This window comes from Erinaceus europaeus, chromosome 7 (assembly GCF_950295315.1).
Source record: "Erinaceus europaeus chromosome 7, mEriEur2.1, whole genome shotgun sequence".
In the NCBI taxonomy this organism is placed as follows: domain Eukaryota; kingdom Metazoa; phylum Chordata; class Mammalia; order Eulipotyphla; family Erinaceidae; genus Erinaceus; species Erinaceus europaeus.
Window position 1 is genome coordinate 130,105,708 of NC_080168.1, and position 144,179 is coordinate 130,249,886.

At 44.9% G+C, this 144,179-nt stretch overlaps 1 long non-coding RNA gene across 2 annotated transcripts; it reads right to left on the minus strand.

Annotated features, from left to right (window-relative positions):
- Positions 1-46,302: 46,302 nt before the first annotated feature.
- Positions 46,303-76,613, minus strand: LOC132539331 (uncharacterized). 2 transcript variants are annotated; one of them, XR_009550580.1, is made up of 3 exons: positions 76,487-76,613; positions 69,438-69,520; positions 46,303-46,707 (listed from the first exon to the last, which is right to left on the minus strand). It is a non-coding gene; the product is annotated as an uncharacterized LOC132539331 (long non-coding RNA). The 2 variants fall into 2 exon arrangements; XR_009550581.1 differs by lacking the exon at positions 46,303-46,707 and adding an exon at positions 46,822-47,093.
- Between the last annotated feature and the right edge of the window lie 67,566 nt (positions 76,614-144,179).

The window sequence follows — 144,179 nt, forward strand, 5'->3', positions numbered from 1 at the left end:
CAAAGAAAGTCAGGTAACCTTTTCTTCTCTGTGCTTCCATCTTGTTATTTTAAGTGTGGACTTGACATAGGCATTGGCGGTCCCATCATAGCCATCACCTTTTCTTGGTGTTCCAAACCATCAGAATTTGCAGGTCTTTGCAGGCCCATTCCAGCATACTTTGTTCTTGTCTGAGAATTACAAGTGTATCTGCTGACTACTGCCGGGTGTGTATTCAGCTTTCTCAGGCTCTTAAGGTGCTTGCTATGGATGTGAAAATCCATTTGGAAGTTTCTCTTGTTCCTTTGAAGTATACTTCATACAAACAACAGCAACAGGATACTTCTAGATGGTCTGAATGCCTTCTATTATAGCACTAGTGCTATTATATTATTATTATTTTGCCTCCAGGGTTATTGCTGGGGCTTGGTGCCTGCACTAGGAATCCACTGCTCCTGGAGGCCATTTTTCACATTTTCTTGCCCTTGTTGTTACCCTTGTTGTTGTCTTTATTATTATTGTAATTGCTATTGTTGCTGTTGGATTGAACAGAGAGAAACAGAGAGAGGAGGGGAAGACAGAGAGGGAGAGAGAAAAATAGACACCTTCAGACCTGCTTCACCACCTGTGAAGTGACCTCCCCTGCAGGTGGGGAGCCGGGGGCTCAAACCGGGATCCTTATGCCGGTCCTTGCGTGTTGTGCCATGTGCGCTTAACCCGCTGCGCTACCACCTGACTCCCTTAGTACTCGAATTATTTTAAAGACTGCTAGCACTGTTCTAATTTTTTTCAGTAGCTACACTAGACTAAGTACTGAACAAGCATTACTATTTTTTTAGTCTTCACAAATTTCTCTTCTGAAGAAGGTATTTTATCTCAGCCTTACAGATCAGGAAGCTGTGACAGGGAGGAGTCGAGGGACTTGCCTAAGGTCACGCTACTGTCAGAGCCAAGTTCAAACCCAAGGCTCATGTTGAGTCACCATTGGGCTGCCCTGCCTCCATCTTTGCTTTGATCTCTGGAGTTCCTTGTCTCCCTCCTTTCTACTGATCTGCTGCCCGTCTTCTTGTTTTTGCCCCCTGCCCCTCCAACACAGATACATAGCAGTACTGTTCTTCCTCTTGGCTGTCCATGAAGTTAGACTCCAAGCCCCCTGGCAGAAACTTCATGTTCTGAATGAACTGTAAATGCTTCCTTTGCCATCCCTCGCACTTTTCTCATCAAGCTCCGGTTTGCTGGGCGTCTCTGACACAGTGCTCAGAGTCCATGCCTCTTTCATCCGGCTCAGAGCCCTTCTTATCACCTTCTGAAATTTCTGTTTTAAAACACGAGTGTCTCAGAGAGTCAGCTTCGTTAGGAACTTCTTTTCTTTAAGTCTCGATGGGACTTACTTGCAATTCTCTGTTTGAATTACTTTTGTTTTTTTCTTGAAAAATCTCCAGTACTTTTAAAAGAATGTTAAAGATTCATTTAGTTAGTTATTCATGAAGAAGGGAGAAAGAATTACAGCATTATTCTGGAACATGTGATACTGTGGATTAAACTGGGGACTGTCTTCTTTCAGGTCAGGTGTTCTGCTCCACTCCAAGGCACTAAAACTTTGTTTTGGGGGGCTGGGCAGTGGTCTCTGGTTAAGCCCACATAGTACTGTGCACAATGACCTATCCAAGGGCCTGGATTTGAGCACTTATTCACCACCTGCAGTAGGTGCTTCATGAGTGTGAAGCAAGTGTTCAGGTGTCTATTTTTCTCTCTCCTCTCAATTTCTCTCTGTCCTATGGAATAGAAAAACATGAGTTTTTTTTTTGTCTCCAGGGTTATCACTGGGGCTCTTTGCCTATATGGCTCCACTATTCCCCATGACCATTTTCTCCTTTTCTTCCTTTTTGATGGAGTGTGAGAGGTAGAGAGAGGATAGACACCTGTTGCTCTGCTCTGCTGTTCACGAAACTTCCTTCACTCCCCAGAAATGAGGACCAAGGATTTTAATCCAAGTCCTTATACACGGTAGACATGTCTGCTACTGTGTGAGCAGACACCCAGCCTTGGGTTAGCATTTTAAATCTACACTGGAGGAAGATGGGTCGATATTGGGGCAGCTTGGAATGTTCCTACTCATGAGCACGGAATGTGAGCTCAGATCTACAGGGATGCAGAGGTCACATAGGCTCCTAAGCTGAATAGGGGCCCCAGATCACATCAAATCGATGGGATTTACAGTCAACAATATTTACACCCCTTTCCCATATTTGGGAGCAACTCTCTTTCCTGATGCAGCTTTCTGTTCCTTTTCCAGCCATGACATCATCTCCCCAGACAATAACTTGGATCCACCTGCATATCAGATGTTAGGCTCAGAGAAAAAAAAAAAGTATAGCCACAGGCCTTTTGGAATAAAACTAAACTATGCCTACTAGCTATCTATAAGATGGAGACCCCCCAAATCTTTATCTGCACTATTCCAGCCTTTAGCTTCATGATTGTTCAACAAGTTATTTGGCTCTATATGTTAACTCTCATTTCAGCTACCAGGTTCCAACCAGACTTCCCTGGACAGACAACCCCACCAATGTGTCCTGGAGCTCCGTTTCCCCAGAGCCCTTCCCCACTAGGGAAAGAGAGAGGCAGGCTGGGAGTATGGATCCACCTGTCAACGCCCATGTTCAGTGGGGAAGCAATTACAGAAACCACACCTTCCAGCTTCTATATCCTACAATGACCTTGGGTCCATACTCTCAGAGGGTTAAAGAACAGGAAAGCTATCAAGGTAGAGGATGGGATACAGAGTCCAGGACACACTGGGCAGGGTGTGTAGGCTAGAGCAGTAAGAGACTTTGAAAAGCAGTAGGCATGGTAACAGCAGAGAGCAGAGAACATTGTAAGCCCATCCAAACCCCCACAATCCACTGAGCATCTTATATTTCAGGAGAGAAACAATCTAGCAAAAACAGAGGCTTCCAAAGATAACAAAGTTTTCCAAAGATACACAGCTTGTAATTGGCTAAGCCTGGAGTTGAGCTCTGTATGTCTCTAAAGTTTAATTTCTTAATGGTGCCATTTTCCTGGGAAGTTTCTAACTAAAGAGAGAGGAGGAAGGATGGCCTCGTGGAAAGGAAATGTTCCCAACTTATCTGGAGCAACAGCGAGAGGAGCTTTGATGAGGGACCTTTCTCTGTAATTGGAGGCAGAGCGTGAGGGCAGTGGCAGCTCTGTGCCTACACACTGGTGCTGCAAGCCAGCTGAGTCAGTGTGCTCAGCAAAACAACACCACATCCCCATGTCTCAGTGAATCTCAGTGCCATTAATATGACCAGAATAAAAAGGAGAGAGGATTTAAAAAAAGAATGGAGTGGCAAATTATAGCAAGCAGTGGCAATAGATGCCCCTTGCGACTAATCAGATGCATTCAGTGTGAAAATTGGCAGAGTGCATTTTGACATCTGGGCCTTTGTCATGCCCACAGATAGCTGTATTGTTAACCCCATTGTCATTGCAAAGGAAGAAAAATGACACACATAACATAACAGGGAAACACAAAACCATGTAAAGCATATGGACTTTCTCAGGAAAAAATAAATAAATTTAGAGACTAGCCAAAGAAATGCACATATGTTCCCAGCATTCAATTATTAATTGCCTTGATTGCAAAACAGAGGACTTTAAATATCATTTGGCTGTGTTGTCTGCTGTGGGACCTACTACCCAATAGGTAACTGACAACGCCACTCATCTTATGGTCTGTGCCATGTTTCTTGAGGATCATTGAGTCGCCTTCTAAGGATTTCTACATAGTAGGCTGCTAGCAGGGTTTGACTATCAACAATCAAAAGGTTCTGTTCACCAGTGTTTGAGCTGCAAATCTGGGAATCTGGCTAACTTCCAGCTGGGTAATTACACACAGAGAACCTTGATGAATCCCCCTTGGAGCCCTAGTTATTAAGTAAACGTATAGGGTGATTTGTAAGTGTGCCCTTGGATGGGACAACAGTGCAGTGCAGTACAAATCAAATAAGCAAGAAGGTCCCTGCAGGAAGGAGAGGATGCAGACCAGACTGTCCCGCCTTTTATGGAAAGCTTCTTCTTCTAGCGTTTGCCCTTCTTCCATAGTCAACAGCGTCAGGTTGAGCCTGATGTAAAGTTTCGAGACCTCCTTTGAATCTGGAGAGGTGGCAGTTGTTGACTATGTGGGTCATAGTCTGTCTGGAGCCGCAGGGGCAGTTCGGGTTGTCTCTCCATGCTTAAAAGCCCCCCTTTTAAGAGAAAATGATTCATCTTACAAACAATATGTAATGTTAACACATCCTTGCAAGTCTTAGCTTTTCAGAATATAGTCAACTACCAGATAGTAGCAATATTGGATAATGTTTGAGGGCAGCAAGTTATTCATTTTTAAATCTTCTCTTTGCGGTAACACAATATTTTTTGAACCATTTATCGTGGAGATACTGTTTCTGAGGAGACAACTGGAGACAAAGCCTTCTTGATTACTTTTCATGTTTTAAAACAAATTTTTGTTATTAAAATTATTATATTGGGAGTCGGGCTGTAGCGGGTTAAGCGCAGGTGGCGTAAAGCACAAGGACTGGCATAAGGATCCCGGTTCGAACCCCGCCTCCCCACCTGCAGGGGAGTCTCTTCACAGTCTGCAGGTGAAGGTCTGCAGGTGTCTGTCTTTCTCTCCCCCTCTCTTCCCCTCCTCTCTCCATTTCTCTCTGTCCTATCCAACAACGATGACAACAACAATAATAACTACAACAATAAAACAAGGGCAACAAAAGGGATTAAATAAATAAAATAAAATATTTTTTAAAATTATCATATTATCTTAAAGATGTGCATAACTTTTTTCAGTTAAAATATTTGATAATTTGCCAGGTTCCAAACCCAGGTACACATGATCACTTGGAAAGATTACAGATAAGAAACATTTCTTCAGTGCTCTTTATAGTGGCTTCTTGAAAAATATACTACAGCCATCTTCAAGAAAGAGTTCCCTTAAAAGAAGAGTAAGGGGATTTCATCCTTTCTTTGTTGGATTCTCAAAGGGAAGCTAAGGAAAAATTCAACTCTTTTACAAGAGGCACTGATTTTTTTTCTTCTGCACTTACAGAAATGATAAAATCTATCTAATTTAAGTTGACTTAGTTTATGACTAAAGTTTATTTCTTGTAGTGTGGAGATACTCCGGTGTCTTGGGCTGAACCATGCCCATCTTGATTCATCAGACGACCTATGACTCAGAAGAGTTGTATTCATTAGATTTGGCCGGTTTATTGGCAATGGAAAAGAAAAGTTTATTCATCTTGTTGGGTTAGATGATCTCTAAGGCCCTTTCCATCTCTAAAATCTTATTCTTCTTTTCCATCCCAATGATAGACAAAGTACAGAAATTCATCACCTCTCTCTGATGGAATGGAAGCTGGTAGAATTCACAAGTATTTTACCTCCAATGTTTTGGTACTATTTTTTCTTCATTTCACTGGTTAATAATTAACTGAAACATTTCATTATTTTTCTCTGTGATTAAAAGTAGAAATGTATCGGTTAGTAGTGGTTATGTCAGTGTGAAGACATTGCTAAGTACTGTGCCCCAGTGTTCTCTTGTGCTTTACTTCTAGTTGATGATGAATAAGTTCTGAGATGCTTAAGATTCTCTAGGATGAAATTATATGATGCCTATGACATATCAGATCTTTGTGATTCTGTTTTTGACACTGTGGTAGTCTCTCATATTAGTAACATCTACTTCACTCCTTTTTTCTTTCTTCTTTTCCTAGAATGTCTGTTTCAGCTGCTAGAACATGGATTATTTGATGGCCAAACCATTTATCCTTACATTTCTAGGACATCGGGCACAGTGTTTAATGTAGATTTAGTTGGTATTTAAATGAAAATGAAGAACTCTTCAATATTAAAAGAGTTCCACTGCTCTTATTTTATTTTGTTTTTTGCTTCCAGGGTTATCACTGGGGCTTGGTGCCTGCACTACAAATCTACTGCTCCTGGAGGCCATTTTCCCCATTTTGTTGTCCTTGTTGTAGTTGTTATTGTTGTCATAGCTGTTGTTGTTGGATAGGACAGAGAGAAATGCAGAGAGGAGGGGAAAACAGAGAGGGGGAGAGAAAGACAGACACCTGCAGACCTGCTTCACAGCTTGTGAAGCGACTCCCCTGCTGGTGGGGAGCCGGGGGCTTGAACTGGGATCCATATGCACTTAACCCGCTGTGTTACCATCCTGCTCACTCAACTGCTTCTATAACTACTTATTTTTTAGGGAAATGTTGATTTTCAAGACTATTGTCAGAGGAGTATAGTTATAAGACATACCAGCACAGCACACCTAAACTGACTTTTCATATTTCTTCAACATAGGACACTGGGCTCCCATTCTTCTTTTAGACTCTTCCTCCACTGCTTTAGAGTCTTTGAATAATCATTTTTATTTTTATTCATTTATTTTTATAGAGACAGAGAGAACTGAGAAGAGAGGGAGTGGAGGATGGAAGAGGGAGGGGAGGAGGGAGAGAGGGAGGGAGGGAGGGAGACAGAGAGAGACAGAGAGAGACAGAGAGAGAGACAGAGAGAGAGGGAGGGAGGGAGACAGAGAGACACAGAGAGAGAGACAGAGAGAGAGGGAGGGAGGGAGAGAGAGGGAGGGAGAGGGAGAGAGAGAGGGAGAGAAAGAGAGGGAGAGAGATAGGGAGTGAGGGAGGGAGTGAGGGAGGGGGAGAGAGAGAGGGAGGGAGAAAGAGAGAGAGAGTGAGGAGTGAGGGAGGGAGAGAGAGAATGAGGGAGGGGGAGAGAGAGAGAGGGAGTGAGGGAGTGGAAGAGAGGGAGTGAGGGAGGGAGGGAGGGAGAGAGAGAGAGAGAGAGAGGGAGAGAGAGAGAGAGAGATCTGCAGCACTGTTTCACTGCTCTTGAGGCTTCTTCCCCCTGCAGGTGGGGACTGAGACCCAGGTCCTTGCACATTGCCTGGCAATGTGTGTGTGTACTACAGGGTGTGCCACCTCCCATCCCCAAGTCATAATTTTTAAAAACATAGTACCAAAGGCAAATATATATATTTCAGTATGTGTTGAAGCTTAGGAAATCAGGACAATTTCAGATGCCTAGAAGATGTTAGGCAGAAGGCTGGAGCACTGACTTCACACGCTGGTCTTTTCTTACTTCTGCCCTGCAGCAGTAGTAAATCAATTCAACAGAAACTCCAGTTCACTTCAGTTTAGTGCCTCAGTGCCCCCCTCCCCCGTGGCATTACATCATTTCTTTCAATTTGTGTGAACAGAGGAAGGTAGCAATTATTCTAAAGCTACCACCCATGAGGTAGGCTGAGCTGACCTAGTAGTGCCTCAGTATGTAGAATAAAAGGCATTGGGAGTCAGGTGGTAGGTAGTACAGCGGGTTAAGTTAAGTGCACTTGGCGCGAAGTGCGAAATGTGAAGTGCAGGGTCCGGCTTAAGGATCCCAGTTTGAGCTCCGGGCTCCCCACCTGCAGGGGAGTCGCTTCACAGGCAGTGAAGCAGGTCTGCGGGTGTCTGTCTTTCTCTCCCCCTCTCTGTCTTCCCCTCCTCTCTCTATTTATGTCTGTCCTATCTAACAACGACAACATCAGTAACAACAACAATAAAAGCAACAATGGTAACAAAAGGAAAAATAAATAAATATAAAAAATATTAAAAGAAAAGAATGAACGGCATCATACACACCCTTGATTTCATGCTGTAAGTCTCTATACAGGGAGCACACCTGCAGTCAGACAGGCACAGAGTGAGAACTCTGCAAAAGCAAGAAACTTTTTAAAAATTTATTTTATTAGTGATTTAATGATGATTGACAAGATGATGGGATAAGAGGGGTACAATTCCACACAATTCCCAGCACCAGAGTTCCCTGTCCCATCCCTTCCATTGCCAGCTTCCCTATTCTTTATCCCTCTGGGAGTCTGGACCCAGGATCTTTATGGGGAGCAGAAGGTGGGAGTTCTGGCTTCTGTCATTGCTTCTCTGCTGGACATGGGTGTTGGCAGGTGGATCCACACCCCCAGCCTGTGTCTGTCTGTCCCTAGTGGGGCAGGGCTCTGGGGAGGGGAGGTTCCAAGACACATGGGTGAGGGGCGTCTGCCCAGGGAAGTCAGGATGGTGTCATGGCAGCATCTGCAACTTGGTGGCTGAAGAACATTAATGTATAAAATGGGAAAAATGGTTTAATAATCAGTAACCTAAAGGTAGGAATAGAGCAGATGAGATTTGGGGTCTGCATGTTGGAAGAAACTAGGAAGTCTATTTTATGTATATTCAGATGGGCCCATGACTGTAGTAATTTTGCTTGATCCTGACAGCTAGCATGCAGGAGGGCTGCGAGTATTGTCTGGAATGTTCCAGAAAGCAAGAAACTTAACTTATCTTCACTTAAGTATATCTTTGAAATGGAAAGTTTTCTAACAATTATTAATGGTCAGTCCTTCCTAAAAACTCTTAGGGGGTTGAGTATTAGTATGAATGCATCAATGAATGAATTAAAGGAAATCAGTTTTGCATACTAATTCCAGTACAGGTTCATTGCATGCAGGAAATCATTTCCTGAAAATGCTTTTTCCAGCATTTTCACTGCATGATTAGTGATTCCTCTGTATTATGTAGGGAATGAAGCTGTTTCCTTCTTATTTACATATTTGCTAATGATGTTGAGCAGGCAGAAAACAATAAATTAATGAATTTTGCAGATAACATTCAATTAAGAAGTGTTGAAAACACCAGTGAGAGTATTGCTGAAGAAAATTGGGAAGGAAATAATCAATAAAAAATGTGAATCAGAAATCATGACTACCTTGTAGACCTGGCTATGGACTGTCACTTGCCTACTTATTTAGTCATTCATAGAGTTTTGATTAAGGGCTTTCTAAAAATGTCCCCGGTTTAGTGTTTTGCCCTGGAGTTGTAGTCAACAGCCAAGACTCCATCTTGTGGGCTTTATTTTGCCAATAGGGAGAAAAGGAATGAATAGTCAAGAAACTCTAAGTAGAGGAAGCTATATTGGAGCTGAAACATGAAAAATAAGTGGAAGTGTAAGGGGGAAAAAGCAGTCAGGGAAAGGAATCTCATGGGCAGAGTCTCAGAAAAAAAGAAAAGAGAAGAGAAGAAAAAAACAAAGAGGCATGGCAGTGCCATGGACAGAATACTTTTTATGTCTGTCTGATGCTTACTTACCTGTTGGTCTGCTTCTAATTCTGCTTAGAAGACCTTCTGTTTTGATCATCACGTTAGATTCGCCTGTATTGCTGAATGCTGTGGTCTATTTACATAATCATTGTTTGAATTGTTTTATCCCCACTGGTTCGAGCTCTTTTTCCACTCTGCCCCCTCTCCTAGTCACACCCTGTATTCCACCACTAGTTTGCACTCTCTTTTCGCTCCACCCTCTCTTTGTCACATCCTGTTTTACACCCTACCACTTCCTTCCTGGAGACAATAAATGCAGATGAATAAAGCCAGCATGGCATTGCACTGCACTACTTCCCAACTCAGCCATGAGTCCCTGGTCGTCTGTCTCCTGCCCATGAATCTAGACTGGCAACTGGCGCCTTGAACAGGGACTGGCAGATCTGAAGCTGTGTGCCAGTAGGTAGTGTCAGAATTGAGTTGAGTCACAGGATACTTAGCTGTTTTGCAAGACTTGGTGGCAAGGGGAATTAACTACCCATTGGAAATTGGCTAAGAACTTCTTACTATCTAGTTGTCTGTACCAGAAAATTAGCCCATGTGTATCTGAGAAGAATGTATCATGAGTTGTTGGGTAGAATGGTCTGTGTACATCTGTAAGATTCAGTTCATTTATTAAGCTGTACAGGTCCCCCCTGTTCTTATCTTCTTTCTGGTTGTTTTAGCCACTATTCTAAGTAAGATATCGAAGTCTTCAGTTACTGTGTGGTACTGCTTTTTTCCTCCTTCGGTTCTTTTTTTTCTTTCTTTCTTTTACTGTGGTATATGGGTGGGTGATTATAATTAACTTTGGGGGGGGGAGACTGAGAGAGAGAGGAAGAGAGACTGAGAGAGAGAGGAAGAGAGACTGAGAGAGAGGAACAGAGACTGAGAGAGAGACTGAGAGAGACTGAGAGAGAGAGGAAGAGAGACTGAGAGAGACAGAGAGAGAGAGGAATAGAGACAGAGAGAGACTGAGAGAGAGGAAGAGAGACTGAGAGAGACTGAGAGAGAGGAACAGAGACTGAGAGAGAGACTGAGAGAGAGAGGAAGAGAGACTGAGAGAGACAGAGAGAGAGAGGAATAGAGACAGAGAGAGACTGAGAGAGAGGAAGAGAGACTGAGAGAGAGGAACAGAGACTGAGAGAGAGACTGAGAGAGAGACTGAGAGAGAGAGAGGAAGAGAGACTGAGAGAGAGAGACTGAGAGAGAGAGAGGAAGAGAGACTGAGAGAGAGAGACTGAGAGAGAGAGAGGAAGAGAGACTGAGAGAGAGAGGAAGAAAGACTGAGAGAGACTGAGAGAGAGAGACTGAGAGAGAGATGTACCTGCACCATCCCACCATTTATGATGCACTGTTTTGCTTTTCTAGTTCTTGTTCTTCTCTCTGTTCTGTTAGTTTTTTTAAACCACGTATTTTGATGATCTGTTGAGGTACATGTATTTAATTACTGTCTCGAACCTTTTATTAATATATAGCATCCTTTATTTGTAACTTTTTTGTTTTAAAAAATCTAGTTTGTGTGTTATTTGAAATTGCCACCCTGCTCACTGTTGGGTTATTATTTGCATAAAATATCTTTGCCCATGCTTACCCTTTCAATTTTTTTCTGTCTTTGGATCTCAAGTGGTCATCTTCTAGAAAGCATGTATTTGGATCAAGTATTTGACCCATTTTGTTAGTCTCTACCTCTTGATTGTAGGGTAGGTACTCACTGAGTTTCTGATTAGAGCAAGCACTGTGGTTGGCCCTAACAATCAAACCATAAATAAGATAGTGCCTTAGGGAGTCAATGAAATCAGAGAGAAGACACAGGTAAGGCTCGAGAGACAAGTCAGCTAGTTGGGCAGTGGGCTCGCATGCACGGGGCTCCTAGTTCCATCCCAGGTCCGCTGGAGGGTGCTCTGTAATTATAAATAATTACATAATTAATTTATTTTACGTAAATCCTATGAAAGACAGTATACAGGAGAGTATAATGCAGAATGACAAACTGGTTCTGAGATATAAGTCATTCTTTCACTCCTAATTAATTAAGTATAGAAACAACAAAGATCACAATGTAAATGTGCATCTTCCATATACATTGGTTAATACATCGCTATTTCCCTCTATGACTAACGCGCTTTAAGACGCTGTTTAGAAATCCGCTACAGCAGACATTGCCAAGAATGACAGCTTTTCTTATAAACACATTTAACAAAATAGAGACCTATTTATTACTGGCCTTCATCATAAGGACAGACACACTGTAGTTTCCTGAGGGCTGGATTATAGCTATTAGAGATAGAAAAGCAGAATTGGCCACAGAAAGTCAATCCTTCCTACTTACAAAATGCCCAAATCTCCAGGAACCTATCTGACCTCCTGGCTGTGATCCACCACTTTCGGGTGATTGCATCAGGTCTCCAGTGGTGCTGGCCAGAGATAAGTGGTCCAAAATGTGGATGCCGGGGGGGGGGGGGGCAGCGGGGGGGGCGTTCTGTCCTAAAGTTGTGTGATTGTCTGGAATGCTTCTGACAATCTGGTCAGCCACCACTTGTCTGATTACTTCCTTCTTCACAATTTTTATTTTGAGTTCTCACAGCTAAAAGTTAAGATTTTAAAGTCTCAGAACTCTTGATTATGGGAAGAAATTTAAGGGCACTCACCATCCACAGACCCATTATACACTATACAAAAGCCATTAATAGGGGGCCAGGTGGCAGCACAGCAGGTTAAGCGCACATGGCGCAAAGCGCAAGGACTGGCGTAAGGATCCCGGCTCGAGCCCCCAGCTCCCCACCTGCAGGGGAGTTGCTTCACAGGTCTGCAGGTGTCTATCTTTCTCTCCCCCTCTCTGTCTTCCCCTCCTCTCTCTGTTTCTCTCTGTCCTATCTAACAACAATGACAATAATAATATTAACAACAACAACGATAGACAACAAGGGCAACAAAAGGGAAAAAATGGCCTCCAGGAGCAGTGGAATTGTAGTGCAGGCATCGAGCCCCAGCAATAACCCTGGAGGCCAAAAAAAAAAAAAAAAAAAAAGCCATTAATAAATTGGTCAGAATTCAACTTGCTTTTGCAGGACAGAACTTTTGCTGGTGGTGATGTAGTTGGAAGAACATCACTAATCGCTTACCACTGCGTAACCTAGGGATTTATACAGATTATTTTAAACACATGTAATAGGAGACCAATTAGCATTAGTGGAGAATTATATTTCTTAATTTGTTTTTGGGCTCTTCTTAATTAAACACAGCTGCCTAAAATAGCTGATAATGATCTGAAACATCATGAAAACAGAAGGTAACAAATGGCTCATGAGTTCACATGACCTAAACCATTCACTTAGCATATTTTGAGAAAACTGGAAAAAAAACAAACCCTTTTGCAAGAAGAGAGTACAGAAAGTCCTAGGCAGGGGTGAGTGACTTTAACTTTCTCTCTCACCATACAGATTGAATCTGTCTAGGCTAGCCTGGAATTTAAAAGGGGTTTCTATCTGCATTGCATGTGGTAGAAAACTGGCCTGTCACGATGCAGAGATATTGCCAGGCCCTGCGATTTTGTCACAAAAGCCCAGCTCCTGCAAAGGAGGCCAGGTCTGCAGGCTTCTGTTTCTGTCAGCTTTTTGCATTGTTGACTGAGTCACTGTAGTGCTGGTGTCAGTATTTTATCAATAGTCAGATAGATCTCATGACTGGCATTTTGCCTTTTTAAAACCATCCTCGTTGCTGTTACTGAGAATTGGAGCCTTGAAGCCTGTTGGGAATGGTTGGGTCGCCTTTTGGTTATTATTTATGAATTCATCAGGGAGAAATATTGTCGCCTCACTGAAACCAGAAAAATGAATCTTGGAATAAATTGCTAAAGGTCAGTGTCTTTGCATAGAACTTGATACTGCATCTGGATGCCTTGTGTTATCATATTGTGAATAGTCAGTGGAGTGTCAGGACAGGTGGAGATAACATTGTTCTAGTAGGTTCTTGCTTTTGGTTCTGAATTTCAGTTGGACTTATATGATGATTTTTTCCCCCCTGTTCTTGGTATTTTTCTCGTCTGAAGGTGAGGCAAACTACTCTGCATCAAAAACAATTAGATTGATCTCCTTTTTTTCTTGAGAAGAATAGTGTGGATAGGAGAACTATTTCCTTATCAGAGTCTCGTTTCTTAACAAGAGAAAATGTCTTCCCCCAATTATACAAAGTTCTAGGAAATAAATGTATCTATTCTGGCTCAGGAAATCAAAGTGAGGCAAAAGACTGTCATAATCAAAAGAAATAACCTCACATGGGATTTTGGTACAGTGACAAGATATTTAAATATTTAGCAACTCTTTTTTTATCTTCACCTGTTTGTAAGTTATAAACAGGGAGTTGGGATGAAATGAAAAAGGCTGCCTGTTGGCTTTGAAATGTAAGTAGTCATAATGCTTACAGCTTTTGAGTAACTTCTCTTTCTGAAGGTTCAGCCTCAGCGCTTTTGGGGTTAAATGAACTTTCTGAAAAGCATTCGCCATGCCTTGCTGCTGCTTCACTAGTCCTTGTAGATCTCTGAAACGGTTTTAACATTTATCGGCCTTGCATAAGTATTTTGGAGGTAATTTCCAAATCCTTTGGCTATTGCCACTTAAAAAGTAAGCTGAAAACTTGGGTTCCTGCTAGTTTGAGCATCTGAAGAAGCCATCCTCAGTCAGGCGATTCTGGCAGCATCTGGAGACGTGTGGGCTACCACAGGGGTGGTGGTGGTGGTGCTGTGTCCTGTGCTGGGTAGAGATGGTGCTCCAGTTCTTTCCTTTTCTTTTTCTGCCTCCAGGGTTATTGCTGGGGCTCAGTGCCTGCACTACGAATTCACTGCTCCTGGAGGCTATTTTTTTCCCCTTTGTTGCCCTTGTTGTTTATCATTGTTGTTGTTGTTATTGCTGTTGTTGTTGTTGGATAGGACAGAGATAAATGGAGAGAGGAGGGGAAGACAGAGGGGGGGGGAAACATAGACACCTGCAGTCCTGCTTCATGGCTTGTGAAGCGACCTCCCTGCAGGTGGGGAGCCAGCTCCCTGCAGGTGGGGAGCCAGGGGCTTGAACTAGGATCTCTACGCCAGTCCTTGTGCTTTGCACCATATGCGCTTAACCCGCTGCGCTACCACCCGACCCCCAGTACTACATTTCTTACAGGGCCTCAAGTAGCTCTCCTGGATGGTTGCCTGCTTCCTTGTGTACATGACCCACATTTGAGCCTGGCCCTCACTGAGCTGGAGGAAGATTTGGTGCTGTGGTCTCTCTCCCTCTTTTTCTGGTTCCCTCTGTATCTTTCCTTATCTGGAAAAAAGATCTTACAGTGCACAAGACAGACCTCCCAAAGTAAAGAACAATATAGTCCAAGACAGTAATAATACAGGCATTGTGAACCTCTAATTTAGAGGAGTATCATAGATGTCACTTGTTGTAAGAGACTCAGTGATGATATTTCATGCTGGCAAATACAAGTTAAAATAGCACATGTTGCATTCATTTGTCATAATAGAAAAAATATAAAAGGGAATGATAGCAACCAGCTGTGTGGTAGCAAGCAAGTCCTCTCACCCAGACGCTGCTATAGGAGGAATCTTGCATTACCAGTTTAAAAACAGGAGTGCAATGTTCCTTTCACTCAGCTATCCTTAAGTCCAAAATACAGCATATACAAAGACTTGTGCCACATGCGCTTAACCCGCTGCCCTACCCCCTGACTCCCTATATACAAAGACTTGTTTTGGTTATGGTAAAAAAAAATCACTGTGAAATTCTTAATATTCAAAAGTATGTGAGGCAACTATAATATGGAAACTATGTAATATTCAGAGCAAAAACTATGCTAAATTTATCATATCACGGCTGAGAAGGGCATCCATGCTACTGTGTTGGATGCAAAAGCCCATGTTGTAGTGACATGTACATCTCGAGCTGGTTTATAAGGTGAGGCAAGAACTGCCTCTGCATACACAGACGTGCTACTGTCAACGGGCGTGAGCAAGTATCCTTCTGCTTAGTAACCGTTGGATTTGGCTCTCTCCTTAGAAGAAAGAAGAATCAAGGTGGCTGGAGGTTAACCAGTACCTTCCCTCCCTGCAATGTGCTTTCCCAGACTCAGGTTTTTTCTAAAAAAAATTTTTATTAATTTTATTTTTGAGAGAGATGCAGAGAAAGAGAGAGAGAAACACCAGAGCACTGCTCAGCTCAGGCTTATGGTGGTTTGGGGGATTGAACCTGGGACTTAGGAGTCTCAGGCATGAGAGTCTGTTTGCATAACCATTATGCTGTCTCCCCCGCCCCCAGACTCAGTTTTAATTTTTATGGTTAAAATAATATTTTTTTAAATATTTATTTGTTCCCTTTGTTGTTTTATTATTGTAGCTATTATTGTTGTCGTTGTTGGACAGGACAGAGAGAAATGGAGAGAGGAGGGGAAGACAGAGAGGGGGAGAGAAAGATAGACACCTGCAGACCTGCTTCACCGCCTGTGAAGTGACTCCCCTGCAGGTGGGGAGCCGGGGGCTTGAACCGGGGTTCTTAACGCGGGTCCTTGCACTCTGTGACATATGCGTTTAACACGGTGCGCTACCTCCCGACTCCCCAGAATAGTATCTTTTTAAAGTCAGAAATGTTACTTTTAGGCCAGGGTAATAGCTCACTGGGGAGCGTTATTTGCTGGCTCTACATTTGTCCTCCAGTCCAGCCCTGGCACCACACAAGAATGTCCTGGCAGGAGAGGAGTCTGTCCCTCACCCACTCTCTTGCGGGCATTCTATCTGAATAGCAAAGCGGCCTGGGAGTGGCCAAGTCATGTGAGGCTCTGGCCACACTGGGAAAAAGAAGAAAGGAAAGAATACAAAAGCAAGTATTTGTTAATCTAAGTTACATGTTATTTAACTAGGAAAGCATAAGAAACACTAGCTTTGTTCTTCAGTGACTATTTTTGCTTAGTATTACTGTCTCGAGACCCTTATGGAAATTCCCAGCAGGGCTAGTGTAATTATGTTTGTATACTGGATTGTATTATAGAATAAATGTCCCAGATTCCTCTCCTATGCAGTGTGCTCATCTCATTTTAGGCATCTATATTATGGAAAGATGCCCTAGTAACAAAACACCTGTCTGGCATCCTCAAAGGGGGCGTGTGAGGGGAAAGACTTTGGGAACTGCACAACACTCCAGGACTGAGTCCAGGGGCCCTGCTGTGCGTCAGTAACAAGTTGTGAAAGGTGTGACTTGATGGTTTTACATTTGAGAGTAGTAGTGAAATTAGTTTCTTTTCTTAAAGAATAACACATGCACAATTTGAGGTATACTTGTTGCCTTAGATAGGCCTTCACTCAAGGGAAAGGCGAGAAAACTTACAGGTCAGCTCCCCCTTCAGACTTAGTCAGAATGGATACTTGTCACCACAGCTGGCAGGAGTTAATTGCTCTGATCAGATACTGTGTCCGCTGAATGGCATTACTGTCTCTAGTTAAATCGATTCTTATCTTAATTATCTTCATTCTCATCATCATCTTGTGGTCTCAGAGAGCATTTTTATTCTCATAAATATCTAGGTACAAATATACACAGAGAGGTTAAGTAACTTGCTCAAGGGTCACACAGCTACTATGTAACTGAATTAGAATTCTGGCCAAGTGAGAGGGACTCCAGGAACCCTGAGAGTGTATTGGCAATTCAAGACTGGAAGTGAAAGAAACAGAAGCCAGACCTTCTACCTTCTGCAACCCTCAACGACCCTGGGTCCATGCTCCCAGAGGGATAGAGAATGGGAAAGCTACCATGGGAGGGAGTGGGTTATGGGGATTGGGTGGTGGGAATTGTGTGGAGTTGTACCTCTCCTACCTTATGCTTTTGTTCACTAATCCTTTCTTAAATAAAAAATTAAAAAAAAAAAAAAAGAATCTTGCCAGCTTCTTTTGAGCATGATTAAAAAAAAAAAAAAAGCTGGGAGTCAGGTGGTAGCGCAGCAGGTTAAGCGCACATGGCGCAAAGCACAAGGACCGGCATAAGGATCCCGGTTCAAGCCCCCGGCTCCCCACCTGCAGGAGAGTTGCTTCAAAGGTGGTGAAGCAGGTCTGCAGGTGTCTGTCTTTCTCTCCTGCCTTTCTGTCTTCCCCTCCTCTCGCCATTTCTCTCTGTCCTATCTAACAACAACGGCATCAACAACAACAATAATAAGTACAACAATAATGAAAAACAACAAGGGCAACAAAAAGGGAATATATATAAACAGCTCTGTACATTTGAATACAGCTATCTTTTTTATTTAACCATTTTTTAGCTTTAATAGTAGGTGATTTAATAAAGAGAAGCCTATGGCTTAATTGGAAACCTGATTGCAGTCTGTGGATACTGGCATTTGGTGTTTATGCAGGAACTGCTCATAGATTCAAGTAACACTGTTTTCTTCCCTCACAGTGACTAACTGGCTTGTGCAGAGTCTCTGCTGCTTCTGGTGTTTGCATATGCATACCTCCCCACACTTGCCATGGAGATCAATTTGTAGACAACACAGTGTCCTGTAAATAAAAATATTAAAAGTTTGAATGCAGGGCCCGTCTCCGAGCTTTCCTGGTTTGGTGTCCTTGTGCCTGTGGCTGTAATGAAAGCAGCTCCTTTGTGATTTAATGGCTCATCTGTATGTTCAGCTGAATCGTGACGCCAGCACACCACAGAGTGTAGCTTATTAGATGAATAAAAATAGTTTCCAAGTGTTTTCTCACATCTGAGATTTAATTCTCTCTCTTCTGGGAGTGTTGTATTGGGAAGGACGTATTTTGGAGATCTTCCCTCTTCTTCAGTCTCAGGCCTCAATTTCTGTCTTTGTGATTTCCATGTTCTCACACAGTTGTTCAGCCTTGAAGCGTATCACCAGATGACTGGCTCTGGGGGGGTAAATTTTGTATCTAAGTTTGCCTGTCACTGGAGAGTATTTGCTCCTTCTCCTTTTATTGCATAGATTTTTCACGTAGCACAGAAACACACAACCTGAAATGAAAATGTTGGATATATGGTCCATTTTTAGGAAGCTGAGTGCTCTTCCTTTTTTGCCCTGAGGAAGAGAAAATTCAAAACATGAAAAATTGTAACAACTTATCTCCTGTTCTTGATGAACAAACATTTGTACTGACAAGGTGAAAAAATACCTAAGTGTGAAGATCTTTGAGCAAGAAGATTTCTGACAGTTGGAGTTACCAAAGCTGGAAAGAGTGAACTAGTAGGGGGTGGGCAAGGAATGGAGTCTCTCCTTTCTAGAAATGGCTGTGACAGCACAAGGCTCATGATGGCGTCTGGCATGGTGGAGGTTGGGCAGGCTAGTGTACCTCCTCATCCTTCTTGGTACCTTCCTAGAAATAAAGCCAAACTGAGGTAGAGTCACCACAGCTCTGTTTACCAGTGTACAATGGGGCTTTTCTTAAGGGAAGGGCCTATCTCGAGGGCCGGTTTCTCTCACCTTGCTGTTTCTCCATTGTGAGATCAATTTCTCTCATCTACTAACTATGGTGTGTTGCCGAGCTAGCGTGGGGGTGCCTCTTCTCTGGGCACGTGCTCTCTGGGTTGGAGAGAACTCGACGGGACTCAGCCTGGGCTGCTACTCACTCAGCGACGTGAGAGATAGATGACCCAGGAACTCATGGCAGAGTGGTAATGCAAAAGGATCTATTGATCAGAGAGCCAACGCTTTTATAGGATAAAACCGGAAGTGACAAGTCAGAAACGGAAATGGCTAGGAAAAGGGGTGGAGAAAGGTAGAAGCACGCTGGGAAGGTGGAAGCTTCCTTAGCAACTGTTGGGGGGGGGGGATTTAACCAGTGGGATTAATGTTACCCCCAGGCAGGGCTGGTCTTGAGATAGAAAGAAGATAGATCAATGGGATGGGTGGGGATCTTTCAGGCAAAACAATGATTATATAAATAGGCCATAGTATCAGCAATGCAGGATGGAGCAGGGGGGGCTGGCTTAATGCCCGACAGTGTGTTGTAGGAGAGGGTAGAGTTGAATGAGGTCTGCCCTACTTCCAGAGAAGCTTGGCTTGGCTGGAGAATTCAGCATTTCCAAGGTCAAGTCTAGGACTGGTGGGAGAGAGCTGAGGGGAGAGCTGTGTGGTACATCCATCACAGTGAGGAGTGTGAGGCTGAGGTGCGAGGAGAAGAGTGGCTGTAATCAGGAGTTACCCACCTGACTGCGGATAGACTACATGAACAGACCCTTTGGCAAGCACAGGACTTAGATAGGCACATGGAGAGCACTGCATGGGAGGCAGCTAGGATGGAAGAAAAGCTTGAGAGTGAAGTTGTGTCCGTGTCCACCTCAAGATGGTTGGACTGACTGGAGGACACCACAGAACTATAGTGAGAGAAACGAAGTGTCCCATCCTGGGAGACGTAACACTTTCTAATTGCTTGCTTGAGTTGGAGAGCTCATAGTGCACAGTGCTTAACAGATGTTGGAAATACGCATTTCTGAACACATCCAGTTCTCCATAACCTGCAGAGGATGTTCCAGTTCCAGTTCCAGTCTGACTGAGTGCTCAAGTTTATTTTAACAGTAGCCACTTCTCTCTGTCCTTGGTGTTTATTTCCATCATTAATCCAGCCTTGGGCAGTGTGTGTTCAGGTTTTTAAATCTTATGCAGAAAGGAACATTTCCTGACGACATGACATCATGTGCGCAGTTACAAATGCAGGGCAGGTGTCTTCTGACTGAAACAAGTTGAACACAGACGTCAATTCGTTTGGCCAGTTGGAATTTGAAGGAGGCAGGCAGAAACACTTCTGTGCCTAACAGTGATGTATATACCCACAAACTGTAACTCCCAGCATTAAACAAACAAATAGACAAACAAACAAAAATCCAGAACTGTCAGAAAGCCTTGGCTTCCCTGTCTCTTTTCAGCCTCTCCATCCTGGTCTTTGGGAAGGGGAAGCAGCCTCTGAATCAGGCAAAACAAATCTTGTCAGTCAGTGTGATTGATGGAAGCTGCACTTGGACACCCCAGGTGATAGTGGTGGTAGAGGATTTATCAGTTTGCTCCCCCAAACGGATGTGGTGGAGTCATAAATATTTCACAAAACTGGGGTTGGCGTCAGCTTTCTTGTTTACTGAGAACTGTGCCTGCTAGAGTGTTCCTCCTTCAGACGTTTGTTCCCAGTTCTGATCTCTCAAAGACTTATTTACCTGCTGATGGGGAGTGCTGCTATTCCTTTCATTTCCCTTTGAGTTTTCATTTTGATAACTAGACTCTTCAGAGGCTGAACTTTTTCATTATGCATTGTTGTGGGAGGCAAGAGAAAACACATTCTTGGCTGCAGTTTTGAAGTAGGAGCAGTTTCTAAAGGGCAGAATCATTTTTCATGTGCTGGTATTTTGTGATTCAGGGAAGAGAATCTGAGTTCTTGTAACATCAAAATCAAGAGAGATTGAGGTACATTTTGAATTTTGATTGGACTCCTGTTACTGCTTGTACATTTTCATAATAACTTCTGTTTTCCTAACTTATTTTTCCTAAGCACCTTAATGTAACCTTACGTGATTATTACAAAACTCTGGAATTAAAAGAGAGAGGATCAAACTGCTTCTCAGAATATTGCCCTGTGTTCCTGTAGTTAGTGATGGAGAAAGCACCCTGAGAACAGTGCCGGCCTTTCTGCAGTTCTTGATGCACAGACAGGAGTCTACAGTGGTGCATTCAAGATCCAACAAAGACTTAAAATGATGGCAGAAGAGAGATGCTATGCTTCTCTTCATTGCTGCAATTAGAAGAAACCGGAGCAGGAGCATTGAGTGACGGTTTTGTGATCCCAAAACAAGTCAGCATGACCACACTGGTGTTGATTCCCTGGACTGAGCTCCACAGGGTCCAGCCGCAGTGAAGCTTCTTGCCTGCTTGTCTGACAGTGCCTGCACTCATTGGCAGGTCTGCAGGTGGCCTGCACTCGGTTCCCCTGCTGTGGTTGTCAGGCTTACACTGGAAATGCTGCCAAAGAGTTTGTCCTTTGTTAAAAGAAAAAAAAAAAAGTACTATAACTTGAGTTATTGCAAGGCCAGGCTGTTTCCAGGGAGGCAAATGGTTACCTCATTCCTGATTGTGGGCACTAGCTACACTTCATTTGAAAGCATCAAGTAAACACTGGAGATGATTTTGAAATGCAGCTTAATGTGGTTTCTGTGCTGGCTGGGCATTAAAATGGGCACAGACGTGGGGAGGTTCCAGTTTTAACAGCCCTTTTCTCCAGAGGATTTAGAACCAAGAGCAGCTTGTATTTGTAATGGAAATACTTACACTGCCTACTTGCACTGCCTTCCTTAAATTTAATTTTGTACCAATATTTGAGTTAGGCACTGTTTTCCTTAATTTCAGGATGCAGAGCACAGTTCTCTCAATAAAAATTTGAGGTGACGGAAGGTGGTGTCTCTGCAGCAGTCTGTAAAGCACATGTATGTGTGGCCCTGGTTCAGTCCTAGCACAGCTTACGTGACCGAGCAATGCTTGACCTCTCTCTCCTTCCCTCCCTCCCGAAAATTTTAATGGAGGGGTTATGATGTCAGGGAAGATAGTCCAAATATTTATAAAACACATACTTTTATTTTCTTCTGTCCTGGCAAGGACAGAGATGCATCTTCTCTGCACCTGAACTTTGAGAAGATGTAGGACTCTGCTTGCTGCTGGTGGTGGTGGGAACAGCTCAGGGGAGCTGGGTGGGCTTCTGCCAGGAGCATCTCCCTGCAGAGAACCGTGAATCATGCTGGTGGTTATTTCTGCTTGAGTTGTTTTCATGTCTGCTTTTGATGGAAATGTGTTCAGAGTCATAAACAGGACTTGGGGGACAGTGCGGCAGTGCCAAGCAAGCAGAGAGGTTTGTTCTTTTTAAAACATTTTTAATTTATTTTACAAAATTACCCACATTTTACATATTTTTTTTTTGCCTCAAGCATTATGGCTGGGGCTCAGTGCTGGCACTATGACTCCACTGCCATTTTTGCCATTTCTTCTTTCTATTTTTATTTGACAGGACAGAGAGAAATTGAGAGGGAATGGGAGATAGAGGTGGAGGAAGACAAACACCTGCAGACCTGCTTCACCACTCACGAAGCATCCTCTGTGCAGGTGGGGAGTAGGGGCTCAGACACAGGCTGTTGTGCATGTGTTTAACTGGGTGCTCCATCCCCTGCCCCTCACAGAATTTCTATGCCTCCACATGATGCCTGATAAGTCACCACAGCCCCACCGGGTTCTGTGCCCCCAAGCCCTCTGAACCACCTTAGTTCTTATGACTCCAAGACAGTCTGGTTACCCTTTCTTTTTTCTTGCTTGGTAGTTTTAGTTTTCTGCATTCCGCGTATGAATGAAACCATCTGGTAGTTGTCCTTTACCTCTTTACTTAGCATAATCACCTTTGATTCCATCCATTTTGCAGTTTGTTTCAGATACTATAGCCTTGTCCTTTTGGATTGCAGAGTAGTGTTGTGCGTGCGTGTGTGCGTGTGTGTGTGTGTGTGTAAATAGTAAGGATGAATAAGGATAGGCTTGGTTGACATGAATTTTTTTTTAAATATTTATTTTATTTATTTATTCCCTTTTGTTGCCCTTGTTGTTTTATTGTTGTAGTTATTATTATTGTTGTTGTCGTTGTTGGATAGGACAGAGAGAAATGGAGAGAGGAGGGGAAGACAGAGAGGAGGAGAGAAAGACAGACACCTGCAGACCTACTTCACCGTCTGTGAAGCGACTCCCCTGCAGGTGGGGAGCCGGGTTTCGAACCGGGATCCTTAGGCCGGTCCTTGTGCTTTGCGCCACCTGCGCTTAACCCACTGCACTACCGCCCTACTCCCAACGTGAATTTCTTTTTTTTTGCCTCCAGACTTAATGGCTTTTTCCATTTTTTTTTTAATTGGGTAGAACAGAGAGAAATTGAGAGAGGAAGGGGAAATCGAGAGAGAGAGAGAGACAGACAGAACCAGAGAGAGAGAGAGAGAGACACTTGCAGACCTGCTCCACCACCTGTAAAGCTTCTCCCTGCTGCTATTGGGGAGCCGGGCCTTTGAACCAGGATCCTCCCAGGGGTCCTTGCACTTTATACCACATGTGCCTAGCCCAGTAGGTACGCCACTGCCCAGCCCCTGGTTCATATGGAGTCTTTACCCTTCCTTGTCCCCCTCATTATTACCATACGTCTTACCAGTGCAGGAGGCCACATGCTGATACCTCACTGAATATCACAGGGTCAAGATTCCCCCTCCAAATACCACACTGACCTTCCAAAGATTGGCAGGTGACTTTGCGAAGGTGCTGTGATTTTTTTTACATGCCCACCCTAGCTAGCTCTTGGGACCTGAAAACTCTCTCAAGTTTTTCTTCCACGTTCTAAAATTTGGTTTCCGGTCTAGGGGATGGGTTGGCTAAACAAAATTAAGGAGATGATCGGACTTGACTTTATGTGATTCCACAGATAATGGATTCTCTTTTGGTGCTTAGTCAACCAGACAGTCAATCTAGGTCATGGGAAGTAAGATTTGAGGATTTTTGTTCACCTGGGAAAGAGATTATTGTGTTTGAGAGCTAACTCTTGTTCCTCCGCTGATGAGTTCAGTCACTCAGTATGTACTTACTGACTGTGGATCACATAACCTGCATTGCCTCAGGGCCTGGGAAACAGCGGTGAGTGACAGCAGCAGTCACGGTGAGCACTTGTAGTGACGTCACTAGAGGTTAGCACTGTACTGATTATTTTTTATGTGTTAATTTAACATCTAACCACTGGAATAGTCTTTGACATTATTTCCATTTGCACATGAGAGAATCGGGGAATATAAGATATGCCAGTCTTAACTAACTGCTCGAGGTCAGTCCAAACAATCAGTCTGACTATAGAGCCTGATCTCTCAGCCATGGGGCATTTACAAATGCCAGCGATCAGGAAAATGGTTCAGCTGGTGGGTAAGTCACTGGACTTGAGCACCCGAGGCTCCCAGGTTGATTCCTGCTTCGATGCCAGAGTGACGTTCTGGCTTCTCTTTCTCTCTGTGTGCCTCATGTGAAACCCTCTCTCTCATATAGAATAAAAAATTAAGCTAATCAACAACAGGACACATTCTAATTTGTTCTGGAGCAAGAATTGGGTATTGTCTAGCTCACAGGCTACATATGGCTTGTAAAATCATTTGGTCTGGCCCTGCCAAGGCAACCAGAGCTTTTTTGTAGCAACATTAAATGCTAATTGCTAAGTTGATAACTTTATGTGAATGATGTTATAATTATCCAAATAGCCCTTGGCAGAAAAAAGGTTCCCCACTTCAGCTCCTGAGTGAACCAGTAGATGAACAGGGATTTCAGTCACGTGGCTTGCTGAGAGTGCAGGGCTAGTGTGTGTTTATGATGGCTCCAGGAAGTCGAGAACTGAGCCCAGTGAGGCTGTGGCCTGGAGTAACTGCATCACAGGAGAGGGAGCAGCACAGCTCTACCCTGAAAACATGCCTGAAGAGCAAAAGGAAGAGCATAGACTGTTTAAGACAGACAAAATGTCCTAGGAGGCGTGGTGGAATGAGAGTATGGAATGCGTCCTCAGTGCAAGGATGAGTGCCGTGCAGAAATACAACAGCACCTGGCTTACAGTTTGCAAGGATTCCACTAGTCATGATTTGGAGAAAAGATGGCAGGCTGCCCCTGGTGGACTAGTGTAGTGGGGGTGGGCCGGTGGCTCACCCAGTAGAGTACACACATTACTGTGCTCGAGGACCCAAGTTCAAAACCCCAGTCTTCGCCTGTAGTGGGGAAATTTCACACATGGTGAAGCAGTGCTGCAAGTGGGTGGTCCTAGAGGTGGCGCAGTGGATAAAGCATCGGACTGTCAAGCATGAGGTCCTGAGTTCAATCCCTGGCAGCACATGTACCAGAGTGATGACTGGTTCTTGCTCTTTCTCCTCCTATCTTTCTCATAAATAAATAAAATATTAAAAAAAGAAATAAAAGAAAAAGAAAGGGTACAGTGGTTCAGCTAAGAGATAATGGTGACATGGTCTTGGCTGGTAATAGCTGGGAGCTCATCCACATTGGGAAAGACATAGCATGCCTATTGCTCATTATTCCACTGTCCTCATTATTTCTCTCGTGTCACAATAGTGTTATGAACTAAACCACGTCAAAAAATACTTCTTTTCATCCCATGCATGTTTCTTCAGGTTGACTGGGGGTTACATAATCTATCCTTGATCTGAATGTGAGTGGCTCCAAGTTGCAAGCAGCATTTGTCTCTCTTTTCTGTCTTCCTCCTCTTTAAATAAGTATATGTGTATGCCCCTTAGTGGTGACAGAGGGCATATGGGCTGGCCATACAGTGGAATCACTAGTTAATGTCATATTCAGTAACCTTCCATTATCCAAGGTTGGTGGGTTCGCATTCAGTGTGAACATACAGGGTTAGACTCTCTGGCAGGACTATAGAAAATAATTTCCCAACACTAAGTTATCACAGGAGGGCACAGCATTCTACATTGAAAAAAGGGAGAAAGGCAATTCTAAAAACTCAAGGCAAGGCTTGGGAACAAATAGTATTTTACTTGAGCTTGTATATGTAGAAAGGAAAGAGACTGCAAAGGCAATATTGACCATTACTATTAAGGTTTTCGAACACAAAATTATGATAAGGATTCTGTGCATGCTGTACAGATAACTCTTGGAAGTGGTTGTTACTTTTTGGATCTCAGATCTTAGAGTTTAACATCTTCCTTCAATTTAATAATGACAAGTCCCTGTGGATTGAACCGTGCCCCAGGAAAAGGTATGTGGAGGCCCTAACTCCTGGTACCCTTGAATTGGTCTTTCTAGGGAATAGGGTCTTTGTATATATGACTAAAATGTAAGCTCAGATGAGGCCACTCACTGGCAATAGAGTCCTCTAGAAACAGGTATAACCACAAAGCAGAGCATGAAGATGTACCTGGAGGGAGTCATGCTAAGTGGAATGAGCCATGGGGAGAGATACATGTGGATGATCTCACACATGTGTGGGATGGAAGAAGCAAGGAAGGGAAATACACAGGCTGAAGCATTAAGCCAGAGATCTGTTGCAAACCACTTCAGGTTATTAAAGCAGGGGTGTAGGTGTTGGGGGCTATGGGAGGTGGAGAGGCTTACTGGCAGCCCAGTGTCCTACAGTAAAGGAATTTGGCACTTTAGTGGTCAGAGAGATATGAAATTGTACCCATGATACAACAACAGTATTGTAGAACTTTTACTCAATAAAATAAATAAACATATTATATATATTAAAAGCTATAGACTCAGAGAGAGAAGCCAGCTAATCTCATGAAGGAGGCAAGATTGTAGAGAATTCCAAGTGTTACCAGCAGCCAGTTGGAGCCAGGAGAGCATCATGGAACAGATTCGGACTCTGAGGCTCCTGAAACAAATCAGCTGTATTGGCAACTAAACACTGAACTGGATTATGAGAGAAGACATTTCCATTGTCTCATGTCACCCAACTTTGTGCTACTTTGAAATTCCAACCCCTAGGATACCAATGAAACCAAGATGAATTTTCAGTGGATGGTTTTTCTATTACACCCTAGGGCCATTTAACTTTCATTTTTTGATCAAGACAGACATTTTAATTTCATTAAGTTTATAACATCTGACATAAGCATCATATTTGCCCAAGAACTGTAAATCACAGCAATGACTGATCAATTCATGCTAGTTTGGGGTAAACAATACAGTGCATAATTTTTATTCTTTTCACTACTAGCTCATGTGAGACTGACTCTGTAGTCATTCCTCCCGGGAGAGAGGATTTTGAAATAGGCTTGTCAGAGTAAAGACTGAAGAGTCCATGAGGCTTGGCTCAGACTTTTTTTTTTCTTCCTTTTTTTCTGCGATATGAAGAAAGCTGTCTTTTTGAATGCCTGGAAGTTATGGAAGGTCTACCTCAGTCATCATTTGGCCTGAGACGGTGGAAGTCAACACACCAGAAATGGAGAGCTGGGCAAGGGAATGAAGACAGTTGCCACAGGAGGGGCTTGGCAGGGATGGTTTTTGTTTGTAGGAACAACAGCAAATGGATTTCAATGCTAGTGATCTTGTCTGTCCGTCAACTCCTACCCCTGAAGTCAGAGTCACCACTGGCTTCTAGTCTAAGAGAACAAGCAGACTCGTGAGCTCTCTTTTCCATATTGCTTTTTCCTTTGGGGATACCATTTTCCACCAGAGCTCTCCGACCCATTCCTGTGGTATAAAACTTTGTAGATGCTGGTATCTTCTACAATAAGACATTGGGCCCTCCTCAATCACTATCAAACAGGCCATGGCCGGTGTGCCACTATGTTCCATCGCTGGGGAGCCAGAGACGACCCGAACTGCCCCTGCGGCTCCAGAAAGACTATGACCCACATAGTCAATGACGGCCACCTCTCCAGATTCAAAGGAGGTCTCGAAACTTTACATCAGGCTCAACCTGATGCTGTTGACTGGCTACAGAAGAAGGGCAAACGCTAGAAGAAGAAGACATAGCCCACCCTCTCCACTTCTGCACCTAATGACAGAGAGCTCACAGGCGTTGATGACGAATTGGCTGTTGGCAGCCCCTGATGACAAATACTCCGAGATGTGAACCGTTTCTCTGGGTTGAATTTACAGCTTGCTCTTGGAAACGTCAGCAAGTGACATTTTCTGCCACCTCATCCCAGTTTTTCCTGTAACATAAGCGGTTTTCCACAAGAGGACACATTTCTTTCTTTCTTTTTCTTTTCTTTTTTATTTATGAAAAGGAACCACTGACAAGACCATAGGATAAGAGGGGTACAACTCTACACAGTTCCCATCACCATATCTCCATATCCCATCCCCTCCCCTGATAGCTTCCCTATTCTTTATTCCTCTGGGAGTATGGACCCAGGGTCATTGTGGGATGCAGAAGGTGGAAGGTCTGGCTTCTGTAATTGCTTCCCCGCTGAACATGGGCGTTGACAGGTTTATACATACTCCCAGCCTGTCTCTCTCTTTCCCTAGTGGGGCAGGGCTCTGGGGAGCGGGGGCTCCAGGACATATTGGTGGGGTCGTCTGCACATGGAAGTCATGGTAGAATCTGGAACCTGGTGGCTGAAAAAGAATTAAGATATAAAGCAGAGCAACTTATTGACTAATCATGAACCTAAAGGAAAGAATATTGCAGATGAAGATTTGGGGGATCTCCATTTTGGAAAAAACTAGTAGGTCTATTTTAGGTATATTTTAAGGGGTCCATGACTTTACTAGCTTTTGTAGTTTTGGCCTGAGTCTGACAGCTAACAGGCAGGTAGATCCAAGGTACTCTGTGGGGAGATGGTATCATAGTAGGAAAAAGGACTAGAAAGCTGGATCAGGGAAGAGAGTAGCTCCCTAATATGGGGGAAATATATAAATATTGTTGACTGTAAACTCCACCGGTTTGATCTGGGGCCCATATTCGGCACAGGAGCCTGTGTAACCTCTGCATCCCTGTAGGTCTGAGCTCACATTCTGTGGTCACAGCTAGGAACATTCCAGGCTGTACTCATTTCAGGACCCATCTTTCTCAGGTGATAGGTAGAGTATGTTGCCCAGCCTCCCTTTGGAAAATGGAACATTCCTACCATTGTTGATTCACATTGAGAGCAGATGTGTAGCATTCTTAAACCATGAAATAAATTTGCAATGAATGTAGTGAACAAGATTGCCTGTGCTTTTGTGGTGACATGTTTAAGAAACATACCTTGCCCTTTACTAAGCACATAATCTTAGTGCCCCAGCACATGTGTGAGTTCCAGTAGCTAGTACTACTCTTCTCGCTTTTCACAGATGAAGGAACTGAGAGAGGGAAGAACTGGCTTGAGGTCTGGTGTGAATGGCCAGGCCAGGATTATGCCAGCTCCCTCTTCTTGTCCTCAGGCATCTTTACATTCAGGTCCTGCTTTGTATTCTCGTTTACAACACGTCTTGTAGAGTTGGCTGTGTTTCTTAGCATCTCCTTGAAATTGAAAACAACTAGGGCTGTCCTTGGATTTGGACTGATTAAAAAAATCTTTTAAAATTAAAAATGTTATTTATACGGGTGAAAGAGAGAGAGCCAGAGCGTCACTCCGGGCTAGGTAGGCGGCACCAGGGATTAAACCTGTGACCTCATGCTTGCAGGCCCTGTGCTCTGCTACACCTCTGAAATCCTGAGGGGATGAGAAGACACATGCCACTGAGAAACTATGGCAAGCCAGGCGGTGAATATGCCGGGACCATTTTCCCAGTGTGCACCGAAACCCTGTTGCCTAGACTCATCTTAGGAAGGGATAAATCAGAGTATAGCGTTGGAAATAGTTTAGCCATTCTCAGGACAGAGCTGGGATGCACACCAGTATCTCGCCGCTCCAGAGTCTGCTCAGCTCCACTTGCTCAGTGGTCCTCACACTTATCAGAGAACTCCTTACCCCCACCCTTAGCAGTGCTAGAACATTCAAAGGATCATGAAAGATAACATAAGAACAGGGAGGCCGTAGAAAAAAAAATCTGACCCTATTCCATGGAGAAACAAAATAATATTTCCAGGGAAACTCTTTTCCCTGATTTTTAACCTGCATGTTATTAAAAATATATAAAGAGCAAAGCCCATGAAACCTTCGTAATAGTATGCCTTTGCAATCTACATGCTCAGCAAATTCCCTCTTGAGTAGAGTGTGATTCATTCAGCCTCTCTTTTGAAAAGTTAAGCAGTGTGGTTTCTCATGATTGTTCAACACGTGTGAGGAACCAAGAGCCTTCTGTGAAAGGGCTGTGTCCGTCAGGCTCCGCTCACGACCCAGGTCCTTCTGGAAGCAGGCGCGTGCCAGCCGCTCTGATGGTTTATCTGGTGCGCTCCTGTTGTCTTCTCCTCTGCAGAGTCAAGATGTGATTCTCTAAAGTTCATTGTGTGACTGTGGGCCAGTCATTTCTGGTCCCCTTGGGCTTGTTTCTGCCTTGGAAATTACACATCATTATCCTCACAAAGGTTTGGAGGGGAGAGATTCATTAAGGAAATTACCACTCATTTAGAAAATTGCTGCTCCAGCTCACTGAATGTCTCCCAGGTGGGCTTGCGGCGCACACAGCCCTCCTCAAGCTGCATGAATCACCTGTTTCCCCTCAGGAGGAGGAGCTGTGCTTTCTCCCCAGCTCACACACCTTGTCTCTGAGTGTGCAGCACTGGCAGACTGTGTTCTGACAACACTGCTGTGTCCAGGTGTTCAGAATTGCCTGGTCTCTACAGCAGGCTGACTCCTTTGGAATACTCTCTTCCAGTTCATTCTCGATTTGTGAACGCGGGGTGTTGAGAAAGCAGCCCCCACAAAGCCACATGGAGACGAGCCCCCTTGATGTTTCCCTAATCAGGAGCCATTATTCACTCTGTAATTTGCAGATATGATTAGTTGGGATAAACACTATTTTGTGCCTGAATTGATTGATTTACAAAGGCACAGAAGAGAGTGGCATGTGAGGCAGTTCAACAGTCCTACCCACTGTTAAGTATTTCATAACCTCCTTGTTCTCAAGCCATCAGTGAGTGCTAGGAACAAAATGCCAAAGACAGCCTGCCTTGTTCAGTAATCAGGCAGGGAGCTGAAGATGTGGGGCCCAAATCCTCAGTGAATATTTGACTGTGTGAACAAATGATGAAGTAGACAGTGTTATTATATTAGAGCTGATGGATGAAAAACCAGGACATTTGCAATTTGTCTTTCCCCTATTCTCTGATAACTTCAGACTTCAACCATACTTCAGTCCACGTCGTCCTCTTGAAAGAGAAAACACATGAATTATTCTGATTGACTAGGAACATGGCTGATAGAATATTGTTCTTTCCTTCTATTTCTGGCCTTGCCCATCCATCACATAATCATCTCTGAAATCAAGGACTGGGCTGGCAAATACGAGAAGCAGAGACTCCTCTAGAGAAAGCTTGGTGTGATTTTAAAAAGGGAGAAGAAAGTTTGCCTTCTTCTTTGCATTGATGGGGAGGTCTCCTGGAGTTGGCTGGCTGCTCTCACTCAGGGCTGCAAAACCAAACTCAGGTGGCTTTGCATGTCACAAGGTCAGCTTTGGAGATGTTTTCTCTAGTTGTGTCATCTCTTAAATCCCAGACAGAAATAGGAGGACATTGGAGTCCATTTATGTTGGGTTGTCAGAAAAGCCATGTTGCATTTTCGCATAGAAAAAAAAAAACAGAAAAAAAATGCATCATGACTTTTCCTGCAACCCAATACATGTACCAACTATTATTTTAGTGACACTTTCCATCAGACACTATGCTATATCTCTAGTGAAGTGTGTCCAGATTCATCCCTTTTTCCCTAATGCAAAAGAGAAATCAAAACTCTATACGCCTGCCTATTTCTGTGTCAATGGAAGAAGCTTTATTTTGCTGTCCTGAGTAATATGAAGTTGGAAGTTAAGAGTGTTTTACTTTTCCTCTCAATTCAACCTGACCTTCCTACCAAAGTCCCTTTTGACGTACCGGTCAATGACACAGTCTCTAAGCCTGAGACAGCGACTTTCCCAATTCTTAAGACTTTGTCTCCTGCCATCTTTTTGTCAGAGAAGTAGAATGGTCTTCTCCCTCCCCTGTTCTTCCCGACAGAGGAGTAGAATGGTAGTATCCCTTCTCTGTTCTTCTGGTCAGAGGACCTGCCTCTTTCCCTACCTCCCCAGCTCCCATGACCACAATCATATTCAGACAGTTTAAAACCCTGTCCTTTGGGAGTTTGTTAATAAGATGCACAGCCATGATAAGAACAGTGACTTTCAATGATATTCAAGGTGTATCACGTTGTGTATTTCTTCCATTAAGATTCAGAGTCAAGGAATGTTAATGCAGTAAGGAATTCATGTGACACGTGATCTGTACTGATGCTGAGTTGTGTGAAGCAGATTGGCGTTGAGATAAGCACAATGAAGGACCACACTCATGGAGCTCATCAGTGTCTAAACTGCTTGTCCTATTCACTGTTGCTGGTTGACTCTCCAGAAGTGCTGGAGGCCACTGAGGACTCTTGGAGCTTTTTATGAATTATATGTTTTAATTGTGGAAATCATTTTGAAACAGACCACTAAATACTTTAGTATTTGGATTGATAAGGTTTCTGCTTGTGATTGTGACTTTTTTTTTTTTTCCAAAACAAAAACTATCCAGACAACAAGGATAAAAAAGTAATTTAAATGTGATCAAGTTTTTGCATAACTGGTGTGTCTCCACTGCCTCAGAAAGGACTAGGGAATCAGAGGTCAACTTGAAGCACCTCATTTATATGATAATTACCAGTAAGTAAGCAGTGGCCACTGACTCATGATACAAATCATTTGTTCCTCTGGGATTTGTGTGTTTACTGGGCAGGAAGTGTGTGATTATGTCCCACTAATTAGTTTCTAGGTGACAGAAAGAATGTAGCACAATTGAGACCAAGTTTGTTAATTGTGGGCTGTTTAGTTTCTTTATTTCCTTGTTATGGCAGAGTTTTTAATTTAATTTTTAATCCACAGGAAGTCTCTTGGTAAATACACACCTGAATAACTGGATACTGTTCTTTCTATTGTCACTTTCGTAGCTTATAACACGCCTTAATGTACTGGTCTTTTGTAATCCTGGTGCCAGTCCTCCAAGGTACATATCATCATTGCTATTAAGTCCCCTTACAGATAAGCAAACTCAAGGCAGAGAAGTTACAGGAAACTGTGAAGATGCTACAGGAGAAATGTATCCCTTTACTTGGTCCCTGAGTGTTCTCTGATTAATAGTTACGGAGAATGCAGGGAGAGTGCAGGACACACACACACACACACTCACACACTCAAACACACAGACACACTCACACACATACTCACACAACACACTCACACACACACACACACTAACACAGACACACACACTCACACACTCTCACACACACACACACACACACACACTAACACAGACGCACACAGACACACACACAGACACACACACTCACACACTCTCACACACACACTCACACACACACTCACACACACTCACACACACACTCACACACACACACACTCACACACACACTCACACACACACACTCACACACACTCACTCACACACACACACACTCACACTCACACACACACACTCACACACACTCACACACACACTCACACACACTCACACATACACTAATGCACACACACGCTCACACACACACTCACACACGCACACTCACACACAAGAGGCTTCAACTGTGACTCCCAGTGCTGCATGTGCTGGATGGCACTTGGGCTTCTCCTTCTAACTATTCCATATGAGAGCAATGAGATAATTCTTTTTAAAAAAAAAAATATGAGTAATAGTAATGAGTAGCCAGAAACTATCATTGCTTAGCTGACTTTTATGTCTTATTTATTTATTTATTTATTTATAAAAGAATATTATCAACAAGGCCATAGGATAAGAGAGGCACAATTTCACACAGTTCCCACCACCAGAGTTCCCTGTCCCATCCCCTCCACTGGAAGCTTCCCTATTCTTTATCCCTCTGGGAGTCTGGACCCAGGATCTTTATGGGGAGCAGAAGATGGGAGTTCTGGCTTCTGTAATTGCTTCTCCACTGGACATGGGTGTTGGCAGGTGGATCCACACCCCCAGCCTATCTCTGTTGTTCCCTAGTGGGGCAGGGCTCTGGGGAGGGGAGGGTCCAGGACATATTGGTGGGGTCCTCTGCCCAGGGAAGTCAGGATGGCATCATGGCAGCATCTGCAACTTGGTGTCTAAAAAACATAAGATATAAAGCAGAACAAATTGTTTTTTTATTTACTTATTTTTCTTTTTTGTTGCCCTTGTTTTTATCATTGTTGTTATTGTTGTTATTAATGTTGTTGTTGCCAGATAAGACAGAGAGAAATGGAGAGAGGAGGGGAAGACAGAGAGGGAGAGAGAAAGATAGACACCTGCAGACCTGCTTCACCGCCTGTGAAGCGACTCCCCTGCAGGTGGGGAGCCAGGGGCTCAGATTGGGATCCTTATACCAGTCCTCGAGTTTTGTACTGTGTCTGCTTAACCCTCTGCACTACAGCCTGACTCACACAAATTGTTTAATAATCAGGAACCTGAAGGTAAGAATAGAGCAAATGCCATTTGGGGTCTCCATTTTGGAAAAAGCTAGGTCTATTTTAGCTATATTCTAAGGGGGCCATGACTTTACTAATTTTTGCCTGAGCCCAACAGCTAACATGCAGATGGGCTAAGGTATTGTCTGGGTAGATGGTGTCAGAGTTGAAAATAGGACTAGAAAGCTGGATAAGGGAAGAGAAATAGCTCCCAAATATGGATAAATTATATAAACACTGTTAACTGTAAATCCTATCGATTTGATCTGGGGCCCATATTCAGCACAGGAGCCTGTGCAACCTCTGCATCCATGTAGGTCTGAACTCACGTTCTGTGGCCATGACTAGAAATGTTCTCGGCTGTGCCCATTGCCAGACCCATCTTCCTCAAGTGGCAGAGGATTTTGGCCCAACCTCCATTCTGAGAATGGGGCAGTCCCTACCATTGTTGACCCACCTTGAGGGCAAGGTCTGTAGAAAAGACTATGAAGAAAAGAGAGAGGAAGAAACTGCTGTATTTAGGTTCTCTCTGTGTAGAGCACTTACATTACAATGTCAGGATCCAGGTTCAAGTCCCTGGTCTCCACCTGCGGGAGGAAGCTTTGCAGGTGGTGGAACAATTATGGAGGTATCTCTCCTTCTCTCTTCCCCACCTCTCTCACTCTAGTTCCCTCATCTCTGGCAAAAGAAAGAAAAGGGGGAAATGGCTTTTGGGAGTGGTAGAGCTGGGAAGGCACCAAGACCCAGAAATGACCCTGGTGGGGAAAAATAAATAATAATAAAAAGACCGACTGTGTTGGCCATGGAGGGGGGGCCGGGTACAGCTATTGGGAGAAGGTTTATCAACTCGGAGAGGTTGTGTTTTCATAAAGGGATGGAGCTTCACTGAGCAAAAGTAAAATAAAAAGCAAAGGAGTGGTATTTGTAGTCCTGCCGGAAACAGATGCGACAAGTAGACAGGCACGTCAAGTTTGGGAACAAACGCCCCACAAAGACCCTAACAGTCAATACACAGAAAACGTTTGGAAAATATGAAAACTAATGAGGAAGCACAGTGAACAAGACATCTCTCACTATGCCCAGGCAAAATAGAAATTATAATTAGATGAATAAGATGTTTGGGTTTTCTCATGATTTGAATGTTTCAATGATGCCAAAATGAATATTTCAAGGGTAGATAGAATATCATTACTATTGGAAAGGAAACGAAGGTTGGAGAGAAACCACTTCTACCTGCAGTATAGCACTCACTACATTTGTCTCCCAGGCAAATGCTTCCTGCATATGTATGACAGAGCCTTTCTGACAAATCCAGTGATTTTGCCTGGAAGATGGGAGAAATGCTTGCTGGTATGGAACCCAGAGGCCCTGTGCCATGGGTGATGTGGGAGGAGTATTATCTCTGAGACATAAGATTTTGCTCTACTTTTAAAAAGCCTTGGGCAAAACGTAGAGATCACTGGAACCAGACACTATCTTGCTATAGGTAGAGTGTTGCATGGTCTGATAGGCAAAATGGTCCTGGTATAGAAGATTAAACTTTACAGACTCAGAGGGCATCAGGTTTGCAGTAATAGCTTTCTTGATCTGCAAATGATCTTGGTGAATATCTTCACAAATTCACAATAAAAAATAAATGGGACCCAGGGCTATGTTATTAATTTTATGTTAGATCTCCACAAGCTTCCCTCAACTTAGGCTCTTAAGTGACATCTCAGAAGAATATTAGCAATAACTAATGTGTCCATCAAGGTTTTCAAAAAAAAAATCAGAATGATTCGCATATAGGGAGAATTTTTAAAGATTTGGCTCAGGTGTTTATGGAGACTGGGTAAATCCAAATTCTCTGGGGTGGGCTGGCATTCTGGAGATTGCAGTAGGACAGGTGTTGTAGCTGACATCTGAAGGCTCACTTGGCAACAGAATCCCCTGCCCCTTTTTGAAGGGACGATGCATTCTTCTGTTCTCTTCAGAACTCCGGTTGATTAGGAGGCTCTATCCATGTTAGGAATAGTGTTCTGTTTTACTTAAAGTCCAGCAATGCACACGTACATCTTATCCACAGACATCCACAGAAACATGCAAAATACCACTAATCAAGGTTTTGTGATTCAACACAATGGATAGATAAAATTAATCATTAAATCATTAGGGCAGTGGAGATAACATAATGGTTATGCAAACAGACTCTCAAGCCTGAGGCTCCCAAGTCACAGGCTCAACCTCCTGCACCACCATCAACCAGAGTTGACCAGAGCTTTGGTAAAAAAAAAAAATTGAAAAAAATTAAAGTGAATCATTAAACAAGACTGGTGAGATATTATAGTCAAGGACTTTTCCACTGTGATTTCTATTATGCAAGCTTTGTAAAAGTGTGTGGGGAGCTGTGGGGGTTAAAATGACTATGTCCTCAAAGGCAAGAGATTCAGTTGACTAGTGATGCCATAATACAGCATTTTGCTGGTGCATTTGGGAAGCCCAAGAATGAACGTGGGGAGTAGGATGTGACTCTTGGCAGCAGATTCCAGTAGGTCTGGGTGAAGGTGGTACCTGTGGAAGCCGCTACTGACTGTGTGAGCACCTTGATACGTACTTCCAGGCTAGAAGAGCACCCTTCTGATGTACGCAGTAAAGGGGGTTTGTAAAGTCACAGGAGGTTTCAAAGATGGACTCAGGAGTCTCTCCTTAGCTGCTAGCGCCATTGCCATCACAGCTACCAGTCTTCACTATCATCGTGCACAGCCGCTAGTGTTGATCACGTGCTGTACACACGTGATCTTTCATATAATTCCTCAGACAGAATCTCTGAATCTCTAAATGAGGAGCTGGGTGTGCCTCTCTGGGTAGCTAATCCATCCAGTGTTAAGAAGTTACCAAGTTCTGGGAAGTTGTCAGATAAGGAGGGTCCTTACCAGCCACGTGCATCACTCTCCAGTGCAAGGCCAAGCTTGTCTCTACCCTGGCAGATACCCATCTGCTTTCCCCAGCATCTTCAAAGACTTCAACTGCCTTCCCGTGTTCTTTGCTAATCGAGGAAGGAATCTGTTGAGATGTGTTTGTGAGTGGTGACCTGCATTTCATTCCAATGTATCTAGCTGCAGTTGAGTCCTATTTGGCCATCCTTATGCCATTATTGGCCAACATCTCTGCTTGGCACCTTTCCTCACTTCATGCATGGCTGTTTAACCCTTCACTCCCTCTCACATCCCTGGTCTTACAGGGACAGCAGTTTCAGCAACTGCCTCACTGAAGTGTAGGGCCAGCGAGGCACACACCCCTGCACTTAGTGTCAGCTCTGACTCTGACTTTCCCCACCCTTGCTTCCTTCCGCCCATTGGTGGTCCTGGATGCCTCGTCCACACCAAGCAATTTAGAAGAGTTCTGGCTGTTGCCAGGCACTGTATGTGAAGAAGAAAAGGGAAGATTCTTAGTGACCATTTTCTTGGCAAGCTAATTCTTTTTTATTCTTTTAGTTTTTATTTATAAAAATGAAACACTGATAAAACCATAGGATAAGAGTGGTACAACTCCATACAATTCCCACCACCAGAACTCCGTATCATATCCCCTCCCCTGATAGCTTTCTTATTCTTTATACCTCTGGGAGTATGGGCCCAGGGTCATTGTGGGATGCAGAAGGTGGAAGATCTGGCTTCTGTAATTGCTTCCCCGCTGAGCATGGGTGTTGACAGGTGGATCCATACTCCCAGCCTGTCTCTCTCTTTCCCTAGTGGGGCAGAGCTCTGGGGAAGCAGAGCTCCAGGACACATGGTGGGGTCATCTGCCCAGGGAGGTCGGTTGGCATCATCCTAGCATCTGGAACCCGGTGGCTGAAAAAAAGAGTTAACATATAAAGCCAAACAAATTGTTGACTAATCATGAACCTAAAGGCTGGAATAGTGCAGATGAAGATTTGGGGTCTCCTTTTTGGAAATAGCTAGTAGGCCTATTTCAGTCATATTCCAAAGGGCCCACGACTATACTAGTTTTTTTCTGAGCCTGACCTCTGATATGCAGGTGGACCCAAGTTATTGTCTGGGGAGATGATGTCATGGCTGGAAAAAGGGCTAAAAAGTTGGATCAGGGAAGAGAGTAGCTCCCAAATATGAGAAAGGTTTATAAATATTGTTGACTGTTAACCCCATTGATTTGATCTGGGGCCCATAATTAGCTTAGGAGCCTATGTGACCTCTGCATCCCTGTAGGTCTGAGCTCACATTCTGTGGTCATGAGTAGGAACATTTCAAGCTGCCCCAATTTCAGGACCCATCTTCCTCAGGTGTAACATAGAGTCTGTTGTCCAGCCTCCTTTCAGAGGATGGAATATTCTCTACTGTTGTTAATCCGTATTGAGGGCAAGGTCCTATGGGGCCCCACAAAGGAGTCTACTGTGTTGTTACTGATAGAGATGACCAGTGACAGGGGTGAGAGGGATCTGTTCGAGGTTTAGGCCCAACATGTCTGTGTGGGAATCCCAGGACTCCCCAACTACGACCCCAGGTGATGGAGTGGCCTGATGATGACTAAAGAGTCGTTGTTAAAGTATGCCAGTCTCGGCAAGCTAATTCTTGACAAGAATTATTTTCGAACTTTTCCTCCCAATGGTTAGGTAAATTATTGTCATGCTTGAGGTACAGAACTCCCAGGTTCAGTCTCCAGAATCACCATCAGCCAGAGCACAGCAGTGCTTTGGTAGAAAAAAAAATTAAAAAAGAACTTTTCCCCTAGGATCAAGCAAGGGTATATTTTCCCCAAAGAGTTTAACATCAGAGAAGGGAGATGGTCTCTCCCATAGAGGGATCTGCACATATGTGGTCCACCCGGGAAACTAGGCACAGCTTGTCCCAGGGGTGAGGAGAAATAGATCAGTTAGGTGAAAGGCTGGGAATTAAAGTGGGAATAAGTTTATAGAGCCTTTGCAAAGCTATCCTGTGGAGTGTGACCTTCTTTCAGTAGGCACTAGGGAGCCATTGCAAGTTGTTTTTGAAAACAGGTGTAACAAGCACGAAATGCTGAAATAATTAAGGAGAATTAAGCAGTAAAGAGCATGATGTACAGGGACTTATAATGAGGAGCTTCATAAAGTTGTGGATTTTTGGGAGTCAGGCTGTAGCGCAGCGGGTTAAGCGCAGGTGGCGCAAAGCACAAGGACCAGTATAAGGATCCCGGTTCAAGCCCTGGCTCCCCACCTGCAGGGGAGTCGCTTCACAAGCGGTGAAGCAGGTCTGCAGGTGTCTGTCTTTCTCTCCCCCTCTCTGTCTTCCCCTCCTCTCTCCATTTCTCTCTGTCCTATCCAACAACAATAATGACAACAATAATAACTACAACAATAAAACAACAAGGGCAACAAAAGGGAATAAATAAAATAAATATATAAAAAATATTTTTAAAAAAATGAAAAAAAAAGTTGTGGATTTTTGGTTCAGAAGTCTGTTTTTAATTCACGACTGACAAAAATCATCCCTAATAATGAGTGGGGAGACATGAGAATATGTTGCGGGAAGGGGTTTTGTAGTCCATGATACAGCAAATACATAATGTAAAAAGCACTGGGTATTTGTTGGTATGCTTCTAATTCTGCTTCTAAGACCCCTTCTGTTTCATTGGTTTAATCCCCCTGCTTAACCCTGTATTCTATTGACATAACCACTGTTAACTGAGCACCGCCCTGCCTGCAGGGCATTGGTTTAATCCCCCTGCTTACACAGTGTTCTATTGACATAACCACTGTTAACTGAGCACCGCCCTGCCTGCAGGGCATTGGTTTAACCCCACTGGTTCAGGATGTCTTTTTGCTCCGCCCTCTCTCCTAGTACACCCTGATTTCCACCAGTCTCTTTTCACTCCACCCTCTATGTCACATCCTGTTTCCACCCTACTTGGCGAGTATATATAAGGACAGGATTGTGATTAGAGATAGCTTAGATTGCGCTGCGTTCCACATGAATAAAGATTGAACTGCGTACCACTCAGCCATGAGTCTCTGGTCATCTCTGTCTCCCACCCACAAAGCTAGCCCAGCAGGTATTAAGTACCATGTGGTGATTGGGTTAAGAGAGCTCAGTCAGTGCTTATGACTGTAGTTGATATATATATATTTTTTTTTTTCAAGTAGCTGATTTTCAGAATGGCTTTCCAGCCAGAGTTAATAAAGATAATGCATCTAAGACTGAGACATTCTGATTTGGGTTTGTAACAACTAAAAAGCCTTTGTTGCCAGAGAAAACCTTGAATATCAGTAAGTTACCTCTCATCAAGGGAGAGTATTATACCTACACAAAAATCTCAGAGGACACAAAACCATCAGTAGTAGTTCAATTTCTGTTTGTCACTCTTTAAAATTAGAATGAAGACCTTCTTGCCTTTGGTCCTAAAATGATACCTCTAATGAGATTTGGAGGGTGTAAGCAAGAGATTGGTTGGGGTGGGGCGGTATAAATACTGATGTTAATTTCAGGGTGGTGAAACTTACATTGCAGACTCTCATTGCTTGCTTTCTGAAAATTTATATTACTTACATCCTGAAGTCACCTTTGGTCGTCTTCTTTACCACTAAACTTTTGGCTCCTATGGATCTTAAGAGTAGCTCTGGACCAAAATTCTTTATGGGGAGCAGAAGATGGGAGTTTGGGCTTCTGTCATTGCTTCTCCTCTGGACATGGATGTTGGCAGGTGGATCCACACCCCCAGCCTGTGTCTGTCTTTCCCTAGTGGGGCAGGGCTCCGGGGAGGGGAGGTTCCAGGACACAGTGGTGAGGTTGTCTGCCCAGGGAAATCAGGGTGAATTTATGACAACATGTGCAACTTGGTGGCTGAAAGGCACTAAGGTATAAAGCAGGATAAAATATGTAATAAACAGGAACCAAAAAATTAGGAATAGATTAGATGAGAATGGGTATCGTAAGGTGGTAAGAAGCTAGGAAGTCTATTTTTGGTATGTTCTGAGGGGTCCATGACTTCAGTAATTTTCGCTTGAGCTGGATAGATATGGAGGTGGACTAAAAATATTTTCTGAGAAGATGGTGTCAGAGTTGGGAATAGGGCTAGAAAGCTGGATCAGGGCAGAGAATAGCTCATGAACTTGAAGAAAATATATAAATAACATTAGATGTTTATCCCATCGACCTGACCCTGGGCCCATATATATTCTCAATTAGCACAGGAGCCCGTGTGACCTCCAAGTCCCTGTAGGTCTGAGCTCACAGTCCATGATTACAGCTGGGAACATTCTAGGCTGTACTCATGTCAGGACCCGTCTTCCTCGAGGGGCAGAGCAGGCTGACCAGCCTCCCTTCAGAGAGTGGGGAGTCCCCACTATGGCTGCTCTGCAGTGAGGGCAGGTCCTGGAGAGGCCACAGGAGGGCTTGTGATGATGTTGCTGATGGAAGTGACCAGTGATGGTGGAGAGAGGGATCTGTTAGAGGTCTGGGACCATTAAAATCTATGTGGGAATCCCAGGATTCCCTGAGTAGGGCCCCAGATGATGGGGTGGCCTGGTATAGACTAAAAAGGTCATCATTAAGTGGCCCAGTCTCTTACCCATATATTCAAGTTTTATAGTCCTGTTGTTGTGTGCCACGGAGAAGAGAGAGAGGAGGTCCAGAGCGAAGAGGGAACACAAATCTTTATTTGCGCTGGCACCTCAGAGTTGGGTGCTAGAGAAGCAGGTTGGGCCACGTGGAGGTAGCAAAAATGGCCGCCTCACGCAGTAACCTTTCCTGTGTCTGAACACCAGAGTGAAGCGCTGGCAAGAGAGTGAGGTGCGGAAGAAGAAAGGCTTTTATAGGAGCAGCTTTTGTGAGAATGGGAAGGGGGAGGAGTAACCGTAGCACTCCAGGATAGGATGATAACTCTCGTGAGAATGGGAAGGGGGAGGAATGGCCAAAGCACTCCAAATATCGCGGGGAAATAGACAATGCCCTGAGGGCACAACATGGCAAAACAGGCTCTGTGAGAATGTCCAAACTCTCATGGGAACTAGCAGTAGCCTGAGGGGACAACATGGCAGATGTGACTGCATCGGCACAATTTCCCAGCATAGTCCCTTTTTTCATCTGATGAATTTAGACTTTCTCCCAGTTGTTAAAGTGTTGTCGTTTATTGTATCCAAACCAGCATTAGGGTTATGGAGTCTGGCCTCTAGTTAGAGAGGAAATAGACCTAAGATTTTAGTGGGGTCTAAGTTAACCTTAAGTATTACTGCATTTATTTGTTTGATGATTCTAGTAAAGGTTGTCATAGAGATAATACTTGACCTTTATTTGATGTGTATATTTTTTTGCCAGCGTCTCTCTTGGCCAATTGTATACAGTGCTTCTTCTAAAGATTATCAAGGGATGACAGTAATAATGCTGATGCTGTCAGTAGAGATTAGGAGATATGTCTTACTTTCTTTTTGCAGATGGTTGACCAGATAGATAGATTGAGGGAAGTGAAGCAGGGAGCATGAGAGGAGGGTGTCTAGGTCTATGGAGTAAATGTTTGATTAGATTACTTATGGCGCCTTCTTTAGGTCTATCACAGAAAATGATTAAGCACTTCTACCTGAAGGTGTATAGTTGCCTCTGACGTGTGGATATTTGGATACACGGAGCCAGTCCCCTAGGCCCTAGCTTATATCCAGGGTCTGTAACTTTGTTAGAGTGCACCATTTGAAATGGAACTGGGTAGTCCATGTGTTAGGAAAGGTCTCACCAGATTACTGGAGTTGGAAGATTGGCATCTCAGGCTTGGCACCTTTAGATATACTTCAAAGCAGAAAGGCAGTGGCAGCATAACATGGCATAATGACACTGGTTGCTTTGATTTAGTTGAAGTCAGCAGAGGCAGTATCACAGGGTAAGGGATCAAGAGAAGAAACAAAAGGAATACAAGCAGAATCCTAGAGATTCCAGGGCTGGGGGAAAGAAGTTTGGTCCATACCCCTAGCAGAGGAGAAGTGTTAGGGAAAGATAGACCAGAGGGCTCTGAACTCAGGCCCTGGAGAGAGAAGAGGAAAAAAGGAGGACATTGAGGAGTCTCATTGACTTAGAAAGGAAGAGAAGAAAATCTGAAATATATATATAAACTCAGATAACTATAGAAATAATAGTTGACCCATAGCTGTGACCTTAGGAGAACCACTACAGTTTCCAGCGGAGGGAATGGGGACACAGAGCTCTGGCGGTGGGAATCAATATTGCATCGCTAACAAAATAAAAAAATAAAAGAGTGGTTCTGGGTCTGGTGATAACTCACTCAATAAAGGGCACTCTTTCTGAGCATTATTCAAAGGGGAAGATTCACAAGCTGCACACTGGCCCTGTGGTCAGTCGGTCTCTCTCTCTCTCTCCTGCCCTCACTCCCTCTTCCTCCACTTCTTCTTCCCCTTCTTCTTCTTTCTCTTCCTCTCCTCTTATTCTTTTTCCTCTCTCTCTCTCTCTCTCACTCTCATTTTGTCTTCTGATATTGAAAGGTAAAAGAGTCTGCTGGGAGCAGAGGAAATTGGGAAGGTGCAAACATCTTAGGCGGCAAATAATATGAGTAGGTCTGAGAGGATTATTTGTGTTGTGCTGTCCACAGTTGCTTTGGAGCTTCCTAAGGGCTACAGGAGAATTGTCAAGAAACTGGATGGGCTGGGATTAAGAGTACCAGCTAGGCAGGTGGGATCACTAGTCAATGGGACCCAGGGGTCTCTTGAAACTGATAGTTACCAGGGTCTGGGCTGTAGCACACTGGGTTAAGCACACATAGTACAAAGCACAAGGATCCCAGTTCCAGCCCCTGGCTCCCTACCTGAAGGGGGGTTGCTTCACAAGCAGCAAAGCAGGTGTCTATCTTCCTCTTTCCCTCCATAGCTTCCTCTCTCCTTGCAATTTCTCTGTGTCCTATCCAATAAAATGGAGAAAAAGTCTGCCAGTAGCAGTGGACTCATAGTTCTGGCACTGAGCCCCAGTGATAAACCTGGAGGAAAAAGAAAGAAACTGGTAGTTAACAACCTTAGAAAAAAAAATAAAGATTGTATATCACCCTCGGAGATTTTACTTAATTGATTTGAGTTGCACATGTGGAATGGAGAAATATATGTGTGTGCTTTACTTTCTGCTTTTTTTTTTTTTTCTTATTTCCTCCAGGGTTATCACTGGGGCTTCTGTACTATGATTCCACTGCTCCTGGAGACCATTTATTTTCCCACTGTTTTTGTTGCTGCTGTTATTGTTGTTGCTGCTGCTGTTGTTGGATAGGACGGAGAGAAATAGATAGAGGAGGGAAGACAGAGCATGGGAGAGAAAGACAGACACCTGCAGACCTGCTTCACCACTTGTGAAGTGACCCCCCTGCAGGTGGGGAGCTGTGGGCTTGAACTGGGATCTTTATGCCGGTCCTTGTGCTGAGCGCTTCTGTTTGTTTTTGTTTTGTTTTGTTTGTTCTTTTAACTTCATTGAAGAATATTTGAGAAATATAGTTATACATATGCATATATATTATAAAGCATATCCTGTGATGTTTTCAGATAGCTGAAAAGTTGTGGAATGATTATCAAGTTCAGAATAACTGAAATTTTTACCCTCTGAGTACTATTTATACTCTTTGGTTCTTGGTAGTGGGATACCCAGCCCTTGCTCCTGATTTTGTGTTAAAGTTATGGGATAGATTAGTCTTAGGCACCTACCAGGGCATGGAAGATGGTAACAAGTGTAGTAAGTATGATAAGCAGTTTTGTGCTTTCCTCTCAGGTCACTATGTCTGAAGTCAGGCAGAAAGCATCCTGAAAATTCAGCTACAACTTGACCTAAGGATGAAAGAAGGAAAGCCTGGCTTTCTGATATCCTATGCAGTGGACCTTCTGCTGGTGTTTTATTTATTTTTTAAATGGAACTCTGTTACCATGGCTGGTAACAGTGATTCTTTGGCCCCAAGTTTGTATTCTTTCATTACTTTCTTGAGAGAGAGAATGAGAAGAGCGGAGATGGCATATCCCAACACTGCCACACCCTGGTGTCCCCAAGTGGTGCTTGGAGTTGCACTGAAGTCTGTATTCACCAGGCAGCCTGTGTTCTGGAAGAGCCACCCTAGGGCCACTGGGTCGTTTGACTGTCCTGTATTGATGCTGGGAGTTCCCGCCTCTCTTCTGGGAAGCACCACTTTCTGCTTCTGGATGTCTGTCTGCTACTTAGCTGTTGAAGGTGATCACTTCCTTGATACAAGGCGCAGCTTCTGTCTGTCCATTTACGGATTGTCCTTCTAGCTCTCATTCCCTGTTGGCTGCTCTGCACGGAATCTGCCCTCTTTCTCTGGCTTTTCAACTTGGCACTCACCAGTCTTCTCTCTTGCTCTTAGTTTCTGCATTCTTCCCTCTATAATTCCCCCTCAACTTTCAACCACACAAATACAGCCTCTCGGGCAGAAGTCAGAGTCAGTGACTTTATGCTTCCATTGCTGCCATGAGAGCAGTCTTTCCCTCACTCCAACAGTGGTAGCCTTCATGCTGAGAGAGCTTTGTTCCCAGGATACAGAGAGCTACAAAGAAAAGGAGGCGTGTCGATGTGTACTGTCCAGCGGGAGAGAAGGCTCCTAAGCTGAAATATGGACCCAGATAATAGCCTATGCTGGGCTTGAAAACTAGTTGGGCAATCTGTCTTGACTTGAGTTGAAACTTTCCCTACTGAATTGCCCTCTTGGGGATCGGATCTATTCAAATTGATCTTTCCTATGGCCAGGCACATCATTTAGAGATGTTTCTGTGAAGATGTGCTGTTTTCATGCTTAGGGAAGCACACTGCGTGCTGAGTGAGACTGAAGGAGATGCCGGATTAATTCATTATTTCCACGGCAGTGTTCTTTTCCCGGGAAAGGACTGCTCTAATAAGACAGGTGGCTGTGCATGCCATGGCGTGCCTGCCTCTGTAGGAAGCTTGGCAGTCCTCTCTCCAGAAAACTCAGCTCTGCCGTTTGTTGTCTGAGGCGCTTGAATGTGGTATGAGTTTACAGTCCCACTCCTGGCCGTGTTATAGAAACAGTGGGGGAAAGGATGACAATGGAAATTATGGCTGAGAATGCTTTACTTCAAGCCTTTCAAAATGGACAGCCTTGTGCAGGGCTGTGGGTCTGTTTGCAGCACCCTGCCTGCAAGACTGAACGGCTGCTGTTTCCAGCCAAATACAGGCGACAGTGGGGCCACTTCAGACCATCAGTGTGGCAATATTATCACGCTGCTGAGTCCCTGCTTCTGTCAGTAAGCCATCATTATGCCTCATGAGCCGACTGCAGGAGAGGGACCAGGTGACAAATACACCATTATGTTGCATTTTAATGCGTGCCAATCAGCTTAATTCAGGCCCTGACATTCGTCTCAGGTACTGCTCTTTTCCACAGCAGATGCCCGCCTGTTTCTTTGCCTTTCAGTTCCCAAAGGTTTCTCAGGGAATGGGGAGGCACCAGGAGAGGTCACCTGCAAAGAAATAGAAAGGAATGGAATCCGTGGGTTGGTTGAGCTTTTTCCAATTAAGTACCAGCGATTTATTCCCAAGCCCCACAAACCTCAGTGCCTGAGCAGTTTGCACGTTGGCCCATCTATTTGGAGATCAGACACTGAGCTACCCAGCGGACCACAGGGAAGTTGTGCTGTCAGAGGTCACTGGCGACTCTGTTGATCTTGGAGGACTTGGGAATCCTCTGAGGACTAAAGTGTGTTCATTAGGGAGGCGTGTGAAGTGCGTCTGTGATGTCTGCCATCACTCAGAGGTCTCTGGAGGTTATTGTCTCTGACAAGATGGCTGCTTCCTGGAGGCTGTGGGGGATTCACTCGCCAACTCCGGGTCACTGTAGCCTGTCTTTCTACAAGAGACAGCTGAGTCAGTCATCAGAGAAATCCTTCTGTCCCGCCATACCTCTTCCGTAGGAGGACAGGCCCACTTTTTAATTAAAACGACTTGTTTGTGTACTCAACACAATTACTACATTGTAAAAAGCTGGAATGTTTTATTCCAAGCAAGACTGAAAGCAACGCATGTGCTTTGGTGATCTCATTGGTTTTCAGGTGTTGTCACTTAACACAGCTGGATTTAAAAAAAAAACAATAAACTTTTAATTTGCTACATTTGTTGAAACACCTTGGTTGTGTTCTAGACAGTTTTATGTAAAAACTCTTAGTTCTTACTCTATTTGAAAAATTCCTTAGCCCAGGGTCCCCCATGATCTGTATGGAAAATAAGTAACAACGGACAACACTTTGCTTTAAATATATGTAAAAGATATGTGTGTGTGTGTGTGTGTGTGTGTGTGTGTGTGTGTGTACTATGTGTATATAATGTAATATAACATACACACTCATTTATGTGCAGGTACCTTTGATTCTGGGATTGAACTCGATCTTATACTTGTAAGTCCAGCACCACCTCCTGTTGGTCTGCTTCTAATTCTGCTTCTAAAACCCCTTCTGTTTCATTGGTTTAATCCCTCCTGCTTAACATTGTATTCTATTGGCATAACCACTGTTAACTAAGCACCGCCCTGCCTGCAGAGCATTGGTTTAATCCCCACTGGTTCATGATGTCTGTTTGCTCCGCCCCCCTCCTAGTACATCCTGACTTGCACCAGTCTTTTTTCACTCCACCCTCTCTATGTCACATCCTGTTTCCACCCTACTTGGATAGTATATATATAAGGACAGGATTGTGATTAGAGATGGCTTAGATTGCGCCGTGTTCCACATGAATAAAGAGATACTGCTTCCCAGCTCAGCCATGAGTTCCTGGTCGTCTGTCTCCTGTCCATGAAGCTAGCCGCGCATAATGGCGCCCTGAACAGGGACTGGCAACCTCCCAGGACACATAATTTGTTTTGTAAAAGTGGATTTATTGGAATTAACAGTTGGTTTTTTATTTTGAGACAATTACTTTACTGCTTCGGAGTGAAAAGTCCATCCTGTAAGGACTGATAATTCCAGAAGATGGCTGGCTTTCCTTCCCTGTTCTAGCACAGTGGAAATATACTCATCAACCACTCTTTCTTTCTTGTAAACAAGGAATCCAGGGACTCACTTTATACTGTTTTATCAAATGAGTCACATTCTTAGGATACAGAGGTCTGTGGACTCTTCCAGTTGCAGAAAAATAATACACCAAACTCAAACATAGAACCATTTAACATGGAATATGAAATATAAACCTTTAAAAAAGTCACACTTTTTTTATGATTACCAATTCTCTACTCACTAGCTTCTCAATGTGTTTATTTCTGTTTTTCATCAAAGACCTGTTGAGTTGTTGGAAAAGTCACGATGCATTTTTGCATAGAGAAACACGTGTGGCCAGCAGGTGGCAGATCAGGTTGGGTGCACATAACACTATGCTCAAGGACCTGGCCTCAACCCCTTGCTCCCCACGTGCAGCAGGATGCTGCTTCATGAGTGGTGACGCAGGTCTGCAGGTGTCTCTCTCTCTCTCTCTAGCTCCCCTCCCCTCTCAAATTCTCTGTGTTCTATCAAATAAAATGGAAAAGAGAAAGATGAAAAATGGCTAGCAGGAGTTGTGCATTTGTAGTTTAAGCACGAAGCCTCAGCAATAATCCTGGAGAAAAAAAATGCCATGACTTTTTCATAACCCAATAGTTAGCAGATGTCTATCAATTCATGTATATCATGCTTCTACTTCATGTCTCTATCGTGAAATGTTTACTTCAGTATTGTATGTAGCTTTAGCACTACATTTTTCCTGGAATTGTATTTTATTTTGTTTTTGATTTCTTTATTGCAGGATTAATGGCTTACAGTCAATGGTAAAATACAATAGTTTGTACATGTTTTAACATTTCCCCATTTTCCACATAGCACTTCAACTTCCACTAGGTCCTCCTCTACCATCATGTTCCAGGACCTGAAACCTCCCTCCACCCCAGAGTCTTTTACTTTGGTGCAATAAACCAACTCCAGTCCAAGTTCTGCTTAGTGATTTCCTTCTGATCTTGTTTCTCAACTTCTTCCTGTGAGTGAGATCATCCCATATTCATCCTTCTATTTCTGACTTATCTCACTTAACATGATTCCTTCAAGCTCCATCCAAGATGAGGTGAAGCAGGTGAATTCACCATGTTTAATAGCTGAGTCGTATTCCATTGTGCATCTAGACCACAGCTTTCTTAGCCACTCATCTGTTGTTAGAGACACCTGGGTTGCTTCCAGGTTTTGCCTATTACCAGTTGTGCTGATATTTTTGGATGGGTGTGTTGGGTTCCATAGGATATATTTCCAGGAGAAGAATTGCAGGATAATAGGGTAGGTCCACTTCTAGCCTTCTGAGAGTTCTCCAGACTGCTCTCCACAGGGGCTGGACCCATTGACATTCCCACCGGCAGTGCAGGAGGGCTCTTTTGTCCCCACAACCTCTCCAGCATTTGTTGCTGCTACCTTTTTTGATGTCTGACATTCTCACAGGAGTGAGGTGGTATGTCATTGTTGTCTTTATTTGCATTTCTCTGACAATGACTTGGAGCATTTTTCATGTATTTCTCGGCCTTTTAGATCTTTTCTGTTGTAAATATTGTGTTCATATCCTCTCCCCATTTTTGGATGGGGTCATTTTTGTTGTTGTAGTTGTTGTTATTGCTGAGTTTGGTGATCTCTGTGTATATTTTCATTCCTCTTGCCTGGTGTATGGTATTTAAAGATTTTTCCATTCTGTGAGGAGTCTCTTTGTGTGGTGGTTTCTTTTGCTGTGCAGAAGCTTTTTAATTTGATGTATTCTATTTTTTTATTTTTGTTTTAGTCTTCTATGTATTTGATAGTTTCTGGTCTAACTTCCAAGTGCTTGATCTATTTCAAACTTAATTTTGAGTTTGGTGAAATATAGTGCTTCAGTCTCATTCTTCTGCATGTTTCAAATCAATTTTTCCAACACCATTTGTTGAAGAAACTCCCCTTCCCCTATTTGATAGTCTGGGCACCTTTGTCAAAGAGTAGATGTCCATGGGTGTGAGGGCTTACTTCTGGGCTCTCAATTCTGTTACACTGGTCATTGTGTCTGTTCCTGTTCCAGTATCAAGCATGTTTTTATGACAATGGCCCTATAATACAGTCTGAGACCTGGGAGTGTGATGCCTCCAGCTCTGTTCTTTCTTCTCTAGATTGTTTTGGCAATTCTAGGTATTTTATGGTTCCTACAGACATTTGTAGCTTTTGTTCTATCTTTAAAAAATTTGGATGGTAACTTCATGGTAATTGCATTAAATTTGTATATAACTCTGGCTAGGACACTCATTTTGATGATGTTAATTCTTCCAAACCCATGAACATGGAATATCTTTCCACTTCTTTGTGTCTTTTTCTATGTCCTTGAGTAGTGACTCATAATTTTCAGTATACAAGTCTTTCACTTCTTTTGTTAGATTTATTCCTGGATACTGTATTGTTTTTGTTGTTATAGTAAAAGGGATTGGTTTCTGGATTTCATCTTCTTTTAACTTAGTGTTTGCATAGAGGAATGCCACTGACTTTTGAATGTTAATTTTGTAGCCTGACACTTTACTATATTGCCTGGTAATTTCCAAAAGCTTCCTGATGGATTATTTAGGTTTTTCTATGTATACTATCATGTCATCTGCAAATAGGGAGACTTTGACTTCTTCTCTTCTAATCTGTATGCCTTTAATTCCTTGCTCCTGCCTGATTGCTATGGGAAGAACTTACAACACTATATTGAATAGTAATGGTGATAGTGGGCAGCCCTGTCTAGTACCTGATCTGAGGGGAAATGCTTCCAGTTTTTCACCATAGAGTATGATGTTGGCTGTAGGTTTGCTATATATAGACTCCACTATTAGGAGGAATTTTCCATCTCTTCCCATTTTTGTAGCGTTTTGATCATGAAGGGATGTTGGATTTTGTCAAAAGCTTTCTCTGCATCTATTTACATAATCCTTGGGTCTTTGGTTGCTTTTATTGATCAGTGCATCATGTTGATTGATTTATGTATATTAGGCCAAACCTGCACCCCTGGGATAAACTTCACTTGATCATGATAAACAATCTTTTTAGTTTCTGATGTATCTTGTTGGCTAGAATTTTGTTCAATATTTTAGCATCTATGTTTGTCAAAGATATTGGTCTATAGTTTTCTTTGTTTGTTGTTATATTCCTGTCTTCTTTAGGTATCAGAATGATGTTGGCTTCATAGAAACTGGAAGGGGGAGTATTCCTGTTTCTTCAATATTTTGGAAGAGTTTTAAAAGCAGAGGTAATAACTTTTCCTTGAAGGTTTGTAGAACTCACTTGTTCTACAAACCTTCTACTTGTCCATCTGGTTTTTATTATTGGAAAGGTTTTTGATAAGTGTTTCAGTTTCTTTGGCTGTGATTGGCTTGTTCATATTTCCTAGATCCCCTTTGTTTAATTTTGGAAGTTTGTAGGTACCTAGGAAATTGTCCATTTCTTCCAGGTCCTCTAACTTGGTGGCATATAGTTGTTCAGAGAATACTGCCATGTTACTTTGGATTTTTGTGGTGTATGTTGCTTTAGAACTTCTTAAACAGAATGATCTTTTGTAGAGATATCTGTTATATAATCCTTCAAAGTGACCAAATTCCTAGCCTTTTCTAAACCTTACTTTTTGAGCACTGGAAACAAAGTTTCAAAGTTATGGCTGGCTATGCTTTTAAGTTTCTTTTTTTTTTTTTAACTTTTTAAAAAAAATTTACATATTTTTCTCCACTCTTATCATGGAAGGTCTGTGTTTCCATCCTCATGCCTCTAGATAATCCCTCCAGTTCTCCCACAGTCTTGGAAATAGCTTAACCTTTTATTCCACATTCACATACTCAGCTGCCAATATTTTGCATACGCGTGAAACCATTCTGTAGTTGCCCTTCACCTCCTGACTTGCTTCACTATGTGTCTTATTAGATATCACATAAGATGTTCTTAATTTGTGCAGTGTGACTGATTAAGTTTCCACGATGTGAGAGACTCCACATTGAATATTTGAATAAGAAGATCGGCACTTTTCATTTGAGGGGGTGGATTTGGTGGGGGTGGGAAATGAGTACATGGCTTCCTGCATAACACTAAGATGTTTCAAGGGGCCTGATTTTCATTATCAGTTACTCTAAGATGGGGCATATAGAGGGAAGGAGAAAAACAGAGAGACACATAGCACTTCTCAACCATTCTGGGAGTTTCCCTTTGATACTGTCCGTAGTGCAGTCATGGTTTGAGGTTGAGGTTTGAACCCAGGTGGATGCTCTTTCAGGTAACTGATATTCAGGCACTGTTAGGTTGGTTCTTGTGACAAGTACATCTTAATATCAGACATTAAAAAAAGATCACATGCCATAATGCATTTCTACCCCATTGCTTCATAACAAATTGCTTTAATCTTAGTGACTTCAAACCATGCACATTTATCATCTCACAGTACGTTTGTGCCAGGAACCTGGGCCTAGAGAAAAAAAAAAACCTTGAAAGTGATTTCCAATCTCTGTGCCATAGTCTACTAGTTACTAAGCAAGTCACAGGTCCCACTTGCACCTGGGAAGAGGATTACATAAGAGGAGTCTGACATGAGTAATCGAGGGCCATCTCAAAGTCTGCTGTCATGCACCCTGAAACTATGAAGAGATAAATCCCAGGAATCATTATCGCCATTTCTTGGGGAAAAGAGGTCTCTGAGTGTGATGCGGTTCATTTGGTTTAACATGATGCAAGATTTAGACTACACTCTTCCATAGAAGTTCAAAGTGGTCTTGGGAGGGGAGGTGTCTGCCTGGTGGGTAACATAAGGAAAGCCTAGAAAAGTGAGGTTTGGGGTTACAGAAATCTGGGGTAGGCTGGTGGTAGTAGGAATGATAAATGGGAGCACAGCTTATGGTAGAGACCATACAATCTAGAGAGACCATAGTAAACAGGGGAGTTGCATGCGGCACAGTCAGGACTAACACTGCTCTCAGCACTGCTGTAGGTGCAGTGAAGATGCTGAGACCCCACAGGACTACATACCCTCTCCTTTCCCTGGCCGGTGTTCCTCTCCGCTTGAAGCTGATCACATCTAGGCAACTGAGAGTCTAGATAGGATTTCCCCTCATCCGTGAGCTGTGCAAACTGCCCAGTATTTATTGGCATCTCTCTGGGGTTGCTGTCTGTCGTTTTCGACGGGTTAGGTTGTTTTCACCGGGCTGGCTTCACGGGCAGGTAACAGACGACCAGGGACTCATAGTTGAGCTGTAGGCAGTATCTCTTTATTCATGCAGGACGCAGCACAATCTAAGACGAGCTAAGCTAAACTCAAGGTAAAGTACTCTAAAACTCACAATGCTGTCTTTATATATACTTGCCAAGTAGGGTGAAAACAGGGTGTGACATAGAGAGGGTGGAGAGAAAAGTGACTGGTGACAATCAGAGTGTGACAAGGAGAGGATCAGGGTGTGACAAGGAGGGGGGGTGGAGCAAAAACATATCATGAAACAGTGGGGATTGAACCAATGCCCTGGAGGGAGGTACTTGTTAACAGCGGTTATATAAATAGAATGAAGTGGTTATGTAAATAGAATAGTGTTAAGCAGGGGGGATTTAAACCAAATGAAACAGAAGGGGTCTCATGCATACCAACAGCTGTCATTCATTTTTTTTGCTCAAGCCACATATTATGATCACACGGAACCAAGGGTGACGCTCCTCAGGTGCTGCGTAGCCAGTAGCTTCCTGTGCCCGGGTTTGAACCTGGGTCGTGCACATGGCAAAGCAGCACGCTGTGCAAGTGAGTTCTTTTGCCAGCACTATCAAGCCTTTCTCATCTCAATTTCCTTTAATAATCTACATAACTGCATTTTAAAGCTATTCTTTTCCAGCAATACCTCTTGTTCATTATGCCAGGGTTGCTGCATTGCAAAAGGTTTGTTGTGGTCTATTTACATAATCACTATTTTGCCTGAGACCCGCCCTGCTTGCAGGGTGTTGGTTTAATCCTCATTGGTTAGATGGAAGCTTTCTATGTTCTGTTAGAGTGCTCTTTTTTTGCTCCGCCCCTCTCCTAGTCATTTCCTTTCCCCTTGCCACTTCTATTGAAGAGATGCATAAAAGGTGATGTATCTGATTAATAAATGAGGGACTGCATTCCCTTTCAGCCGCAAGAGTTCCTGGTTCTTCTCCCATGTCGCTGAGTAGGCAGCAGCCTAGGTTGGCTCCCGCAGAGTTCTCTCCAACCCAGAGAGCACAGGCCCGGGAAGAAACACCCTCAGGCTAGCCCGGGAAATACCTATACCAGAACTTGCCCAAGAAAGTTGCAAAGGTAACTCTTTATGTTTTCACAAGTGTCTTGAGAACAAGCACAGGAAAGGAGGTGATTCAAGCTAAGGAGTGAGCGGGTTGGACTGCCAAGTCACTGATTTTCAAACCCCCCTTGCTTTCTCACTCTACCCTCAAGCACCAGGCAGGGTGGGCCTACCTGCATCATTTCCCACTGGCTTATTCTCAGTTACGTTACTTCACTTCTCAGTAACCTCCTTCATGTTTTTGTGTGTCTTACACTCATGAATTTTTTCTGAGTAGTCTCACAGGAAGAACAAGTAGACCTTTAAACTCACAGTCTGCAGTGTATTCATAGGTCTGCAAATTTGATGGCACCAGGTCTTCTGGTGTGGACATTTAACTGCTCCTGGGGCAATTTTGAATATATATATTTAAGAATAATCCTTTCTTTTTTTTAAAATTTTTAAACTTTATTTATTTATTTAATTGTTATTGGATAGAGACAGAGAGGAATTGGGAGAGAAGGGGGAGATAGAGAGGAAGAGAGGCAGAGAGACACCTGCAGACTTGCTTCACCGCCTGTGAAGCGACTCCCCTGCAGGTGTAAGCCAGGGCTTGAACTGGGACCCTGACCGGTCCTTGCGCTTTGCGCCACATGCGCTTAACCCGCTGCACTAATGCCTGACTCCCAATTTTGAAGATTCTTTTAATTTCAGATAGAGAGACAGAGAGAAGAAGTCTCACTGGTTCCACCGTCCATAAAGCTTTCTCTCCTCAGTGCTCCCATGTGCTGCAGGGGCTTAAGCTCAGGCCTGTTTGGAGGGTAAAGTGACTTCTTGCCCACACCTATATTTATATTTTTTAAAAAAACCCTTCCACTGCAGTATTTTACTAAATTTATATTGCAGATTGTCAGTTTGGGGCGGCTAGGAGCAGTTGTGATAGGTGGTGGCTGGCTGATAGATTGGTTTTGCCCTGAGGTGTCTGACTGAACTGCTTTATTACACATAGTCTCACCTGCTTTTTTCACTCACTTGTTTTGCTTTGCAAGGCCAGTGTCATAGTTGAAAGTATTTTATGCGTCCATGGCAGGTTGTCCATTTGCAAAGTTTCTAACTTGACAGAAACTTTATGTGTCTAGTCAGAGAAACAGGAGAGAAAGGATAAGGGAACATGGGAGGAGGGAAAGCTGAGAGTTATTGGCAATGCATTTACATTTTTAATTTCTGCTTCACAAATTAAAACACGGTCTGTGTAAAAAAATCTACAAAATCCTCCCTGCAAAGGCCATCCAGTGATTCACTTTCCTGTTGCTATGCCCATGCTGGCTGTGCTCAAAGCATAAGTTACTTGGAGACTATGTTATGACATTGTGTAACTGTGCACAGTGTGGTAACATAGTCCCCAAGTAACTAATGCTTTAAGCATAAACAACTGTGACAGTGGCCCACATTATCAGTGGAGGATGTATATCCATGTTAAGTGCTGGGAATGTACATTTTCTGAGACTCCTGGTTCAACATTTTCTTAGATAGATTTTTCTTTCTTTTTTCTTTTTTTTTTTTTTTTTTTGCACCTCCAGGGTTATTGCTTGGTCTCGGTGCCTGCACTACTAATCTACTGCTCCTGGAGGCCGTTTCCCCCCTTTTGTTGCTCTTGTTGTCTATTGTTGTGGTGGTTATTATTATTGTTATTGTTGTCATCGTTGGATAGGACAGAAAGAAATGGAGAGAGGAGGGGAAGACAGAGAGGGGAAGAGAAAGATAGACACCTGCAGACCTGATTCACGGCCTGTGAAGCGACCTCCCTGCAGGTGGGGAACCAGGATCCCTACGCCGGTCCTTGCACTTTGTACCATGTGTGCTTAACACAATGTGCTACTTGCCTGGCCCTGGATTTCATTTTTAAAAGCTTTTTACAATTTTTTTTTATTATAATAACAGGCAGAGAGAAATATAGATAGACACAGAAAGGAAGCTCTGGCTTATGGTGGTGGTAGGGATTGAGCCTGGGACCTCAGGCATTAAAGCCTTTCTGTCTTCCCAACCCCCAGGTTGCACTCACTTCTCTGCCTCCTGGGGTTCTTCCTGGGGCTTAGTACCTGTTTAGCTCCACTATTTTTCTGTGGCCATTCTTCTTCTTCTTCTTTGATAGAGGGTATGAGATAGAGAGGGAGATAAAGGACAGAAGAGACACCTGCACCACTGGTCCACTTCTTGTGAAGCTTCCTGTCTGCAGTGGGGACTGGAGCCTTCAGCCCAGGTCTTGATGGTGACCTGTGCTCTGTAGCAGGTGGGTTACCACTCACCCAAGCTTCTTAAATACCATTTCTTTTATTTCATGGGGGTTGAGGAGAGAGCACCATTCTGTCATGTGCAGTGATGGGGATCAGATGTGGGGCCCCAGGCCTGCAAGTCTTGTGTTCTACCTACTGGGCTATTCACTGCCTGCAGCCATATAAGCTAGTACCAGGAAAGCTAGTCCTGACACATGGAAATCAGAGTTCAGGGAATGCTAGTTTGTATTTATTGTGTGTGCTCTCTCCTGCTCTCCGGTGGTGGGAATGCAACAGGGAATAAAGGCAGATAAATGCAACACTGGTGGAGGTTCAAGAATACAAAAAGGCCTCCCCTTCAAAGACACACACGTGTGTCTCTTCCCCATCTTTAAAATATCGCCTTTCAGGGCATCGAGCTGCTCCCAGGTTTGAAGGCTGATTCTGATGCACCATGCCATGTCGGGAGAGAATTTCATTCTCTATCAGGGTCTAGGAGGATGAATGTACGGACTCCATCCTTGTCTTGTTTTGTGAGCCACCCTTCCCTCTGCTTGCCACAGGACATTACTGAGCTCAGTAGCTATTAGTTGCCCCTTAATATTCTCCAGTTTAAGTCTTCCTTGTATATCCCAGCTCTGATCTCTCAGTTCTAATTAAAATACACCTTAACTTTTTAATTGCTAACTTATTGAGTTCAAATTCTGTCATCTTCTGAGCTAGCTCTGTGCGACTTTCCCTGACCTCCCACCTGTCCCAGACGGAGGCAGCCGTTGCCACTAGTTTCTGCCTCTGTTATACTGCTATTTCAGCCTGGTGTTTAATTATTCAGATGGTGAACTCACAGAGCACAGAAGCTATATATCAATCATCTCTGTGTTGCTATCACACAGCACAGGCTCTGAATCATAAATACTAGTTGAATGGAACTGAAAAGTGACACACAAAACAGTAATACAAAACAATAATAACACTGCCAGCAAACACAGATAGGAATGCTATTTTGGCCAACTTTCTCCTTGTTTCTAAGCCACATTATATAAACCTGGGCAGAGAATCAGGTAAGTGAAAACTAATTTGGGAAATTGCAGTGAGCGAAGACACGATAATTAGAAGTGCAGAAGCATTTTTTATTACTTCTTTGGCTAAAAAATTACCAGGAAACATTAGGAGGCAGTGGTTTTCCAAAGGTCTGCACAAATGTAGGAGGATTTCAATTTATTTAGTGGTTTGTAAATATTTATTTTTAGACAGGGGATGGCAGAAGTTGTTGAGTCTGAATGTGCATGCTGAGGAAATGTACAGTTTACCCTTTTGACAACCTGCTATGAGTTTTAACAATATTTGAAATATTCTATTGCTAATTAGCCAATTTGATATTTGGCTTCTGCCTTGGGGAATTTACAATGACCTATTAACAACTTCACACTACACCAATTAGGTATAACTTTCAATTTCCTGGAAATGCGTGAGCACGCGATAGAGGGAAAGGATGACAACACACTTGGGTGACTAGATATTAACTGACAATCCTCAACCCCACCCAGGAGATCTGGAGAAAATCAAGAACAATTCTGTAGCCCAGTGAGTTTGCACAGCCCTGCCCATGTTGCCCTGGGTGTGGTACACGGGGAGCAGAGGGGTGAACTTGATTTCTCTTGCATCTTATTCTCCTTGCCTTCTTCCTTTCCCCTCTATCCCTCCCTCCTCATGTTCCTCCAGTGAACTACCTGCTCCCGCTCCCTGTCCCACTCCCTCTCCTGTCCACCACCCCCTCTATCTCAGCATTGCTCAGCTCTGGCTTATGGTAATATAGGGGATCAAACCCAAGACCTCAGAGCCTCAGACATAAAAGTCTTTTGTGTAACCATTATACAACCTCTCCACTCTAGCCCAGATCCTCCTATGGCTTTAAATTTTGTTTTTACTTGAGGAGTAGGGCAAGAGCTCACTATGTTGTAACATAGAACTTGCATCCCTGATAGCCCAGATTTGATCACTGGCACCAAATATCAGAAGCAAATGATCTGCTAGTCTCTCTCCCTCTCCCTCCCCCCGCCTCAAAAATAAATAAATAAATAAATCTTTTTTTTAAAAAAAGCTTGAAATTCTCACCTGAACTTAAGTTGAGTAATATGATAAAAGTGTCAGGCTGTGGGGTAAGGGATGAACATGGGGTTTGCTCTCAGACAAAGCAGCAGTCTGCCTTCTCATTACTTTCTTCCTGAAACTCGCTCCTTCTGTTACTACCTTTCATTACAACTGTTACCCTTTCTCTCATACAGGAGAGCTCTGTTTACATTCACAGCTCAGTGTCTACTCTAAGGTGATTTACCAAAGTCTCTTCTCAGCAAGGAGAAGGCTTTTCTTGAAATGAGTTCTTGAGCCAGCAGTTACATCCTCCCTGCATCCTTATCCTATAATAACTCTAGTTTGTATAAATCTAGTTTAAAAGTTGTATTAAATGATTCTTTGCTTTGTTGATAGTGAAGAAGGGAGAGTGACCAAGACCACAAAATGTCTGCAGCAAGGAATGCTTCTAATTTTTCCCACTCATCTCCACATCTATTTGTATTAACGTTTTTCCGAGCTGTTTTTCTGATGATGGGAGCTTCTGAGGCTGACTCTCTTAGTATCTTTCATACACGCAGTTCAGTTTTATCAGTCATCTGCATGCAGTGTGCCACCTTCCTGGTGCTTATGCACCACTAGAAAGCTACGTATGCCCTTGTGCCTCCTTCCCCTTCACTCTGTGCCTCTGGAAATGGCCAGTCAATCTGTGTTCTGCATCTCAGAGCTTGGCTGGTTTGTTTGTTTGTTTGTGTTTGTTTTAATCCCATGTATGAGTGAGGGCATCTTTTATTTTGGTATTTAACTTTTTCTGCCTGACTAATGTTACTTAGTATATAGTGCCCTCAAATTCCATCCATGAATTGTAATGACAGTGTCTGATCCCTTGTATTATCGAATAACATGTCAGCATGTGTATGTGTAATGCATGCATATGCTTAAGATATTGGAACACAACCAGTTTGGGAAATGTATGAATGGTGTAGCAAGGTCAGAGTTCACCCAGAGCAGTGGAAGCAGTGGGATATATTTACGTATTAAAGGATGCATTTTGAAAAATTGGTGAATGTGAATGTGGAAACTGTCTAGACAAGTTCAAGAAAGGTCAAGGGTTTAAAGTCATAAGCAAGAGCTGAAGCTGTTCCTCTACACAGAGACTTCTTCTAAGTTTGGAAGGTCAGCCCTGATTGTTTAAGTTACTGTGGTAAAATATGAAAAACTTTTAAGGTGAACATCTTCACTTAGTATTGAACATAAAGTTCAGTGGTCTATAAAACACTATTGGAATACTCTGAAGCCATAACCACCATCCACCTCAGTGGATATAATGTCCATGGTGGATATAATGTCTATGGTGGTTACAATGTCCGTGTCCCAAATTCTTTGTCTCATGAAATTGAAACAGAAGCCAGTGAACAGGCATATCTCCACAACCCATGGTCTCTTTCTGTGATGTGGACTCCCCTTAGGCACCTCATACAGATGGAATCCAGCTTATCTGCTAGTGACTAACTCATTGCATTTGAATTTTGTCTTCAAGATTCAAACAAGATGTGGTGTATGTCAGAATATCCTTCCTCTTCTGTAAGACTGACTAATGTCTCTTGATTGCTTCTACCGTATTTTGCTGATCCAGTTACCAATTGGTGAACTCTTGAGTTGCTCAAAGTTTTGGCTATTGGGAATGGTGCTTCTCGGAACATTTATATATACATCTTTCAAGACCTTGTTTGCAATCTGTTGGTATGCATGAGACCCCTTCTGTTTCATTTGGTTTAAATCCCCCCTGCTTAACACTATTCTATTTACATAACCACTTCATTCTATTTATATAACCGCTGTTAACAAGCACCTCCCTCCAGGGCATTGGTTCAATCCCCACTGTTTCATGATATGTTTTTGCTCCACCCCCCCTCCTTGTCACACCCTGATCCTCTCCTTGTCACACTCTGATTGTCACCAGTCACTTTTCTCTCCACCCTCTCTATGTCACACCCTGTTTTCACCCTACTTGGCAAGTATATATAAAGACAGCATTGTGAGTTTTAGAGTACTTTACCTTGAGTTTAGCTTAGCTCGTCTTAGATTGTGCTGCGTCCTGCATGAATAAAGAGATACTGCCTACAGCTCAACTATGAGTCCCTGGTCGTCTGTTACCTGCCTGTGAAGCCAGCCCGGCGAAAACAACATAACCCATCGAAAACGACATATGGCGCAACAACGTGGGACCAGACCTGCGCAACTCCCAGATAAGTGAAGACTTTGCCTACCTATGCACTATGGTCTTCTCTTCTACTTACGAAGAGGTTTGCCAAAGCCTCTACTGTTTCATTATGAGACAGTTTCTCTGTCTCTGGAACATTTTACTCTGGGCCACACTTCGGTTCCCTCACCGGGAACTTTGGTTTCTTATGACCAGGATCATAGAGCTTGGGAGATGCACTGAGATTTCTCCTTGGACTTTCTGGATTTCCTCTCCCATGTTTCCTGAGGAAAAGGACTACATTTTGCTCCAGGCCACAGTTTGGTTCTTTATGACTGTGATCGTAGACCTTGGGATATGCATGGGGATTTCCCCTGGAACTTTCTGGACTTCTTCTCGAATGTTTCCCATGGAGAAGGACTACTCTAATTTGAAGAACATTCTCGAGTACCCTGGCAGTTCCCAAGTATGGAGACATGTGGTTAGTTCTACTCTCCTGATTGGATTCTTTCTTCGATGGGAAGACACTTTTAAAAATGGGTGCCTGAAGCAATCCAGCAGGAACAGTCCGAAGCACCCTAAATGGAATTTCGAAGAGCTTTTTGAGCTAGGACGCCCTCCGGGGATTCTTAATCCTACATGGTGAGATCTTGATAATCTGGTTCAAGTTGCGTTTCATAAGAGAATGATTTGAATGACTGAATTTTTGTTTGACATTGACTTAAAAAAAAAATGCTGGACGCAGCCATGATTTCTAGAGACATCCAGAAACAATCCAAAAAGTTGTTTTTTCCCTCCTTTGATTTCTCTTTTACGTCTTGACATGAATCTGAAACGTTTAATCCTGAAAACTGTATGAGTTATGGGTGGGGCAGATAGTGCAATGATAATGTTAATTATTCTCATGCCTGAGGCTTTTAACCGTGGTTCTTCTGTTTACCTTTCTACATTTTATTGAGTTTAAAGTGTTTAAACAACCTTAAAATGATACTAGAAAGGACTTCCAATTATAATGGAGTTATCAATTATAGTAAACTTCTAATCTGCTACAAGTTTTGTTTGACAAGTAAGTGAATTTCAGCTGTCAAGTCTTCACATGAAAAAGCATCTACTCAAATGGAATTCCCGGAAATCCATTTGGACCCCTGTTCTCTGACATCGCCCCCGGAAACCAATGATGTGACCTGGCACGACCTGAAGAAACAGATTTACAGACTTGAAAGCTCACTCTCTACAGAAAAGCAGAATTCTGGTGGCCAACATTCCCCATCGAGACAGACGTGGAGCGTTTCATCCTCCGGCATTTTCTTCTGTGGTCAGCTACTTTGGACTGACACCTCCATCGGACTTACTGGTACACACAGCTGTGTTTCTCAAAGACTAACTTCAGCCAATTGCCTTGAGACTTTATAGACCATGTCCCCTCGCCTGCAGGCTCTGTCCCAGAGGCAGAAAACTCCCCCTCCTTATTAGGTTATGCCCACAGAGGCAAGAGATGCCCCCAGAGGCATGAAGCACTCCCAGAGGCAAGAAATGCCATGTCATATGCCAGTTCTTTTGAAAACGCCTGTACAATATACATTTCTGTTCACCCCGCAATGGCCATTAGTTAAAAAGAAAGGGGGAATTGTTGGTATGCATGAGACCCCTTCTGTTTCATTTGGTTTAAATCCCCCCTGCTTAACACTATTCTATTTACATAACCACTTCATTCTATTTATATAACCGCTGTTAACAAGCACCTCCCTCCAGGGCATTGGTTCAATCCCCACTGTTTCATGATATGTTTTTGCTCCACCCCCCCTCCTTGTCACACCCTGATCCTCTCCTTGTCACACTCTGATTGTCACCAGTCACTTTTCTCTCCACCCTCTCTATGTCACACCCTGTTTTCACCCTACTTGGCAAGTATATATAAAGACAGCATTGTGAGTTTTAGAGTACTTTACCTTGAGTTTAGCTTAGCTCGTCTTAGATTGTGCTGCGTCCTGCATGAATAAAGAGATACTGCCTACAGCTCAACTATGAGTCCCTGGTCATCTGTTACCTGCCTGTGAAGCCAGCCCGGCGAAAACAACCTAACCCGTCGAAAACGACAGCAATCCTTGATGCATATTCACAGAATAGAATTGTTGGACCATTTTGTAATTATACTTTCAGTAAAATTACTTGAGAGAGATAGAAAGAAATAGAGAGATAAATAGATAACAGTGGTAGCGTATGACAATTGAGGACTTTAACCTGAACCTCAGTATGAAAGTACAGTATGCTGACATTGAGATAAGGACTTTGACCTGAACCGCAGTATGAAAGTCCAGTATGCTGACATTGAGATATGCCTCTGCAATGGTAATTATATTTAAGTTTTTAAGAAACTTTCATATTGTTTACCCCAGTTAGTACATCATGTTACATTCCTACTAACAGAACCCAAGAGACTCAGTTTCCCCTTTTCTTTATGAGTGCTTGTCACTTTCTGATATTTTAAGAGTAGCTGTGTTAGTGGGTGTGAGGTAGTATCTCATTCTAAGTTTTATTTGTATTAAATGACTAACGAGGCAGAGAATATTTCACTGTCTTAGTATTCTTTGGAGAAATGCTTACTTAAATTCTTAAACCATTGAAATATTTTTTTTGTTGAATTTCAGTTTTCCATATATTCTAGATACTAATACTTTGTCAGATAGACCATTTGAAAGTATTTCCTACAATTCTGTGGATTACTTTTTACTGTTATATTCTTCTGATGTACAAAATTTAAATTTATTTTAATTGAATTAATGTTTTACATTCAACACTAAATACAATAATTTTCACATGCATAGCATTTCCCAGTTTTCCATATAACAATGCAACCCCCACTAGGTCCTCTGTCATCCTTTTTGGACCTGTATTCTCCCCACCCACCCACCTACCCCTAGAGTCTTTTACTTTGGTGCAATACGCCAATTCCTGCTCAGGTTCTACTTGTGTTTTCTCTTCTGATCTTGTTTTCAACTTCTGCCTGAGAGTGAGATCATCCCATATTCATCCTTTTGTTTCTGACTTATTTGACTTAACATGATTTTTTCAAGCTCCATCCAAGTCACCATTGTTAATAGCTGAGTAGTATTCAATTGTGTATATAGACCACAACTTGCTCAGCCACTCATCTGCTGTTGGACACCTGGGTTGCTCCCAGGTTTTGGCTATTACAAATTGTGCTGCCAAGAACATATGTGTACACAGATCTTTTTGGATGGGTATGTTGGGTTCCTTAGGCTATATCCCCAGGAGAGGAATTGCAGGATCATAGGGTAGGTCCATTTCTAGCCTTCTGAGAGTTCTCCAGACTGTTCTCCACAGAGGTTGGACCAATTGACATTCCCACCAGCAGTGCAGGAGGGTTTCCTGACCACACAACCTCCAGCATTACTTGCTGCTGTTACCTTTTCTGATGTCTGACATTCTCACAGGAGTGAAGTGGTATCTCATTGTTGTCTTTATTTGCATTTCTCTGACAATCAAAGACTCGGAGCATTTCTTCATGTGTTTCTCAGCCTTTGGGATCTCTTCTGTAGTGAATATAATGTCCATATCCTGTCCCCATTTTTGGATGGGGTCATTTGTTTTCTTGTGGTTGAATTTGGCAAGCTCTTAATATATTTTGGTTATTAAACTCTTGTCTGATGTATGGCATGTAAAGATCTTCTCTAATTCTGTGAGGGAACTCTTGGTTAGGGTAGTGATTTTTCTTGCTGTTCAGAATCTTTGTAATTTGATGTAGTCCCATAGGTTTATGCTTGTATTAGTCTTCTTTGTAATTGGATTCATTTTATTGAAAATGTTTTAAAAATTTATGTGGAAAAGAGTTCTGCCAATATTTTCTTCTAAGTATCTGATAATTTCTGGTGTAAGATTCAGGGTTTTGATCCATTGGAAATTTACTTTTGTATTTGGTGAAATATAGTGGTTCAGTTTCATTCTTCTGCATGTTTCAACCCATTTTTTCCAACACCATTTGTTGAAGAGACTCTAATTTCTCCATTGAATAGTCTGGACACCTTTGTCAAAGATTAGATGTCCATAGCTGCGAGGGCTTACTTCTGTGCTCTCATTTCTATTCTCCTGTCTATGTGTCTGTTCATGTTCCAGTACCAAGCACTTTTGATGACAACGGCCCTATAATATAATGTGAGATTTGGGAGTGTGATGCCTCCAGTTCTGTTCTTTTTTCTCAAGATTGTTTTGGAAATTCTAGGTCTTCTCTGGTTCCAGATAAACATTTGTAACATTTGTTCTATTCTCCTAAAAAATGTAGTTGGAATCTTGATGGGGATAGCATTACATTTATATATGACTCTGGGTAGTATATTCATTTTGGTGATGTTAATTCTTCCATCCCATGAACATGGAATATTTTTCCACTTCTTTGTGTCTTTTTCAATTTCCTTGAGTAGTGACTCATAATTTTCAGTATACAAGTCTTCTCTTCTTTGCTTAGGTTTATTCCTAGATATTTTATTGCTTTTGTTGCTATAGTAAAAGGAACTGATTTCTCCTTCTTCTAACTTAGTGTTTTCATAGAGGAATGCCACTGACTTTTGAATGTTAATTTTATAGCCTGACACTTTACTATATTGCCTGGTAATTTCCAAAAGCTTCCTGATGGATTATTTAGGTTTTTCCATGTATACTATCATGTCGTCTGCAAACAGGGAGAGCTTGACTTCTTCTCTTCCAATCTGCATCCCTTTAATTCCTTGCTCCTGCCTGATTTCTATGGGAAGAACTTCCAACAGTATGTTGAATAGTAATGGTGATAGTGGGCAGCCTTGTCTAGTGCCTGATGTGAGGGGAAATGCTTCCAGTTTTTCACCACTGAGTATGATGTTGGCTGTAGGTTTGATATATATAGACTCCACTATTAGGAGGAATTTTCTGTCTATTCCCATTTTTGTAGTGTTTTGATTATGAAGGGATGTTGTATTTTGTCAAAGGCTTTCTCTGCATCTATTGATATGACCATGTGGTTTTTGGTCTTGCTTTTATTGATGTGGTGTATCACGCTGATTGATTTACATATATTAAACCAACCTTGCATCCCTGGAATAAACCTCACTTGGTCATGATGAACTATCTTTTTAATATACTGCTGTATCTGCTTGGCTAGAATTTTGTCCAGTATTTTAGCATCTATGTTCATCAGATATATTGGTCTGTAGTTTTCTTTTTTGGTTGTGACCTGTCTGCTTTTGGTATCAGAGTGATATTGGCTTCATAGAAGCTGGAAGAGGGAATATTCTAGTGTCTTCAATTTTCTGGAAGACTTTTAAAGTAGAGGTATTAGTTCTTCTTTGAAGGATTTGTAGAATTCATTTGTAAAACCAGCCTGTCCAGGACAATATTCTTGGGAAGGTTTTTGATAACTGTTTCAATTTCATTAGCTGTGATGGGCTTGTTCATGTTATCTAGTTCCTCTCTATTTATTGGAAATTCTTAGGTTACCTAGTAAATCATCCATTTCTTCCAGGTTCTCTAGCTTGGTGGGATATAGTTGTTCATAGAAGCCTCACATTATATGTTGAATTTTTCTGGTGTCTGTTATGATATCTCCTCTTTCATTTACACTCCGATTTATTTGGGTCTTCTCCTTTTTTTTGTTTTGTGAGTCTGGCTAAAGGTTTTTTGATTTTGTCTACTCTTTCGAAGAACCAACATTTACTTTCATTGATCATTTGTATGGTTTTCTTATTTTCAATGTTATTGATTTCTGCCCTTACTTTAGTGATTTCTGTCCTTTTGGTTGCTTTATGGTTCCTTTGTTGTTGTTCTTCTAGGTCTTTAAGATGTGCAATCAGGCTGTTTATTTGTGCTTTTTCTTGTTTCCTAATGTGTGCTTTTATGGCTGTGAACTTCTGTCTCAGTACTGCCTTATCTGTGCCCCAAATATTGTGATAATTCGTATTTTCATTTTCAGTGAACTATTGAAACATTTTGATTTCTTCCTTTATTTCCTCTTTGACCCAGTAGTTGTTAAGGAGTATACTGTGGAAACATTTTGGGACTATTACTATGATTGTTAAGTGTTAGGTTAATTCCACCATGGTCTGAGAAGATGCTTGGGATGGTTTCAATGCTTTTGAATTTGCTGATGCTGTCTTTGTAGCCTAACATATTTTCTGTCCTTCAGAATGACCCATGTTAACTTGAATATAATGTGTATTCCAGTTTCTTGGGGTAAATGACTCTGAAAATGTCCACTAGTTCTACTTTATCTATCTTCACATTTACCTCCCTCATTTATTTATTGATTTTTCTGCCTGGATGATTTATCAAGTGAGAGATTTGGGTGATGAAGTCCCCTACTATGTCTGTGTTGCTGTTAATATATTTCTGTAGCTCTTTCAGTAGATGTTTGATGTGTTTATATGTCTTCTCATTGGGTGCATAGATGTTAATAATTGTTAAGTTTTCTTGATTGACTGATCCTCTCAGCATTAAGTAATGCCCATCCCTATCTTTTAAAATTTTATTTATTTATTTATTTTTAAGTCTATCTTGTCAGATATGTTAACTGCTGTTCCTGCTCTTTTATGTGGGGCATTGGCTTTTATGATTGTTTTCCCTCCTTTCACTTTGAGTCTGTGTTTGTCTTGTTGAGTTACATGGTTTCCTCTAGACAGCATATTGTTAAGTTGTGTTTTCTTATCCTTCTTCCTACTCTGTGCCTTTTTAATAGGTGAATTCAGGACACTGACATTTATTGATATCAAATATTGAAGATATTTTAATGCTATTCTTGTAAATTTTTAGAATGTCTGATATATGGCATATTCATGGCATTCTGACTGTTTATAGGAGACCTTTGAGAACTTCTTTTATGAAGGCTTGGTGATAGTTGATTATTTCAACTTTGCTTCTCTGAGGTTTTTATGCCTCCATCTAGTCTGTATGACAGTCTAGCAGGATACAGTATTCTTGGTTGATATCCTATCTCACTGAGCACTGAATAGATATCTTGCCGTTCTCTTCTGGCCTATAGTGTTTGTGTGGAGGAGTCTGCTGCTCCCCTGTAGGTGACTCTTTGTTTTTCTATTGCAGCCTTCAGGATCCTTTCCCTAGCCTTATTCCTTTCCATTCTTAATATGATGTGTCTTGAAGTCTGGGTTAATTCTGTTTGGGACCCTCTGGGATTCTTGCACCTTTATTTCTTTGATGTTGTCTAGACTAGAGAAATTCTCAGCTATTATGTCCTGAATGCTTTCTTCCCCTCCCTCTCTCTCCTCCTCTAGTAATCCAATAATGTGTATATTATGTCTTTTGAAGTCATCCCATATGTCCCTGTTGTTGTTTTCAGTAACTCTTAATCTCTTTTTGAGATCTCTTATTCATTTTTAGTTGTCTCTAATTTGTCCTCCTTTTTGCTAATTCTGTTTTCAGCCTCATTTATTCTCTCTCCTCTCTACTTTTTTCTGGAATTAATCTATTTTGTTACCCTGTTCTGTTACTGTTTTAGTTTGTTCAACTAGTTGTGTTCTTAGCTCAGCTATTTCAGCTTTAAGCTCACTAATAACCCTAGGATAATTAGTGTTTTCTTCCAGAGTCTCATTTGTTTTTTCTGCATTTCTGATGACAGTTCTTTCAAACTCTTTACTCACTCCTGTGATTATTTCCTTAATTAGTATTTGGATGTTGACGTTATTATTTTGTGCTTTATCCTTTGGGGGACTTTTAGCTGTACTCTTGTCCTGGTTCATTTCTCCAATATTTCTTCTTGCTCCTTTAACCATTCTATATAGTATGTTATGAGGTTCCTCTTTCAGTACTTTTCAAATTATTGATCACTATTGCCTCAATTGACTTGTGTCTAAGTAAGGCAGTTAAAGGGTTCACCATTGTGGAAATTGACAGTTGTTTCAATATTATTTTAATCCCTGAGTTGGAACACAGTGGCTTAAATACCTCTTTTGTTCTTTTTCTTTCCTGTAGGCTAAGGGAGCCTGAGGGCTTTTAAACTATTAGTATGCTTCTTAGCTTAATCCCTCACTCCTGACCAAGAGATAAGAAAGGATGGGGCAGAGATAATCCAGTGGTTATGCAAAGAGACTCTCACAGCCCCACCACTAGGCCACCCAGGTACAGATCTTCTCCTGAGTTTCCTCATTAGTTGTCTGTCCCCTGGTGTCAGCACAGGGCCTCCCTCCTGCTGCTCCAGCCTCTGAGGGTAGTAGCCATGGAGACTCACAGTTGCATTTGGTGAGTCTTAGGGGAGTCCTCTCCTCCCTTCAGCCATATTTTTGTTGGTGAAACAGACTGGAGTTGGTGTCTCAAATGGTAAACTGCTGGAATGTTACCAGCCACTTAATCTCTCCCTAGGCTCCTTTCTGTCCAGGAGCCACACATATTTGCACTCACCAGTGATTTGGTAGATTCCTGAAGTCATTCTAGTCCTGTCTTGTTGCAGTCCCAGATGATCTCCTTTGGGCTTCCTAGTTGACCTGGGAGAGGAGAGAAACACAGCTGCTTACAAAATTTAATTTTTTTCCCAAAGTCCAATGTTTTCACCTTTTTTTCTTGATGCATATACTTTGGATATCATATCTGGGAAGTATTCACCAAATTGAGTATTGTGAATCTTTTATCCTATCATTTCCTCCAAGACTTCTTTTTAGACATGTGGATATGGAATCTTGCCAGCAGTATGTGTTGGAAAGACTGAAACATCTTTCAGATTTTCCTAAGGGTTGTAAAGAGTTTGTGGGAAACTTTGGTTGGCACTGCCTTCATAAAAATGCTGCCTTCCATTTTAGCTTAACTGGGAATATGTTTACATTTCTCTGTGTCATCTTGAATTTTATTCAGTAATGTTTTGTAGTTTTCTGCAAGTCTTTCACATCCTTGATTAAGTTAATTTCTAAGTATTTTATTGTTTATGGTGTTATTATAGATGAAATTGTTGTTGTAATTTCCTTCTCAAGAGTGTTTATCATTGGCATATCAAAATGCAAATGTATTCTGCTGCTATGCTGAATTCATTTATTAGTTTCAACAAGTTTTTTGTAGCATTTCTAAGAGTTTCTGCATATAAGATCATATCATTTGCTAACAGAAATAATTTCAATTCTCCCTTTCCAATATGAACAACTTTCATTTCTTAAAAACATCTTTCTTTATAATAATATTAATAATAACAGGAAACTAGAGCAGTTCTGTTTTGACTGAGCCTTGGCCATGAAAGTCTGATGCACTACCATTGTGATATCTGCTTTGGCCTTAGATTTCTTTTATTTCTACTTCTTTCCTAACTGCTCTGACTGGAACTTCCAGTACTATATTGAGCAGAAGAAGTGAAGTCAGCTATTCTTGCCTTTTCCTTGTCTTAGAGGGAAAGTTCTCAGTGTTTTACCATTGAACATTATGAGTGCTCTGAGGTCTTCATATGTGACTTATCTGGTGTTAAAGAAGTTTTATTAGTAGTTTGTGGAGTTCTTATATTAATAAACAATGTTGGGAGTCAGGTGGTGGTTTACCCTATGGAACAAACATGTTATCCTGCTGAGCACCCAGGTTCAAGTCTCTGCTCTTCACTGGGGGGGGGGGGGCGCTTCATGAGCAATAGAACAACACTGTGGTGTTTCTCCTTCTCCATGTCCTTGCCAGTCTCCCTCTATATGTTTCTTGACTTCTCATGCTCTATCAAGAAAAAACAGCCACCATACATGGTGGAGTCATTAGGTGCCCCCAGCCCCAGTAATAACGCTGGTGACAAAAACATAATAGAGACACAGAGTAAAAGAGAATATTGACTGGGTCAAATGCTTTTTTTTTTGTACCATTGCATTTTATTTCCTACACTTTTTGATGAAACATAGTCTATTGGCTGATTGTTTTTGATTGAGCCATCCTTGTATTCCAAGAATAAATCTTACGTGGTAAGATATAGCCTACTTTTAAGTTCTCTATGCATATCCATATTTAAAAGGTATACTGGGTCTGTAATTTTATTTTCTTTGAAGTGCCTTTGGCTTTGGTATAGGATATAATAATCTCACAGACTAAGTTGAGTGTTTTTTTTCTCTGCTTCAGTTGTTTTTAATAATTTCAGTAGAGTTTTTTTTTCCCTCCAGGGTTATTGCTGGGCTCCATGCCTGCACCATGAATCCACCGCTCCTGGAGGCCATTTTTTCCCCCTTTTGTTGCCCTTGTTGTTGTAGCCTTGTTGTTGTTATTATTATTGCCCTTGTTGACGCTATTCGTTGTTGGATAGGACAGAGAGAAATGGAGAGAGGAAGGGAAGACAGTGGGGGAGAGAAAGATAGACACCTGCAGACCTGCTTCAACGCCTGTGAAGCAACTCCCCTGCAGGTGGGGAGCCGGGGGCTCGAACCGGGATTCTTATGCCGGTCCATGCGCTTTGTGCCACATGCGCTTAACCCACTGCGCCACCGCCCGACCCCCTTCAGAAGAGTTTTATTAGTTCTTGTTTAAGTGTTTGGTCAACTTTACCAGTAAAGCCATCAGATTCACAACCTTTATATAATGAGAGATTTTTTGGTTACTGTGTCCCCATATTAGTTGTAATCTATTTAGGTGTTGTAGTTTTTCTAATTTAGTTATGGTTAACTTGATAGTGACCACACAAATGAAAGTGTTACTATAAGTTGGATTGGAGGAAATTTGAAGTAGCAGCATTTTTTTCTTACTACTTGAAAAGGTCTAGCTGAATTTGTAAATGTAGCCTGATGAAAAAAAATTGAGATTTTTTAATGGGCACCAAGATTTAAAAATTAATATTAAATTCACTAAGCTAAAGAATGAATTCATTTACCAAATACATTATCTACATACAGTATATTACAAAGACTATTCTAAAGTTTGTGGAGAAAATGGTGAATAGATTTAATCTCTTAAACTCTGTAGTCTGCTCAGGGCATGAATATATCAGTCCAGTATTGATACAAACAATGATGACTGTGATAGTTTTTATGAGTTCTGCATTCAATGACTCTTGACATTATCTGTGGTGTCAGGAAGTCCACCTGAGGAAAGATGTGTGAGCCGATTTCTCAAGAATGGACAGAAGCTATCTGAGTCAAGAATAGGAGGTAGAGATTCACAGGAAGATGTTAGAAAAGAAAGAATACTAGTCCTCACTTGAATCAGGGGACTCTTATGAGCAGTGGGGCAGTGCTCCAGGTGTTTCTGTCTCTCCCCCAGCCTCTCCATCTTTCCCTCTCTGTCTGTCCCCATCCTAAATACTGCCTCTGGCAGTGATGCATTTGTGTGAAAGCACTGAGCCTCAGTGATAACCTGGTAGCAAAAGCAAAATTAATTAACTAATTAATTAAAATAAAATGCCTACTTGAAACACCTGAGGATGGTCAGAGAGAGACAGAACATGGAAAATGCTGGGGAAATTGATAAGGTGAGTGCTTCATAAACCACATTAATTCTACTTAGTATTTATCTTAAGAACATGAAAGTCATTAAAGGATTTTGAGATGTTACAGAAGGGAGTGAGATAATCAGCAGATAACTTTTAGAAGGACTGTGTAAGATTAGAGGTTCTGCTTTAGCCCTTGAGGCAGAGATAGCAAAAATTCAGTACTGAAATCAACAAATCCCGAGTCTTATCCAGGACAAACATCATTAATCAATCATGGCAATTTTTTCCCCTGACTGAACCCAGACTTAACAGTCTGGGAACATTCCAGACAGCTAAGACCAATCAATCTGATTCATCACCTAAGACGAATCATATTTTATAAAATCCTTTTTGCTTTTCTCAATAACAGCACACCATTGTTGTGAGATGAGGTTGTCATATAAAATATAGGACACCCAATTAAATCTGAATTGCAGATAAACAGTTTGCAGTGTAAATATGTCTTCTCCAAGGTGGGCTCTACTCACATACAAAAGTTATTTGTTGTCTGGGTGAAATTCATTTTTAACTAGATTATTTGCTGAACATACTACCCTTCATTTCAGAGAATTACATGAAGCAGCATGGGTCTGAAGAAACCCACTGCAGAGTACTGGGCCTTGTTAATTTTGTGCTGTAAAAGGTGGTGGTCTCAAGTATACCTTAGGCATACCTTGTCTTTAAAAAATGTTTCATAGCAGGTCTGTAGCTTTAGTTGAGCTGCTTTCCTTGGTCCTGTATATGCTCATGGCTCTCCATGATGTTGGTTAGACCGCTTGACTTGACAGTACAGGACACTCACAGCGGGTGCCCCACACCCACTCTCTCATGACAACCCCAGAAGAATGCTATTCAGCTTAACCAAACTTGCCACAACAACTGTGACATAAAGACAGATTAACAGTGGTTTGGAATTCGAAGGGAATCATGGCAACCATTTAAATCCTGACCAACTCTGGAAAATTCTTGGTGCAGTAACACAAATCCTCCAACCTGAATTTTGTGGGAGTTTCAGTAATTTGAAAAAGATCATGAACAATAAAAAATGTTCATCCCACCAAACACAGTGTGAGATGCCACAGAAAAATGTGGGATTCTACTCCTCAGTAGACCTCAGGAGCTGCCTGTTTTGAATTTATGAATTCCAAGGGTTAGTAACAGTCAACTCCTTTAACAAACCTTGATGGTCTAGAGTCTGTGAACTACAGACAGTTCACCCAGAAGGAGCAAATCCGAGAATTAGGATGTGGACCAGCCTGAGGGTTAGGTGGTGGCCCACACTTTGAGAATCACTGATCCCGGCAAAAGTACTCTCTTCTTTCCTGGTGCTAAACTAGGTGGTTGTTGGTGAATGTTACAGTGTCTTGATCATCTCAAGTAAACATTTTATGAAATAAAAGCAAGAACTTGGGACTTCCAATCTTACTACCAGAAAATGGGGAAAACTGAGTTAATAAAATATAGCCAAGCTTGGGCCGTTGAGGCCCAAACTGTATCATAGAGGTCTGTAACCTATCCTAACTCTAATTAATCCTGACGTCTCAGTGCCTCTAAGCTGGCAGGATCAGGGTCACCTGTCCTCTGAAAGCATCTAGATCACAAGCTTCGCTACCAGTGTTCTCCATGGGATGTGTCAGGGGGTTGACCACATTCTGTTTGAGATGGACTCATCTGTAATTAAGGCTGGGAGGTGTGGTTTTGACTGAGTGCCCTGCAGATCGCTCATTAACATGCCATCTGAACAATTTAATAACCTTTTTAATTAATCCAAAATTGGCATGTCCCCCTTCAGGCTGTGGTGCAGCTTTTGCAAGAGTTCGTCTCTTGGTAGTTCTCAATTTAGCTTATTATCTAAAACCCAAATCTGCCCAGGCTAATGAGCATGACCGATTCCTCTCCCCAAGACCTCATAGGAGTCTCCATCTGCATTTTACTAAAGGATGAGAGGACCAGATGTCTTGGGGTGATATTCTGGTTCTCAGTGTTTTAAAGACATTCCCATCAGCCTAGAGGTAAAGAGAAATGATTGATGGGGTACTTGAAAATCACTTTTAACTTTTACTTTCCTTGTATTGTTATTTTTATATTGTTATTGTTATTATTACTGCACATTTAGGTTTTGACTTTTAGAACTGTTAGTCTCCCTAGCCTTTCATACATTGATGCTGGATATAATTTGAAATAATCTCATGATTTTTCTTGGAAGTTTGATAACTGAATCTTCAGTAATTTTGAAGCAGATGGCTGGCTATCCTAGTAAATTTTTAATCTATTTTGTAGCAAGATTTTGTTTGCACTTAACTTTTTTTTTTTAACTTGGAAAGATAGAACTATGGGGCATCTTCTAAATTCAGAAAAAGGGGTGAGTGAATATATTTCTCCTGACCTGCTTTGCCAATCATACAGAATATTTTGAGAAAAAATATTGCATACTGCCCCTCAGGTCCATCTTGTTGTTCCTGTAGACCTACAGAACTGCCTCGCAGAGACCACTCCCCATTTTCCTCTCCTCAGACCCGCCTCGTGGTTCCTGTAGGCCCTTTTACACACCGACGGTTTTTGCTGGAACCTGTCCTCCTAGCCACCACTGATGAGAGTCCAGAGCACTCATCCTCATGGGAAGGTCACTTGAGCACTTGCTTTTGCCATATACTGTTGGTATGCTTCTAATTCTGCTTCTAAAACCCCTTCTGTTTCATTGGCTTAATCCCCCCTGCTTAACACAGTATTCTATTTACATAACCACTGTTAACTAAGCACCACCCTGCCTGCAGGGCATTGGTTTAATCCCACTGGTTCATGACATCTTTTTACTCCACCCCCTCTCCTAGTACACCCTGATTTCCACCAGTCTTTTTTTGCTCCACCCTCTCTACGTCACATCCTGTTTCGCTCCACTCTACTTGGCGAGTATATATATCAGGACAGGATTGTGATTATATATAGCTTAGCTTAGATTGCACTGTGTTCCACATGAATAAAGACTGAACTGCGTACCACTCAGCCATGAGTCCCTGGTCGTCTGTCTCCCGCCCGCAAAGCTAGCCTGGCAATATACTGTGCTGGGAAGCATGGTGATCCAACCCCTTTGCCTGGGGTGCTTTCTCCAGACTCACACCAGTGTTTTCTTGGGGTATAACATGATCTTTGCAGGCCACAGGGAGAGATGGGGTGCCTTTTCCTTGTGTCATGACTCTTTCTTGAGTCATTGCCTTAATAAGCTCTCAGCAATAGTTCCCAGCTCTTGCAAGACAATGAAAGGTTTGGCATGTAGGTTTTGATAATTATACTCTCTGCATCAAAGACCTTTAATATCAGGATGGGTTGGTTCTATCTGACTGTAAGCTGAGCACCCTTTTGAGCACCTGCATATGTGAGAAAGAGACTTACCCGGGAGCACTACTACTCAGGCCAGGAGCGCAGCTCTGCGGCAAGAGCACACACTTCACCATGTATGAAGCCCTGCGTTCTGCCCGCTGGGTGTGTCCAGAGACACACCTGGGAGCGGCACGGACAGAACAAGCAACTCTGTGGGTGGTGAGGCAGTGCTTGATGCCTCCTCTCCCCTTCTCTGTGTCTCTCCCTTCCCCAACTCTGTCTTCTCTAAAGATTTAGAATTTTAAAAGTAATTGGGCCAGAGCATCTGCTCAGAGATATCACACAGCATAAAGCCCTTGATTCACTCCTCAGGACAACATTTTTTAAATGACAGAAGTGTGTGGGGGGGAGCAGTGGCACATTCGGTTAAGTGCACGTATTACAGTGTGGAAGGACCTGGGTTTGAACCTCTGCTCCCCACCCACAGAGAGTGCTTCATGAGTAGTGAAGCAGGTCTGCAGGTGTCTTTCTTCTCCCTTCACTCTCAATTTCTCTCTGTCCTATTGCATAGAATCAAAAGAAAAAAAAAAAAAGGAAAAAAATGACCATCAAGAGCCATGAGTTCCTAGTGTATCTCTGAGCCCCAGCAGTAACCCAATAAAAAAGGGACAAAAATAACATTACTTGTGAATGGAATGGAAGTCCCACCCTGTGATGTTACCAGGAGAGGCTTACTGCCTGTTTCACTTGATCCACCTTGGAGATAAACTGTGTTGCATCTGGGGATAGAGGAAGATTTATCACAGCTGATACATGATAGGCAGAAAGCCATGTGTACAGGCCAGGGTGAGTGAGACTTCTCTGTGCCTTCCCTCAGCCCTTGCTTCATTGTTGCTGACACTTTGTGTGAGTGACTTCATAATGCTTTGCAAGATTCCAGGGGTCTAGGGCCACAATGCACCCACCACCAGAGTCCTTCCTCTCAGTCTGGTTCATTCCCTTTCTTATAGGTTTGGAGGACAGGCCAGATCTTCCCTCCCACCTCTGACTGTTAGTCTCAGTCACTGTACTTTCTCCCTCTCCCTCTCCCTCTCCCTCTCCCTCTCCCTCTCCCTCTCCCTCTCCCTCTCCCTCTCCCCCTCCCTCTCCCTATCCCCCCTCTCTCTCCCTCTCTCTCTCCCCCCTCTCTCCTTCTTCCTTCCTTTCTTTTCTCTTTCTTTCTTTCTTTCTTTCTTTCTTTCTTTCTTTCTTTCTTTCTTTCTTTCTTTCTTTCTTTCTTTTTTGCCTCCAGAGTTTTCCCTCAGTACTGGTGCTATGAATCCACTGCTCCTGGTAGCCTTTCTTTTCCATTTACTGGACAGGACAGAGATAAATTGAGAGACGAGGGGAGATAGAGACGGAAAGGGCCAGAGAGAGACACCTGCAGACCTGCTTTGCCACTTATGGAGCTTCCCCCCTGCAGGTATGGAGCCGGGCTTGAACCCAGATCCTTCCGTGTATCCTTGTGCTTAGTACAATGTATGCTTAACGGGTTGCACCACCCAACCCTTGGTCACTGTATTTTCTCTGTGTTTTTTCTTTATTTTTGCATGTCCCAGGCCTCACCCATGCTCCATCCCACCAATCCCAGGCCCCTTTGCATTAGAGTGAGAGCGAGGGTAGCCCTACAGTATCAGAGCTGTGCACAGCCTTCTAGCACCTCCCCTGTGTTGCTGGGACTTTAACCTGGGCTGCAGACAGGGCAAGGTGTGAGCTCTGCCTGGGGAGGGATTCTCCTGATTCCTGTCTGTCTTTTAAAATATGTATTTATTTGTTATGAGAGTGGGGACAGATGGCCAGAAGACCTCTCATTTCTAGCTATGGTGGTGCCAGGAATTGAACCTGCAGCATCCAGGGCCTCAGGCATGCCTGTGGTTACTGCTGAACTGTCTCCCCAGTCCTCAGCCACTGTACTGCCCCAAGCTGCTTCTCCCAAGGCCAAGTGCACGTCACACAAGCAGGTAGATGAACAGGAAACCCGCTCTTATGGCACGCGCAGTAGGACTCTGCTGTTGGTAAAACTGAGACTGCCGGATCCCACCTGAGCCTCACTGGAGTTGAATGATGCATGTGATCTTCTCAGGGATGATTCTGGTGCTTGAGCCTATCTTACAAACATTAACTGCACTCCCAGGATGGCAGATGGCCCGTGCTTCACACTCAGCTCTAAGTTAAGAGCCATGTTCCCTTCAGCCACACTCCTGGCACCTTTGTGTGGGCCTCATGAATATGGGGGGAGCTCTCGGTCCCACTGGTAGGACTGTCCGGACAATTGCCGCTGCTTCCTGCTGGAGAATCCCTCCATCTTGTCTGAGTCACAGTGGTGACAGCAGAAAGTGCTAGAGGGGTAAGTTTTATGAAAAAATGAAAGCAGAAGTCCCGTAGGCCCACCTTGTCTTTTTTTTTTTTTTTTTAATTTTTCCTTTTGGCAGGTGCTGGGTCCCTAGCTAGCCTTCGGAATGGCATTCTGCTGCGTTTACCTAGATACGGCACCTTGTCCTGGCCAGGAGGCTGGGCCTGCAAGGCACCTCAGCTGACTGCAACTGTTTTTCCCCACATGTGTGGCCCAGGCCCCCGGCACACTGGAGCAGGGGGCTGTGCTGTGGAATCTTCCTTTCTCTCCCTCTGTCTCTTGCTACTTAAAAGAGTTGGCTTGAGACAGTAAAACACCAGTGACAAAAAGGAAGGAAGGAAGGAAGAAGGAAGGAAGGAAGGAAGGGAGGAAGGAAGGAAGGAATCCAGAGGGCCACAGGTCTGTGGGAAACAACACGCACATTGAACATTGGGCTGTCCTCAGCTAAGACAGTTAGTTCAATCTCTCCATCCGCAATGTGATAACCTTTATTTTATATATATTTTTTATTGCCACCAGCCCTTCACTGGGGCTCACTGCCTGAGCAAGGACTCCACTGCTCCCAATGAGCATCCCCCCTTTATTTTACTGGCACAGAGCATCCCCCCTTTTATTTACTGGCACAGAGAAGTCGAGAGAGAAGAGGGAGATAAAGATGGAACGAGAGAGCTGGAGCCCCGGTTGGTCCTTGTGCCTAGCAGCATGGACACTCAACAGGCGTGCCGCTGCGTGGTCTCAAAGTTGAGGACTGACCACTGACCTTTTCAGGGGCTGGCTTCGCCTGAAGGACTTCATCTGCATGCCCTGAAATGAAACCGACAGGGACCCCCCCCCCCCATCAAATGGAGAAGGGCCCAAGGGTGACTGACATGGGCAAGTGCAGACTTGATGGTAGACCTGGAGGTTTCTGCGCTGGGCTGGGTCAGGACTGAGAGTGGTGAAGAAACCCGGTAAGTTAAGCACAGTGAGAGAGTGAGTGCACTGGGGGGCAGACGCCTTGCCATGTGCCTGCTGGGACCCAGAGTCTGAACCTGGCTCCTCATGGAAGTGCCGTAGCACTAGGGAAAGCTCTGGCGCTGTGACTGTCTCTCGTTCTCTGTAAGAAATGTTCCAGTGGTGGTAACATTGCAGATGTGTGAGTGTCTAGTGCTGAGGGAGGAGAGGACTGTGTGGCTTACTGTGGTAAGCATGGAGACACCAAGTGGGCCTGTGTGGGGACTGCTGTTCCTACCCTCCTGATACAGGGAGGCCATGGTCCTGGGGGGACAACCTTTGCCTTCCACCATGTGACACGCCAAGATATTGTACTTGGGGTGACACATCTTGCATTTCGAGATCTCCTGATTCATGGACAAGGACATGGTACACAGAATGTCACTGCATTGTGCAAGTGAACAGGCCCATGCCCTTTGCTTCCATCCCTTCCTCTGCCCTCCCCCTGCAACTCCAGATGTGTAAAGGTGCATGGGGGCAGGGGTGGGGGAGTCACACACTTGGCTGAATTTCCAGTTCATTTGGGTGCTTGGTCCTTGGGCAGAGGCTCTGCCCAGGAAGCTCTGCTGTGCTGCCTGTTTCTCTAAAAGGAGAAATGCAAAGCTGCAGAGGGCGAGTCTGCTTGGGAGCCAGGCACAAAGAGGGCCATTCAGGAGGAATGTGTCATCATCTCTGGCATTATGCTATTCCACTGCAGAATACTGTGCCCCAGTATGGCTCCGTAGCCCCCATGTCCACTTGGTCGATTCCAAATTATATTCCTCCATGAGGATCATTTCTGGAACCATACGTTCCACCCCGGTTCCATGGCTGCCAGTTCTTAGCCACATCGCCCCGCCAGATATTCGTCGGGATGCGGCATCATCTAAGTTCATTTCCCACGTCTACGCTCGACCAGACCTGCCAATATACGCGGATATCTTCGCCCACCTTGTCCAACGCTTGACGTCTCGTCACCCAATCTGGTCCCCTACGCCTACAATGAACTTCTCTGTTCCAGTCTTGGAAACAGAGTTGGCAGTCAGCTGAGGTCAAGAACAAACACCTCATCACAGACCCCTGCAAGCGTCAACCCGGCTTTGACCTAGCACGTTATGATTGGGCCCTCCTCAATCGCTATCGAACAGGCCATGGCTGGTGCGCCGCTATGTTCCATCCAGAGACGACCCGAACTGCCCCTGCAGCTCCAGACAGACTATGACCCACATAGTCAACGACTGCCACCTCTCCAGATTCAAAGAAGGCCTCGAAACTTTACATCAGGCTCAACCTGACCCTGTTGACTGGCTGCGGAAGAAGGGCAAACCAAATGCTAGAAGAAGAAGGAGGGATGTGTGAGTTGCTGAGGGAGGCCTGGCAGCAGTGGGGGAGGCAGGGCACATTCCTCAGGTTCTTCCTTCCACCTTTTGTGAGGGGATTTGCGGGCTTGTTAAGGACTGAGGGAACCCTGTGAGGCTTGGTGGCTTCTGAGCCTGGCAGGCCCTTCAGATTCCAAATCCAGACTTTGGGGGGGGGGGGGCTCTCCCCTCCAAGAAGCCCCTGAGAACTCTAGGATGGGCCCCATGCAAAAGCAGACGAGGGTCCTGGCTTTTCGAGGAAGTGACACTGGCAGGAAAGAGTCACTGCTCTCTCCCTGGTGACTGACAACTCAGCTCCAGCTATCTTCCCTTCTATCCGGCTATCGCCTTTCCTTGAACCTGGCCTGTGTTCCTGGCGGGGAGTTATTTCCTAGGCGGTTCAAAGTGCAGGTGTTCTGACTGCCAGGAGCTGCTTCTCCCCCTGCAGGTGTGGCCCTACCTCCAGTGGGTGGAAGTCTGCTTCCCATAGTAGAGCGCCCATATCTGGACCAGCCCTCTTGGGCACTGCTGCCTCAGGCACCCCACTGGCCACAGTTAGCTCCTATGTGAAATCAGGGCTGGGCTGGAGTCTGCAGAACCTTGTCCTCTCAGTCCCTGGACCCTAAGTGCCTCCCCAGAACCCCTGAGAATGTCTTTCTAGAACTGTCTTCCTGACTCCCCTCCTGCCTGCCCCCACTGGGCTCTGCTCTCCCCTCTGAAAACAAGGCTCCCTGGCTTTCTCTGCTTTCTCTGTCTGTCTTGCTCTGTCTGAGGCCTGTTGCTGAGGGTAGACACTGAAGGAAGGTGCCCCCTTGAGTGCTACACTCTCTTTTCTGTTTCTTTGACTGGCATGGCGGGCATTGGTCCCCAGTAAGATGAAAGGTGTTTCTTGTTCCTCTCCATTCTGCACATGAATCCAGAGACATGTGGGAGCTGCCCTCAGAACCCAAGCCCAGGTAGAAGCTGGAAAGCTGGGTGTCGGGCAGAGAGGGGATGGAGAAGGCTTGTTTCCTGGACACTCTGTGCCTCTGTCTTACTTTGAAGGAAAAGGAGTGGGCAAAGGGACTCTAGGAGCAGTGGAGTCACACATGTGTGAGACGCTGCTCAGCAGGAGTGAATAATTAGGCAGGAGAGCCAGTGTGACTCTCAGACTCTGAGCCTGTTGAGCTGCCTGTTCCTCAGCTCCCTGGAAGCAGAGACGCCTGAAGCAGGGTGACAAGGACAACAGAGTCTTGAGATATTTTTCTTTTGCCCTCCAGGGTTCTTGCTGGCACTGCTCCTGGTGGTCTTTCTTTACTTTGCTCCAGTAAAGGGTGAGATACAGAGACAGACAGACAGACAGACAGACAGACAGACAGACAGACAGAGAGCAGCAGCAGCACTGCCCCACTGCTCTGGAAGCCTCCCTCTTATAGGCCATCAGTCCCATGTGCTGCTCCAGGGCTTGGACCCAGGTCCTTGCACACTATCGTGAGAGCCACCTGCCAGCCCCCTTTTTAGATAGTTTTGCATATGTCAGAGTTATTTGAAGGAATTGTTTAAACACAGAAAAGTAGGACGTGTTTCCTAGACCTTCTCACTGACTCAGCACTGGATGTAGTCCGTGAAGCAAACTTCGGGGACACTATAACTTACCCACAAGAGGAGTGTATAGACACCGCTGTTATTAGTCTAGCAAGACCCAGGCATCTCGCACCACACTCCAGCTTTAGGGCATAAACAGCTTTCACATTGACTCACTCACTCCTTGCCAAGACCTTACCAGGTGGTTTTATTATGCCCACATGACAGAAGAGAAAACTGAGGCACAGAGACATTAAATCACTGGCCCAGGCACTTTCAGCCAGCTAATGACCATGGGATAAAGCCGAGTGTTTTCCACAGAGACAAAAGAATGCACAGAGCTGTGGAGATTCTCAAGAAACTGCATCCTGACGTGGGTCTTAGTAAGCAGTGGAAGAGCCAGGGGTTCTGGGTCCCAAAGGCTCGGAATCTCTGCTTCCATTCAGGTGCAGTCCTGGTCACGAAGACTCACCTTGTGCACTCTGAGGAGAGCAATACCTGCCAGCAGGGATCTCGCCAGCAACTAAAGGAGCAAGCTCATGGGAAGCCTTGGGAGAGAACTGAAGGGTAGCCTTTCACTTTTCCCTCCATCCAGCCCCTCACCCTGTGCCGTCTCTCAGGACTTCTCCTTGAAGGTAATAATAGTATTCACTTCTCTGCCCCCAGGATCACCTTCCCTCTCAACTCAATCTCAGTCTCTCTGGATTGATGTATAACATCTCAGGGTGACAGAACTACAAAATACCTTAGATCATTTACTCTTGGCTGTGTATGCAAGTTACCTAGGGACTAAAATAAACATGTCTTGGCCTATGGTGAATTAGATTTTTATTCAAAAAATTTCACTCCTTTCTCTTAATTTCCATGAGAAAAATCCTACCTTTCTCCACTAATGTTAGCCGAGGCATTCTTCTGGTCAGTTAAATATTAGACGTGATGTAGTAGAGGTCTGAAATGAGCTTGTGAAGTCAGGTTGACCCAGTAAATGTTCAATTGCAAGATTGAACATTTCGTAATAATAAACAGAAATGGGGCCAGAGAGATAGCTCACTGGGTAGGGCATGTGCGCCTTGCCGTGTGTGCTGGAGAGTCAAGCCTGGACCACGGGGGAGTTGCTGGCACCATGTCTGTCTGCCTGTCTGCTTGCCTGCAGATCTCCTCTCTCTCTCTCTCTCTCCTCTCTCTCTCTCTCTCTCTCTCTCTCTCTCTCTCTCTATCTCTCTGGATGATAGAGTCACAAAAAATATGCATACATAAAGCCATGGCTCCACAAAACAAATGCAAAAACAAATAACCAGAAAGAAACTATGGTTTTGTTTTGTTTTTTGCCTCCAGGGTTATTGCTGGGACTCGGTGCCTGCACTACAAATCCACTGCTCCTGGAGGCCATTTTTTTCCTTGTGTTGTCCTTGTTGTCCTAGTTATTGTTGTTATAGCTGTTGTTGTTGTATAGGACAGAGAAAAATGGAGAGAGGAGGGGAAGACAGAGAAGGGGAGAGAAAGACAGACCCCTGCAGACCTGTTTTACTGCTTGTGAATTGACCTCCCCTGCAGGTGGGGAGCTGGGCTTTCGAACTGGGATCCTTGCAGCATTCTTTGTGCTTTTTGCCATGTATGCTTAACCCACTGCACTTAACCCAGCCCGTTTGATTTCTAAGAATAAAATTAAGCTGACCCATTGGCATTCCTGCTGTTGCCGTGCAAAGACACGCCCAGTCAGCACTGCTGGGCTCTCGGACAGGCCATACACATCTGCGTCAGAAGTGCCCCCGGATGTGCCTGGGCCAGTCAGGGTCAGCAGAGCCACCCAGTCAGCTGCAGTGAGACCAGCTGGTGTCCAGCCAGCTTGTAGGCTTGTGGTTGAACTACTTGGTAATGTGTGCACTGAGGAATTGCCCAGTTTTGTCTCTGACTCTGATATGGTAGAGTATCTAGAACCCCCAGGTGGTAGGATTGGAGGCTCAGGAGTCTGTGTTCTGAAGGACCTCCTCCTATAACAGGACTCTCTCACCCAGCTGGGCTTTAGAGAACATCAGCTCATCTAATCTCCTTTCATCCAGAGATAAAATGACATGTTCAGTCCCAGGGTCTGACAAGGCCACTATTAGAATCATTGGTGGGAATTGGGCAGTAGCACAGCGGGTTAAGCACACATGGCACGAAGCACAAGGACTGGTGGCGTAAGATACTGGTTCAAGCCCCCAGCTCCCCACCTATAGCGGGGGGAGGGGGGGGACACTTCACAGGTGGTGAAGCAGGTCTGCAGGTATCTGTCTTTCTTTCCCCCTCCTCTCTCCATTTCTCTCTGTCCTAATCCAATAATGACATCAACAACAACAATAATGATTACAACAATAAAACAAGAAGGGCAACAAAAATGAATAAATATTTTTTAAAAATCATTGGTATTTCTTTCCTTCCCTCTCTCTTTTTTTTTCTTGTTTCTTTTTTCTTTCCTACTTTCCTTTCTTTCAACTGCCACCAGGATTAGTACTGGGGCTTGGTGCCAGCACAGTGAACCCCATTCTTGGTGACCATTTTTCCTTTTTTTTTTTTTTTTGTCTTTCTACTTCAGTTTTATTTTACAGGACAAAGAGAAATTGAGAGATTGAGAGGAAAGGGGAGATAGATAGAGAGATAGAGATCTACAGACCTGCTTCACAGCTTGTGAAGTGTCCTCCCTGCAGGTGGGGCGTGGGGGCTAAAGCCCAGATGCTTGCACATGGTGATTATATATATGCACATAACTGGGTATGGCACCACCAGCCCCCAAATCACTGGCATTTCGTATATGAATTCTCTACTACCTTGTCACGCCGTATCTATAAAAACTGACATGGAAGAAGAAATTCTTCTTGTCCCCAGGACTTAGGTGTTTGGGGCTGGGGCATTTCACTCCCACTGATGCCCACTGGTGACAGGAAACATACTCTACAAAGAACAGATGAGTGACCTTACTGAGCTGGACGACTCAGGTGAGGGTGATGAAGGCGGCCACTGTGTCATGTGCTGTGAGGGAACAGAGCACAGGCTTCTTCTTCCACTGAGGAAAGTTTATGTGATTTCTAAGCGAGTCTTTTCTGTTGGAATGGAAATATACGTTTCTCTTTTATGCTGTCCTCTTGCCGCAGCTTCTCCTCATTAGAAGTTTCCTTCCTCTTAGCTGCAGTAATGCCCTCAAAGTGTGGAATCTATTACAGCTCAAGTTTGTCTTTGCTGACCTGACAGAAATACAGATCGGCAAACAGAAATCTCTCTCTCTCGGTTCAGACTAATATTGATTGAGCACCGGTTGTGTGCCCAGCTCTATGCAAACTACCTTCCTCTGCAGACACTGTTCTGATGAAACACGCAGGCACTTGCACCGCGGAGACAGACTGAAGAAGGGAGAGAGAGGGGGGGAGACATCATGGCTTAGGGCTGTGGGTGCCGCCTCCATTTGTGCCATTTTTCCATTTGCCGGCACTCTCCTTTTTAATCTCCCCCATCTGCTAAGGAGTGACAAACCATCTCTTTCTCATTTCAGCCTCTAAGCCAAACATTTCCTTTCCCCACTCCATTTGCTTCTCTGTGGCTGACTGAACTGAGAAGAAGCCAAACAAGATGCTAACTGTGTCTCGGCTGAGCAGGGGCAGAGCGGGTCTTCCTTGCACTGGGGCTCTGGTCGCAGCCCGTGTGGGCCGTGGCAGTGGCGTCTCAGCCCTTCTCCTCACCCGCTTCTCCCCTGCAGGTCTCATGCCCAGCGCAGCTTTCAAAGGGCCATGACTTTCATGTAGGTCTCCTGGCTGAAACCCAACACTGAAACCCTTTCCTCACTACGCTGTGGGCCGCACAGTCTCTCCATTTTGCTCCGGCAGTGCTGCCACTCAGTGCTTATCCTGCCTCTGCCCTGCTTGACTCGGCTGTGCAGCCACCACACATAGCATGGCATGCTGTATTCATTCTCCTGTCTTTCCTCATGCCCGAGCATGAGCTCTTGGCACTTGGGTCAATCTCCACCTCTCACAGGGCTCCTGAAGTATTACTGAGAGAAGCAGGTGGGTAAGAGACCAGAGGGCGTGGCAGTGAGCAGAGCCAACTGAGACAGAGGGCTCGGGGGGGGGGGGGGGGGGGAACGGCACCATCACTTCTCCTTCCTAAGGACAAGTCGCCATGTCAAAGTATGACCCACATGTCCTTATCGTTTTGAAAACCACAAGTCCCAATATTATGTGGAGTGTAAAGATACAGAAACACATTAAAACAAAACACAAGAAACCGAGTGGCCAGTTAGCAAACCTGATCAGTTCCTGCTACTTGTTCAAATACTATAAACTCCAGCTCAGGTCTCACCTCACCTCTGAAGCCTTTTTTCAAGGATTCTAACACAAAAGACAGTTTCGTCATGCACACAAATTCTGGAAGCAGAGAGCCTGGAAACAAAACCGCTAGCTCTGACACCCTGAGCAAGGTAACTAAACTCTGGAATCTTTACTTCCGTTTTCTTGTCTTTGTAATGTTGTATTGGGCAAAGAACTAGGAACTCATCATGCTTGGCTCCATTGCACTGCCTCCCAGACCCACTTTATTGTTTATGCTTCAGAAGTGTGAGTGAGAGAGGAAGACACAGGGCTTTGCCATCAATGAGTCCCACGCATTTTGGTCCTTGGAGCTGCCCATGGGGCTCCAGGGCTGTGCGAGGATTGACCCTCACATGCAGAAAGCATGTTTTCTTTTCACTGAGCCAACAGCTTTTCTTATCAAAGGAGAGAAGACACACCCAGTGTCTATCTCATGAGGCGATGAAGATTACAAAGATGAGATACACAAAACACTCAGCATGATACCAGTCATAAACTACTCCTGTGAGACCTTAAGAGGGACACTGAGTGGTCCTCAGTGACGGCTAGAAACATCATCACATATAGTTTGAAAGACAGGATTCTAGAGCCTGGTTCCTGGGACTGAAATCTCAGCCCTGTCATTTCTGAGCTATGTGGTTTGGGCCTTCGCCTCTCTCTGTCTCCAGTACTTAATGAGTTATTAGGAGCAATTGCCTCTTGAATTCTTGGATCATTTCCCTCAGCATCAGTGGTGATACAGTTATTTTTAGTTCTGTACCAGTCATCAGTGTGTCTCTTCCTTGTTCCAGATTCAGCCTTGAGTTCCTGTTCTCTAGCCACGGACTGTGCAAGCAGCACTTCTCCTTAGATGATATTGACCCTTGCCAGTAGGGGCTGCTGGAGGAGCGCTGTGGGGAGGAGGGGCTTCTCCTCTTTCTGGTGCCTTTGCTTTGCTTGTTCTTGTCCTCTCTCTCTCTCTCTCTCTCTCTCTCTCTCTCTTTCTCTCTCTCTCCAGAGTTATTGCTGGGGCTCAGATGCCTATATGAAGAGTCTGTCACTCCTGGGGGAATTTTTTTTCTTATGGAAACATAAAGAGGGAGAGAGAGGGGGAGAGAAAAACAGAGATGCCTGCAGCACTGCTTCACTGCTCACGTAGCTTCCGCCCTCACCCATACGTGTGGGGATCAGGGGCATGAGCACAAGTATTTGCACAATGTAACCTGTGCCCTCTACCAGGCACACCACTGCTGACCTCTTGCCTCTTCTTTCTTGATTCTGCTTTTCTGTTATATGATTAATCTGTAGTGTGTGTGTGTGTGTGTGTGTGTGTGTGTGTGTGTGTAAGAGAGGGAGAGAAAGGGAAAGGGAGAGAGAGGAGAGAGAGAGAGAGAGAGAGAGAGCTGGGGCTCACATGTGGTGACTCTCAGCCAGGAAGGTAAGCTTACCGGTTTCCCCTCACTAGCTCAAGGGTTCAGTGATACAGACAAGAGACACTGGGGAAGATTCTGGTATGAACACTCTCATTTATTTGGGGGTGGGCTTGCGTTTATATAGAGACTTAAACAAAGAACATTTTTCAAATATGTCAGAAATTACAGGTTTCTTAAAGGTCAGCTTGCCCCTATGGTAGGGGGCTGGTATGACAAGAATTGATGCAATTATTCTCCATGATGCAAACAGGTTAATTATCTAAAGGCATTTGAGAGACGCATAGGGGTTAAACCAGTAGGGTGAGATAGAGAGAAGATAAACAAGACTTGATGTAAATCATAGATATCAAAGGACATAAGGAGATAGTGTTTGGGGGCTTCATTGTCTGGTGTCGAGGAGGTGTTTGATGGAGTGTGTGATAAGCACCAGTGTTCTCCTTTGTGATCAGAAGGTGAGGTGAACTTTGAGTAAATGAACCTTAAAGCAGGCAGCCATGTGGCCTGCTGCTAGCGGGGAGAAACTGTGAGATTTCTGTGGGCTTGAGAGTCTTAACAAGGGGAAACTGAGTCTGGAAGACATTTTCCCCTTTGCTCATCTCTATGAAAGAAGCTAACAAGGGGGTGTCTTTTCCAGACCTCCATCCAAGGATGGAGGAAGTTTTCCCTAAGCTCTACCAAGCTTTCACACAGTCCCACAAGGGAGAAGGTCTGATTCTTCTCTGTTCAGCCTCTTGACCAGCTCACTGCTCCAACCTAAGTCTTCTGACCACCTGGCTGGTGAGCTTCCTGTAGGCCAGGTCCCCTGTGCCCACCCCTTCTGTGTACCCACCCCTAGCACCGACTCACATGTTGGCTGCTATTTGCAGACAGACAGACAGACACCTGCTTGTTGACTGTTTGCTGCTTGCTCTGGTGGACTTGTTCTGGCCCAGACAACCCAGCCAACTTCTCAGTTATCCTTCTCTTCACAGGCTTCCAGCCTCAGCTTCTGGGACTCTCCCTCGGCCTCTGAAAGAGCTTCGCACATCTTTGAACTTCTCCCCTCTCGTGCTTGATAATTCTTCCTGTTCACCTGTCCCTGCTTAAACCTCAGTGTGAGTTCTGTCTCATGACTAAAATCAGACTGGTGCTTGCCTCAAGTCTCAGCCTCCATGTCTCAGGCATGCTGACGACACTTTTGCTCTGGAGCTACTTACAGGACCCCTGAGACCTTTTTCCTCCTGACAAACTCAATATTTGTTGTCTGAGATACTTGGTGGGATCACAGGCAGCCTGGAGGAGGCTAACAGGGTTCTTACTTCTCAGCATGCAGTGTGTGGTCAAGAACAGTTGTTAAACTTTAAAATTATCCTGTTTTTACTAGAGATAGCAAAGAAGATGAAGAGAATGAGAGAGACCATAACACCAGAGCTCCGTTCAGTTCTTCTAGCATTTGCCCTTCTTCCGTAGCCAGTCAACAGCGTCAGGTTGAGCCTGATGTAAAGTTTCGAGACCTCCTTTGAATCTGGAGAGGTGGCAGTCATTGACTATGTGGGTCATAGTCTGTCTGGAGCCGCAGGAGCAATTCGGGTCATCTCTGGCTCCCCGGCGATGGAACATAGCGGCGCACCCACCATTGCCTGTTCGATAGCGATTGAGGAGGGCCCAGTCATAACGTGCTAGGTCAAAGCCGGGTTGATGCTTGCAGGGGTCTGTGATGAGGTGTTTGTTCTTTACCTCAGCTGACTGCCAACTCTGTTTCCAAGAGTCTGGAACAGAGAAGTTCAGTGTAGGCGTAGGGGACCAGATTGGGTGACGAGACGTCAAGCGTTGGACAGGGTGGGCGAAGATATCCGCATATATTGGCAGGTCCAGTCGAGCGTAGACGTGGGATATGAACTTAGATGATGCCGCGTCCCAACGAATATCTGGCAGGGTGATGTTGCTAAGAACTGGCAGCCATGGAACCGGGGTGGAATGGATGGTTCCAGAAATTATCCTCATGGAGGAATATAATTTGGAATTGACCAAGTGGACATGGTGGCTACGGAGCCATACTGGGGCACAGTATTCTGCAGTGGAATAGCATAATGCCAGAGAGGATGATCGTAGTGTGGAAATGCTCGTGCCCCATGAGGAGCTGGCCAGTCTTGCAATGATGTTATTCCTCACGCCCACCTTTGCTGCAGTTTTTATGAGATGTTTGTGAAATGACAGAGTGCGATCGAGAGCAACGCCAAGATAGACTGGCTGGGCTTCATGCCGGATTTTCGTATCGCCAAGCTGCACATTAAGCTCACATGAGGCCGAGGCATGGTGTAGATGGAAAACAGATGATACCGTTTTTGCAGTGCTAGGGATTAGTCGCCATTTTTTACAGTAATCAGATATCAGAGACATGTCTTTCGTGAGTGTTTCCTCGAGGATGTCGAACTTGGATGCCTGAGCTGCACAGCAGATGTCATCGGCGCAGATGAACTTCCTTGAAGAAGTTTCTGGGAGGTCATTGATGTAAATATTAAATAGCGTAGGAGCCAGAACAGAGCCCTGGGGGAGGCCACTTGAGACAAGTCTCCATCTGCTAGACTTGTCACCCAGATGTACCCGGAATCTTCTGTTTTGGAGAAGGAACGATATAGTGTTGGCCACCCATGGAGGCAGGCATCTTGAGATCTTGACTAGGAGACCACGGTGCCAGACCGTGTCATAGGCTGCTGTGAGATCAACAAAGACAGCACCCGTCTTTAAATTCTTCTGGAATCCATTTTCAATGTAAGTTGAGAGGGCCAGGGCTTGTTTGCAGGTAGATCTTCCTGGGCGGAAACTAGCTTGGGTGATAGGAATTTCTCTGTAAGAGGAGAAATACGTGACAGAAGCAGCCTTTAGATTCCTTAGGCAGTATGACTCCAGAACCACCATGAAAGTGCCTCAAAGGGGTCGGGCGGTGGTGCAGTGGGTTACGCACAGGCAACACAAAGCACAAGGACCGGCTTAAGGATCCCAGTTCGAGGCCCCGGATTCCCACCTTCAGGGGAGTTGATTCACAGGTGGTGAAGCAGGTCTGCAGGTGTCTGTCTTTCTCTTCCCCTGTCTCCCCTCCTCTCTCCATTTCTGTCTGTCCAATCCAACCATGATGAGATCAATAACAATAACAAAATAACTACAACAATAAAAAGCAACAAGGGCAACAAAAGTGAAAGTAAATAAATGAATATTTTAAAAAGTGCCTCAAATGTGACTCTCTTACTGGCGTGGAGCCACCATAGTACAGTTTCAGTGTAGACCACTCCCTAGTGTAGACCACAGTTGGGGGAGGGGGACTGGTGCCGAGGGTCCGTGTGCTACACTGAATCTTCAAAGTGGGTGCTTTTTAGGCACCTCTACTGCTTCAGGGAGGCAGCCAGTGACAGCCTCGCCATCCAGCCTCTGCATCTGCCCTGTGTCTCTCCCTCACAGGCTCCCTCGGCATCGTGGCCATGCCAAGCTTGGGGTTGGAACTCTGGTTGCTTTTCTGTTTTTACTGCCATGGTGCTTTCTACTCCACAGGGGTTGTTGTTAAAATTTCGGTGGCTCTTGCTGGCCGGGCTAGCTTCACGGGCGGGTAACAGAGACACGGAGACAATGGCTGGGCAGGGAAGCTGTATTTCTTTATTCAGGAACAACGATTCATAAACTAAACCAAACTAATCACCAAACAGAACTCTGCTGTCTCTTTGCGGCAGCACAAGCACTCTCTCTTACTCTGTAACTCTCCAACTCTGGAACTCAGGAACTCTCTCTTACTCTCGAACTCTGAAACTCTCAAACTCTGGCGGGGTTCCTTCGGGGCGGGGCCAAGCAGGCCCGCGAAACTAACTGGACTGATCCAATTCTCTTGGTGGGGGAGAACTAGAACCCAATGTAAAGCATACAACAGGGGGTAGCTGTGGCAACCAAGTGTCCCTGTGTCTCCTTGAGCTCTAGGTCACTAAGTTCCTGAACAATCACTTCCCCACATTCGTCTCCCTCTGTCTGTAGCTGAGAAGAGTGAATTGCAGAGGGCGACTTGCATGGTGACTTCCTGATTGTGTGGGTGGCACCTACCTTTGAGCAAAAGCCACGTGGCAAAGCCTGAACTTGGCCAGTCAGAAAGGAAAATACAAATGAACTGGCCAGGATGTCCAGTAAAAACACCATAATCGTAGACTCTGGTGTTAGCATAGAGCCTGGCAGTCATACCCCTCTTCCTGTCCTTTCCTTATCTGGGCACAGAAGCCTCCTGTCTCTTAATTATTATCATTATACCAGCCTGTCTAAAATGGTATTTGCAACAATTCTTTTACTCCACAGTGATTCCACTGACTTGACTCCCATCTTCCCTCTGGGCCTGTAACCTGCCTTCTCGACTCATTGTGTCAGCTAAAGACTTACTTGGCATCAGTAGAGTTTCACCCGATTGTCAGTGCTCACAAGATTGTAACAGAAATGCCTGCCAGCAAACTGAGAGTGGAAACTGTACGACCACAAGGCCGGCCCAGTTCTACACATGCTGTCAGGTGTCCGAGCTTTAGTGAAATGGTTAAAATCCAGTGTAAAATCTATAAAATACAGTGTAGAATCTGGGTTGGGACCAGCTGCTGTGAATCTGGAGCCCAAATTTCTTTTCACTGTTGTCAAAATGCCTCTCAGCACCACAAGAGAAACTCGCATCAGCATTGTTTGGTGGGTATTCAGTTCACTGCAGTGAATGCTGTCAAATGAGATCTTCCAATGCCAGAAGTCTGTTGTCAGATGCTCTTCACCTGTGTGAACTCCAGCTTTCTAAGCCAAGGCATGTTGGTATGCTTCTAAATTCTGCTTTTAGGACCTTCTGTTTTGATCATCACATTAGGTTCGCTTGTATTACTTACGATGTGGTCTATTTATATAATCACTGTTTTACCTGTCCCGCCCTGCCTGCAGGGTATTGGTTTAATCCCCACTGGTTAGATGGAAGCTTTCTATGTTCTATTTGCATTCTTTTTTTGCTCCGCCCCCTCTCCTAGTCATTTCCTTTCCCTTGCCACTTCTGGTGAAGAGATGCATAAAAGGCGATGTATCTGATTAATAAACAAGATACTGCTTCCCAGCTCAGCCATGAGTCCCTGGTCATCTGTCTCCCATCCGAGAAGCTAGCCCGGCAACTGGTGCCCCGAACTGGGACCGGCATCCATGGCCACAGAGAATGCTGTCTCTAAAAAGCAAGTCTGCTTGGAAGCTACCCTAGGGTGACAATGATCACTGCTGGCATGCATTAAAATAGCAGCTGCCCGAGCAGGGAGCTCCGCCATCCACCACCAACAAAACCAGAACCACGGGATGTAGAGAACCCGAAAGCACGTCCTTAAAAAGAATCCAGACAACCTAATTCCATACAGCGGTGATGTGGACTATGGTTCTTTGCACACTCTGCCCTTCTTTTTCCCTTCTGCTCTCCTCCCTCTCTTTCCCAGAGCATTTGAGCTGTTAGGTTTCTTTTTTTTTTTTTCCTTCTCCTACCCCTTTATGGTATTAGATCAAGGTCAATTGAATAGAATTATGGAAAAATAAGTGTGACTTAATACAAATTGCAAGCATATATCTAGGCTGCAGTATTTGTGAGCAGATACTTTTCTTTCAGAGAGATAGCAAGGGCAGACACCACAGGACTGTGGCTTCCACTGGTACCACAGGACACCCAGAGGATGTCAGAACCCAGAACCGGGCCCTGCAGATGACAAGGGAAGCATCTTGCCAGCGGACCTGTCTCCCACTGTTGTTCCGGGTCGTGTGTGGGTTATGTTTTATGTGAGAAACAGGAGCTGCAGAGGAGGTGGCATGACCATGCTCTGCCTCTAAATTACTGTGAGTCTTCCTGGTGTAAGTCCTTCTCTTCCGCACCAGTGGGTCCTTCTCCTTACCAGTGGCCATTTGCATTTGTTTGTGGGAAGGTTTTATCTCTTTACCTCTGACACCAACAACCAGCGCATGTTGGAGTTTCTATAGCCAATACTGTGAGCTGTTCAAAATATAGGCAAACCCTGAGCACTGGAAGCAAAGCCACTAAGACTGCAAGTCAGTGTTCACACTCTTGACTTAGGGCTCTGCTTTAGGTGAGCAACAGCTTGTCATAAAAGAAAGGGAAGCTGGAGTAGCCTTGAGGTCCATGATTAGTCAACAAGTTGTTTGGCTTTGTATGTTAGCTCTCTTTTCAGACACCAGGTTCCAGATGCTTCCCTGGACAGACAACCCCACCAATGTGTCCTGGAGCCCGAAATCCCCAGAGCCCTACCCCACTAGGGAAAGAGAGAGACAGGCTGGGAGTATGGATCCACCTGTCAATGCCTAAATTCAGCAGGGAAGCAATTATAGAAGCCAGAACTCCTACCTTCTGCATCCCATAATGATAGGAGTCCATATTCTCAGAGGGATAAAGAATAGGGAAGCTATCAGGGAAGGGGATGGGATACAGAGTTCTGGTGGTGGTAATTGTGTAGAGTTGTACCCCTCTTATCCTATGGTTTTGTCAATATTTCTTTTTTTATAAATAAATTAAAATTAAAAAAATTTTTAAAAAGAAAATAAAGGGAAGCTGCTGAGAGAAGAATTGTAGCTGACAAAAAATCATGCTTTGCCTGGCACTCAGAGTGATTTGTTCTCTCTCACTTCAAGCTTGACTGGGAGGGGGCATGGGGCTGGCTTTTCAGGGGGCAGTGAGGCCCCTCTACATGCTTAGAAGCAGGCCAGCCTGGAGCAGTGCTCTCCCCCTCTCCCCACACCCTGTGCACTCCTGCTCTCTGGGACTCGCTCGCTTGCCTGGACTGAACTAGCCTAAATGAAGTGGCCTTGGGACTCCACCTTCTCCGTGAGTTTGGTGGATGTCTCTAATGATTCCTGTGGCTACTTTGGGGGTAAGATAGAAAAAGTAAGTGACAGTGATGACTTGATGGGACTGGACTTCTCGTTGTGTTTACTTACGGACAGAGGGCGATTGTGTGTACTTCAGGTCTGCGGCTTGGCGCCTGGATTTGTGCACAGATCCTTGGATCTTGGCCACCGCTGAGCTCATCGGTCCTGGCCCCCGCAGAGTGATCACTCTCTGTGTGCAAGTGCTGTGCTTGTCTCTGCTGCTGAGAGTTGAGTGATTTCACATCTCATGTAACATTTATCTTCCTAGGGCTTGACTTACTCCCCTTAGCATCACAGCCCCCAGGTCCATTCACGTTGTTGCCTTTGGTAGGACTTCCTGCTTTGAGGCTGAATTGGGCCAGTGAAGGAGCTCACTTGGGCAGTGCGTTGCTTTGCCATGTGCACAGCCCCAGCCTGGCCTTACCACATTGAAGGGAGTGTTGGTGCTGTGGCCTCTGGCCCGCTCTCTGCCTCCGCTAGTTAAATAGGTCGAATAATATTCCACTGTGTAGATAGCTTCCTCTTTCTCCATGCAGGCATCAGTTCCTGAATGTGTGCTTTCTATTATTTTTTAAATTTTTAAATATTTATTTATTTTCTCTTTTGTTGCCCTTGTTATTTTTCATTGCTGTAGTAGTTATTGTTTTGTTATTGATGTCGTTGCTGGATAGGATGGAGAGAAATGGAGAGAGGAGGGGAAGACAGAGAGGGGGAGAGAGACAGACACCTGCAGACCTGCTTCACCGCCTGTGAAGCAACTCCCCTGCAGGTGGGGAGCTGGGGGCTCGAAAGAGGACCCTTACGCCGGTCCTTGTGCTTCGTGTCATGTGCGCTTACCCCACTGCACTACCGCCCAGCTCCCAGGATGTGTGCTTTCTGTAGCTCCGCTATTATGAACAGTGAACATGGGGGTGGAGAAGTCCTTTGGAGACAGGGCACAAAGACACTGCTTGGCTTTTTACTTATTTATTTTGCCATCGAGGTATTTGATGTATTTATTTATTTATTTATTTATTTATTCTGGAATGGACATCTTACCACACTTGTCTGAAATCCTCACTCTTTCTGGTTCTTAAGGTTACTTTCTCACTCTGTTTTTGGGTCCTTTGGTAGGCTGGGCCTTTTTAGTTAAAGGTGATTGTAGTTGACTATTTTTTCTTTCATTGTTTGTGCTCTTGGCACCATAAACAAAGAAACTGCATTGCCCATACCAGCGTTTGACTCTTTAACCAAAGACTTGATTCCCATAACATATGGACACGTGATTCTTTTCAGATAGATGACTAGTCACTGGACCAGGCAATAGTGCACCCGGAGAAGCACAGAAGTTACCCTGCACAAGAACCCAGGTTTAATCCCCAAGTTCTCGCCTGTAAGGGAGGAAGCTTCAGAAGTGGTCGAGCAGGTCTGTAGTGTCTCTTTTTCTCTCTGCCTCTCTCAACCTCTCTATCCTATCACAGGAAAAAGTGACTACACACATATAACACACACAAAGGATGGGGGTTGGTAGCATAATGGTTATGCAAAGAGAAGTCTCATGCTTCAGGCTCCGAAGTCCCAGAGCTAAGCAGTCTTCTTCTTCTAGCATTTGCCAGAGCTAAGCAGTGCTTTTTGTAAAAAAAAAAAAAAAAAAAAAAAAAAAAGGAAAAGTGACTCCTTGGAGTAGTGGATTTGTCATACAGACACTGAACCCCAACAATAACTCTAGTGGCAATAAAAAATGGAGTGAATAATCCGGAATTAATGACTTTGTTTTGTACTTGTCAGGACTGGGGCAACAGTCCCAGGACAGGCTTTGCCTGTGGGAATGCTGTCAGTGATGAGGAGTACAAATAAATCTGGGACTTCTGAGTCCCAGATTTGGATTGGTGGCAGTGCATTCGATGTTCAAGTATTGCTCCTGGTTCTCTTCATGGCAATAATTTTATTTCCTAACATAATTTTGACTTAAGAATGTAGACCCATCGTCAAAACCGTTTCTATATTTGAGTTCTAAGCGCGTGCTAGTCATCCTTTGCTCGGTAAGCACTGAATATATGAGGGTCTCTAAATGGCATCAAGCCACACAGAGTGCTAGGTCCTGCGAAGACACTGGGGAAATGTGTGACAGTGTGGTCCTACCTTCACAGTGCTCAAGGAGCTTTGGAGAGGCTGGACTCATTCCTATAGAGCCATCACAGTCAACATATGTGGTGCTGGCCGAAAGACAAAGAGAAAGTGGCAGCAGATCGCAAGGCCAACAGCAGAGACATACCTGCTGAATCTAGAAGGGTTGGCAAGTTTCAACTAGTGCATAAAGGAGGGGGTGTTATCTTAATTCTTTTCGATTAACAAAGAGTTTTCACATCAATCAGGGGCTGATCCATAGTGTAACTCAGCAGATGCTGTTGTTATTCTTATTTAATGAACAAAGAGCCTGAAGCTCAGAGAGGTCAAGGGGAGTGAGTCCCTGAGGTGATGCAGCTTGTCAGGTGAGGTGTAAATTCGCAGCTGATGCAGGCCTCTTGCTGCTGGCGAATTCTGGAAGCTTATGAAAACATACAGAAGGGAAAGCATCATTTTGTAGATTTTTTTTTCTTTTCTTTTCCTGATCGAGGAATGAGAGGGAGAGAGAAGTGGAGAGAGGGATTCACAGCACTGCTCCACCATTTGTGAAGCTTCCCACCTGCAGGTAGCAACCAAAGGCTTGAGCTCAGGTCTTAGTTGATGTAGTTTGTGCAGCCTACTGCATAAGCCACCTGTGCCCCTGCCGGGCTGGCTTCACAGGCGGAGACAGGCAACCAGGGACTCATGGCTGGGTTGTACACAGTATCTCTTTATTCATGCAGAATGCAGCACAATCTAAGCCAAGCTAAGCTAAAACTCAACTAAACTGAAACTCACAATCCTGTCCTTATATACACTTGCCAAGTAAGTAGGGTGTAGACAGGATGTGACGTAGAGAGGGTGGAGCAAAAAGTGATTGGTGAAAATCAGGGTGTGACAAGGAGAGGGGGCGGAGCAGGCGAGAATTCTACCACTGAACCACCAATGCTCTGGAGGGAGGGTGGTGCTTAGTCAGTGATTTATGTAAATAGACCGCAGCTTTGAGTGGGATCAAACCAATGCCATACAGGCATGCGGGTGCTTAGTTAAGCAGGATTAGAGACAGAAGCCGGGGGGAGCTGGCATACTACCCAACATGCCCCCACAAGAAGATCATTAATACTAGACCAGGGATGTGGTGAAATGGAACTGGAGTCCAGAAGGGCCAGAGAGACAGGGGCACAAGCCTCAGGGGTCTCTGCCAGCCACCAAAGCACCTGTGCTACCTTTGGCAGATGCTGATGAGTCCTGGGAGCACTTGCTCACTACTGAACCGGCTGTCACCTCCCTCCACACAGCTCCCCCAGAACAAGGTTTTGCCCTTGTTGTCAGCAAGCTTGAGGCCTCTAGGTGGAAGTGCTAATAGTATTTTTTTTAACTTTAAAAAAAAATTTATTCCCTTTTGTTGCCCTTGTTGTTTTTATTGTTATAGTAATTATTGTTGTTGTTATTGATGTCCTTGTTGTTGGACAGGACAGAGAGAAAGGGAGAGAGGAGGGGAAAACAGAGAGGGGGAGAGAAAGACAGACACCTGCAGACCTGCTTCACCACCTGTGAAGTGACTCCCCTGCAGGTGGGGAGCCGGGGCTCGAACCAGGATCCTTATGCCGGTCCTTGCGCTTTGCGCCACGTGTGCTTAACCCGCTGCAATATCACTAATAGTATCTTAAATGAATGAATGAGTCAGTGAGTGAAGGAGTGAGGTAGTGTCAGCCTTGATCTTCGCGTGGAGTGATGTGAATCTGGCATAGAGCAGTGAAGGTCAGACCATGAGCAGAGAAAAGCAATAGATTGTCTGTGTGGAGCCTCTAGGGTGCATCTAGTGCCCAGTAGTGGGCATTCTGCTTCTTAGCCTGGATGGAGGGATCACAGGTGCTTTGTTTGTCATCACTCCTAAAGTCGGTCCTGTGTTTTTCCATATTTCAAATTCAGCACTAAAATGGAGAGAAACGAGCTAATGTTGGGTTACAGCCTTGATAGGGAGGGGGATGAACTAGCCCAGCCAGCTCTGATGTGACACACTTAGAGAATGGAGTATGTCAGAACAGAGGCTTGGAGGCAGAGAGGGGAAGCCACTTTGCATCTCCTCAGGGCCTTCCTTTCCTGCTTCAGGTGTCACTCAGGCCTGATGTTTGAGGGAAGGCCTTTTCCAAAAACAGATCCTGTAGCTGGATTTGTGTTTTGATTATTTATTTAATACAGTTTGAGGGAATGAACCAACCATACTCATGCAGGTCTCCCTGGTTCTTTTTTTTTTTTTTTCTCCTTAGAGAAAGAGATCAAAACATCGTTAACTCAAGACGAAGCCCCCAGAGCCCTGGTCCATTAACTGGGAAGTATCTGTGCAGTCCAGGGCCTCTCCAGAGTGCTGCCTTCCGAGGATGGGCCTGGGGGCTCAGCTCAGCTCAGCTACACTTGCCCATTCATTCTCTTCTCCTGGGTTTCAGGCTCTTGCACAGCAGCATAAAAAATGACTCCCTGACCTCTCCTCTGGCTGCCTCTCGAAATCCACTTGTCCATGGAGAAAGAAGCAGGACACAGCCTTCAACCCATGGAGTGCCCTTAGTGCAGCCCACCAGCTGCTCCTGTGTGGTGCTAGGGATTGAAACCACCGTCTCAGTATGAGAAGGCAGGTGCTCAACCCACTGAGCTGTTTCCTGTCTCTGGCTGATCCTTTGTAGTCTTTTTCTTCATGAATGCCCTTCTCCTGCAAGGAAACTCAGATATTCTATTTAGATGTTTTATTTTGTTTTGTTTTTTTGCCTCCAGGGCTATCCTTAGGGCTCAGTGCCTGCACTACAAATCCACTGCTCCTGGAGGCCATCTTTTCTCCATTAATGTTAGATAGGACAGAGGGAAATGGAGAGAGGAGGGGAAGACAGAATTGATAGGGGAGAGAAAGACAGACACCTGCAGACCTGCTTCACCACTTGTGAAGCAACCCCCCTGCAGGTGGGGAGCCGGGGGCTCAAACCGGGATCCTTACACCAGTCCTTGGGCTTCGTACTATGTGTGCCTAACCCGCTACGCTACTGCCCCCCCCCCATTTAGCGATCTCACTGCAAGCCTGTGGTAAATGTTAGACAAATCATAAACACTTGGAGAGTTTCATGGCTTGTAGTAATCTTTCAGGCCTCTTTAAAAGCCATACTTAGTGCTCATAAGTTTCTCATGTGACCTCCCCCAAGAGCTTCCTTGGCTGGTCCTCAGTGGTAGTCTGAACTTCCTACATCCATCCCAGCTAATCCCACTTGCATCACATAGTATTCTAAGTGCATGACATTATGTTAATTAAACCTCCAAAAAATGCCAGAAGTGTGCCTTACTAGTCCCAGTTCACAGCTGAAAAAACTGAGGTACAGGATACGGAAGCCCTGAAGCTCAGATCACACTGCCTGTGGGTGGCCAAGCTGGGATGGACGTGAAGCCAGGCAGCCACATTCCTCCACTGGCTTAAGGTCTGTGTGCAGAAGCTACACAGAGGCTGCCCGGCCTCTCCCTCACTGTCCCCAGACATCCAGTTCTCCTCCTGTGAGTTCTCCTCCTGTCTGGCTCTCACAGATTTTCCCCATGGGTTTGAAATCTTTCTGCAGAAACCTTTAGAAATGGTCTCTCCTTCATCCTTCATTCCCCTATTCATTCAACAGACATTCAGCAGTCTGTTATGTGCCAGGCAGGGCATGAGGCTCTGGGGGATATCTGGATAAATGATTCATCTCCCCACCCTGCAGAACACTCACAGCCATATGGGATGGCAGGTACATCCATACGTGCAGTTCACGGAGTCATTGCTGTGGAGGTGGAGGGAAGTGAAGAAAGCACAGCTGAAAGTTGGTTGTGCAGGAGGAGAGGCGACTTTGCAGTGGAGGCAGTGTTCTCTGGGTGGGCCACACTGTTAGATTTACATGAGGCAGGAAGGTCATTCCAAAGGCAGAAAGGAACTCATGCATCATTTATCATTGCTGAGGCTCATGAATGTGAAGATTTAATTCAGCCATTCATTCACTCATCCATTAAATATTACTGAGTGCCTACTTAATGCCATGTAAATAGAGAGCTCATTGCCTGATGGAGCTTCCTGTCAGGCAGCTCTCCCCAGCAGGGTAGTGTAGAAGGGGTCCTTCTGACGGCACCGGGAAAGATCTGTTTCCTCTAACAGGTGGGAGCTGCAGGCACACCTGGCTCACAGCCCTCCCACCCCACCCCGGCCAGGCTGACGGTGCAGCTTTTTCACTTCTAGGCTTCTCCTTGAGGCTGGGTGCCTGGGTGGTGTTTGCTGAGTTGTGGATGTCCCACAAGCACCTGTTCACTTGGCTTTGCTAAGGGTCTCTTGTCTGGGATCTCTCAGTTGTTTCCTTTCCGGGACCTGACCTCTAATCCAGCCAGTCACAGCTCTGCACACTTAGCAGATTGGCTGCTGAGTCACCCAAGCTTGGCCCATAGGAGGGTTCCCTGTGATGATGCCATTCGGAAAAGAAGCCTAGTTTGGGTTCATATGGACACAATGAGTCCTATATTTTCTTTCTTGATTTTTATAATTTTTATTTATAAAATGGAAATATTGACAAGACTATAGGATAAGAGCGGTACACTTCCACACAATTCCCACCACCAGAACTCCATATCCAAACCCCCTCCCCTGATAGCTTTCCTATTCTTTATGCAGAAGGTGTGGCTTTTGTAATTTTTCCCCGCTGAATATGGGCGTTGGCAGGTGAATCCATACTCCCAGCCTGTCTCTCTCTTTCCTTAGTGGGATGGGGATCTGGGGAGGTAGGGCTTCAAGACATATTGGTGGGGTCCTCTGCCCAACAAAGTCAGGTTTGCATCATGGTAGCATCAGGAACCTGGTGGCTGAAAAAGAATTAAGATATAAAGCAGAACAAGATTGTTGACTGATTGTGAACCTCTATAAAGCCCATGTTTCTCCCAGTCCTGAAACCTCTGGGGTGGAGCTCACTTTCCTGGATGCTTCTTTGAGTTCATATTAACTGATCCTGCTTCTGCTGATCCCAACCTAATCAATGCAACCAGTACCACCACGGCATCTTTCACTTCGACTGCGTCCAGAGACATCAGGTGTGTAATGTCAACCCTTCCGCCTCATTACACTGATGAGGCCTTTTCTAGCTCAAAGGACTTCTTAATTTCATTTTGGGTGGGGCACTTCCTAACAAAGCCTCAAAACCTAGATATAGACCAGGTCCCATGGGATAGGGCATATGTTCACAGGTATAACTTAGGGCAAAATACATACCTGAGAGCAAAAGTGCACAATAGTCTGCATTAAATGCAGAGTCAGTAAATGCAGCAAGCAAGTAGAAAGACCTAAAAAGACACCGTAAAGTACCTAATGAAATGGTTTCTACTTAGACCTAGACACCCTCCTCACCTACTTCCTATTACACATACCTCAATCACTCCAAAGCTCACTGTGTCAGACAAAGTAAGGACTACAAAAGCTGAATAAAGCAAGAGACTGGCACACTTTAATGATGACTCTTTAGTCACTATCAGGCCACCTGGGGCCTTAGGCAGGGAGTCCTGCAATTCCCACACAGACATGATGGGCCTAGACCTTTAACAGATCCCTCTCCCCATGATCACTGGTCATCTCCATCAGGAACAACATAGCAGGCCCCTCTGTGAGCTCCTATAGGACCTTGCCTTCAAGGTGGATCAAGAATGGTAGAGAATGATCCATTCTCTGAAGGGAGGTTGGACAACATACTCTACCTACCACTGAGGAAGATGGGTCCTGAAATGAGTGCAGCCTGGACTGTTCCTAGCCGTGACCACAGAATGTGAGCTCAGACCTACAGGGATGCAGAGGTCACACAGGCTCCTGTGCTGAATATGGGCCCCAGATCAAACTGATGGGGTTGACAGTTACCAATATTTAGATACTTTCTCCATATCTGGGAGCTACTCTCTTGCCTGACCCAGATTTCTAGTCCTTTTTCTAACTATGACACCATCTCCCCAGACAATTAACTTTAGCTCACCTGCATGTTAGCTGTCAGGCTCAGGCAAAAACTAGTAAAGTCATGGACCCCTTGGAATATACCTAAAATAGACCTAGGGGCTTTTTCCAAAATGGAGACCCCCCAAATCTTCACCTGCAAGAGTTCTATCTTTTCTTTCCCCACCAGTGGATTCTAGGCAGTTCCAGTGTGGATCATGGTGTGAGCAAGCTGAGGGCAGGCCGTGGTGCAGCAGTGGGAACACGGACTTCTGACCCCTGGCAGCTGCAGATCACCCATGCTTTACAGCCTGGCTTGTTTATGCCTGACCTCCAAGGGATATGTACCATCTCTGTTTCGTGATGGATTATTCCTGGACTCTCTAACCTTCTGACAGGGTGTATGCAGGAGCCAACTCCTCATTCCAGCTGCATAGTAGCATGACTCCCATGTGGAGACACTCATTCTCTGAGGCCCAGGAGCTTGCCAGGAATGTTTTTTCAATAGTGTGTAATTCTCCTATGCAGATGGTATGGCCTTGCTCCAGAATCCTGAGGGTCTGTAAGATGGCTGTCCTGCTGGGCCTTGCAGTAGCTCCATGCCAGGAGTGTAGGCTAACTACAGAGTGAGAAGGAAGAGCCCCCCATGAGACTGCCCTCACTTTTGACACCAACTGTATTGTTGGAGCTGTCTAAAACCACCCTTAGCGGCTTAGTAATTTTCTGGAAGGATTCACAGAACATCCTGAAAACAAATGTACTCACAATTCTGACTTAACCAGGGCAAATTCATCAAGTTTAGTGAAGTAAGTAAGGAGGTGAAAGACAACTACTGGGTGGTTTCACTCATTTGTGAAAAATAAACTTGAAATACATGAAATTTGGGGAAAAGTAGTCAAACTGTCTCAAAAGACCTTGTGAGAGCAAGAACTATGGTGGCTGACAGTGGCTTTGGTGGGGCAGAGTTTGGATGGTGAGTAGGTATGGACTATCTTATAACTTTATAAGACATTATTAAATCATTAATAAAATGATAAAAGTAAAACCAACCAAAGGATAAACTGTAAGGCAAAGTCTGCTGAGAGTTCTAAACATGGAACATCAAGTGTCCTTATTCTAAGGAGCAGGGCACACTAATGAGTGACAGTGTGGAGAGAAGAATGCCTGTCAGGGCAGTCACTCAGACCTCCGTCCTCATCAGTTATGGTGGGCTATACCACATAGGCATGACTGACTGCATGTTTGAGAGGTCTCCTGATCAGCGGATATGTGTCGTATCATTTCCACTACATAGGAATGACTACTACGGCCACTGACTTGGTTGCATAGCTCAAATCATAAGACTGTCTGCACTACAGCTGGGTCTGTCTGCTGGGTGACTTGGTGATTGGGTTGAGGCATCATATCCAAACACAGATGAATCCCCAAACCTGAAGTTTTCCTTGCTGGCTAGCTTGCTTCTGGAGGTATGGAGTGGTCAGATGTCTTCTTAGGGATGGAGGTATGGAATGGCAAATGTCTTCTTCTTAGGGATGGAAATATGCAATCACAAATGTTGGGCTGGCTTCGCGAGAGGAGACAGATGACCCGGGACTCATGGTTGAGCTGTAGGTAGTATCTCTTTATTCATGCAGGACACAGCACAATCTAAGCCGAGCTAGACTAAACTAACTACAACCAACTAAAACGAACAATGCTGTCCTTATATACTTTCCAAGTAGGGTGTGAACAGGATGTGACGTAGAGAGGGTGGAGAGAAAAGTGACTGGTGAAAATCAGGGTGTGACAAGGAGAGGGGGCGGAGCAGGTGAGAATTCAACCACTGAACCACCAATGCCCTGGAGGGAAGGTGGTGCTTTATGTAAATGTAAAAGTGATTTATGTAAATAGACCGCAGCTTTGAGTGGGATCAGACTAATCTCATACAGACATACTGGTGTTTAAGCCAGGGGGAGCTGGCATACTATCCAACAGACAAATGTCTTCCTAGGGATAGAGGTACGGAGTGGCAAATGTCTTCTTAGGGATGGAGGTTTGGAATGACAGATGTCTTCTTAGGGATAGAGGTATGGAATGACAAATGTCTTCTTAGGGATAGAAATATGGAATGACAAATGTCTTCTTAGGGATAGAAATATGGAATGGCAAATGTCTTCTTAGGGATGGAGGTATAGAATGACAAATGTCTTCTTAGGGATAGAGGTATGGAATGGTCAATGTCTTCTTAAGGATAGAGGTATGGAATGGCAAATGTCTTCTTCTTATGGATAGAGGTATGGAATGGCAAATGTCTTCTTCTTAGGGATAGAGATATGGAATGGCAAATGTCTTCTTAGGGATAGAGATATGGAATGGCAAATGTCTTCTTAGGGATAGAGACATGGAATGACAAATGTCTTCTTAGGGACAGAGGTATGGAATGATGTTGGTATGCTTCTAAAACACCTTCTGTTTCGTTGGTTTAATCCCCACTGGTTCATGTCTTTTTGCTCCGCCCCCTCTCCTTGTCACACCCTGATTTTCACCACTCTCTTTTCTCTCCACCCTCTCTATGTCACATCCTGTTTACACCCTACTTGGCGAGTATATATATATAAGGACAGGATTGTGATTATGGTTAGTTTTAGCTTGGCTTAGATTGTGCTGCATTCTGCATGAATAAAGAGATACTGCGTACAGCACAGCCTTGAGTCTCTGGTCGTCTGTCTCCCACCTGCAAAGCTAGCCAGCCTGACAGAATGACAAATGTCTTCTTAGGGATAGAGGTATGGAATGACAAATGTCTTCTTAGGGATATAGGTATGGAATGGCAAATGTCTTCTTCTTAGGGATAGAGGTATGGAATGGCAAATGTCTTTTTCTTAGGGATAGAGGTATGGAATGGCCAGATGTCTTCTTCTTAGGGATGGAGGTATGGAATGACCAAATAAATGTTATAGAGTTATAACAACCTCCCCCCACACACACCTTTTTTAGAAGTGATTACTTTGCATGGCCTGGAAAATTGGTCCTCTAGGCCCTTACAAATGTCATTAAGAAAGGGTTATTTTGAGGGCGAAGGGTAGATAGCATAATGGTTATACAAACAGATTCATGCCTGAGGCTCCAAAGTCCCAGGTTCAGTCCCCCTCCTATACACACCCACCACCATAAGCCAGAGCTGAACCAGTGCTCTGGTTTAAAAAAAAAAAAAAAGGTTCTTTTGAATCCCAACAGAATTACTAGTATCTCTGATCAACTTGCTCACTATATTAGCATTTGTGTCAGACCTACAGGGTGCTCTGAAGATTGCCCCACTGGTTGGGATCCTTTAGACTACATTTCTGTAGCATTTCTGTAGCCTTGAAGTGGCATCATACATGTATACATTTCTTTGTGTCACACTTTCCTGAAGCAAAGAAACATTCTTTTAAAGATTTGAGAGACTGTGTTGAACAGACAGTGTTTTGAAGGAAACTGGGAATGAGAAATAGTGTGACTCTTACTGATTGGTTTCTGCCCTCTTCTTATTGGCTGAGGATTTACTGAGCAAGAGCCTCCTTCTTCCTGCCTGTAGAGCTGCATCACTTCCTGTCTGGGAAGCAGGACTTGTCTCTGGGTGGATTCTGTAGTGGACACTGAATGTGCACTCTTGAGAACGTTCATTTAGCCTCAGTTATTTCTTTCTAAAAAGCTGTGTTTCTCCTCATGAGAGGGGAACCAGAGCACTACTCACCTCTGGCAATCCAGTGGTGGAGACTGAACCTGGAGTCTCTCCCGTGCAAGGTCTGTACACCCTGTGCTGTCTGTCACTTAGAGAGTCAATAATGAAAAGGTGAACTGCCCCCCACACACACACACATAGACACATCTACTTTGTGTGTAGACACACATCCACAAGGAAGGTGAGCATAGCCAACCAAACTTTATGCACTGAAGATTTTAAAAAGAAGGGAAATAAATAAGGCTTATCCCTGAGATTGCTCCAAATCTGTGAGCTTTCAAATGACCATGTATATCTGTGTTATAATCCATGAACCACAAATATTGCTTATTGTTTAGAAAGATGTGGAGATATTCTGCCATGTATGTTCATACCTCCCTGAACACTCCTGATCTCCTCTGATGCTGGAAGCTAAGCAGGGTCCAGCCTGGTTAGTACTTGGATGGGAGATTTTCTCCTGATACCCTGTTCACAGTTGATTCAGCATTTGTGGACAATTTTACAAACTTTGTGTATTTAATCTTGACCCAGAGCATCACTCAGCTCTGGCCATTGGTGGTGTCAAGAAATAAACCTGGGACCTCATGCAAAGAATTCCAGTGAATTACTGCTGTGCTGTCTCTCTGGACTTTATATGTATCTTTCTTTTTTATTATTTCTTTTTTGGGGGGATTAATGTGTTGCAGTCAACAGTAAATACAATAGTTTGTACATGCATAACATTTCTCAGTTTTCCCCATAACTGTCCAACCCCCGCTATCTAGGTATTACCTCAGCCATCATGTTCCAAGATCTGAACCCTCCCACCTACCCACCCCAGAGTCCTTTACTTTGGTGCAACACACCAACTCCAGTCCAAGTTCTGCTGAGTGTTTTCTCTTCTGATCTTGCTTTTCAATTTCTGTCTATGAGTGGGGTCATCCCACATTCATCCTTCTGTTTCTGAGTTATCTCACTTAACATGATTCCTTCAAGCTCCATCCAAGATGAGGTGTAAAAGGTGAACTCATAAGTCTTAATAGCTGAGTAGTATTCCATTGTGTATATAGATCACAACTTGCTCAGCCACTCATCTGTTGTTGGACACCTCCTGGGTTGCTTCTAGGTTTTGACTATTACAAATTGTGCTGCTATGAGCATAGGTGTACACAGATCTTTTTGGATGGTTGTGTTTGGTCCCTTGGGATCTATCCCCAGGAGAAGAATTACAGAGTCATAGGGCAGGTCCACTTTTAGCCTTCTGAGTTCTCCAGACTGCTCGCCACAAGGGTTGGACCCATTGACATTCCCACCAGCAGTGCAGGAGGGTTCCTTTGTCCCCACACCCTCTCCAGCATTTGCTGCTGTTCCCTTTACTGATGTCTGACATTCTCACAGGAGTGAAGTGGTATCTCGTTGTTGTCTTTATTTGCATTTCTCTGACAATCAGAGACTTGGAGCATTTTTTCATGTGTTTCTCGGCCTTTCAGATTTCTTCTGTGGTGAATATTCTGTTCATGTCCTCTCCCCATTTTTGAATGGGGTCATTAGTTTCTTATTTCTGAGTTTGGCAAGCTCTTTATATATTCTGGTTATTAGCCTCTTGTCTGATGTATGGCATGTAAAGGTCTTCTCCCATTCTGTAAGAGGCCTCTTTGGTTGGTGATTTCTTTTGCTGTGCAAAAGCTTTTTAATTTGATGTAGTCCCATTGGTTTATTTTTGTTTTAGTCTTCTTTGTAATTGGATTCATTTCATTATATCTTTTACCAAGACTATAGATAGCACTCTCTTGAACATTTCATGGACATGATGAGCCTCACTACAGAGCTTAGAGGAATAGTCTGGTTCCCACTGTAGAACTAAGGGGAAAAGACGTGGAGAGGCAAAGCCGTGTGTCTACTGCCAGGCAAGTTCTCAGTGCACTGGAATTAAAGTTCATCCAACTCCATCCATCGCTTTCTTTCTTTCTCATCTGGCTTGGTTCAAGTCTCTGCAGAATGTTGTACAAAATGTGTTGTGATTCTTGTGGTTTCATAGTACTTATTATGTTGCTGGCCAAAGTAAATAAATAAATAAAGTGTTCCCTTTATATTTACTTATTTTCCCTTTTTGTTGCTCTTGGTTTTTTTTATTGTTGCTGTAATTGATGTCATTGTTGGACAGGACAGAGAGAAATGGAGAGAGGAGGGGAAGACAGAGAGGGGGAGAGAAAGACAGACACCTGCAGACCTGCTTCACCGCTAGTGAAGCGACTCCCCTGCAGGTGGGGAACTGGGGGCTCCAGTGGGGATCCTTAAGCCAGTCCTTGTGCTTTGCACCACACATGCTTAACCCGCTGTGCTACTGCCCAGCTCCCTTCCCCTTTTTTAAAAAATACATATTACAACCATGAACTGGGGCCAGAGTCTCTCTGAGGCTCAAATGTCCAATGAGCTGCGCCTGGCAGGGTTCAGACCTGATCTGAAGAATATAACTTTCTCTTTGGAAAGCACTGCGGTTGCCCTCTCAACCGGAGTGCTTGTGCATCTCAGGAGTTCTCCATTAAGGATTAATTTACGGGCCTAGAGAAATATAATCTTCATAATCTTCCTCAGAGTCTAGTGCTATTCTCTTTGTCTCTTTTTATATCCTTTCTGTACTTTGCTCAAAATACAGATGCCATTGGACTTGAGGACTGATGTACCAGACTCTGTTGTTGGGCCAGTAGCAGCTCACATCTGTCAGGGACCTTAGCAGTTTGTAAAGCCCTCCTCGCACACAGCCACTGCTTTGTCCTCACTGTCCCTTGTTGTGGTACTCCCTGCATTTTGCTGAAGAAGAAATGAAGACACCAAGAGGCCAGCTAAATGATTCTAAATATTCTTTTAAAAAAATTTATTTGTAAAATGGAAATATTGACAAGACTATAGGGTAAGAGAGGTACAACTCCACACAGTTCCCACCACCAGAACTCCGTACCCCATACCCTCCCCTGACAGCTTTCCTATTCTTTATCCCTCTGGGAGCATGGGCCCAAGGTCACTATGGGATGCAGAAGGTGGAAGGTCTGGCTTCTGTCATTGCTTCCCCACTGAACATGGGTGTTGGCAGGTGGATCCATACTCCCAGTCTGCCTCTCTTTCCCTACTGGGGCGGGGCTGTGGGGAGGGTGAGGCTCTGTGGGCTGCGTCTGCAAAATCCCACTGCCTCCTCGACCACTGGAGGTGAGGGTGGGGCGGACCCCCGGAGGTCCAGGGAGGAAGTTCTGGAGGGATGGGGATGGGCTTGTGGAGACAACAACCTCTGGGAGTGCTTCAGAGAGACAACTCAATTTTATTGGTTTTTATAAAAGGAGGAAAAGGGGCAGCAAGGGAGAGGACCAACAGAGGAAGATTGGTCCAAAGAAGGAATACTGGGGAGAGGTCCGTTACTGGTATGTGGAACAAGGTGGCTAGTAAAGGAATTTATGGCCAGGCTGGTCCTGGTGAGTGGGGGTAATCTTAACTCTGGCTGGGGGCCTCTTTTATTGTGGGGCAGTGATCTGTTTGGCTTCCCATAAGCCAAAAGGGGAAGTGCCTGCCGGCCTCTTTGCAGAGAGAACCTGGGCTTCAACCCTCGTCAAGGCCTGGGGTAGCCTAGGGACCACTCCCCACAGGGCTCCAGGACACATTGTGGGGTCATCTGTGCAGGGAAGTTGGGCAACATGGTATCATCAGGAACCTGAAAAAGAGTTAAGCTACAAAGCAGGATAAATTGTTGACTAATCATGAACCTAAAGGCAATATTGAAGATGAAGATTTGGGGTCTCTGTTTTGGAAAAAGCTAGTAGGTCTACTTTAGTTATATTCCAAGGGGCTCATGACTTTACTAGCTTTTGCCTGAGCCTGACAGCTAACATGCAGATGGACCCAAGATACTGTCTGGTGTCATGGCTGGGAATAGGGCTAGAAAGCTGCATCAGGGAAGAGAGTAGTTTCCAAATATGGGAAAAGTATATAAATATTGTTGACTGTAAGCCCCATCAAATTGATCTGGGGCCCATATTCATCACAGGAGCCTATGTAACCTCCGCATCCCTGTAGGTCTGAGCTCACATTCTGTGGTCATGGCTAAGAACATTCTAGGCTGCACTAATTTCAGGACCCATCTTCCTTGGGCAGTAGACAGAGTATGTTGCCCACTCTCCCTTTGGAAAATGGAACATTCCCTACCATTGTTGGTTCACATTGAGGACAAGGTCCTATAGGAGCCCACAAAGGGGCCCGTTATGTTGTTCCTGATGGAGATGACCAGTGACCATGGGGAGAGGGATCTGTTAGAGGTCTAGGCCCATCATGTCTGTGTGGGAATCCCAGGACTCCCTGACTAGGGCCCCAGGTAATGGGGTGGCCTGATAGTGACTAAAGAGTCATCATTAAAGTGTGCCAGTCTCTTGTCCTTATTCATCTTTTGTAGTCCTTACCAAACCTTGTCTGACAAGGTTAGGTTTGGAGTGATTGAGGGACATGTAATAGGATAATTCTAAGTATTGTACCTGGGGGCTAGAGCATAGGTGGAATTTCACTCCCAACCCCCTGCCCTTCCCTCTCCATGACTAGCTGTGCCTCTTAAATACCCAAATGAGCACAGGTTGAGTTTTCATCCCCTGCAAAATCCTATCCCATGACTCCCACTCACCATCCCTGTTGCAGACCTTACAGACAGGTGCCTGTAGAGATTGGGTAATTTTCCCACCTCTGCAAGGAGTTTGAACCTGGGTGTTGTGAAGAAAAGAAGCAGTTTCAAAATGGAATTGTTTATGCCATGCCCCACCAAGACTTAGCAGCTAATCTATTTGCATTTGTAGTCTCTCTCAGATCTAGCAATGTGACTCTGTCGGTCTGGAATCTGCAGGTCTGCACAGTCAGTAGGACAGGACCCTTGTGCCTCCTGTAAAGGAAGGATGTGTGGCCCATAATAATCTGGCTCCATCTCCTTTTCTGACTATAAATCTTTCATCTTGACAACTCTTGCAGTGCTTTTTACTTGTAAGAAAAGGTGCTGTTTGTTTCCTGAATCATTTGGCAAAACTGTTTAGATGTCTAAACTTTTTCAGGTGAATTTTGTTTTTAAGCAGGTTCCTATCTCCACTCTCCCAAACTGTAGAAAAGAATTTGCCTCCAACATAGTGTGTGTGTGTGTGTGTGCGTGTGTGTGTGTTTAGACACAGGGCCAATCAATTCTTACTCAAGGTTGATGAGCGGTACTTCCCTCTCTGTAATACTCAGAGGATGAAGCAGGATTTCATGAAATTAAAAAAAAAAAAAAAAGATGTGCTGTAAGTTCCTCAGTAGGGCTAGAATTGGACCTCAGAGCTCCTGGCTCCTACCTTTCCCAGTGTGATGTAGAGGCCAGCCCACCTGGGAGCAGGAAGTAGGCTTTGAGATGGCAGAGCCTTGATGGAAGTTCCCACAGAGCTTTGAAAAGCAACTAGTCTGTGAACGATGGTCCAAGAACTCTGGATGAGTCAGGCTCTGATTAGTGGGCATGCATCTAGCAGCTCCACTGGGTTCTGGGAATCCCCTTGGGCCTGCCATATTTGGCTACTCATTAGCACTGACAGCAGAAGGTGAAGGCAGCCCTTGATTCTTGGCTTCCAGCAGTGCAGCTTTTGAGCACTGAGTTCTTCCCTAGGCGTCTCAAGTCAGTAACCCCATGTGCCCAGAATAACTCTCTAGACCTTAAGGAAGAAATGTTGCAAATGAAGCTGGGTCTTTCCAGAGAATAATTAGATTTATTTATTTTGGTTTATTATTTTAAATGTATGTTTATTTTTATGAATGAGACCAGAGCACTCCCGGCATAGGGAAGTGTTGGGGATTGAACCTGGGGTCTCAGACCTGCAAGTCCTGTGCTCTAATTTCAGCTACCTCTCAGATTTTTCAAAGTTAGAGACAGTTCTTTTGAGACTGAGTATCCATGAACTTGCTTATTTATTTATTACCTCCAGGGTTATTGCTGGGGCTTGGTGCCTACAGTACGAACTCACTGCTCCTGACAGCCATGTTTTTCCCATTGTTGTTGTTGTTGTTGGATAGGATAGAGAGAAATTGAAAGAGGAAGGGAAAATATAGAGGGGGAGAGAGACATAGACACCTGTAGACCTGCCTTGCTGCTTGTGAAGCGGCCCCTCTTCATACTATGTGCACTTAACCTGTTGTGCTACTGCCCAGCCCCTCCATGAACTCTTAGAATGAAGAGATACTATCCATCAAAGATGCTGGTTGTAGACTGGTTGGCTTAAGAGCATAAGAGAGAGCAGACTATGTTTCTCACCTAACCCTGGTCATGCATTTATAAGTGTATTGTTGGGCAGTACCCAGCTCCCCCCTGCTTAATGCTGTGGTCTATTTACGTAATCCCTGTTTTACCTGAGACCCACCCTGCCTGCAGGGCATTGGTTTAATCCCACTGGTTCGCACTCTCTTTTTGCTCTGCCCCCTCTCCTAGTCACACCCTGTTTTTGCACCCTACCACTTCCTTGTTGGAAAGTATAAATGCAGATGAATAAAGCCAGCATGGCATTGCGTTCCCACTCAGCCATGAGAGTTCCTGGTTCCTCTCCTGCATCACTGAGTAGGCAGCAGCCTAGGTTGGCTCCGGCAGAGTTCTCTCCAACCCAGAGAGCACGTGCCCGGGAAGAAACACCCTCAGGCTATTCCGGCAGTGTATGTAGTTCAGAGCGACACCTGGTAGACAGAGTTTTGACAACCTGGGGCCTCTGTCACCACCCATAGATCACCCAGCCTGAGCTCCTGTTCTGTCAGTACAGTCTGGCCTTATCTGTCCAAGTTAAAGGATAGACTGCCTTTCTTTCTCCCGAGATAAGCCAGTTAGCATCCAGTCTCAGTACACACATCTCTATAGAGTGTCCTTGGGATCTGTCCTATTCTTCCCAGTACTGCAGCCACCTCAGTAGCTTGCACAAGTCACACCACCACCCCCCATGTTCTTACTCTGACACTTGCCCAGTCCAGAGTATTTAGAGTCCATATCAGGACCATAGTTTTCTTCTTTGTTTTAAGATCTGTTTATCTAGTTATGAAAGGGCCAGATTAGATTATCTCTGACATAGATGCAGCCAGGGGATCAATCAAACATGGGACCTCAGGCTTGAAGTTGGTTCCTGTGTTTATTTTTTGATTTTTTATTTATAAAAAGGAAACACTGACTAAACCATAGGATAAGAGGGGTACAACTCCACACAATTCCCACCACCAGAACTCCGTATCCCATCCCCTCCCCTGATAGCTTTCCTAGTCTTTATCCCTCTGAGAATATGGACCCAGGGTCATTGTGGGATACAGAAGGTGGGAATTCTGGCTTCTGTAATTGTTTCCCCGCTGAACATGGGTGTTTACAGGTGGATCCATACTCCCAGCCTCTCTCTCTCTTTCCCTAGTGGGAAGGGCTCTGGGGAAGCAGGGCTCCAGGACACATTGGTGGGGTTGTCTGTCCAGGGAAGTCAGGTTGGCATCATGGTAGCATCTGGAACCTGGTGGCTGAGAAAAGAGTTAGCATACAAAGCCAAATAAATAAACTATACCTAAAATAGACTTTTTATCTTGCCTCCTTTTCAACCTATTTTATGAAACTGGACAGGAAAGTGGACCTTTTTCCCCTCGTACGAAGCTCCCTCTGGGGGCAGATTTTAGCCTTTATTTCATGTACCCCAAATACCTAGGCCAGTACATGATCCATAGTAGGAACCCACTGATGAGTCTGAATCTTTAATGAAAACAAGATTCCATGTATGTTTGCATGTGGCCTGTGACTTGTAGCGCTGGGGTGGGAGAGTGGGGGAGAGACCTCCACAGCTGCAGCTGAGCCCAGCCAACTGCTTATTGTTCTGAAGAGAGCTTACTGGAGCACAGCACACACACGCTGCTCACCTATTCAGACTTACCGTATCTTTTGTGATCCAGAAAGGAGTTGAAGAGTTGTGATCAACGTTGTCTGCCCTATAAAACTGAGAAGACTGACTGCCTGGTGTCTTCTCACACTTGAGAGCAGACCTGCTCTGAGGGGAGGAGTCTGGCTTACTAGGAAACACGATGAGTACTGAATGAATGAATGACTCCAGAACCATTCTTTGGTGAAGAGCTACGCTTTCAACACTGTTGCCTTTGTTATATCTTGGAGATGTATCAGGCTGATAATTTCCCAATGATGGGCTCATTCCTTCATTTATTCCTTCACTGGAGATCAAGTGTCTATCACATGTCAGATACTATTGCTGTAAGCATCATGTTGGCTGTACTTATTTCCTTCCTGTTTCAACACCGGAACACATGGGGAGTGCAGCTTGACATCTGTGTGTGTGTGTGTGTGTGTGTGTGTGTATATGATCCATCTTCCGCACCAGCAAAGTGTCCCCCACTTCCATTCCTCTCAGCCTCTTTCCCTTTCCTCTGTTGACCACCGTATTTCTCATGAAGTCTAAGAAAGATTTCTGTTTCTCTACTGTACTTGCTTCGGCTATGTATGTTCTGTCTGTGAGTGATACCATCTAGTAATTGCGAGACACTATTCTTGACCTTGGGACAAAGGGTGAGTAAAGCTGGCATAGCCCTTACTCTCACATACGTGAGCATCTGCTGAGGGAAGCGACAGCCATTGAAGAGACTTTTGTCTTTGTTGCCTGTGTAACTTTTTGCACCAGCATGATGCCATTGCTTCGGGAAGACTTTCTTTTTTCAGTATCAGATAGAGAAAGGGAGGGGGGAGAGAGGAGAAAGATATGCAGGAAGACATCTCTCTTGCATATGTGATGCAGTGGAGCAAACTGAGAAACTGTCAGAATTCAAGCTTGCAGATTGAAGGCTCTTCTGCTGCACCAGCTCCCAGGTTAACACAAGCATCATTCAGACGTCAATTTCACTGTGCTAATTGCAGTCGAGTGAGAATGAGAAGAACACGCAGGGTGTTGCGAGCCTGTATCAGCAGATTAGCTCCACCAGGGGCTCATGGAAGGTTCTCTGAGGAAGTGACTCTGGAACTAAGACCACAGGGGACTGTAGGGCTTAACCTGCCAACAGTGACATGGAAGGAAGTATATCCCAGGTGAAGAGACAGACAGAGTCCCTGCAGCAGAGGAAGCTTAAGGCAGGAGGAACAAAGAGATCAGGTAATTTCGGACTTGAAAAAAAAAGTGATTTTTAGAAATTCTTTAACAATTTTTTAAATTTTTAAAAAAATATCTTTATTTATTGGATACAGACAGCCAGAAATCGAGAAGGAAGGGGGAGATAGAGAGGGAGAAAAACAGAGAGATACCTGCAGCCCTGCTTCACCACTCGCAAAGCTTTCTCCCTGCAGATGGGGGCTGGGGGCTCAAACCTGGGTCCTCGTGCCCTGTGACATGTGAACTCAATCAATGCGCCGCCGACTGGCCCCCATTCTTTAACAATTTAACCTATTGTCAAAATTCAATCAGTTTAGTGCTTAGACTAAAGGAATATATAGTTCAACTGCATTTAATGGACTTGAGACAATCCATCTATTTCCCCCTGTTGGATTGAATAGTGATTTGTAAGATTATAAATTAATAAGAGTATAGTTTAATACAATTCCCACCACCAAGGATCTGTGTCTATACCTCCTGCCCCCTTAGAGTGGGCCTGAAAATCTACCCTTCCTCCCAGAGTCTTTGACTTTGGTGCAATAGACCATCTCCTGTCCAAGTTCTGCTCTGTGTTTTCCCTTCTGTTCTTCTTTCTCAACTTCTCTCTGTGAGTGAGATCATCCCATCTTCATCCTTCTCTTTCTGGCTGATCTCACTTCACATGATTCCTTCAAGCTCCATTCAAGATGAGGTGAAGAAGGGAAATTCACCATTTTTAATAGCTGAGTAGTATTCCATTGTGTAGATAGACCACAACTTGCTCAGCCACTCATCTGTTGTTGGACACCTGGGTTGCTTCCAGGTTTTGGCTATTACAAATTGTGCTGCTAAGAACATATGTGTACACAGATCTTTTTGGATGGGTGTGTTGGGTTCCTTAGGAAATATCCCCAGGAGAGGAATTGCAGGATCATAAGATAGGTTCATTTCTAGCCTTCTGAGAGTTCTCCAGACTGCTCTCCACAGGGGTTGGACCCATTGACATTCCCACCAGCAGTGTAGGAGGGTTCCTTTGACCCCTAAACCTCTCCAGCATTTGCTGCTGTTACCTTTTCTGATGTATGACATTCTCACAGGAGTGAAGTGGTATCTCATTGTTGTCTTTATTTGCATTTCTCTGACAATCAGAGACTTGGAGCATTTTTTCATATGTTTGGGCCTTTTGGATCTCTTCTGTCATGAATATTCTGTTCATGTCCTCTCCCCATTTTTTTTTCTGCCTCCAGGATTACTGCTGGGGCTCAGTGTCTGCACCATGAATCCACTGCTCCTGGAGGCCTTCCCCCACCTTCTGTTGCCCTTGTTGTTGTAGCCTTGTTGTGGTTATTATTATTGTTGTTGATGTCATTCTTAGTTGAGTAGGACAGAGAGAAACAGAGGAGGGGAAGACAGAGGGGGAGAGAAAGACAGACACCTGCAGACCTGCTTCACTGCCCGTGAAGCGACTCCCCTGCAGGTGGGGACCCAGGGGCTCGAGCCGGGATCCTTACGCCGGTCCTTGCGCTTTGTGCCAGGTGCGCTTAACCCGCTGTGCCACCACCGACCCCCCCCCATTTTTGAATGAAGACATTTTTGTTGTTGTTGTTGTTGCTGCTGAGTTTGGTGAACTCTTTATATATTCTGGTTATTAGCCTCTTGTCTGATGTCTGGCATGTAATGATCTCCCATTCTGTGAGGGGTCTCTTTGTTTGGGAGGTAGTTTCTTTTTTTTTAAAATATTTATTTATTTACTCCCTTCTTGTTGCCCTTGTTGTAGTTATTATTGTTGTTGTTATTGGATAGGACAGAGAGAAATGGAGAGAGGAGGGGAAGACAGAGAGAGCAGAGAAAGACAGACACCTGCAGACCTGCTTCACCGTTTGTGAAGGGACTCCCCTGCAGGTGGGGAGCCCCGGGGGCTCGAACTGGGATCCTTAAGCCGGTCCTTGTGCTTTGTGTCACCTGCACTTAACCCGCTGCGCTACCGCCTGACTCCCGGGAGGTAGTTTCTTTTGCCATGCAGAAACTTTTAAATTTGATTTAGTCCCATTTGTTTGTTTTTGTTTTAGTCTTCTTTCTAATTGGATTTTTATCATTGATGGTGTCTATGAATTTTTTTAACTTTTATCTATAAAAAGGAAACATTGACAATACCATAGGATAAGAGGGGTACAATTCCACACAATTCCCTCCACAATTCTCTCTATATCCCATCCCGTCCCCTGATAGCTTCCCTATTGTTTATCCCTCTGGGAATATGGACCCCAGGTCATTGTGGGATGCAGAAGGTGGAAGGTCTGGCTTCTGTCATTGCTTCCCCGCTGAACATGGGTGTTGGCAGGTTGATCCATACTCCCAGCCTGCCTCTCTCTCTCCCTAGTGGGGCAGGGCTCTGAGGAGATGGGACCGTAGGTGTTGTCATGGTGGTGTTGTCTGTCCAGGGAAGTCAAGTTGGCATCAAAAATGACAGCAGTAACAAATGCTGGAGAGGTTATGGGGACAACGGAACCCTTCTGCACTGCTGGTGGGAATGTGCCCAATGCCTATGAAGTTTAGACAAGATTGGGCATGTTTAGGGTGGTATGGCCATAGACTGTCTAGATGGAAAAAAACTTTTGCCAATATTTTCCTCTAAGTATTTGATAGTTTATGCTCTCACATCCAAATCCTTGATCTACTTGAAATTTACTTTTGTTTCCTTCCACCTTCTGCACCCCATAAAGACTTTTGGTCCACAGTCCCAGAGGGGTAAAGAATAGTTAAGTCTCCAATGGAGGGGGATGGGACACAGAACTCTGGTGGTGGGAACTGTATGGAATTGTACCCCTGTTATCTTATAATCTTGTTAGTCACTAATATTTTTTTTAAATGAGAACATCAACTTAAATCAACAGAAGGGTGTGGTCTGGGGCTGAAACAGGAGACCTGGATCTCATGGTATCTTTAGAACTTCCTCACTCCTGCAAACAATCAAGGAGAGGGCTGTGAACTGCAATTCGAAAATGCTGGTAGCAGCAGCTGGGTTTTAATACAGTCTGCATTCTGCAAAGATCACTCTTTTCTTTGGAGGAAGACTTTTTGGTGACAGCTGCTTTTAAATATTTATTGCATATTTCTTAACAAATCAAACTCAAGAAAAGGACAGTCATGTTCTTATCAAATATTATGATAGTGATACCTTGCTCTTATTCAGCTTTGAAAGAAGAACACACCCCTCTGTCTCCACAGTGAATGCTGTCTGCCCCTCTCAGAATGAACTGCACGTATGCTTCAAGGACATCTGAGCCCCCTGTGCTGTAGCTGCCTCCCAGCCACGGCCTGCAGTGGCAGGTCCAGGAGCCTCTGCTCTGCGTCTGTTCAGTCCTAAAGCTCATGACCCAGGCTACCTGCTTGGAGAGGAAGGGTAGGCCCAGAGCCTGTGCCAAGCTCAGTCATGACAACTGGCTGCTGCATTTTTTTTCAGTTTAGGTTTTACTGCTGGGAAATAGAGAGAAGGAGAGAGGGAGAGAGGGAGAGGGAGAGGGAGAGGGAGAGGGAGAGGAGGAGAGAGAGAGAGAATGAATGTATCACTTCAGTATATGTAATGTTTGATGCTGAGGGAGAGGGAGAGGGAAAGGGAGGGACAGAGACTGTATCACTTCAGTATATGTAATGTTTGCTGCTGAGGGAGAGGGAGAGGGAGAGGGAGAGAGAGAGAATGTATCACTTCAGTATATGTAATGTTTGATGCTGAGGGAGAGGGAGAGAGGGAGAGAGAATGTATCACTTCAGTATATGTGATGTTTGATGCTGAGGGAGAGAGAGAGAGGGAGAGAGAGAGGGAGAGAATGTATCACTTCAGTGTATGTAATGTTTGATGCTGAGGGAGAGGGAGGGAGAGAGAGACTGTATCACTTCAGTATATGTAATGTTTGATGCTGAGGGAGAGGGAGAGGGAGAGAGACTGTATCACTTCAGTATATGTAATGTTTGATGCTGAGGGAGAGGGAGAGGGAGAGAGAGAGGGAGAGAGAGAATGTATCACTTCAGTGTATGTAATGTTTGATGCTGAGGGAGAGGGAGAGAGAGAGGGAGAGAATGTATCACTCCAGTATATGTAATGTTTGATGCTGAGGGAGAGGGAGAGAGAGAGGGAGAGAATGTATCACTCCAGTATATGTAATGTTTGATGCTGAGGGAGAGGGAGAGAGAGAGGGAGAGAATGTATCACTCCAGTATATGTAATGTTTGATGCTGAGGGAGAGGGAGAGAGAGAGGGAGAGAATGTATCACTCCAGTATATGTAATGTTTGATGCTGAGGGAGAGGGAGAGAGAGAGGGAGAGAATGCATCACTCCAGTATATGTGATGTTTGATGCTGAGGGAGAGGGAGAGGGAGAGAGAATCTGTCACTCCAGTATATGTAATGTTTGATGCTGAGGGAGAGGGAGAGAGAGAGGGAGAGAATGCATCACTCCAGTATATGTGATGTTTGATGCTGAGGGAGAGGGAGAGGGAGAGAGAATCTGTCACTCCAGTATATGTGATGTTTGATGCTGAGGGTTGAACCTGCAGCCTCTTAGCCCCACCCCAGGCTCTGCCTTTTGTTCCTGGGCTCAGGAAGCCTGTGCAGTGAGTAACTGACTCCAGGGTTAGACTGTCAGCTGCAGTTAGCTAATTGTTTAGTAGCAATCTTCCTTTGCCTTTCTTTTCCCCCTCTCTGCACCCCCACACAGTTTCCTTTCCACTGTGTCCTTAACATTTCTCTGTTGCCCTGCCATTTTTCCCTCTTAAAAAGTCCACTTCTCAGGACGGGGGAGACAGCAAAAAGACATTGATTTGATGATGCAGAAAAAGACACCGATGCCTGAAGTTCTGGGGTCCTAGGTTTGATCCCTGGCACCACTGTAACCCAGAGCTGAGCAGTGCTCTGATCTCTCTCTTTCCTTCTTTCTCATTAATATGAAATATAGAAGATACTGTTTTTTTAATATTTATTTATTCCCTTTTCTTCTTGTTTTATTGTTGTAATAGTTGTTATTGTTATTGATGTTGTTGTTGGATAGGACAGAGAGAAGTGGAGAGAGGAGTGCAAAGTCCTTGCACTTTGCGCCACATGAGCTGAACCCGCTGTGCTATCGCCCGACTCTCATAAAATACTTGTTTTAAGTCCACTTCTCAGCTGTAGCAGAGACTTCTCTAGATGTTTTCAGAGGAGCGACGAGAAGATGTGACACAGGTGCAGCATAGCTGTGGGCAGCCATGAGAAAGCTTGCCCTGAGGAGGCTAGGGCAGAAAATTGGGGCATTAGACCCAAGGCTTTGACCACCCTGCCCCCCTGTGATGGGACCAGGCCAGTCTGATACTTGAAGATGTTGTAGAAAGCACAGGAGTCCTCTTGCTTTGCTTAGTTGATGGACAGTCCAGGTGATAGGGACCCAACCTCCCACTCCCTGCCCTCAGCCCTAGGCCCTGGAATTCTGAATACCTGGCAGATATGCCTTCCTATTTTGAAGCAGCTGGATAATTAAGCAGAATGTCATGCTATCTCTTTGGTGTCACGCTATATCACATCATTTATTTCTTATTTGATTAAGACATTCTAATGAAGCCTCAGCCTTTGTTCAGAGAGAGGGGGTGTCGCTCATTTCTGAGTTCAGTTGTTTTACTACTTCTGACTCTAGTCATTCTTTCTTTGAATCTAACCTATGACTCATTTAGAATTCCGGTTGCACTTTAAATGGAAATTTGAAAATGGTATCAGTGAAATGCTATGAAAAGATGATCTGTCTGAAAGGAGTCACTTATCCAACTATTATTATATCCAGGTGGTGGTGTCCCCTTATCTGTGGACGTATGTGACACCCACATTTGGTTGCCAGATCTATATTTTGATCCACCTTCCTTCCAAGGCATTTTTTTTCTCTCTTTACCTCTTGGGAATGTATTTACTCATTTATCATCCTTTGAGTCAGCGGGTTCTTTTACACTCCAGCCATGATTTCATTAATTTCGTCGTCCTGACTTAAGTAGTGGGCTGCAGAGAGAGGAGGGAGAGAAAACAGATTCAATTTGGGAGCAACTCTGATGATCAAAGAAGAGATGAGATCTCTGAACCATGAAAGATAAGAACTCGGAGAAGCTGGTCTTCATGCCCTTGCTCTGCATTGTGTCCAGAGTCTCATAGCAAATATTAGGATAGACATCCTCCCCTTATAAGAAAAGAGGTGGAAGGAACACACTATTCTGTAAATTGAATCACAAGGCTTTGATGAAGACTAAGCTCTTTAAAAGCCTCCTACATTTCCTTCTTTTTCTAATCAGAACAGCAATCCTGTGTCAGTGTTTGGGAAATAAAAACAGATTTGCAATTTATTTTCATTTAAGATATCATCAAATAGACATTCAGTTTTGATTATCTAAGTCTGTAACTGCCTGATTCTGGGATGCCCCATGGACAGAATGAATTGTCCCAACCGTTACTGCAAAGGCAGCAGAGCTGATGCGCCAGGTGCTGTTATATCAGCCAGAGACACTGTGCTGCGTCTTCTTCCTGCAGCCCCTGAGCTGGACTGCAGACAGCAGTTTGTTTTTTCACCTTCAGCTTGGTTGGGATCAGCTGCTTGAAAGATCTCGCAAGGACTTAGAGTGACCGATGGCCTCACACATTTGAAAAAAAAAAAGGCTGTGAGTCTTTGGGAGACCATGTGCTGGTGCTTGTAGGCAGGCCATTGCCAGTGCCCAGTAGACACTGACCAAGCCGCTGCACCACCTCCCCCCAACCCCCGGGGGGCAGGGTTTGTGTCTGGGCTGTGCAGTCGCCAATGGGCACAAGTCTCCATTTCTGTTTATTCAGCACAAAGTGAATCATGTCAAGTGCAAATCCAGCCTGGAGAAGTCTGCACGCAGACAGCATTAACAGAAAGCCATGAAGGACCGCCTTAAGCTAGAGGTAGCATCAGCCTTCCCTCTCTGCCACCTTAGCCCTGGATGTCCTAGCCTTCTTCCTTCTTCCGGAAGTCTTGACCCCATAAGCCCAGCCTCTCGGCCTGCAGTCAGGGTCTAAGAAGAAGCTGCGTTCCAGAGGCTCCGCAGTATTACTCCTCTCTACAGAGGCTGGGGTGGCAGTACCACCACAGGGTCAGTGTGCACACAGAGCAAGTGGCCTGGGCACACCCTGTTAAGGCATGTCGGCTTGCATTCTCTCCGTAGGAACAGGAGGGTGTCCTGCCTGTGGCCGCTGATGAGAAGCCCTGCTCCTGCGACGACTTGGAGCGGCTGGCCTGACTGTGTGGGCTGCCTGTGCACACGCTGACTGTGCGGGCTGCCTGTGCACACGCTGCCTGTGCGGGCTGCCTGTGCACACGCTGACTGTGCGGGCTGCCTGTGCACACGCTGACTGTGCGGGCTGCCTGTGCACACGCTGCCTGTGCGGGCTGCCTGTGCACACGCTGACTGTGCGGGCTGCCTGTGCACACGCTGACTGTGCGGGCTGCCTGTGCACACGCTGACTGTGTGGGCTGCCTGTGCACACGCTGACTGTGCGGGCTGCCTGTGCACATGGGCGCCAGCAGAAGGGGCGTCTCTCCGCAGGCACGGTGTGCTGCATACTTATCACATATTATACGGCCTTCGTTGTGACCTAGCCTAGAGTGAAGATGCAGTGTGACTTCCACTGTGATTTCTTATCTGCATTCACTTCCAGCCCTGAGACATGAGGTGAGTCTTTTCATGAGGCCACTAAGAGACACATGATTGTTGCTGTGCCCCATCTGGCCCGGTGACCGTAACTGCAGACGTACCAGTGTGTTCTGCCAGGAGGCCCAGAGATAAGATCATGAGCAGCTTTTGCATTCTGTTCACTCCTGGGATTTTGACTGTTGATTGTTCCTTCTATTGGCATGGGAGTTTGTGTCCTGTCAGGGCATGGCATCTGATGAATGCCCAGTGCAGACGTGCCCTGAGGGGCAATGATGGGACAAAAACAGCAGGATGGGTTGGGAGGACTTGGCTCCAAATCTACTGGTAGGCAGCCCCAACTAGTGAATCCTTTTCTGCCTAGGTGCTGGGCAGGTTGATAGGAAGCTGCAACACGGCTATTGAAACACCTTCTTCTTCTAGCACTTGCCCTTCTTCCATAGCCAGTCAACAGCGTCAGGTTGAGCCTGACATAAAGTTTCGAGACCTCCTTTGAATCTGGAGAGGTGGCAGTCGTTGACTATGTGGGTCATAGTCTGTCTGGAGCCGCAGGGGCAGTTCGGGTCATCTCTGGCTCCCCAGTGGTGGAACATAGCGGTGCACCGGCCATGGCCTGTTTGATAGCGATTGAGGAGGGCCCAATCATAACATGCTAGGTCAAAGCCAGGTTGACACTCGCAGGGGTTTGTGATGAGGTGTTTGCTCTTTACCTCAGCTGACTGCCAGCTCTGTTTCCAAGACTCTGGAACAGAGAAGTTCAGTGTAGGCGTAGGGGACCAGATTGGGTGACGAGATGTCAAGCGTTGGACAGGGTGGGCGAAGATATCCGCGTATATTGGCAGGTCCGGTCGAGCGTAGACATGGGAAATGAACTTAGATGATGCCGCATCCCGACGAATATCTGGCGGGGCGATGTTGCTAAGAACTGGCAGCCATGGGACCGGGGTGGAACAGATGGTTCCAGAAATTATCCTCATGGAGGAATATAATTTGGAATCGACCAAGTGGACATGGGGGCTACGGAACCATACTGGGGCACAGTATTCTGCAGTGGAATAGCATAATGCCAGAGAGGATGATCGTAGTGTGGAAGCGCTCGCGCCCCATGAGGAGCTGGCCAGTCTTGCAATGATGTGATTCCTCGCGCCCACCTTTGCTGCAGTTTTTATGAGATGTTCGTGAAATGAACACGTAATAACATGGAAGTAAGGACAGAAGGGAAAGAATGGAGGGCATGGAAAGCCATTAAAACGTCAACAGAGCAACAGTTTTATTAGGCTGAGTTCCAGCCGACTGGCGTGGGACTTGGTGAATCTTTCTCTCGACACCTCCTCCCCACCTTTGGCCATGGTGCTGGGCTGGATATAGCTCAGGTTGGGGTGGGCGGTCACAGTTCTGGAAGTGAAGTTCCTGAAGCAGCAGCAGCAGCGGCCACAGAACTGTGTGACAACCAGCTAGAACTGCACATCCCTGGATCTCACACTTGACTAACTAAATCGGAAATTTGGAGGTGGGACTTGGGATCCTCTTTTCAACACGAGTTTGCTTGAGGACCACTAGTCCAGGTCGTGAGTGCTAGCATTTCAGTGTTCAGGTCTTAATAGCTACTTGGAACTACTGAATTTAAGCCCTTGACTTGAGCTCTTCTTTATGGTAAAATGTTTTCCTACCAATAAATTGGTCAACCATAATTGAGGGACCTCAGCTACTGCGTTTTTCTAGGTTACACTATCAATCCAATGAGCAGCTTCTCAATCAGTGACCAGGTGAGTCTTCTGTAAGATGATTCTGCTTTTGATGGTGGTGTTATCACTCAGTGAAAACATTTTATTTCCATTTTTTATTTATTGCCTCGAGGGTTATCTCTGGGGCTTGGTGCCTGCACTATGAATCCACTGCTCCTAAAGGCAATTTTTTCCCTCTTTTGTTGCCCTTGTTGTTTATCGTTGTTGTTGCTGCTGTTGTTGTTGTTAGATAGGACAGAGATAAATGGAGAGAGGAGGGGAAGACAGAGAGGGGGAGAGAAAGACAGACACCTGCAGACCCCCCTGCAGGTGAGGAGCGGGGGTGGGGGGGCTTGAATTGGGATCCTTATGCCAGTCTTTGTGCTTCGGTGCGTTTAACCCGCTGCGCTACTGCCCAACCCCCCTTATTTCCATTTTTGAAGAGAATAGTCTGTTGGATACACAACACTGTAGAGTAGGGATCTGATAGCTTCTTTCCTAGTCAAATGTATTTATTCTTTTTGTTAGGATACAAGTAAATATTGTCTCTCTGATAATTTGTTTTTCTTAGTATGCCTGTGGGGGAGGAAAGGCAGGAAGGTCCTCAGAGAACTCATGACATCATTGACCGTTCTGTACAATGATCATGGAGTCCATAATTTAGATAAGACTACTTCCTCATCTGGTTGCTTTGCATTTATGAAAATTTGAGAATTCAGAGTAACCTGTTTGTAGTGACCTCTGCTGTCCAGTGGCAGTACTGCAACCATACACACTTGATCCACTTGAAGTTACCCACAAAGGGCAGGTCTTTTTTATTATTATTTAAGAAAGGATAAATTAACAAAACCATAGGGTAGGAGGGGTACAACTCCACACAATTCCCACCACCCAGTCTCCATATCCCACCCCCTCCCCTGATAGCTTTCCCACTCTCTATCCCTCTGGGAGCATGGACCCAGGGTCACTGTGGGATGCACAAGGTGGAAGGTCTTATACCTTGCTGCAGAGTCATTTGATTCTTCTGAAATTAAAATGGAAAAATGTATATTTCTCATTCAGTGTGAAATCATCACAGCACTCCTCCACAGGGTAGGGTTTATAAGAGTCACCAAAGGAAGTCAGTGGGGCCAAGAGGTGGCTCGCTGGTACGTTGCCATGCGCAAGGAAGGAACTAAGTTCAAGCCCCCACGCAGCGCAGGGGGGCAGCCCAGAGAGGAGGAGCTTCACGAGCAGCAGAGGAGTGCCATGGTGCGTCTGCTCCTGCTGTCTGTCTGTCTGTCTCTCAGTGCCGTGGTGCATCTGCTCCTGCTGTCTGTCTGTCTCTCAGTGCCGTGGTGCATCTGCTCCTGCTGTCTGTCTGTCTCTCAGTGCCGTGGTGCATCTGCTCCTTCTGTCTGTCTGTCTGTCTCTCAGTGCTGTGGTGCGTCTGCTCCTGCTGTCTGTCTGTCTGTCTCTCAGTGCTGTGGTATGTCTGCTCCTGCTGTCTGTCTGTCTGTCTGTCTCTCAGTGCTGTGGTGTGTCTGCTCCTGCTGTCTGTCTGTCTGTCTCTCAGTGCTGTGGTGCGTCTGCTCCTGCTGTCTGTCTGTCTGTCTCTCAGTGCTGTGGTGCGTCTGCTCCTGCTGTCTGTCTGTCTGTCTCTCAGTGCTGTGGTGTGTCTGCTCCTGCTGTCTGTCTGTCTGTCTCTCAGTGCTGTGGTATGTCTGCTCCTGCTGTCTGTCTGTCTGTCTCTCAGTGCTGTGGTGCGTCTGCTCCTGCTGTCTGTCTGTCTGTCTCTCAGTGCTGTGGTATGTCTGCTCCTGCTGTCTGTCTGTCTGTCTGTCTCTCAGTGCCGTGGTGCATCTGCTCCTGCTGTCTGTCTGTCTGTCTCTCAGTGCTGTGGTATGTCTGCTCCTGCTGTCTGTCTGTCTGTCTCTCAGTGCTGTGGTGTGTCTGCTCCTGCTGTCTGTCTGTCTGTCTCTCAGTGCTGTGGTATGTCTGCTCCTGCTGTCTGTCTGTCTGTCTCTCAGTGCTGTGGTGCGTCTGCTCCTGCTGTCTGTCTGTCTGTCTCTCAGTGCTGTGGTGTGTCTGCTCCTGCTGTCTGTCTGTCTGTCTCTCAGTGCTGTGGTGCGTCTGCTCCTGCTGTCTGTCTGTCTGTCTCTCAGTGCTGTAGTGCGTCTGCTCCTGCTGTCTCGCTCCCCCTCTACTCTCAGCCTCTCTCTGGAAACTGCACAGGCTGCTGGCAGTGGTGTTTGTGTGGAGGCTTAAGGAGGCCCCGGTGGCAGGAACAGTGAGAGCCAAGGAGCAGGAAGCAGTCAGCATGACCCTGACTGTGGAGACACTTCCCTTGAGTTGTGCTGTCTGAAGCCTGAGTCACCATTTCTTTATTTCCTGGTGGCAAGGACATTGCGGAGGCTGCATGACGCTGCGGTTCCTGGCAACCTTTTCAATTTTGTTTGGATTTTGTTAGAGTGTGAGAAGCAGTGGTAGAGAAGGAGAGACACCTGCAGCCCTGCTCCCCACTCGTGCAGCTTCCCCCATACGAGTAGCGAGGAAGGGCTTGAACACGTTTCTTCATGCATGACAGCGACGGTGTTTATTTGGTTGTTTATTTTGGTGTTATTGGGAGCTTAAAGCTTTACAGTCTAGCCTCTGACACAGGGCACCACCTCTCAACTCCTGATGGGCGTCTAAGGAGGCTGTCTCTCCCTCCCTCCCAGAGTCTTTTGCTTTGGTGCAACGCGACCTCATCATTTATGTCAGTTGCATAGTACTCCACTATGTATCGACACCATAACTTCCTTAGACATTCCGCTGTCCTTGGGCATCTGGGTGGCTTTCAGGTTTGGGATATTACAGACTGTGCTGCTGTGACTGTACGTGTGCACTGGTCTTTTCAGATTGGCGTTTTTGTTTTCTCTCTGTCTATCCCCAGAAGAGGTATTTCTGGGTCCTAGGGTGGGTCCATTTCTATCCAGACTATTTCCACAGGGGCTGGACCAACTTACCATCCCACCAGCCATGCAGGAGAGTCCCCCCCCCCCCAGCCTTCCAACAGTTGATGCTTCTGTTTTTTCTCATGAATGACATTCTCACAGGTGTAAAGTGGTATCTTGCTGTTTGATTTCATTTCATTGTTTACTTTATTCCACTCATCCTCAGTGACTCTGAGCATTATCCAAAGCCTCTTGACCCTTTGATCCCTTCTTTGGAGAAGATTCTGCCCATCCTCCCCTTCCCTCCCTACTTTTCAATGGGGTTATTTCTGTCTTTTTATTGTTGAGTTCATTTTGAATTCTGGTCTGATAATAGAATAGCCTGAAAAATGGCATATAGAGATTTTCTCCGACTCCATGGGGGGAGTCACTTTGTATGGCTTCCTTTTCCTTACAAAAGCTTTCCAGTTGGATGTCATCCCATTGGCCTATGTTTGCTTTTGTTTTGATTGTAGTTGGATTTGAATCAGTGAAGATGTTGCAAAAGCTTATATGGAAGAGAATTCTGCCTATGTTTTCCTCTAAGCATTTGATAGCTTCTAGTCTAACTGATTTTTTATTTTTATCTTTTATTGTCTTTATTCATTTATTGGATAGACAGCCAGAAATTGAGAGGAGAGGGGGAGATAGAGTGGGAGAGAGTCAGAGAGACACCTGCAGCCCTGCTTCACCACTTGTGAAGCTTCCCCCCTGCAGGTGGGGACCAAGGGCTTGAACCTGGGTCCTTGTGCACTGTAATGTCTGTGCTTAACCAGGTGCGCCACTCACTGCCGGGTCCCTTCTAACCTAACTTGTAAATCTTTGATCCATTGGAAGTTAACATCTGTTTATGATAGAGTTTGATGGTCTCGTTTCATCCTTCCGCAGGTTCCAACCCAATTTTCCAAAGACCATTTGTTGAACAGGATATCCATTCTTCATTTGATGTTTTGGGCACGCTTGTCAAAAATTAGTTGACTCTAGGTGGGGGGGGGGGTGTGACTTCTGGGCTCTCGATTCTGTTCCACTGATCTGTGTGTCTACTCTGGCTCAGCCCCAGGCCATTTTGATGATAGCAGTTCTGTACTATGTTCTGAGTTCAGGAAGCATGATGCTTCCATGTTTTGCTCTTTTTCTCTCAGGATTGCTTTAGCTATCATGGGTATTTTCTGTCTGCAGATAAACTTTTATATTTTTTATTCTGTTCTCTTAAAGAAATTTAGTGGGCTACTTGTCTGATAATGTGTAGACAATACTTTGGAGTTCTGTGTTAACTTAGAAATATTTACTGAATAATTGATATGCTCAACTGTATAATAGGGCCGAAGATAGCTGTGCTTTAGAATTAGATAAAACTTGACAGTGATGTATGGCTCTTTTGCTTGCATGTGGTCATATGAGAGGAATTTCACTTCTAAACATCACTGTCTACACCTGGAAAGTAGGAAGCAGTTGCACTTACTGAGAACAAGAATGGTGAAAGGATGCAAGGGGGCTGACAGTGCAGAAAGTGGCCTTGGAATGCCGAGTGTTTTTCTCTAAAAACTTCTTTTAAAGATTATCTGACTATGGAAATTGAGTTAATGAACTGGGGTTTCGATATTTTCTATTTCTGAAAAATTGGTAAGATGTTATGTTATACATTTCTAGTAAAGAAGATAGCCCTGAAGTTATGGTTTATTGACTTGGAGAACATTAGCTCATCTTGTAAATAACTGTGCAATATTTTCTTTTCATATTTTCCTTATCCTATTGATCATAATTCTTGTGTCTCATAACTTTTGAACTGTACATCTTCCTCCTAGTTTCCTTAGTAATGGGTTAAATAGCATTTGGTACATTTGTGCCTTGCAATATGTGCACTCAACCAGGCATGTCACCGCCTGGCCCCAGAAATCTTTAAAAAGGAAAATAAAAGCCTTTAAAATACTTCTTAGATTAAACATGTTTACTCATGAGTGTTTCCTTGAAGGAAGCAAAACTCTAAGGAAATAAAATGGTGCCCTAAAAGGTATAATCAAATAATGAAAACTTTGTGCAGGTCAGGGGAGATAGCATAATGGTTCTGCAAAAGCCTTTTATGGTTGAGTCTCTGAGATCCCAGGTTCAATCCCTGGCCCCACCATAATCCAGAACTGAGCAAGGCTCTGGCAAAAACAAGCACACCTGGTATTTGGGTACAGCCAGCAAGCTGATTCTGCACGTGCCGTGTCTCTGTGCTCCTTTGAACTAGTCAACTCACTGTGCCTACCCTTCCCTGATAACGTGCACTTTTGGGGAAGACTCTACAGTAGAGGGAGGTGAACATGTTATTCACTGTGAGCAGCATAGGAGCATCCCCCCCACATACACCCACACCCACACCCACACCCTCCTCAATCCATCTCCGTTACACACACAGTCCCCCACCCCCACTGTCACCTCCTTGGCTAGTCACTTGTTGCCCAGCTCTATTTTTTTCCTAGCCAGCTGCACTGCCGGCTGTCCAGGTGAGGTTTTGTGTGGCCGAGGAACTGGAGAAGGTGTGGATTCTGCTATGAAGTCTCCTCTTACTGACTTGAACTTGACATGGCCCATCCCTGGGCCTGGGAACCTGCCTGTGGATAAATCTCTCTGGTGGCGTGGGTTATAACAAGTTTGGGGACAAGATGATTTAACAGTGAAGGAGAGATGATGGTGACTCCGAAGGCTGGGGAAGGGGCAATCCTTGTGTCGGCCAGGACATCTGATGAGAGGACACCCTCTCTTCACGCAGACACCTTTGCACTAGGAGGCCGAATACCTGGCACAGACTGCCATGCAATACGTCCAGTACCGTCTCTGTTATTGGAACTGAAGCTCAGTTCTTTTTTTTTTTGGACCTGTGTGTGTGTCCAGAGACAGAGATGTGAAACACAGAAATAGGGGGTGCCCAGGGTTGCACTGCCCCCCCCCCCACGGTGGTAGAGAACTCCCCTCACCTCTGTCCTGGTTGTCCCCACTGAGGTCCGACTTACCGGTGGGGAGCACTGTGTCTGATGTCTTCGTCTGCCAGGCTTCTGGGCTTTCCCACACGTGAGGAGTCCCCAGGTGCAGCCACAGAGACTGGTGAGCAGTTGTTGGTATTTCCAGAGCTGTCCTTAGCCAGCCCTCCCCCTGCTGCTTTCTGCCTGAGCCTGGACTTGCCTTCTCCCAGTAATCCAGACTTTATCCCCAACTTCTTAACTGGTCTCCCTCCAAACACTTGAGGATCTAAGTCAGGAGTTTCTTTGAAATGTAGCTGTGTCTTGAGGCAGTCCTCAGAAAGCCCCAGACTTAGGGTCAGCCTTTGTTCTCGTCTGCATTGGCAAGTGGAGGCTTCTTCTGAGTGGGGGAGGAGTGTGCTTTGTGGGAATGCAGAGTCCTTCTTGTTTCTTTTCTTCTTTCCCCACTTTCCTTGACTGGTGGCAAAGAACAAAAGTAGTAAGTAGCAAGCCAAAATGCATTCACTTGGGAGCAGTGGGAAATTGCCATCTGGGGAGGGGCACAGATGGGGTGGGGCTCTTATCTCAAGAAAAAGAAGGCTCTAACCGCCTGAGGACAAGGCCAGGTAGAGGAGTCAGAAGTAGACACAGGTGAATGTTCATTTAAATGTTCATTTGGGCCAAGCCTTTCCAACTGAACACTCCTTCTATTTGCAGGGACACTGGTGGTCTGGTCCAGTTCAGCGGCTCCGGTCAGCTTTGTTGTTTGACGCCCTGGTCCGCTCCCACATATGTGTGGGGGACATATACTGTTCACAAGTTTCCCCTGCTTTTTCTCCTGTCAGTCTGTCCCTGTGCATTTGGCTATTTGCCCAACTTGCCTGGGGCTCGACCTCGTGTTCTGAGCTGTCAGGATGGATTCTCGCCAACAATGACCTGAACCGGAGTCCTGAGACTGGAAGTAAATGACTGTCTGTGAACGGGTGTTTACTAGAAGTGTTTTAGGTCTTGATTGAAGAGTTTGGCAATGTCTTTGTGACCAGAAATACAGAGGGTAACCCTCATCTCTAGGGATTAGCCCATGTTAAAAGTGTCTGTACTGGGTGTCACTTCGCTTACGATCACACTTTCTAAAACCATCTACAGGATGATAAGTGAGAACTGAAGGCCTTCTTGCTAGTGGTGAGGAATGTTAGGGTCAAGTCATCAGGGTGGGTGCCCCTGAGCAGTGCGTCTGTACCCGGCACTGCAGCAGCCAGTGCCAGGCTTTCGGTCACTGCAGGGAGCACTGCAGCTTGGCAGCCCCTTACTGGACAGCCCCTTACTGGACAGCCCCTTACTGGACAGCCCCTTACTGGACAGCCCCTTCCTGGACAGCCCCTTGCTGGACAGCGCGTTACTGGACAGCCCCTTACTGGACAGACCCTTACTAGACAGACCCTTACTGAACAGCCTCTTACTGGACAGCCCCTTACTGGACAGCCCCTTACTGGACAGCCCCTTACTAGACAGCCCCTTACTAGACAGCCCCTTACTGGACAGCCCCTTACTGGACAGCCCCTTACTGGACAGCCCCTTACTGGACAGCCCCTTACTGGACAGCCCCTTACTGGACAGCCCCTTACTGGACAGCCCCTTACTGGACAGCCCCTTACTGGACAGACCCTTACTGGACAGCCCCTTACTGGACAGCCCCTTACTGGACAGCCCCTTACTGGACAGCCCCTTACTGGACAGCCCCTTACTGGACAGCCCCTTACTGGACAGCCCCTTACTGGACAGCCCCTTACTGGACAGCCCTTCACTGGACAGACCCTTACTGGACAACCCTTTACTGGACAGACCCTTACTGGACAGCCCTTTACTGGACAGCCCCTTACTGGACAGCCCCTTACTGGACAGCCCTTTACTGGACAGACCCTTACTGGACAGACCCCTACTGGACAGCCCTTTACTGGACAGCCCTTTACTGGACAGCCCCTTACTGGACAGCCCCTTACTGGACAGCCCCTTACTGGACAGCCCCTTACTGGACAGACCCTTACTGGACAGACCCTTACTGGACAGCCCCTTACTGGACAGCCCCTTACTGGACAGCCCCTTACTGGAAAGCCCCTTACTGGACAGCCCCTTACTGGACAGCCCCTTACTGGACAGCCCCTTACTGGACAGCCCCTTACTGGACAGACCCTTACTGGACAGCCCCTTACTGGACAGCCCCTTACTGGACAGACCCTTACTGGACAAACCCTTACTGGACAGCCCCTTACTAGACAGCCCCTTACTGGACAGGAGGGGCTCCTGCTGCCTCAGCTCACTAGAGGAAGGCACCTTCCTTGCCTGCAGCCTCAGTCCACTGCTCACTGCTGGAGATGGCCAGGGGAGACACAGCCCAGAAGAGCAAACGCCTCCCTCCCTCCCTCCCTCCCTCCCTCCTTCCCTCCCTTTCTTCCTTCCTTTCTTCTTTGGGATTATTAATGGTTTACAGTCAGCAGTAATTGGTCCATGGGTCACATTTCTCAATTTTCCATATAACACTCTAACCCCCACCTAGGTCCTCCTCTGCCATCATGTTCCAGGACCTGAACACTCCCCCTCCACTCCAGAGTCCTTTACTTTGGTGCAATACATCAAATTATTCTTCATTTAACAAAAATATTGTAGTAGTCTTGTTGTAGTCTTTCTTTTTTATTTTTATTTATTTTTATTTTTTTTATCTGAGCACTGTTCAGCTCTGGCTTATGGTGGTGCAGGGAATTAAACCTGGGACTTTGGAGCCTCAGGCATGAGAGTCTGTTTGCATAACCATTATGCTATCTACCCTCTGCCTGTTTTGTTTCTTTCTATATATATTAACATGTATTAATAATATATTATTGAATTACTAATTGCTAATATATATTATTGGACAGAGACAGAGATTGAGAGGGGAGGGAGAGGTAGAGGGGAAGAGAAAGAGAGAAATCTGCAGCTCTGCTTCACCATTCAGGAAACATTCCCCCTGCAGATGGTGGCTAGGGGCTTGAACCGGGGTCCTTGTGTGTTGTAATGTGAGTGCTCAACCAGGTGCCTCACCACCTGCCCCCCCCAAATTTATTCCTTTTATTTTTTCTTTTAATTTCTTTATTGGGGAATTAATGTTTTACATTCAGCAGTAAATACAAAAGTTTGTACATGCATACCGTTTCTAGGTTTATTCATTTTATAATGTTCTAGACGTGACTTGAAATCTTCAGAGAAGAACATTACAAACTGTGCCTGACCAGTGGTGGGTGTGTGAGGAGAGAAGGAATCATTCCCTCTCCCACTGGGTTCTTCAGAGGTTGATAGACACTCAAGCAAGCATGAGGCAGATTGATCAGACAAACAAGTGAAGGGAATTTTATTACTAAGTGTGTGGGGGGAGTTCCAGTAATTAGAACATCCTGCCTCCATGGTGGGAGAGAGTTGATGTTCAAAACTATGTCCTCAGGGAACTTGTGGAAGGAGGAGCAGGAGCTCAGAGTGTCTGCTTGCAGGTTGGCTTAAAAGAGAGCAATCTCTTCCTTTCAGAGCTGAAGTGTGGGACTATGTGAGAGCTTGGTAGAGCTTAGGGGAGCTCTCCCATCGTTGGATGGAGGTCTGGAAAGACACCCCACTTGTTAGCCTCTCTCCTTATAGAGATGAGCCAAGAGGGAAAAGTCTCCCAGACTCAGTTTCTCCTTGTTAGTCTCTCAAGCTCACAGAAAGCCTACAGGCCTCTCACACTTAGTTCGCCTGCTAGCAGGCCAAATGGTTGCCTGCTTGAGGGTTCACTCAAAGTTCACGATAGTCCTTCAAAGTTCACACGTTCACTATAAGTTCACCTTTTGATCACATAAGAGAACACACTTTATCATACACCCTTGCCAGTGACTTGGCAATGAGACCCCCACATCTATTTCCTTTCATTTTATATCTATGACTTACATCAAGCCTTACCTCTTTCTGTTTCATTTCATTCTACTGGTTTATCCACTATGCTTTTCTTAATACCTTTGGATAATTAAGATGCCGGCCTGGAAAACAATTGTCTTGATCTTTTGGTATCACATCAATTCTTGTCATTCCTACCCCTCCCCACTATAGGAGTAAGCTGACCTTTAAGAAAACTGTAATTTCTGACATATGTGAAAAATGTCCTTTGTTCTGTTTGCTATAAAGCCTTGTGCTCTACCCTAAATAAACTAGCACTGAAGAGGACAGTGAGTAGTGATCTCATTTGGACAGGGGGTTTATCTGGAGACTGCAGGCTTCTGTCTTGATCAGCTTAAAACAGTGTGTAGTAGGGCCAGGCAGAGCACATGTCACCATGCATGAGGACCTGGACTCAACTCCTCTGCAGGTGTCTCTCTCTTCCCCTCTCTCTCCCTCCCCTCTCAGTTTATTTTTGTTCTTTTGCCGGGCTAGCTTTACGGGCAGGAGAGAGATGACCAGGGACTCATGGCTGAGTGGGATGCAGTTCGGTCTTTATTGATGAGGAATGCAGTGCAAACTATCTAATCTAATCTCTCTTCATTAGAAAGCCCTGTCCTTTATATCTTCTGAGGCAGAAGTGTCAGATCAGAAGAGGATGTACATAGGATAGGGGTGGGGAGAAGGAAAAAGCACGCAAGCCAGTGGGGATTAAATGGTGGCAAACAGGATGTGACTAGGAGAGGGGGCGGAGTGGAAAAGAGCTCGGACCAGTGGGGATTCAACCAGTGGAGATTAAACCAGTGCGTATTAAACCAGTGTGAAGAAAACAGTGATGATGTAAATAGACCACAGCGTCAAGCAATGCAACAGAAGGGATCTTAGAAGCAGAATTTAGAAGCAGACCAACATCTTTTCAAATAAAAGAAAACAATAATGACTGATAAGAATGGTGGCTTCATTGTACGAGCATCAAACCCCAGCAATAACCCTGGTGGCAATAAAAAAAAATAGTGTGAAAAGAACAAAAAACAAACAAACCAAAATAATGTGTACACCCGTCTTGAGACTGCCGCTCTGAGAACCGTGGGGGGTTCTAATCTGAGCACCTTCAGGCATCACAGGATTTGAAGTCACACTGGGGCTTGGTGTTCTCCAAGGATGTGACTCTGGGCCAAGTCATTTCACCTTTGAGTTTGAACTTTGACATTTGTAAAATGGGAGTGACAGTAATCTTCTTCCAGATGGTTCTGAGACCCCATTTCAAATGAGAGTGTGAAGGCTTCCTTGTTCTGTTATCTGTCTTAGCAATGAAAAAGCATTAGCTTAATAGCAGCCGCAGGAAACTAGGTTGGAAACTGGCAAATTTCCCTCTGCAGTCCATCACGATGAGCTGTGGAAGGATCTGCACCTGTGTTGTTGCCAGCTGGTGTGAGTCTCTGTAGTATTCAGCAAGGACCTTCCCCACCTTTTGGTGCTGTGGGCCTCCAGGTCTTGTGACTTCCGGAAACTCCACTCACAACATGAAAATGTGCTCACTGAGCTTAGAGTGACAGGGAAAACTGAAGTCTAGCAACCTGGGCTTATATCCTAGCCTAGTCAGAAAAAGGTCACCTGGATCAGATGCCGTTGGGTAAGTTTTTAGGGGCTCTAATCTCCTGTTTCTGGCTAAGAAATAGGGCCATATGGCCAGGGACATGACTCAGTCTTACCACACATGAGGTCTTGGTCTCAAGCTCCTGCAGCTCACAAAGCATCTTGGGCTGCATCCAGGGAAAGGCAGGAAAGGTAGAAGGGAGCTCCTGTCCCTTCCTCTCTCCATCCTGTCTTTGTAAAATTGTGGACTGAAAACTGGGATGGAGATGTTGTTCAGTATCATGCATGTTCAAAGTCCTGAGTTTATTCCCCATATTGCATTAAACAACAAAAATTGGCATCATAATTCTTTTACTAAAGTTATTTTTTGAGAAGTACCAAATATTTAAAAATTTTATTTTTTTATTGGAGTATTAGTAGTTTATACTCAACAGTAAAATACAAGAGTTTGTACATGTGTAACATTTCTCAGTTTTCCAGATAACAATTCAACCCCCACTAGGTCCTCACTCAGCCATCATGTTCTAGGACCTGAACTCTCCCTCACCACCCACAGTCTTTTTTTCTTTGGCACAATACACCAACTCCAGCCCAAGTTCTGCTTAGTGATTTCCTTTCTGATCTTGTTTCCCAACTTCTGTCTGTGAGTGAGATCATCCCCTATTCATCCTTCTCTTTCTGACTTATCTCACTTCACATGATTCCTTCAAGCTCCATCCAAGATGAGGTGAAGCAGGTGAAGTCACTATTTTTAATAGCTGAGTAGTATTCCATTGTGTATATAGACCACAACTTGCTCAGCCACTCATCTGCTGTTGGACACCTGGGTTGCCTCCAGGTTTTGGCTGTTACACATTGTGCTGCTAAGAACATATGTGTACACAAATCTTTTTGGATGGGTGTGTTGGGTTCCTTAGGATCTATCCCCAGGAGAGGAATTGCAGGGTCATAGGGTAGGTCCATTTCTAGCCTTCTGAGAGTTCTCCAGACTACTCTCCACAGAGGTTGGACCCATTGACATTCCAACCAGCAGTGCAGGAGGGTTCCTTTGTCCCCACAACCTCTCCAGCATTTGCTGCTGCTCCCTTTACTGATGTGTGACATTCTCACAGGAGTGAAGTGGTATTTCATTGTTGTCTTTATTTGGATTTCTCTGACAATCAATAACTTGGAGCATTTCTTCGTATCTTTTGCCTTTTGGATCTCTTCTTACTAAAGTTTTCATAGTTGCCAGAAAAGAAGGTTTGTGGAATAAAATAAATTAATACACCAGCATTTTAACTTAATTTAATTTTTCCTGGCAGGCCTGTGCTTGTTTGCTGTTGGGGGATTTTATTTTCTTTCTTTTTAAATATCTCATAGAGACACAGAGACAGAAATAGAAGAGAGACACCCTGGCATCATTCAACTGTTTAGGAGTCTTTGCCTGACACTGTGTACAGTGGTCCCGTGTGGTAGCAGGAACTTGAACCTGGTCCTCACACATGCTAAGTGTGCACTCTACCAGAGAAGCTATCTCTTGACTTCTTGACCAGCATCTTGAAACAAACGAAAGCCCCATGACAATTGATGTAAGCCTGGAGGTTATTTATGGTGGCTTCTGCAGATCTCTGCTATATGGAGAACACCACCCCAGACAGTGCAGGATGCAATAAAACTATAGCTTTCTGGGTGGCTGGTGCATGGGACCAGAGGTACAGAACCCCCTACTTGGGTGTCATGATGGGTGCCTTGTCCTCACAAGGCTGTGTATGATGCACAGGTGTGAGAGAGGAGACCAGGGGGTGCAGTGGCCTTGGGGACGGTGTGTATGGTGCACAGGTGTGAGAGAGGAGACCAGGGGGTGCAGTGGCCTTGGGGCTGAGTCTGCAGGGTGAGTTCAGTTCTGTACATGGCGGGGAGAGGAGCAGGATTCCCACAGCAGTGATGCCCTTGCCTGGCATCACTGATCACGAATCTAGACAGATGAAACCACCAAGTCCAGGGGAGGATGGTTAGGAACTTCATGATTGAATAATTTCTCTTTCGTCCAGGGATTTTAAAAAGGGTTTTGAAATGTACTCAGCCTCTCTACTCCTTACCATTGGGCATCTCTGTGCTACTGTAGGACTAATAGGCCATAGATATATACGTATAGATATTACATAAGTACACACATATCAACATAAACACACACATAAACATACATACATATAAACATACACATATATAAACATAACTACATATCAACATACACATATATACATATAAACACACATATATAAACATGAATACACACATATAAACATACACAAATAAACATACACACATATCAACATAAATACACACATATATAAACATACACACATATAAACATATATGCACATATATAAACATAAACACACACACACATATATATACATACATATATATGTGGCTTTCAGGTTCTTATATCCATGTCTAGGGCAGGATGCCCTTAAATTAATCCTTGAGGAAAATTTTGTCCTCCCAAAAGGGTGTCGGCATTTACAAAATACCAGACTTGATAAACAGTATCAAAATATATGAGGTCTAAAGACATGGTCATGAAAAAGTCACGTAGATATATTCTTATAAAAGATAGGCCCTTTAATATACTGGAGTTACTGTATTAGGTCACTTTCTCTCTATTTGCCTCAATAAAATAAGACAACAGTAGGGATCCAGGGAAATGGAGATGTGTGATAGACTGGCTATAACCAGAGGGGTGTTGGTGAACACCAGAAACTGGGCTGTAACCAGAGGGGTATTGGTGAACACCAGAAACTGGGCTGTAACCAGAGGGGTGTTGGTGAACACCAGAAACTGGGCTGTAACTAGAGGGGTATTGGTGAACACCGGAAACCAGGCTGTAACCAGAGGGCTGTTGGTGAACACTGGCATCTGGGCTGTAACCAGTGGGGTGTTGGTGAACACTGGAAACTTGGTTGTAACCAGAGGGGTGATGGTGAACACCAGAAACTGGGCTGTAACCAGAGGGGTGTTGGTGAACACCAGAATCCGCGCTGTAACCAGAGGGGTGTTGGTGAACACCAGAAACTAGGCTGTTACCAGAGGGGTGTTGGTGAACACTGGAAACTGGGCTGTAACCAGAGGGGTGTTGGTGAACACCAGAATCTGGGCTCTAACTAGAGGGGTGTTGGTGAACACCGGAATCCGGGCTCTAACCAGAGGGATGTTGGTGAACACCAGAAACTGAGCTGTTACCAGAGGGGTGTTGGTGAACACCAGAATCCAGGCTGTAACCAGAGGGGTGTTGGTGAACACCAGAATCCAGGCTGTAACCAGAGGGCTGTTGGTGAACACCAGAAACTGGGCTGTTACCAGAGGGGTGTTGCTGAACACCGGAAACCGGGTTGTAACCAGTGGGGTGTTGGTGAACACCGGAAACCTAGTTGTAACCAGAGGGGTGTTGGTGAAACCGGAAACCTTGGTTGTAACCAGAAGGGTGTTGGTGAACTCTGGAAACCTCGGTGGGCCAGTTACCAGTAGGGCAGCTGTCACTTGGGTCTGGGTGCGTGTTATGCGCTTAGTTACTAGATGTGGGAGAGTGCTTGGAAGAGTGACGGTGACTGTCCAGGCCTCCCCGTGTCCAGTCCCTTTTACTTTAGGGTTGTGTACCTCCTTCCAGGAAGAGCTGAAATCTGCCTCTCTGTTCTTTCGGCCCAGACTGACACTATGAGTTACTCTGGAACTATAGGATGCCATGGGAGTGACAAGGGCCTAGTGCTGGTGTGTCTCCTGACACCCTCTTGGACTCTGCCTACCTGCTCAGATTGGCCTACGAAAGAAGGAAAGGCCCCTTGGACATATCTGGGTTTCCCCAGGTGTCACAGTCTAGGATGTGACATTGCTCAGCCAACATCAGCAAAGCCACGTTCCCAACCTTGCTGAGGTGCAGATACATACAGAAGGACGTGCAGCCAGACTAGAAGATCCACCCTGCTGCGTCCAGCCCAAGTTGACTGTGCAGGGTTTCTGCTAAACGCGTTCCTCAAGTCAAGCCAAAGAAGTCTCTGGGCTGAATGCAGTGACCAGGCTGTGGGCTTGTGCATCTGGTCTGCCTCACATTGCTTCTTCAGACCTAGTTCGATTCTGAGAGACTGGTCGTTGCTTTCCTCCCCTCTCTTGGGAGATATTTACTCTCAGAGCTGCTTGTGTGCTCATCCTTCAGGGCCCACTCTTCCCACCACAGCTGGCATGTCCCTCTTCATTACCTGCTCTGCAGCTTGAGTTTGTTGTTGCTGAGTCCCTGAGGCTCACCTTATGTGGGGCTGGTCTTTCATCTCCAGCCCTCTCCTGGCCATCTCTGCATGCCCCTCTCAGACTGAGCATTCAGAGGCCAGAGATCACTGTTCTGTAGACGGCAGCTGGGATGAGGAGGTGAGTGGACGGGTATAGTCATCACCACTCAACTGCGTCTGTCAGGCACACCCAGGAGTGTTTGCAGGGTGAGAGGGCACTGGCAAGAGGTGCCCTGTGAGGAAACTGTCCTGATGAACAACCACATCCCTTGAAGGGGCTGCTGTCATTCACAGGGTTCAAACGTTCCAGGTCTTCTCCGACTTTCTTTCCTTGTTCTCATGTCTCCGGACTATCCAACCCTTCCTAGGTGTGGGGATTGTTTGCTCCGCTAGTTTAGGATGCTAGTCTTTGGAAGGTGCTCTCCTCAGTGAATTCTTTCTTAAGTCATTCTTTGGTTTGGCTTTGTAAAAACATCCCCCTTTTATGAAAGAACAGTTTTCAAATAGGGTGTGTGTGAGTGTGTGTGTGAGAGTGTGTGCATGAGTGTGTGTGTGTGAGTGTGTGTGTGAGTGTGTGTGAGTGTGTGTATGAGTGTGTGTGAGTGTGTGTGAGTGAGTGTGTATGAGTGTGTGTGTGTGAGTGTGTGTGAGTGAGTGTGTATGAGTGTGTGTGTGTGTGAGTGTATGTGAGTGTGTGTGTGTGAGTGTGTGTGTGTGTGAGTGTGTGTGTGTGAGAGTGAGTGTGAGTGTGTGTGTGAGTGTGTGTGAATGTGTGAGTGTGAGTGTGTGAATGTGTGTGTGTGACTGTGTGTGAGTGAGTGTGTGTGTGAGTGTGTGTGTGAGTGTATGTGAGTGTGTGTGAGTGAGTGTGTATGAGTGTGTGTGTGAGTGTATGTGAGTGTGTGTGTGAGTGTGTGTGTGTGTGAGTGTGTGTGTGTGTGAATGTGTGAGTGTGAGTGTGTGTGAATGTGTGTGTGTGAGTGTGTGTGAGTGAGTGTGTGTGTGAGTGTGTGTGTGTGTGTGTGAGTGTGTGTGTGTGTGTGTGAGTGTGTGTGTGTGTGTGTGTGAGTGTGTGTGTGTGTCACAGTGAGATGTGTTCCTGGTTGCCTCCTGATCTGCCTTTTTACAGTTACTCTGGAGAGTCACATTCCAATGTTGGATTTGAGAGTGAGTGCACTTATCCTCCCAGGCCCATGTCACTTGCAAAGTGACACCTCCTATTGATTTGTAGGACAAACTATGATCAAACAAAATCTTAATTTTGTTTTAAAGGCACATTCCCTAAATGTGAGCTATTCCTTTATTCCTTGGTAGCTGGTGAAAGTAAAAATCAGATTTTAGCTGAAGGAATATTATGATTTTTTAGCTGATTAGCTACATATTTAGGCATGACTGAAGCTAGTTACATGACAACAGCCCTGCTTCTCATTAATGCACAGACCTGTTCCCGGGACTCACTTGAAGGCCTGTCATGGTGGCAGTGACTTCTCACTCTGTATTACTCATGTTTTGATCTTCATGAATGGAGAGTTTGTTCGACATGTTCTGATAAAGTGATTGGCTTATTAGCATCCTCCCTATCCCCCTACCAAGCCATCACACCAGCGTTTCAAATCTTTGGATTTGACTTTTTCACTTCAAGCAATGGAGAGCTTCCATTTCAGCTCCCCCAGCCTGAACAAATAAGTTTGCTTGTACTGTATGCATCCCCCATCTGGCCCCTGCACTCCAAAGACTGTGGCAGCCTCTATTTAACTCCTTCACGCCAAGCAAGGAAGTCCCTGGCACTCAGAACAGAGGAAGCAAGCCAGGCTGTGGAACCAACTCATAGGGAGCAATAGAATCTTGAGACGTGAGGAACTCAGGTGAGCACTGTGCTATGTTGCTTGTCCTGCTGCAGGGACTTCACTGGGACCTACACCTGCAGGATTTCACCATGCCTGGACTCCAGTTTCCTTCCTTCCTTCCTTTCTTCCTTCCTTCCTTCCTTCCTTCCTTCCTTCCTTCCTTCCTTCCTTCTCTCTCTCTCTCTCTTTCTTTCTTTCTCTTTTCGTTTATTTTGCCAAACAGAAGATAAGAGACAGAGTAGGAGAGAAAAACACACAGAGAGGGGCTAGGTGGTAGTGCACCTGGTTGAGCACACATATTGTAGTGTACAAGGACCTGGGTTCAAGCCCCTGCTCCCCACCTGCAGGGGGATAGCTTTGTGAGTGGTGAAGCAGGGCTGCGGGTGTCTCTCTGCCTGTCTCTATCGCTGTCTATCTCTCCCTTCTCTCTCAATTTTTCTCTGTCGCTGTCCAATGAATAAGTAAGATAGTAAACACACACACACACACATCACAGCCGCCCCCCCCCCCATGCTTCTGATGTTCAGGGTGTTTCTGTGTGGTGGCTGGGGCAGAACCCAAACCCCTGCTTATGCGTCTCCTGCAGGACAAGCTTGGTCTCTGCAGGAGGGTCAGGCACCACATGGATGCAGAGGTGGGCACATAGCCACAGCAGGAGTGGGCAAGGCGGGAAGCCGCGGGGCTGGGAAGAGGCTGTCTCTAGTTCTGGGGTAGCCTCACTGTTCAGGAGAGGGGGCTGAGGCAGGCTGAGCAGGGACGTCTCCTCTGTCACTTCCCTAACCTTTGCCCATGATGGGATGCGCCCTGCTTCCAAGCTCTGTGGAAAGTGGGGGAGTTATCTGTGCTGTGTGCTTTATTGACTAGAGACCAAACGGGGCCACAGATGTCATCATTTCCCCATTATCACTTCGCCTGGCGCTTCCTGGCCTCCCTTCATTATCTCGCTCCACATTAGCTGATAGAAGTAGCTTCTTTATAGACTCTGCATGTTGGTGACTTCTGGCAGCGCTTCTGCTTGGTGGTTGCAGCGAGAAGACGTGCAGGAGCACACCCCCGCATTTCCAGAGAGAGGCGTGGGAGGCTCTGCTCTCCTCTTCCTCCAGGGACTGTTCCTTCTGCACAAAGGAAGAACAGCTATTCAATCTTTTTTTTTTTTCCCCAGGCTGGAGGAGAGAAACCTAGACATGGGAAGTGGGACGTGCAGGAGGATGAAGGACTCCAGTGTCCTAACAAAAAAGGTCACTGCATGTCCTGTTCCTTCCTTCACAGACAGGTGTCACTCACATGGGCCCCCCAGGTGTGCTTGCCTGCAAGGGTCCGGTGGCCCAGCTGGGCAGGGCAGGGCAGGGCAGCCCAAGGACTGACCTTGCAATTGTCTTCGGAGATCTGTCATTATTTTAAGGTGTCTTCTCTGAGTCGTTCACAACAGAGATTGAGAAAGTTATTCTTTCACAGAGAAGTTTATGTCTGACCCATTAGGCAGACAATTCAAGACAAGGGTTTCTGACAGAGTCCCTTAGTGGCCATGCAACAGCCTCGTCTAAACTATTCATGCTTGTCATGTACAAGTGTGGGCATTAGACATTCTTTGGACATAAATGATGGTCGTCATAGTTTTGTCTTTGTCATTTTATCATTGCTGACGTGTGGGTTGTGTGGACATGTGCTTGTGCTGCCTTAGCCAAGAGGTCTCCTGGCCTTCAAGG